The sequence below is a fragment of the Symsagittifera roscoffensis genome, chromosome 1, assembly GCF_963678635.1.
Source record: "Symsagittifera roscoffensis chromosome 1, txSymRosc1.1, whole genome shotgun sequence".
NCBI classification, from domain to species: Eukaryota; Metazoa; Xenacoelomorpha; order Acoela; family Convolutidae; genus Symsagittifera; species Symsagittifera roscoffensis.
The window spans coordinates 70,827,800-70,959,191 of record NC_087062.1 but is presented as its reverse complement, the minus strand read 5'-3'; the positions used below and the strand labels follow the sequence as shown (position 1 = coordinate 70,959,191).

The window sequence follows — 131,392 nt, the reverse complement described above, 5'->3', positions numbered from 1 at the left end:
GCTTGTCTTTTAGTGCAGGTTGATTATTTTGATTTTGAGCCATTAAGCTTTGCACTGATGAAGAAAACACTTTATTTTGTCTCGTTGAGATAATTTTTTGGTTTCACTATTTTAAGTTGGTATATAAAAAAATATTACGATGCAGCTCTTTTGTTGACATTTTTTATATGACCAAGCATAAACGAACAATCGGATTCTGGAAACTAATCGCTGGATATATGAAGAGGTTTTTGTGACTGAATTACAGATCCAAAGTCGCACTGACATTGAGGGTTCACCAGTAATGTAGTCTTCAACTACGATGTTGCTCTTAGTTACAAACTTGATATTTTTCAAACTGTTTCGAGTTGCATCTGAATTGCTCGACATTGAACAATTCCTTGAGTTTTTCCTTTGGCTTAAACAGATTGTTGCAAAATGTTTTCTTGACAAAAAATTTGCAAAAAATTTAACCATACTTCTATACTTTTCAGCAAAAATTCAATTCAGAAAAAAACTGATTTTGTTATAGTCAAGAGACAAAAAGGAGGCTTTTTTGTGTTCAACAGTGCTAATGATAAATTTTCGGGTTGACCAAAAAAACTAGCTATAGAATTTGCATACATTAAAACTTCTTGTCATGCAATTCCATAATATAGCATACGTACCAAAAAATAATTTTTATGATAATTGAATGAGCATTTTGCACTTTATATAAGAGTTTGAAAAATTTGAGTTTTGTTAAACGTATTTGTTTTTTTTGTCCGAAGTGATGATATCAAAATAACTAAGAATTTTGTCGAATACACCCACTGGGTGAAAAGCATCCAACTCAAATCTTATCACTTTGTCGCTTTTGTCAGTTTTCATTAAATTTTCTAATATCAGTGATTATCCTAAGAGCATTGATTTTTTCAAAATTTGTTGGTGATTTATTTAGATAAAATCAGTGTTTTTCCTAAAAACATTGATTTATTTATAATTATTGAAAAAATTGAAAAAAAGTAAAATTGAGCGAAAAGCACTTCAATTGAAAAAATATTAGTGCTTTGAAAAAGTTTTGATTAAGCAAATTTTGCAAAAATATAGCAAAATGGATTGGAAGGAAGACGAGGGAGAAACTGAAAGTTCGTTACTGTCATTCAGTGTTATTGGTGTCGATGTTTGTTAATTCAATGTTTTAAAAATCAAGTAATTAAAAATATTAGGCTTACTAAGCTTGACTTTTTTGCATTGCGGAATAAGTCACCCGGCTTCACTATCGGCTTTGAATAAAACGAGCAATTCAGGTTTCACTATCGGCTTTGAAATAAAAACGAGCAACTTAGGTAGTCTCGTTTTAAATTAACCAGACAGTCAGGCTACTATAGATGTGTGCGCGTCCGGCGGTGCCACGTAGGACCAGAAATTGAGCCCCGAGTAATCAAACCCTCAAAATGCTCTGAATCAAAAGCATATATCTTATTAGCTACCTTCAAATGTTTGAACCATAATGCTATGCTGTGATGTTTTTAAATGCTTTTCTCATGGTTGCCGAGACCATATTTTGCAGCATCACTGGCCCTTTCCATAGTATTTATTTACTCAATCCATGCAAATGAAACTAATTGGCAATTTGTCGACTTTTTTGAAATTATTGAATACATACATGAAAGACTTTTTAGGGGGTTGACTAGTGCGTCCAAAAAAATATCCTACAAAAGTTCCACTATTATAGAACTTCTTGCAAATTATGCTTAGAGTTTCCGTTGTTTAAAATTTTTTTTTAATCACAAACACATTAATTTATCTCAAAAAGGTTAAATTTGTTTCTATATTGCAGTTAACGAAAAAAAAACCTTGAAAAAATATAATTTCTCCAATATAAGCAAATAAAATTTTTCAGAACTTGTTCATATTATAGGCATTTAAAATTTTAGTAGGAACTATGCTGTGTTTCTTTCAAATAATACTTTCTGACAAAAACGGTTGAATTGGTGAAAAAATCAAAATTGATCAGAAAAAATCAAAATTGACTAATCATATCAAGTCAAATGGCAATATACTCAGAAAAAAAAACTGATTTACTTAAAATTTATTGGTGATTTATCTAGATAAAATCAGTAGTTTGCCTTTATAAAACTGTAAAAACATTGATGTACTATACTTTTCAGCAAAAGTTTAATTCAGAAAAAAAACTGATTTTGTTATAGTCAAGGGACGAAAAAGAGGTTTTTTTGTGTTCAACAGTGCTAATGATAAATTTTCGGGTTGACCAAAAAAACTAGCTATAGAATTTGCATTCATTAAAACTTCTTGTCATGCAATTCCATAATATAGCATGCGTACCAAAAAATAATTTTTATGATAATTGAATGGGCATTTTGCCCTTTATATAAGAGTTTGAAAAATTTGAGTTTTGTTAAACGTATTTGTTTTTTTTGTCCGAAGTGATGATATCAAAATAAGTAAGAATTTTGTCGAATACACCCACTGGGTGAAAAGCATCCATCTCACATCTTATCACTTTGTCGCTTTTGTCAGTTTTCATTAAATTTTCTAAAATCAGTGATTTGTCTAAGAACATTGATTTTTTTTAAATTTGTTGGTGATTTATTTAGATAAAATCAGTGTTTTTCCTAAGAACATTGATTTATTTATAATTATTGAAAAAATTGAATAAAAAGTAAAATTGAGCGAAAAGCACTTCAATTGAAAAAATATTAGTGCTTTGAAAAAGTTTTGATCAAACAAATTTTGCAAAAATATAGCAAAATGGATTAGAAAGAAGACGAGGGAGAAACTAAAAGTTCATTACTGTCATTCAGTGTTATTGGTGTCGATAACGGTTAATTCAATGTTTTAAAAATTAAGTAATTAAAAATATTAGGCTTACTAAGCTTGACTCAATTCAATCTAGAACTTTTTTTGCATTGCGGAATAAGTCACCAGGCTTCACTATCGGCTTTGAATAAAACGAGCAATTCGGGTTTCACAATCGGCTTTGAAATAAAAACGAGCAACTTAGGTAGTCTCGTTTTAAATTAATCAGACAGTCAGGCTACTATAGATGTGTGTGCGTCCGGCGGTGCCACGTAGGACCAGAAATTGAGCCCCGAGTAATCAAACCCTCAAAATGCTCTGAATCAAAAGCATATATCTTATTAGCTACCTTCAAATGTTTGAACCATAATGCTATGCTGTGATGTTTTTAAATGATTTTCTCATGGTTACCGAGACCATCTTTTGCAGCAACACTGGCCCTTTCCATAGTATTTATTTTCTCAATCCATGCAAATTAAACTAATTGGCAATTTGTCGACTTTATTGAAATTATTGAATACATACATGAAAGACTTTTTAGGGGGTTGACTAGTGCGTCCAAAAAAATATCCTACAAAAGTTCCACTATTATAGAACTTCTTGCAAATTATGCTTAGAGTTTCCGTTGCTTAAATTTTTTTTTTAAAATCACAAACACATTAATTTATCTCAAAAAGATTAAATTTGTTTTTATATTGCAGTTAACGAAAAAAAAACCTTGAAAAAATATAATTTCTCCAATCTAAGCAAATAAAATTTTTCAGAACTTGTTCATATTATAGGCATTTAAAATTTTAGTAGGAACTATGCTGTGTTTCTTTCAAATAATACTTTCTGACAAAAACGGTTGAATTGGTGAAAAAATCAAAATTGGTTAAAAAAATCAAAATTGACTAATCATATCAAGTCAAATGGCGATATACTTAGAAAAAACTGATTTACTTAAAATTTATTGGTGATTTACCTACATAAAATCAGTAGTTTGCCTTTATAAAACTATAAAAACATTGATGTACTTATAATTGAAGAAAAATTGAAAAGGTAAAATTGAGCGAAAAGCACTTCAATTGAAAATAGTTTAGTTCTAGCAAATGCATAGATCAAGCAAATTTTGCAACAATATAGCAAAATGAATTGGAAAAAAAGGAAATACTACTGACATTTTTTAAAGTCTGTTATATGTGGAAAAACACTCATTCATTTGTCATAGAAAAACCATAATTTTTTCAGTACCTAATTATTGATACGGAACTTTATTTCAACTTTTTTTATATTATTGAAATCCTATAACTATTATTGTTGGTCAACCAGGATATTCGTTCAGTTGCATTATGAACACAAAAAAATCCTCTTTTTTGTTTTTTGATTAAAACACAAACAATGTTTTCAAATTTAACAATGTGTATTGCGTGAATGTTTTGGGAAAACAGCTATCTTCTCATAATTTTTTTTGTCGAATAAAAGTTCAATAATTTAGTTATTAAAGCTAAAAAGTTTGGTTCAATCGAAAGGCAAATGAAAATCAAGCATTTCGAAAGCAACTCAAAACAGTTGTACAACTTTCGAAAGTTAACTAGGAGCAGCACCTGACTCGATGATTAGGTTACTGGTCAACCCTAAGTATCAGTTTGATTTTGATTCTGCAATATCAAAATATAAGACACTCCATAATCAGGTCATTGCTTTTCAGAATCCGATTGTTGTTTGTTTCTGTTTGTCTCGTGAATTTTTTTTCAAAGGAGCTGCATCCTTGTGTCTCACTTAAGAGTAGAATGAAGAGGATTGACATCACACTTGTATTTTAAAGAGGGTTCCACTTTTGCCTTTTAGTGCAGGTTGATTATTTTGATTTTGAGCCATTAAGCTTTGCACTGATGAAGAAAACACTTTATTTTGTCTCGTTGAGATAATTTTTTGGTTTCACTATTTTAAGTTGGTATATAAAAAAATATTACGATGCAGCTCTTTTGTTGACATTTTTTATATGACCAAGCATAAACGAACAATCGGATTCTGGAAACTAATGGCTGGATATATGAAGAGGTTTTTGTGACGGAATTACAGATCCAAAGTCACACTGACATTGAGGGTTCACCAGTAATGTAGTCTTCAACTACGATGTTGCTCTTAGTTACAAACTTGATATTTTTCAAACTGTTTCGAGTTGCATCTGAATTGCTCGACATTGAACAATTCCTTGAGTATTTCCTTTGGCTTAAACAGATTGTTGCAAAATGTTTTCTTGACAAAAAATTTGCAAAAAATTTAACCATACTTCTATACTTTTCAGCAAAAATTCAATTCAGAAAAAAACTGATTTTGTTATAGTCAAGAGACAAAAAGGAGGCTTTTTTGTGTTCAACAGTGCTAATGATAAATTTTCGGGTTGACCAAAAAAACTAGCTATAGAATTTGCATACATTAAAACTTCTTGTCATGCAATTCCATAATATAGCATACGTACCAAAAAATAATTTTTATGATAATTGAATGAGCATTTTGCACTTTATATAAGAGTTTGAAAAATTTGAGTTTTGTTAAACGTATTTGTTTTTTTTTTGTCCGAAGTGATGATATCAAAATAACTAAGAATTTTGTCGAATACACCCACTGGGTGAAAAGCATCCATCTCAAATCTTATCACTTTGTCGCTTTTGTCAGTTTTCATTAAATTTTCTAATATCAGTGATTATCCTAAGAGCATTGATTTTTTCAAAATTTGTTGGTGATTTATTTAGATAAAATCAGTGTTTTTCCTAAAAACATTGATTAATTTATAATTAATGAAATAAGTGAAAAAAAAGTAAAATTGAGCGAAAAGCACTACAATTGAAAAAAAATTAGAGCTTTGAAAAAGTATTGATCAAACAAATTTTGCAAAAATATAGCAAAATGGATTGGAAAGAAGACGAAGGAGAAACTAAAAGTTCGTTACTGTCATTCAGTGTTATTGGTGTCGATGTTTGTTATTTCAATGTTTTAAAAATTAAGTAATTAAAAATATTAGGCTTACTAAGCTTGACTTTTTTGCATTGCGGAATAAGTCACCAGGCTTCACTATCGGCTTTGAATAAAACGAGCAATTCGGGTTTCACTATCGGCTTTGAAATAAAAACGAGCAACTTAGGTAGTCTCGTTTTAAATTAATCAGACAGTCAGGCTACTATAGATGTGTGTGCGTCCGGCGGTGCCACGTAGGACCAGAAATTGAGCCCCGAGTAATCAAACCCTCAAAATGCTCTGAATCAAAAGCATATATCTTATTAGCTACCTTCAAATGTTTGAACCATAATGCTATGCTGTGATGTTTTTAAATGTTTTTCTCATGGTTGCCGAGACCATCTTTTGCAGCATCACTGGCCCTTTCCATAGTATTTATTTTCTCAATCCATGCAAATTAAACTAATTGGCAATTTGTCGACTTTTTTGAAATTGTTGAATACATACATGAAAGACTTTCTAGGGGGTTGACTAGTGCGTCCAAAAAAATATCCTACAAAAGTTCCACTATTATAGAACTTCTTGCAAATTATGCTTAGAGTTTCCGTTGCTTAAATTTTTTTTTTAAAATCACAAACACATTAATTTATCTCAAAAAGATTAAATTTGTTTTTATATTGCAGTTAACGAAAAAAAAACCTTGAAAAAATATAATTTCTCCAATCTAAGCAAATAAAATTTTTCAGAACTTGTTCATATTATAGGCATTTAAAATTTTAGTAGGAACTATGCTGTGTTTCTTTTAATTAATACTTTCTGACAAAAACGGTTGAATTGGTGAAAAAATCAAAATTGGTTAAAAAAATCAAAATTGACTAATCATATCAAGTCAAATGGCGATATACTTAGAAAAAACTGATTTACTTAAAATTTATTGAGGATTTACCTAGATAAAATCAGTAATTTGCCTTTTTAAAACTGTAAAAACATTGATGTACTTATAATAGAAGAAAAAATGAAAAAGTAAAATTGAGCGAAAAGCACTGCAATTGAAAACAGTTTAGTTCTAGCAAATGCATAGGTCAAGCAAATTTTGCAACAAAATAGCAAAATGGATTGGAAAAAAAGGAAATACTACTGACTTTTTGCTTTATTGGAGTTGATTTTTGTAAGTTCAAAATTCAATTTGTTATTAAGTTTTTAACATTCCAGATTTGAATTTACTCATGGGTTGGTATAAATTGTATTTTTTTAATGCATCAATGTTTTGCTTTTAACTTATTTACCGCACTCTGTCTTATTTAGTGTAGTTTTTTATCCGGTTCTCAACAAAATTGACACATTAAGAAGTGTTTGATCTCGGCTGGAAGAGGGGGCAGGGTTTTACAACTCACCACGAAACTCAACTTTACTTTTCGAATATTAATTTCTAACGAAAATTATTTTCCAAAAAATTAATTTCTATACTGCGTAAAAATAATGACGCTCAAACTCCATTTCCAAATTAAGTGGATACTTCACCAATAACCTTTTTTCGTATAAGGCTTTGAGTTTGAGACTACTTTGACGACTATAAAACAAACTGGGATGAAGAACGCGATTATTCTTTCTAGGACCTACATGGCAAATTGGATCAAGAAGTTATTAGAGGCAGAACATTTCAACTTGTAAAGTGAGGTATAAAAAATGAAAAAAAAACTAGATGTTTCAAAGTTTTCTCTTAATTGAACATTTAGAAAACTAATCAATCAAAGGGCTTTGACCGTTGTTAGAGGATAATTCTAACATATACGGCTTCGCCCTGATACGAGCAGTTTTGTTGAATAAAATGTTTTAACCGCTTTTCTCAAAATTAACTGTTTTCAAAAACGATGGTTGAGATCCTGTAGTTGTAAGTGAAAATCCATAGGTCGATTTAGTACGGTCGATATAGTACGTAACAGAATTGCTCGTATCAGCGCGAAACCCTAAATTTTCAGACTGCGTTTTAACTTATAAAGGAAATATTAACAAATTAGGAATTTTCGGCTGAAACGATCATTTTTTCAGCTATAAAAATTTTGTTTTTAAAAAATAAAAAGACCATTTAGCTTGCATCAACTCAATCTGGGCCAATTTTGCATTGCAGTGTAATTCACCACGCAAGTTTATTTTTTGTTTTACAATCAGATTCAAAACAACAACGAGAAATTTAGGTAGTCTCATTTCAATTTGAGTAGACAGTCAGGCTATTATAGAGGTGTGCGCGCCCTGCAGTGCCACGCAGGAGGAGGAATCGAGTCCCCAAATAATCAAATGTTCAAATTGATCTGAATGATAAAACCCTGAGCATATATCTTTTTAGCAATTTTGCTAGATGGAACCATAATGCTATGATGTGTTCTATCTAAATGCTTTTTAACAAATGATGTTTGAGCCAATGTTTAGTATTCTCATTGCTTCTTTTCATAGGATCCTTTACCCAATCCATACAAACTAATCTAATGGGAAATTTGACGATTTTCTTGATTTCTTGGCTTCTTATATAATAGTTTTCAGTGGTTAACCAGTGTGTCCGGAAAAATTATCTAATAAAACTCCTCTATTTTGGAACTTTTTACTGGACATCTAGAGAATTTCCGCTTTCTAACAATCCTTTCATAAACAAAGTTCGAAGTTATTAATTTTATCCAAAAAATTGTATGGGAACTCTTGAACTCTTGCGAACTCTTGAAGCTACAAAAAACTAACCCAAACATTTTAAATTGGTTTTTAATTCGGAATTACGGACAAAGAACAATTTTGGAAAAGCTTATTGTTTTTCCAATATAAGCAAATAAAATTTGTCAGATTGTGGTACAATATATGCATTTAGAAAAAAGACTCTGAAAACGACTTTTTGCATTTTTTTTTCAGTTTATCTCCTTTTATGCATATTCTTTTTTTCAACGAAACTTGTTTGATCAATTCGGACATACATGCTGTTTGTGGGGTTCTCATATAAAAATGAAAAATTTCTTGAATTCAAGACAAAACTAAAATAAAAAGCAAGATGTTTATTCAGTAACTTCATATGGTGAAAGGTTACTTTTGGTCTACGAAATTTCGTCTTTGAGCTCTGCGACAGCGGAGACTTTTTGAGCTGGTTTGAAGAATATTTTGAAAAAAACTAACGAAAAATATTGTTGGAAATTTTTTGTCCAAGGAAATATCACTGGGAAATATGCTTCATTTTCTCAGGACTTCTTTCCATAGATTTTGTGTAAGAGACCCAACTAATAATTCTTCATTTGCACTTTTTTTTGTTGTTAAGTTTCTGATGATTTGAGAAACGGATTTGAGAGAAAATGGTCGTTAAACAATTGCACACGTTATTTTTCCGACTTCCGAAGTAAGTGGTGGAACACTTGTGCTCGTGGTAGTTTTTTTCTCAAGGCCAATCTGGAAACAAAAGTTTACCAATTTTTTTATATCACTCGAAAGATATTGTTGTCTTGAGCCCAAATTCAAAAATAAGTATTTCACCCGTGATCATCCTTTTTTCTTAAGGTTATGGCGTTTCAAGATTGCCAAGTTGGCCAAGTTGGGACAGTTAACGCGCGATATCTTTCATGCTATTGGCGCGTCAGCGGAGACTTGTTCCGTCATAGAAATAGTTCCAATTTTGGTTGAAGCATGCTATTTGGTGTATTGAATGCTTTGCTATAATACTGTCATTTTGCATTTAATATAGATGGTGGAAGTTTGATTTTCAATCCGATTTTTTTTCTTACTTTTATCGACATTTATCCATTTTTCAAAGTTTGACACTACTCCAGTCTTCGTCAAAAAGCAGTCGGAACACTGAAGGGCTTCGCCCTGATACAAGCAGTCTTGTTGATTTTCCTTTTGCAGTTTGTCCCAATTTTGGGTATCAATAATTCAGTTTTTCTTGTTTAACGATGGCTATGCCAAAAATTGAAGATACTTCCCGTCAATCGATGTTTTATTCATTCATATAGATTTATTTTGTCTGTTCAATACTATTTGCCTTTAGTACAGGTATAATGAATTTTTCATGCTCCTTTTATTAATTCCAACTTCGGAGTTTTTTAATTGGACTTTTGCTGTGAGTTGAAGAAAAAGTTTTTTCATTTGAATTGTTATTTTACTTAAATTTTCAGCCGATCATGCTATTTCGTTTTTGATCCGACATTCAAAGAAAGTGATGGAAAATTTGTGGTCTCCTTTTATTTTATTTTCTGCAAACCAAATTTGGCTTATAATTAATTCAATTTTGACAAAGTTTTTACATCAGCCAAAAATATCGTTTTGAGCTTAATTTTAATAAGATTTTTATTTTCTGTGATTTTTTTTGCTAAGTTATTGAGGTTTAAGAATTGCCAAGTTGGCCATTTTGGGACAACTAAAACCTGATTAATTCAGCGTTATCGATGCGTAAGAGGAGATATAATCCGTCTTACACATCAATCCGATTTGAAATGATACAACACTATTGGTCTATTTAATGCCTAGATATATGCGAAATACATCACATTTGACTTAAAAGTTTCTGCGGGATAATTTGCGAAAAAAAATCTGAATTTTTTTTTCAGTTTAAAAAAAACTTAATCTGTTTTTTTTTCTGAAGTGAACTCTAAGAACAGCCAGAAAATTGGGCTCTTTGACTTGATACGAACAGTTTTTTTTTAAATATTCGCTGTGAATTGAAGAAATATTTTCTTGTGAATTGTCACAATAGCTACTTTTTTAGCAATCTTTTCATCTCGTTTTTGTTGCGACCTTCGAAAAAAGTGACTGAATGTTTGTGCTCAGTGTCGTGTTTTTTCTTTATACAAAGTTCAATTTTGTAATGTGGAATTTTTACGGAACGGGAATATTTCTTGTTATTACCTGTACGAGGAGAGATAAGCCGTTTGAGAAAGCATTTGAATTTTATTGAATTGTTTTACCTAGCGTATGTGGGGATGGCTTTCTAAAAATTTTGCTAAGCGAACAAAAATCCATTCGTTGCGCTTTAAAGGCAGTCGGAACGTCGGAACTCACAAGCAGTTTTGTTTTCAATTTCCCACTATACTCTTTAACTCTGCCACAGAAATGTTTCTCTCCATAGCTCGATAAACCTTAAACATATTGTTTGAATTTTTATCTGTCCTCTTCGCGGAAGAAAATCCTAGCGTATAAATGGTCACAAGCAAGCAGTTTTTGAATTTAGTTTGTCTGAGAAAGAAAAAACCATAAAAGTTCTCTCTTTACTGTTGCGGCTTAACCTTTGGGTGCATAATAAATAAAAATTAATCAGAACTGTGATTAAACCAGGAAAATGTCGTGTTTTTTGTTCCAACTAGAACCACCATTCAAAAAAAAAAAACGATTAAGTTTGTGCGCACATACTTGTGTTCCGTCACTTTCTTCGAAAATCGGAACAAAAAATTATCAAAATAAAATTAATTAACTCAATCAAGGGTAAACATTGAAGTTTCTTGAACATTTTTTGAGTTCGTTCAAAAATATTTGGAGATACAGATCAATTTTATGCAAAAGCATCAAAAATGGCAGCTTGAATGAAATAGTTTGCGATAAAAGTAGTTTTTTTTAGACAATGCAGAGACCGTTCTCGACAAAATTATGGTTTAATTCCAATATAGATTGTTTTGAGAAAATAATAACTTCTTTTTTATAAATTTTTTTGAAAGTTATCGGTATCTTTATATCACAAACGAGAACTGCTGTGGTCCAATTCTACTGGTACATTGATTCAATTCACAATGAACTAAGTATGTGATGCTTTCAATTATTCATTAATCATTAACATTTTGATTGACTTACCTTTTTTTTACAATTTATGACCGGACAGGTAAGATCATATATCAGTTCTAAATAGTGTTCAAAGAGTCATAATTGTATAAATTTTGGCGCAATATATAGAGCTAGTATGATATAATCCTTTCTGTATTTATATTGCAAAATGTCTTATTAATATTAAGCAAATGAGTTATAACCGATGGTCTTAACTCATAGAGTAATTTCGGATAGGGTACACCGTCTGCTCGTCACGCTATCTTATTTTCGGCCGGATAGATTCGTGCAACTTCTTAGTCTAATACCGATCCTAATCTTACTCTTATACTATTCTAGTCTCAGGTTGTTTAACTAGTCTCTGCTAGGCTCAATAGATCTAGGGTATACTGGTTTATTGCGGCTGCTGAAGTTCTCTTGGAGAGGCAACTAATTTCTAAGTTAAATTCAAATCTCTCTGGTGCTGAAATTACAAGTAATTTCAGCACTTACAAATAAGTGGGTTGTTAGTTAGATGGATCATGATTGGTTAATATTAAATACTTTACAGTGGTAAAATATCTAATTTATCCAATCATAAAATGTAGTTTAGATCAGTTTCCACCCATCCGGGTTTTACAGAGTTTTTTAGAATAGTTTTTCTGCAATTCAAAGGATGGATGATGGACGTTGATATTTGGCGAACATCATATTTCTTTTGGGTTCTTCTGTTAGAGAAGTTCCAGGATCAACCGTTGTGTCTTCTTATGACAACGACTGGGTTTTCTCAACAAACTCAAATCTGATTTCAGAATGGTTTGCTATGACAGGTTTTTCTGTTTCATGTAGAGAACTTCTTTTGTGTTCAACCTAGTCTGGGAATGGCGTGGAGATTGTGCGTGGAGGGGATGCCTGGTTACTCGGATCTGTACGTATACTTGAACATCGAGGTGGTCATTGGTCTAGTTCAATGAAGTCCTTTTCTGCGAAGTCAAGTCGTACTCTAAATCCTTTCAGTTGTGATTGTGGACGGCATATTGATTGTGGTTGGCCATTCTTTTTCGAGTGTAGTGGGGTCCTTTTGTCTTTGGATGTTCGTCTTTGGTGTTGTATGCTGATCTATATACTGCAAGGTGTAATTTACATTTTATAAAATTTCTATTAGTTCGGTGTTTTAATTACGATTTTGGTTAGTTGTTTTCACAAAAGCTTTTTATTTTAGTTCGGTTATTTTGAAGAGTTACTCACCCTTGAGTACCTCTTATTAAAAATAGGAGTGTGGTCACAAAGCGTGGATGTAGCGCGGTGGGTTAGGCCGGCTATAGAGCATGCTCAGGACGTCCTCTCTGGTGGGTTAGGCCAGGAGTGGGAGTATGATTTCGTGCGGCTTTTGTGAGAGGTCCTGTTATGTGATAACGTTTTATGTTGGGTTTATAGTGGTTTTTCTTATGTTTCGTTGGTTGTGTCCTTTTTTCAAAAATCAAATTGTTTTTGGTATGGGTTTGTCTTTCGACTTTTTTGTGTTTTATTATTTCTTTCTTAGACTTTATAATAGTCTTCAAAAGAATAAATTATCCAGTTTTAAACTGGGTTAATCCGGTTTGGGTACCGTTGGTTTCCTTTTCTTATTCATGCTGTTATTCTATGATTTGTGGTGTTTAGTAAGCTGCATTGGTTAGTTTTGTTTAGTATATAATTCCTTTCCAACCGGGTTAAAGGAAAGTTTGAAACTTGTTATCGTGTGTTAGAGTTGTGGAGTGTGAAAACTTAAAACTGAAATTCATTATTTAAACAATTCTTCGTGGGCGAGCTGTGCGAGTTTGGATAGAATTCTTGTGCGAGTGAATGAAAATATCAAAAGGTTAGTACTGCATTTTCGTTTTATCAATTTTCTACATAGAATTTCAATTTTACTGCTAGTTTTTTTTGGGAAAAATTAAGTTACAAATTTTCATCATTATTAGAATTACTGCTTTTAGGGAAATAATTTATAAATTAATTTACTACATTGGTATGATTTTTATTGAATTCATCTAGTGCAAAATATTAATAGAGTTTTGAATGAAGAAGTTTTCTTTTTTTTATTTTTCTTTTGTGTAATTTGTAGGTGATCGTGGGATGAAGACTAAAAATCTAAATAAGACATGGATAAGAATGGTTAGTATTTATTTCAAATTTATTAGTGGAGAATATGATAAATTTTACTTACCTGTTAGTCGTCGGGGAAAAAACCGTGGGGGAAGACGTCGTGTATTATGTCGGAATTTGTTAGTAATTTTGCTAGTATGCGAATGATGTTTTTAGTTTGAAGCAGTGGTCAAAGCAATTGAAGTGCTTTAATAGTTTTTAGTTCTTCAGTGCCAACTGCAAACTCATAAGGTGTGTTTTGGATGAGATTATATAATTTGTGATTGTATTTAGTGTTGTGAATGAATTCTAATATCGGGATTTTTATAGGTTGGACAAATTCATGTGGGATAAGGAAGGGTCTGGATTCTTCTGCGTTGAAGGTCTTCGTGATGGGACACAAAATATACATTTGGGTTATGGGATCATAATTGCGAAGAATACCGTGAAGGTTAGTATCTTTGATGCAATATGTGAAGTTAAGAAAAAATGGTGATGTGTATTTATTGTTAATAAATTGAAAACGGTGGTGTGGTTGTCTTGATGGAGTGTGTAGATCAAAATGATTTTGTATGAATCGATAATATGTATATGTGTGGGTTTGTTTAGTGCGTAACATAATGTCGTGTGAGCAGTGCAAATCGCGTTCATGTGGTGCAAGGAAATTAAAGGTTAGTGAAAATAATTGAAATCTTTCTTTAAAACTTTCGTAAGCTTGTATGTCGGTTAGTGCTTCAGAAATGACGTGGTCGAATTTGCGATCAAATATATTGAGTGTAAATACATATGGTATTTTGATGAAGAATTTTTCTGTGATTTGTGGGCTAGCGAAACGATCATCATCTAAAAATTGGTCTTGGTTAGCTCGGATGATGTTGTGATCGTAATATTCTAGCGTATATTCGTTTGCTCGGGGTGCAGTGTATGTTTTTAGTGACTTTTTGTATCCTATATAAGTAAATTGTCTATGTGTTAGTGGTGTGGTGAGTCGATATAGCATATCTTTATTTCTTTCTATATCGATGTGAGTATTAGATAAAGGTAGGCAAAGGGGGTTAGTAAAATGATAATATGATGTCCAATGAAGTGTAGGCATTAAAACTTGTTCATCTACAAAACTACGTGTGTCGTTAGTGTTGTTAGGAGTGTTCAAAGTATATTGTGGAACTGAAGGTAGGGTGATTGCTAAAAAATCTTTCGTGTTAGTATGATTTGGATGATTAATATATTCACGGGCTGTTCCTGGTTTTGTTGGAAATGGATGGTTTGGGAATTTTCTTTTGAAAGTGCGATAAGCTCTATTAGTACTATTTGATGATTCGGTGGATGTGGATGATGGTGCTAATGATGCGGTATAAGCTGAAGAGGGTGTAGGGGTAGGTGGGTTTGATGATTCTATTGTGGATGAAATCTGATTTATAGTGGGGTTTTCAAGGTGGAAGGGTTGTTGTTGTAGGGTGATAAAATTATCTAGTTCCTGGGAGATTTGGGGAGTATCTGGAGAATTGGATGATCGGTCTGAATGAAATGAAGAGTAGGTTGGGGTGACTTGTGAAGCATAAGAGGGTGTAGAAATGGATGGGAGTGGGTTATTTGGTGGGATTGGTTGAAAAGGGGGTTTTGAAAAAACTGAGGAGTTGGTTTGAAAATTATTGGATGGAGATGGTTCAAAATCTGCAAATTCATCAGGGGTTTCAATATTTGGGTTATTGAGTTGTGAAATGGAGTATAAAACTGAGATATGTGAGTTAGTGTCTGAATTCATGCCTGATGTTACATTATTGGTTGGGAAATCGGGTGGCGGGAAAGCAAAAATGGAATTATTGTAATTGGAGTGTTGAGGTTGGTTGGGTGGGAACTTGAGCGATGTAGGGATCCAAGTTGTCGGCTCATCGTGGGCTAAGAAAATTATTATTTTGAGACTGAAAAGCGGTGGTATGGGGTTGTTCTATAATTTGTTCATATGTATTTTCATCTAGTGAATGATGTGTCATTATATGTTGAATGGGACTTTGTGATATGGTTGGTCTAAAGTTTGGATTATGTGTTAATGCTAGATTTCGAAAATTTCGTGGGGCTAGGGATAATGGATGGTTATGTGGTAGGGGTGGTAATTGTGGTGCTGTGGGCGTTATTTCTACATTGTTATGTTCTTCGTCATATGTGTTTTGTCTTGTTGCTATTTTTGTGTTGTATTATTTTATTTGTGCGTCTAAAAGAATTTTGTTTATTGATGATGAAAAAATTCCAAAAAATCCTGCAAATAGTATGCGTGCTACACTTGCTTGTCTATTTACTTGTGTGTGTATAGCGCATGTATTATAGATTCCTTTTAAAAGTGAAAAAAGAAATCCTATAAAGTTAAACATTGCGTATAAAATAATTAATTTTTCTAAGATGTAATAGGGCCATCCTAGAAAATCAAGAATTTCATTTTTGAGTGTAACAAAGCTAAAAATATTTATAGGTGAGATATCTTGTGGTCGGTATTTTTCACCGTTTAGATATATATATTCTTTAATGTCTTTAAAATATCCGCTATAGTCTTGTGTATAAATATCTGCAAATCCTGCGGTTTCGGCAAGTTTGCGTAAGTTTTGGTCAATTGATTGTCTTTGTATAGTGTCCATTTGTGTTAATAATTCTAGGAATTGTTGTGTTCTAATGTGATGTTGTTTATCGGATTTTGAGTATATTCCAATTGACTGTAGGTCAATATTTGGGTTTCGAGCAATAGCTCTAATGCTTTCAGGTGAAATTTTTTTGAGTGATTGCATTAATGTGGGATATGGGGTAAGAAGGAAATATTTATCTTCATCAGGGTTCAGTTGTACTACATTGTGGCTATTTTCTGATCCACATGGGACTGCGGTTTCCCAGAAATAGGTTCTTCTTGAAAGTGTGTCAACGAAATGTACTTTATTCTTATAAAAGATAGGGATTCTTTTATAGCATCGTTTATCTTCAAAAACATATAGTGGTGATACTTTCTTGGTACAGGTATAGAAACATAAAATGTTTCCTTCATAGTCTAAAAAATTTGATCTATTTCCTGATAGTAAATATCCTGCGTAGGGTATTTTTAATACTGCTAGTGCAAGTGATTGTAGGATTTGTGTCCTTTCTAATTCGCATAGTTGGTGAAGTGTCTCTAATTCAGAGAGTGACATTTCTTGAAAAATTCGGCTAATTGTGTAGTCTAATTTCATATCTAAGTGAATCTCATAGTGGATATTACCGAAATATGTACTATTCATTAGTGATAGTTCTTGTAAACGTGTGCTTCTAGTGTCATGGGGCTTTAGATGTCCACCAGGTTGACCTTTACTTTTTTGAAAATCAACTGGTATATATGATGTTCCTTCGTTTATAGGGTGACTTGTGGCGTATGGGTCGATTTTTACTTTTCCAGTGGTCATGTCGAATCCTTTTTCGTATTCAACTAATATCTCGGAGTATTGTGTTTTGTGAAGTGGATTTCTGTATTTACATGCAAGTTCTGTTTCTTGATATATTTGAAAACGTGTCAATTTATTTTCTATATTGTGTATGTTTCTAAAATTAGAACTTTGTTTTCGTAATGGATTTACTTGTTCATATGGGATTGATTGTATAAAATATTTTTCGTGAAGTTTTATCACACGAGCGTGTATTTTTGCTACTTGAAATGTTGTACATGTATCTTCGGGGAACCAAACAATTGTTGCTTGTGTTCGTGTTGTAGGGTCACAATAGCCTTGATCGTTTTTACAGGGTAATCTAATTCCTTGATAGATCATTGTGTTGTCAGATAAATTGCGTGTGAGTTGTATTTTTTCGAGTTGTATTTTCCAATCAAAAAACATGATTTCTTGATATCCTTTATTTTTTGTGTCTGCTTTGCAGTTTGATGGGTCATTTATACCAATGTGTGGTATCCAGTGTTTATCGTGTATGTCATAAGTTAATCTTCCGTGTGCGCCGTTGTATGGGTATTTTTCATCTAGTTTTATATGTCCTTGATATCTTTCAAGTTCTTCTTGATGTACAGAATCTGCAAAAACTTGGAAATATACTAATTTTCTATCTGTGTTTTTATTTCTTGTGATATTTAGTCTGAGTAACTCGTTTTTACAATCTTCGGGATTGAGATGTAAAAGTCGTTCGATATTACTCTGGTAGAATGATTCGTGGTCAAGTCGGTTTTTATTTCCATTTGAGACTTGTGAACAATGTAGTTTCTTTTCAGAAAATGTTGCTGTGAATTTATAACCTGTGACTGTTGTTGCTCGGGTTTTTGAATAAAGTGTCGCTATTACATTTGTAGTTTCTATAGCTTGTGGTTCTGTTTCGCATTGTGATACTTGATTTATTGCATACTTGTGTAGTGTTTTTTGTTCATTTTCTTCACAATCGTAATGTGTTACTAATAAATCTTGGGGTCCTGTGCGGGGGGAAGGGTTTATATTCTGATTGGAGATTACTAGAAAAAAGAGTTGGAGAAAAATTAATATTTTTAGAATATACATGTGTATGATAATCCTGAGTATGGGTTATAAAATGTGATGTAACCAATTGTCTTTTTGGTATATCTGTCGTATTTGTATATTACTTCAGTTGTTATAAATGGTGGTGGTAGTGATTGAGCTGTTATATTTGGTGGGTTTAATGGGTAGGGATGTTGAGTAATGTTGTTTAGTTTAACCGTGATTTCAAATTTTAATTGTAGACTATTTTGTTGGAGTATTTGGATGTTATGATCACGAATGTCTTCGTGGATGTCTTGTCGATACTGTAGTCTATTAAGTGCCCAGTTGTGGAGTCGGTTACTTTCTGGGCGTTGTCCAAATAATGGTGGAGGTGCTGTGAATGTATTCCAGTCTAGTCTTAAAGGAATATTTGTTGATGATTGTTCTCGATATCTAGCGTCGAGATTATTTGGAAAATTTAAGTTAAAAGGCGGTGGTGAAATCTGGCTTATTGATGGTGTTGATGGTAGTGATAATGTTTCTGGTAGTGATGAGGATGTTTTTGTATCCGTAGAGTTATCTATTGGATCATTGATTAAATTTGGTTCACCTTGTGTGAATGAATGTGTTGTCCAATATGGTAGTCGTGATGTTTGGTTTGTGGGGTTAAAGGGATTTTCACGAATTTGTTCAGATGTTGGTGTTGAACCTAAGTAATCTGAGGGTAGGCTTGAGGTGCTACGTTGTGAAAGAAGCGTAGGGGTTTCTGGTAATATACCAATGGGGTTTTCTGGAGTACTTTGTGATGGGGATTGAGGTATATCAAAATGAACTCGGGGAGTTTGAAAATTTCTGTTTCGTCGAGGATGTATAATTTGTCTATTTATTTCGACTGTATTTTGGTTTTGACTAGGATTTCGTATTCTACTTAATTCTTGTGGTAGTGTTGGGTATAAGTTATATGTTGGTTCGCTTAGAGGTGCTTGTCGTTGAACTGGTTCTAGTGGTTCAGATAAGCGAGCGTGTCGTTCTTCAAAGGTATATGGGTTATCTTGAAAGGAAATTCGTGTGGATGTTTGGGGGTTTTGGGTAGTTGAAGGTGGTGTTGGGTTATCTTGGGATGATGTCGGTGAAGACTGACTGAGTGATTGTTGGTTAGCAGTTTTTGATGGTTTTTTATTTATTCTTTTAGTGGAAAAATTTATGTTTATTATAGTATTCTTCTAGAAAAATAATTAGGAGGATTGTTGCTAGGACGAATGTGATGATTGCTTTCTTTATACATTTGCATATTGTCAAGATGAGGGATGATAGAAATGTTATAAAAATTACAAATAGTAAAAAAATATCTGTTCTACTAAAAATGGTTCGTATCATTTAGATAAGTTTTGTGAATAGTACCTGTGGATATATTCAATAGCTTTCGAAAGTTGGAGGTATAGTTCAAATATGGAATAGAAAATTAAAAAAATATTGCAAAAAATGATTCAGATTATTACAAAAGATTCAAAGGTATCAAAAAGAAATATGATTAAAAGTTTAAATATCGTTAAAAAGTTTATGAGAATGTTAAGAATTATGTTGACTGGTCGAGAGAAGAGCATTTAAGAAATGGCTTCTCGATCGAATATTTTTTGGTGTTTGGGGCAATTTTCAAGTGTGGTCGGATTATTTATTGGTTTTTTGACAAGTGGGTTGAGTTTTGTGAAAAATTGTTGGGGGCAAATTTTATGGTGATCGGGAGGTCTTCTTTTTCTTTATTTTTATTTGTCAAATTATCTGGGGTATTTTTGAGATTTTTATACTTTAGGCTAATTAAAATGGTCGTTCTTTTACTTTAGGCTAATTTAACATATTTGTTTGGGGGTATTTGAGGTCTGAGTTGGGGAAATATTGTTGATCTTTGGTTTATTAGATAAGGGAGGGTTATGATATTATGGTGATATTTATTTTAGTTGTCAAGTTGGAATGGTTTGCTTATTCTTGACCTGGAGGTCGCAAAGTTTTAGTTATAGATATGCCTGGAGTTTTAATATCATTCGTCTAGTTGATTTGTGCTATAGTTAGAGAAGGTGACGGATTGGATGAATCCTATTGGCTAATTATGAACTAGAGTTGTGTGTATTTGTCAGCATGTTATTTTGAAAAATGAAAATTCAAAATATTTCAGAGGTGCAAAGATTATGAAATATAAAATTAAAGGTGTTTTTGAAATTCGACTTTCTTTAATATTTTAGATTGTGGAATGAATGTTTTATAGTTTTTACGTGGTTGATTTCTAAGTCGTGATGACTCTCTATGTTCTGATTTGTCGATTTGTTCTTGGGGTATTATTTTTTCTGTCAATTTTCTATTTTTTCTTTCTTTTTGAGGTATATTTTGATCTAGCTTTTTTGTATTGTTTTTTGTTGTGGTTGATTTTTTATTTTGATTTTCGAGATGAATGTCATGTTGTTCCTTTGTTTTATTCTCCGTATGTGGGTTATTTTGAATAACTTTTAAACCTGTGAAACAATATAACTGAGTTAGTTCGCGTAGTGCGTATTCTTTTGGGTAATAAGGTAATAGATTGTTTCGATGTTGAACAAATTCTTTTTTGTCTGAGTCGGTGATTTTATATGTGACATCAGTGGGTTTGGCAATTATTTGGTATGGTCTTTTACGAAGGGGTTGTAATTTTTTTGAAATTCCTTTGTGAGTGTTAAAATTGGGTATTAAAACAAATGTTCCAATTTTTAAATCAGAGGCTGGTGTAAAGCGTGAATTTATTTGTTCATTAATGTTTTGCCTTTGTAACAAATTATTTGGTACTTTTTGGTAAATTTCATTGTGTTTTTTATCTCTGTTTAAAATCCATTCGGTGTGTGTACCGGAGGCTAATTTAAGAATTTGTGGGTGATGAAAATGATCTTCATCGTGTGTGTGTAAAGGTAGGTTATAACAAATTGAGTCTTTATTCGGTTGGCAATGACTTTGTGCATTTTTATGAGAGTTTGCTGTAAACATAATTGGTTTGCGTGGCTTTTGATAAAAAACCATTTCATATGGTGACATTCCTAGAGTTGTCGTGATTTGTGAATTATATGCTAAGGGAAATAGTTTTACATCTGCTGACCATTCGGTGTATTTTGTATCATTTCCATTGATGATACATATAAGATATTCTTGTAGTGAACGGTTCATACCTTCGACTAAGCCGTTTGTCCAAGGTGCGTGAGATGTACGTGGTTTGTGTTTGATGTTATATAAATGACATAGTGTGATGATTTCATTATTTATGAATTCCGTACCGTTGTCTGTAACTAAAATTTCTGGTAGTCCGAATTTGGCTATCCAGTGTTCATAAAGTGTTGTGTAAGCGTAATAAGCGTTACAATGTGGTACTGGGTTAAGTGCTACATAATGTGTAAATGCGTCAACAATTACCATAATGTAGGAGTTTCCTTCGGATGATGGTGAAATTGGTCCTTTTGTATCAAATGAAATACGGTGGTTAAAGTACAAACTTTGTCCTTTAAAGTCTTGTTTTTGTGCTATTTGTTTTTGATTTGGATAAGGTTTATTTAGCTGACATACTATACAATCATTGCATAGTACTTTTATCCAAATTGGTGCATTTGGAAAACAAAAGTTTTGTATGAAATTTGAATATGTTTTCTCTGATCCAGAGTGTCCTTTAATGTTTTGTGTATGTGAGATATTAAAAGCTATGAAAATCATACTTAAAGGGAGACAGGGAACTGTAGATTCATTTAATTGGTATTCTAGAAGGTCTGTTTTTTCATTAATTGTTGTATTATTAAATTTTCGAAAATATCGGAGGAGTGTTTTATTTCCTAATTTTGTTGTATCTGCCTTTACTGGTTTAGTTTTATATTTGTGCCATGATTTTAGTTGTCTAATTATTGGGTCAAGATTTTGATATTGTTTCAAAGTATTAATTGTAATTTTATCTGTTGGGGGAGAAAAATGTTTTCTATTTCTAATTTAGATAAAGGAATTGTATCAAGTGGTCATGGAGGTCAAAAACTTGATTTATTGTGTATTTTGAATCGTTTGTTTGCGGTCCTGATAAATTTATTTTATCAGTTAGATTTTCTTTTTCAATTAACGGAAAAAGGTCTTTTTTATGCGGGTGTTGTTTTACTCTTTTTTGTTGAGTGTTATTTTTTATCCATTGTGAATATGGAATTGGTTTAAAAGTTGATGTTCCAAGTAGATCAACTTCGTAGTGGTTATTTTGGCAATCTAAATAAAGTGGGAAGTGTTGTAGATTATTTATTTGTGATTGTTCAACGTCAGTTTTTACTGCATATTTGCATTCTAGTCGGGGTGATGTTTCGTTTTCTGCAAGGTAAAATTTTATATTTTTGGGTATTTCAACTGTAGTTTTACGTGTAAGTAATTCAGGTGGTGTATTTCGACTTAAAGTGTCTGGTAATGCAAGATTCTTTCCTGCTGTCCAAACTATATGTAAGTTTGGGAATTTCGTTAGAATTAATTGAAATCTATAAACTCGGTGATTTGGATTAGATTTTTGTGTAAAGAGAAAAATGATTGGTTTGTGATCTGTGAATAGAACTGTTGGACGTTTTGATCCAAGTATCAGAAATTCATACTCTGTTAGTGTATATATTATGGCTGTACATTCTCTCATTAGAGTTGAGAGTCGTAGCTCTGCTTGAGTGAATAATCGAGAATTTGCTGATATAAGATTCATTTTGTTTGTGCCATTGTGTGATTGTAATAATGCTGCGCCGATGCCAAAATTCGAAGCATCGCACATTGCATAGAATGGTTGATTTGGATCTGGAATTGTATTCGAAATTTGTTCAGTTAAGAGTTTTTTAATTTCTTCAAATCGTGCTTGATGTTCTGTGTTCCATTCAAAATTATTTTGTTGTCTAAGTATATTATAGAATGGTCTTAGGTATAATTGCATTTTATAGACATATTTGCTTAAAAAATTTAACTTTCCAAGGAATTCTTGGATTTTCTTTTTGTTTGTTGGTGGTTGGAGCTTCTGAATAGCATCAATGCGTGATTTTATTGGAGTGATTGTTTTTCTTTCTATATTGTGTCCTAAGAATTTAACTCGTGTTAAAAAGAAGTGTGACTTGTCGGGAGCGGCCTTCAGATTTTCGTTCTGAAGTATTTTGTGATAGTGTTCTAAAACATTAAACATTTCTTCTTTTGTCTGTGATTGCATAAAAACATCGTCCAAATAGGTGATTGCGTTTTTCTTGAGTATTAGTGGTCTAACAATTTTACTCATAAAAGCTGAAAATGCTGCTGGTCCTATGGATATTCCATAGAATAGGCGGTTGAATTCATATTGCTGATTTCCGATAACAAATTGTGTTAAGCGTCGCGATTATTCATCTAGTGGCATTTGGTTATATGCACTATTCATATCTGCGGTTGTAAAGTATTTTCCGTTTATTTTTGTTAAAATAACTTGTATTGGTTCAATAGGCCAATTGCATTTTGATTCGTCTATTAGTGAATTAAGATATCTAGCGTCTAGAACTATTTTTAATGATTCTCCTTTTGCTAGGATGATAACAGGGTTGTTAAATGTGTTACCTTTTGGTTGTTCTTCTTTGTTTACCGGTGATATAATTTTGTATTGTTCTAAAATATCGAGTAATCTGTTCACTTTATCGTGTAAATGAATTGGTACTTTACTTGCTCTTTGTTTTTTGAAAACTGCGTCAGGTTTTAATGGGAGATGTAGTGATGAACTGATTTTGCCAACATCAAATTTGGATGTTGCATAGACTGATGAATATTTTATTAGCTGTTTGGCTAACTTATCAAATTCGTCTTGTGTTATTTGTGAATGTTGGAAGTTAAACATTGTTAAAAATTTCTGTTGATTCTCTGTATAGTTGTTTATGTTGAATGTAGGTTTGAAATATGGGGTTTTTGTGAAATAATCTGTATTTCTTTTTTCATTACTTATTATATTATTTATGGATAATTCTTAATTCTTCATTAAGAATTGTGGATTGACAAATATCTAATAACTGAAGTATATTATTTACGCGGTATGCTTTTTCGTGTACTGGTGATATCGTAGCGTTGGTTTCGCAATATCCCAAAAGTCCTAAAGGTAATGTTACTTGATAGGGTGTATTATTGTATACATGTAACGAAATAAAATCTGAATTCGAGTTTTTCAAATATTTTATGGATGAAATTGTGATTTTGAAAAATTTATGAATAGGTCTGAAATCAAAGTCTGACATATAGAGTTGTTGTTTATTTTGTTTTTTATCATATTGGTGAACTTGTTTTATTGAAAAATTATATATGTTTCCTGATAGTGGTTTCAGGTGTTTTCTTTGTTGGTTATATATTGGATAAAATTTTGAAAAGAATGGTGGTTGTTTATTTAATCTTTGAAAAAATGTTAGGGATGTGTCTTTTGTTTTTGTATATTTATCTTTGATTAATATTTTACTATTCAAAATGTTTATTGTTGGTATATATTTAGAGATAAATGGTATTCCAATGATATTGTGTTTAATATCAGTGATATGAAATATTTGTTTAAATGGTTTATTTAAAATTTTATTTTGCTCTATTGTTCTTGTGGGGAGAAGAAATAATTGGATTTTTCCATAGTTTACCAATGTTGATCCTTGTGCTGTTGCTAGTTTACTGGAGGTTTCAAGAGGTGTTAGTTTTGGGTGTAATGTTTTTATTTCATTCCATGTGGGAATGTTTATTATGTTTGATTCTGCTCCTGAATCAATTAAAAAATCAATTTCAAGATCTGGTGGTTGAAATTCTTTGTTTCTTGGACTTTCTAAAAGAAATGGTATTGTCCAAATTTTTTCTTTGGGTTGTTCTTTTTGTATTTTTTGATAGATGTGATTTGTATTCAAGCATTTTGTTTTCTGATTTTCATTGGATTGATTTGTAGTGTTGATTTCGTTAGTTTCTTGTGCCGTTTGTGTAGAATGGATGGGTTCAATATAATAATTGTGAAGGAGTTCTAATTGATTTTCATATATATGTGATGAAAAAGGTTGTTCATATATAATAGGTTCGTAGTCATTTTCGACTGCTATCATATTTATGGAGATAGTGTTTTCTGTATCACTTTCTGAATCTGATGATTCACAGTTTATTTGATTTAGTTGTAGTTCGTTATTTCCTGTGTCATCAATACCTGGGGGGTCTGATGTTGTTTCTGGATTTGATTGTACTTGATTAATATGTCTTTGATGTTTAGGTGTACTACTTCTGTGGCGATTGTTAGAATTATTATAATGGTTATTATTCCTGTGTGGTGATTGGGAATAATTTCTATAACGATTATTATAACTTGAATGTCGATTTTGTGAATTATTTCGTGATCTGTTTTGATAATTATTGTTTGGTCTGTTATAATTTGATCTGTTATATGAGTTATTCCTTGATCGATTGTTCGGGTAGTTCTGGTTTCGGTTGTTTGAATAACTTCTATTTAGATTATTGGAGTAGTTTCTATTTCTATTGTATGATGAGTTTCGTGATTGATTGTTTGGATAGTAATTATTCCTTGATTGGGAATTAGATCTAGAAACAAATTGTGTTGTATTCGAATTTGATCTGGAGTAGTTATTTCGACTATTTGGTCTATTGTAATGATTTTGTGACGAATTTTGTGTATTTCTTCGTTCTGGTGATCTTCCTCTATAACTTGAGTTAGATGGTGACTGGGTTCTCGTGTAATTGGTATTGTTCGGAAGTGGTTTTCCTGAACTGTTGTTGCTGTATACATTTTTGTTTGGTAGATTTTGATCTTTCTTCATGTATTGATAGAATGATTTATTTGGTTCTTTATATTTTTGAGGTTTGTTTTGATTGTCCTGTTGTTTTTGTCTACATTCAGAAATACTATGTCCGTATCGTCGGCAATAATTACACCATTTTTTGAAAGATAATTTGCCTTTAAAGTTTGGGTGTTTTTCATAAATATTGAGTATTTCAGTGATTTTTTCAACGAGGTCTGTATCTGATTCTTGTATATTGTTGATATTTGTGGTATTTGTTTCAATTCGGTTAATATATTGTAATTTCATATTTTCTGTTTCTTCAAGTTTCATTGTGATTTCCGCTTGCTCTAGTTTGTCTACTAGTTTTCTAAAATCTAAATCGGGCACTCGAATTGAGGAGGGATGGGATGCTCTCTTTTTTATTGCTATTTTCCTTAATTGAGGTGTTAAGGTCATCATTAAGGTTTCTGTCATTTTTGTGTTTTTATAGTCGTGTGTATTTAATGAATATGCTTTTCGAACTAGTGTTTCGATACGTACTGCTAATTGTTTGATGGTTTCATTTGGTAATCTGCGAATTTCATTACATAAAACTCTTTGTTGTTGTTTGTTTCTTTCGAAGTCAAACATTTTTGAAAATTCTTGTGTAAATCTTTTCCAATTTGATTTTATTTCTATAGGCAATACTGAAAACCATTTTTGGGCTGCGCCGTCTAAGGTTGTCTGTATCAACGCTGTGCGTCGATGTATCCAATTTTGATGTAGTGGCGTATTAATTGGTTCAGGTCCTATATTTAAAATTAAATTTGCTGTTACTGCATTTAAATCATCTTCTACAGAATATTCAGGGTCTGTTCCTGTGAATACCATTAATGGTTTGTTTGATGTTATTGATGATCCACCCATAAGGTATGGATTCATTGTCATTTGTAATGATTCTGCGGCATTTGGCATTTGTGAAAAATTTGAAAGTTGATTTTTTGTTATTTCGTGTTGTTGAAGGTAATATGGAAGTGGTATTTCATTTTGCATTTGTGTTGGTTGATACGAGTGTGTAATCATTGGGTTTTGTGGCTGAATTGGTTGAAAAGATTGTGTATTAATTGGGTTTTGCATTTGTATTGGTTGTTGATTTTGTGTATCTGTTGGGTGTGGAGAAAAAATTCTACGATATGTATACGGTTTCTGCACTCCTTGTCCACGATATTCTTGAGTGTATGGTGCAAATATATCTGGTTGTAAATAATCATCATCAGAGGATAAATAATCCGTTTGATGAGATGCTTGCTTTTTATTTTTATTCTGTTGAAAGAATGGGTAATTTTCACTACGATCCTGTGGAGGATGTGAATTAGTTTGAAAATTTACTGAGTTGGTTGTTGCCATTGGGTTATCCCAATATCGAGATCTGATCTGATTATTATTATTTTTTCGTGGGGGATAGTTTGTTTTTGATGAATGTGCGTAATTATAATTGTGTTCCGCAAAAGTGTTTCTTGTGAACGTTCTGCGTGTTTTTGACGGTATTGTCATGGGTCTATATGTTTGATAATCCATTTGTGAATATTTTGGAGCAACCGAAGGTTCAACGGTTGACTGTAAGGTTACTTGTGCTAGTGAAGTATTTGTATTTCTTGGTGTTGTTAAATTTGGACGTATTGGTGAAATACTTTGTTGTGTAGTTGTTGTTTGGACAATTTCTTCATTTATGAAGTGTGATGGTGTTTGAATATCTTGTTGAGTGAGGTTCCTAGTTCCATTAAGGTTTTCATTGTGTATGACGGTCGAATTTAAACTGTTATTTCGCGTATCGGGTAAAAATGTATTGTAGTTTAATGGTGTTGCATCAATGGATAATGGTATTACCCTTACATAATCTCTTACATAAGATATTGTACTTATTGCCTGACTTGAGATTGATTGTGGGATATTTATGAATGCATAATGACACCATTCGGGGTCCCAAACGTAGTCCGATTGTTCTGTGATGGCGGTATCATCGTTTGAATTTTGGGGTCTAAAATTTTTTCTTGCTTGTGAAATTAAATCTATATTATGTGTGAAATAATCTATTATAAATCATGCCAAAATTTTTTGTAAGTCATGTTTTGTATGTTGTGAAACATCATCTTTAGTGAATTTTTCTTTAATTATATGTAGAAAAGTTGAAAATAGTGTGATTTCATGTCGTACCTTTATATGTTTGGATGTCTCATTCGGTGAGATATGCGGGATTGGGTTTTCGTTTTCTAATATTGAAATATAACTATATATTATTGCAAAAACTTCATTAGTAAATATGGAGTTTGCTCTTTGTGAGTTATGATATTGTATACTTTTTATATATTCTGAGAATACTTTTGAAAATTCTAAATCAAGATCGTCTGTTTGAATTACATATTTGCGGTGATTCGGGTTTGGTGAGCTGAATTCTATGGTGTAGATTCCGTATTGTTGTGTTAAGTTACATATATCTTTCAGATAAGGATCAATAATCTGTCTTTTTATTTTTACATCTGGGAACTCTGTTTTACATGGGCTAATTCCGGGTTCAAACAAATTTAGGAGAAAGTTCTTACAAAGATCATGCTGTCCTCTATTATCGGGTGCATCTACTAAGAAGGGGTAGATATCGTCATCGTCTGGACTATCTTCACTTGGAGTGTGTGTTTGGCTCATTTTTTTGTTTAATGACTGTTAATAAGTAATTATCGATGTGTCTAATTGGTTGATTCCAATTATACAAGTGTACTGGTTTGTGTTTATATTGCTTTTTTATTCTTCTTTTTCCTCTTTTTGATGAATTTGAAGTTGTTTCTGAGTCGGAAAAATATAATTGATCGTGAATAGGGCAATTTTTATCAATGGATTCTTTTAATTTATAAAGTTCGTCTAAATTGCTGACTTCTGATTCTGAGAATGCGTTTCTATTTTTGGAAAATCTTTTTCGTGTTATTTGTCTTTGTTTAGTTATTATTTTCCTTTTTAGTGTTTGTCGTTTTGTTCTAATATATCCAACTGTTTGTGTGTGAGGTGTGATTACAAGGTCGTATTTTTTGTTATCTATTTCACAGTTGTGCAAAACGATTGTTTGTTTGTTTCCTAGATTTTTAAATGACATAAGGTTTAGGATGACGGATGCAAGAAGTTGTTAGATGAATTCTATTTTCTTAAATTGTTAGTCCTTACGATTTTTTGGTTAGCTTAACCTGGGTCAATTTGTTCAGGGTTGGAGAGAAAAGTATATCGATTCCGAAGAATGATTTTTTACTTTCTCGTGGCTAGTATAAGCTAAGGTGTTAACTTACTTAATCTTACTTAGGGGTAGTGATTGTGTTCAAGGGTTGGAGAATAGTAAATCGATCCACAAGGTTCAGGTATAATTAGAACGCGAGTAGTTCGTTAGATACTATTTTAAACTTACTAAGTCTACGATTTATCCTGGGTCTGGTAAGAGGAGGGTTCAAGTGAAGGATGAATAACCGAAGTTCTTCACTGTTTATCCTAATTTGAATGATTAGTTTTGTTCAAAAATTTCTATTAGTCTTGGGTTTTTTGAAAGGGTTGGATAGTGAATCGACGTTTGAGGTCGTTAGACACTAGCTAAGTGGGTGGGGGAGAACAAAATTGTTCTTTTTGATCCAAGGATAGGCCTTGATGATCAAGTTTTGTAAATTTAATTAAATAGAAAATTAATTAAGATCCAAGGATAAGCCTTGATGATCTGATTTTAAGATTAAGTGAATTTAAGTTTAAAATGGTTTAAATTTATTTAAGAAAAGATTTAGTGTTTTAATGATATTAGTGAGCTTATGATTGCTGTTATGTTTTAGGTGATGAAGCTGGGACAACTGATGATTTTATGATTACTAACAGTTTATTGTCATGCTACTAATTTTTATTTTGATTTTCAATAAATATTTTCCAAACATGTTTTATATAATACTGCAGAATTTTAGGAAAACGATCTGAGATCTTTTTATCAATCGTTATTGTATATTAATATTTTGTTTAGCGCCTGAAATGATCATGAAGATTGACTTCAAGATTTAAGTTTGCAAATGAAAATCTAAATTCATTGCTAATCAGATTCTAAATATAAAAGTTTGTGTTGGCTTTTGCCGTACTATCATATAACTATTTGGTAAGTTTCTACTTTGTCGTATGTCTTCTCTGGTTCGAGGTCTTCTTCCATTTCCGGGTAGTTCTCTTATCGTTCGGAATATTGGCTTTGATCTATTGAGTCGTAGAGACATTTCGATTAAATTATCGTCGTGTAACATTTTAAAAATGTTTTGTCTAAATTCTAATCTATTTTTGGTTAATTCTAAGCTATTAAGGTCTTGTTCGAGACTTATGGTCGCACCAGATGAGTTATAACCGATGGTCCTAACTCATAGAGTAATTTCGGATAGGGTACACCGTCTGCTCGTCACGCTATCTTATTTTCGGCCGGATAGATTCGTGCAACTTCTTAGTCTAATACCGATCCTAATCTTACTCTTATACTATTCTAGTCTCAGGTTGTTTAACTAGTCTCTGCTAGGCTCAATAGATCTAGGGTATACTGGTTTATTGCGGCTGCTGAAGTTCTCTTGGAGAGGCAACTAATTTCTAAGTTAAATTCAAATCTCTCTGGTGCTGAAATTACAAGTAATTTCAGCACTTACAAATAAGTGGGTTGTTAGTTAGATGGATCATGATTGGTTAATATTAAATACTTTACAGTGGTAAAATATCTAATTTATCCAATCATAAAATGTAGTTTAGATCAGGTTCCACAAATCTTATTGTTTATGAGGAAAACTCAAGAAGAGACAAGTGACAAAAAATAAACATCAGATCTTTCTAGGCTGAGAATTCGAAAGACAAGAAAAAGCAAATGGCTGTAAAATTCCTGATGTGAAAACTTACATGTCATATTTTTCTTAAGCAGTAGACAGTTTCTTGAACTTTTTTGTTTTTTAAACTTTCTGCCGCCAAAAATGCAATGCATGTTTTTGGCTCAGTGTTTGACTCAACTATTTAGACTTCCAGCAAAGTAAAACCTTGTTATCCGAAAAAACTAGTTTATCATCATAACAAATAGATAACTTCTTAGAATTTTTGGCATCATGTTTCAGAATTGGTAACACTCCCGTAGATTTACTTTGAGAAAAAACCGTTATATCATTGTTGACACTACGTCAATTTATTGTTCTGACTTTCGAATAAAATGAGACGCTAAACTCACTCTTTTTATTTTACACATCGTTTGAGGGATAAATTGAAGAAAAAATGAAAAAAAAAACTTTTTCTCTTTGTTTTCTCAATTATTTTGTCAATTATTCAACCCCCAAAATTTTTTTTTAAATTGGCCTTAAGTGCAATCGGAACATTTCCGGCTCCGTCCTGATATACGACCAGTCTTGTTTTCTTCGAAAAAAGTGGGAACACTACTTTAACAAATCAGAACAAATCCGAATTGCAATAAGTTATTGCTTTAAACCAAGTATTGCTGTTTGGTGCAAAAGTTGACTTTTTAATTGAAGCAAGGTATGCTGTGTAAAGTAAGGACGAAACGGGTCAAATTCCCAACGCACCGTATTGAGAAGACAACAATAATAGCAGCTATTTTTGATCAGTCACATAGTGAGCAAAACTTGTTTTAAAAGTTTTCCGTATCAACAAATCTATGATTACGTGTTTGCTCGTTTTCGGAATTTTTTTGCAAGTTTCAAGGCACAACCTAACAAATCATTTCGTGCTTTGACTAGTTCAGTTGTTGTGGGGGATCAAATTACACTACTTGGTTCGAAGTGTTCCACAACAAAACAGTTCCAGTTTCTTGTTGTGTCGCTCCATCTTCAGAATGCGCAAGCAACCCACCAAGTGGAATTTATTCACAGGTAAAATCAAAACTCATCCGTCTTCTTTGCTTAATAAAATATGAAAAAAGAAATATTACATTGATATAATCTGCCTTTCTGACCTCGAGGTCTGTCTCGAGGTTTAATTCGAGGTTGCAGCTCTGGCTGACTATTTCACCTCTAGCATACCAGGGTAGAGGTGCGCGGCTTAATTTGAAGTCTGAACGCTAGCCCCGAAACTAGCACAAAATCTGGCCAGTCGCATAAAAAACTCACTGTATATCCCGCACTGGAGTTTCATGGATAATAATCGATTATATTGTCATTTTATAGTCAGTCTCCATAAAATTGCAAAAGTAATCGATTAGAATCCATTACAAATCCATTTTCATGATTGGATGGATGGGTCATGAAAATCGATTATATGGGTTAAGTTTTTTGGCAAGATAATCCATTATAATCGATGATTTCCCATGAAATTCCAGTGCGGGATGGGCGATCTATAGCATTATGCGCAAATTTTATTGAACTGAATGTTCTTTTTGATAAGTAATCATAAAGGGAAAGGTATATTCTTAGAGAGATCAAATTATAGATTTGCCACTCTGCGATTACCATATAAAAAATCTTGATGCTTTATTAAGTCTATGGTTCAAATCTTGTTTCCAAACTTCATCTGTATATTTGAAAAAATCCACGCCCCATTAACCACGGATTTTATGAACGTTTTAAAATAGTTATCGGAACTTCAGTCTCAATTAAAATCTGTTATAATAGTATAACCTTCACTGCCACAGCGTCTGTATTCAAGCAATTATTTATTGATGTTTTTTAAATCTAGAACTGCAGTGAAGCATTGTGGGAGTTTGTGAACGATAGAGTTCTGGTTGTCACTCTGGTCGGCCTTGTGGTCGCACTCACAGAGGTATGCTTGAATCATCGTTAGACCAAATGGATCTCGAGTTTAGGTCCGGGGTGGCCTTCTCATAGAGTAATTTCGGATAAGGTACACCGTCTGTTCGTCACGCTATCTTTTACTATCCCATCTCCACCTCTTGCAAAAGGGGGGAAATCGTTACTTCCCAATTCGCATATGGTTAATCTTTGAAATATTTCATTAAAGCGGTGGCAATTCGTTACTAGGTACCAAAGGGGGGATAGTTAGAGAGATCCGACAAAATATTATATATTTCATAAAATACTATGAATGAAACCGAGTCTATGTTCTCGATTTCAGTTACCGAATTTAAAAGCCTCGTCACACAATTCTGGCATCGCTTTGGCTAATGATTGGTACTGACAATTTTTTTTTCTAGTTTTTGGAAGTAGGATTCAACTCAATTTCTCGTATCAACGGAGAGCATTCATTGAATTTTCCGACTATTCTGTAAATATTTGGAAAAAAATTTTGTTTGGACTTTTAAAAAGTGTTTACTAGATTATTTATCCACAAGGGAAAGGACCAACATACGAGCTGTTCAGCTCTTCACAGAGAACTGTTGCCGTGCCTCTGGTTAAAAATTATATGCAATATTTTTGGGCAATTTTTCTGGATGGGTAATCAAGAAATAAGTATTAATGATTCCCGGAGAAGCTCGAATTGATTCAGTTTGAATCTAAAAAGAATAAGTGTGACAAGTTGTTAGCTTCCCACATCGAAGAAAAGTGAAAAAAAAAAGATTAAAATAGATTTTTGTGGTCTGAAAGGTTGTTAATATAATCGATTTAAATTTTAGGCTCAGACAACAAAATTGGACAAAAAAATGAATCTATCCCTTTCTTCTTGCAAAAACATAATGCATTACAATTCAATTGAAGTCCATTTTAAGGGATTATAAAATAAATACAAAATCTTATTAAAATGGATTTTTTTCCACTTTATTTTTGTTTCGCGTCTTGCCAAATTATCAAATGAGTAATGCGAAATCTTTGCAAAGTTAGTGTGCGGCCTACTCCCTTTCTAAACCTAGTCTCAAATTGCAAAAAGGTTTCGTTTGGCCCTTTGCTCCCTTACAACCCCCATCCCAACGTTTGCCCCTTTGCCGCTTTACCCCCTCCACGCCTGAACCATCCCCCCACCTGGCCTTCTGGGACAACCCCACACCTGAACCACTCCCCTCCACCTGAACCAACAACCCTCTCATCCACTTGAATCCCCCTCTCTGATCCGGTTCAGGTAGGGTGGGTGTGTGTGGGGGGTTGGTTCAGTTGGGATTCATTTGGCGGAAGGGGTTAGTTCAGGTGGGGGCAGGGTTGAGATTGGTTTAGGTGGGGGATGGCGGGTGCAATGGTGCAAAGGAGGCAAAGGTGCAAATATTGGTGGGATGTAAGCGTGCAATTGTTGAAAAGAACAAAGTTCAGTGATTGATTAACATAAAAAAGTAACAAAAATATCAAAGTTTTAAAATAAGCAAAAATAAACAAATTTAAGCTTAAAACGTAGAAAAGAAATTATGTCCATTGGAATTCGCATCTCAATAAAGTAGAAAAAAATTGATTATATTTAAGTTTTATTGTTCTTGTCCACAAAAGTAAAAAAAAATCGATTATAATGGAGTAAAAATGGATGTTGTTGCATCGAAAAATAGTAATATTATAATCCATTTTAATTGATTATAATCGTTTTTTTTTTCACTTTTTTGGACACTGACAGTGAAACTCAATTATTACCATATTTTTATATGGAACTCCAATACGGGTTGCCCTCATCCCAATTTGGCCACACTGGAAGCTAAATTCTTCTAATTTTCTCCCTATAGTTCATTGGGCAGTTCTTGTAGCAAAAAGATTGAACTAAATTTCAAAAAACCTAGAAAGTTTCTTAAACACAGTCGTATGTGTCATGTCTAGAACGCAATAGCGTGAACAAATATCTTGAAAAACTAGTCGCCTCCCACTCAGTCACTTTTGATTGTATTTCATGTTTGTCAGCGAGAAATTTTCTAAGTCTTCAAAGTATGTCATGGATCCTGCTGTAATACCAAAATGCATTTTAAACAGTTTGAAAATAATTGATGCCCGATACTTATTGTAGAAAGATGAAGCGCTTACGTTTGATTTTTAGAGGAAAAAGCTGTGTAAATTTTCATTCCGATAAAAGGTTTTAAGAAGTTTAAAGATTTACATTACGAGGCCAAACTGTGCATTTTGTGAATTGTAAGCAGATTCCGCAACAGGCAAAAATCATTTTTTGTCTCGGATTCCACCAAAATGCTATTTTTTTTAAATTTTCACTGCAGTTTTGGATTCCATAAAGAAATAGCTAAAACATTGTATTGCTCAAAATTGCTCCAAAAACAGACATTTTTGCGGAATCCCCAACAAAATGGGTGGAATACGAAACAAGTTTATGGAATCCATGAACAAATAATAATATATGTGTTTAGTAAAATTAAGCCGCCGCGGAATCCGCAACTATAAGTGGAATCTGCAAATTGAAAGCGGAATCCGCATAAACTTGCAGAATTCACTTACATTTGCGGAATCCGCTTACATTTGCGGAATCTGGAACAACTACCTATATTTGCTCGTTGCGGAATCCTCAACAAAATAAATATGCCGACAAAATTAACGTTACTGGTTTCTGTACGCAGAATCCACTGTAATTTTGTAAGTGGAATCCACTTACATTTCGGAACACGTTAAAAGACTTGTTTCTAGAATCCAGGAACATACAGACACAAAATTGTGCGCCTATCCAATGCACAGTTTGGCTTCGTAATGTAATTTGTCGTGCTGTTAATAGACGCAAATGTGATATAAATTGGCATTTAAAGTAAAAAGTTTAGACACTATCAATTGGGAAAAGTGAAAGACAAAGTTTCCAGTTTTTGTTCCGATTTTCGAAGAATGTGAGGAATATATTTGCGGCGGTTTTTTATTCAGACCAAGTTTACAAAAGTTGACAGCTTATGGTTATCGATCCGGAAATCTGTGGCGTATCAATTGAGTAAGCTTGTATTAAGCTAAAATGCGGTTGGCATCGCTGCTCGAATAATACTTTGATTGTTTGTTCTCAAATTTATGCGGGTTTAAGGATCGCCAATTTTGTCAATTTGTGACACTTAACCGCGATACAATTCGTGCTATTAAGGCGTAAGCTAAAAAATTTCAAATTAATTCAATGGAGGCATCCTATTTTGTCTAATTACTGATTTCCTATATGCGAAATAAAACACTTTGTACTTAAAATAGCGTGTGGGTGAATCGTTTTTAAAAAAAAAACTCAAATAAAATTCAAAATTTTCACTTTTTCCTAGCGAGAACACTATTCTATCAAGCTTAAGAGGCAGTCGGAATACTCAGGGCGTCAACTTGATACGAGCAGTTTTGTTTAATCATACAAAAATTAATCAGAGCAGTTTTGTTTAATGTTTCTATGTTCTTCAAACTTCTTTTAATGATTGTTCCGAATTTCAAAGAAAGTGTAGAATATTTATGTTTGGTGTGGTTTTTCTACTCAGTCAAATACCGAATGGTTAACAAGGCGCTTTTGGCGGATTTTTTGTATGCCATTTGACAAGTATTGTTGTCCTGAGCTCAGCGCTCTAGTATAAAAATATCTTTTTTTTCTGTGATCTTTTCTCGAAAAACTACGGGGATTTAAAAATTGCTAATTTGGGAAAATTAACATGCGATATATTGCGTTCTTATAACACGCGTGAGGGCAATTTAATGAGTTCCAAATTAAATTGAGGTCAGCAATTTAATCCTATTAAAACAGTACGAGACGCTAAACACACCTTTGTATTTTACATGGCGTCTGGGGGAATATAATTTTTCTTTTTTCTCAATTATTTTTTTATTATTCCAAAAAAAAACTGTTTTACTTGGCCTTAAAATGCAGTCGAAACATTCAAGGCTTCGCCCTGATAAATGAACAGTTTTGTTAATTAGAATTGTTTTTTACTTTGACATCTTTGTTTGAACATTTTTGCATCGTGGAGACCAATTAAATTTCAATGCCAGAAATAAAATAAACAAAACCAAAAAAAATGCCCTAATTTGACTTTCTGAAAAAAAATATTCTTTTCAAACTTAAGTAGAGTGAAAAATTAACTATTGATTACTTAGTTCTAGCAAAAAATATTTAAAATCATTTAAGTCAGCTTGCGCCACCAATCGAATTTAAAAAAAATCACTTTGGTAGAGATTTTGTAGTGCAAATATTTTCCTTAAAAATCAATATCTTAGAAATTTGTTTATCTTTTTTGTTGAACTTGTTGTCCTTTTTCACGAAGGCTCAGCAGTAGTTTTAAATGTGTATTTTTATCCCTAAGACAAATTTCCATTCTTAAAAAAAGTCGTTTTGACAAAAATTATTTAAAAAATCATGTGATGAAAACAGCGATGCTATGAGCTTCAATGGATAACCTTAAACGGAAAAACCCAGCTCAAAACTTTTTGCTTGTTGTATTCAGGCAAATTATTGGGCCAAGTTTTAAGATTGATAGACGCAAATCACTCTGGAATCTACCTATTGGAACCCAGTTCTGTAACCCAGTGACGTTTATCGAAATTTAGTTCAATTGGCCAGAAACTTTGATCAGTGGAACACAAATCAAGCATATGGCTAAGCGTTTGTCTCTAAAAGTTCTATGTTGTTTCATCATTTGACCATTCGTGGAATCTAATGCAACTTTGATGGAATGCAGTAGTTTGGACTCCACGAGCATTTTGTTGATTAACATTTTAACACAATATCAACATCATCCGGCTAAGGGTGTTCAGTTGATGTAACTTTAAAGTAAATAATTGCTCTTTTTTGTTTCAGTGGCTGTGCATTGTGACTTCTTGCTGTATTGGAAATGCCATCTATGATCGAAATCCTATACGCTATAGACGTCTGGGAGTCGAATAGACTGCGGCAGACTACTAGTTTTATAGGGCAGTGAAAGGGAGATTAAGAGCTCTCTGTTTTGCATTTCAATCGTCTCATTGCATCAAACGGCCCTTTTGCCATTCACCACCGCAAAATTTAACACCTTTTTTTGATATTATAACCAACAGTATTACAAGGCTGTACATGAGATCAATTTTATGTAGGATATCGATACAACTATAATTACAATTTGACGACGTGATCGAAAATTTTTTATATTAAAAGATGAAGGTGCCAGAACGGAGAGAACGGTAGAAGAGCTCACGACAACCACATTTTAACAGCAGGATTTTATCATAACAATTGCAAATAAAAGTTTCAAAGCCGCTTTTTGAGCCGTTCTAGTAATACTTCTGGGCTTTTGGTGCGTGTCCCGGACTAATTATCCAAAGCCAACATGAGTTAAAATAGACAAGAGTACTAAAAGGGGGACAAGAAGAGACTGTGGGAGGATAGTAAACCGTACAAAACCCTAAGTATCTCAAAGGAGAGGAGAGAGAGAGAGAGATTGAGAGCTTTTATCGTTTTTTAGAGACCTGATTTTCATTACCATGCCCCAAATAAGGGTAGTAATTAAATTCTAAAGTCCATAAAACATAGGTGGCTACTCAGTTGAATGACTGGATCCGGTTGCTAAGCTAAACGAAACCAGTTTTTAAAATGATTTAAATGAAACTTGTTGGTAATTCATTTTTGTTAAGTTTTCAATGCTGTCTTCAATGTTTTGAATGTTTTTGACACGTACGTCAAACTCGCGGGAACATAGCCGGGGCCCGTTTGCAGGTTGCAAAAAAAGTCGATTGAGTAGAATGATTGTCGGGTGTCGTCAGTAGTAGTCGTCGTAGTCGAAAAGTTTTCCGTAATCAATTTTAAAACTCATAGATCTGGTGGTGAGTTGACTGAGTTTCTGCTGCTTCTTGTCCTGTTATCAGTATTGAAATTGCTGTTGATGGGAACTAGCAGCTATAAAACTAACGAGAATTTATAGAGAGTCTAGTGAGGCGTCCATGGTTGTTTTGTACTTCAGACGATTTTACTATTCCATGAGAACAAGGAAACGCACCGAGAACCCAACCCAGGGGCCAAATTGCGAAGCGTGAGGTCTTCGAGAATCCAGACTAGGTCTCATGGTTGTAAATTCTTGTCCGTTTTCATCGTTGACAGAGTGTCGACAAATATTCTCGTTAATTGCTTTTTTGAAAACCCTTGGGGAGAGCTTGTATCTCATTCCGATTTCGTTAGATGTCCCGGCTGAAATAAACACAGATCGCCATCCATACAGGAAATCATTGGGCGTCAGAAGTTTCGAATCTGTTCGGTCAGATGAAACGTTTGTCAGGGGGCAAGAGTTCCTGACTGGTTCTACATCCCAGACAAAGGTAGAAAATGTGTCGTCATTGAGGGTGCGTGATCCAATAACTCTTGAAAAAATCCTCGAGTCACCAATCTTTCTCAAAAGTTTCCAATGTGTGGGTTAAATTTTAAATTCAATACAAGAAGTTCGCTCTGATCTTCGTACTGTTGCTATTCATGAAGTTGCAGTAGCAGTTGCTCGAGTTCGCTTCTGGCTCCAGCGAAACTTTTTCCGTTGTTTAATTGAGTGCCGTCGCCGTTGTTGAAGTTGCAGGATTTCAATGCGAGCTCCAGTAACCACCGAGGTGAAGAGCAAAATATACCTTAAGGAAAAATTTCCGTTGTTATTCGTTGCGAAGGGTCCAATGAAGTCAGCAGCTGCTGCGAGCAAGAGGTAATTGTTGTCCATTATTGGCACTCTAACAAGAAGCATGTCAGCCATTAGAGGCGTATTTGGTTATTGATCTAGTCGGCGGCATAGTGGTCCCTGCCGGATAATTATTTTCAGAAATTTGATTAAGTGAAGAATCCAGAAATCCTGTTTTAGGATGCTGCGGCTCTCTCACAACCCACAATGTCCGTTGCTGTCGTGAATATGCCGAGAAATAGTGTCGCTTTGCCGATTCGTCCTTTGGTTCCAACAAATGGTGTCTTTTGAAGAAGGCTGTACGTTTTTTTGGGGAAACTGTTGAGTTGACATCTTTCACAAAAGATGCGAACGCATTGACTAGACCCTGAAAGGTCAGCTGGTTCGTCTTCTTGCTTTTATGCTCGCTAGAGCAAGCTGACTTTTTCCGTCACCATTAGAGCTCTTGTCTACATGCTGAATCGGCTAAAGTTAATTACTGCTGAGATGTGCTGTCTACTGTGTCTAGCTATCAGCTTAGACTGACTTTCTGTAGTTACAGCATCGGTCGAAGGCTGTAAGTTTAATTGAGCGTGTCAATCTGATGAAGCTTGTCCAATAAAGGCCGGTACTTTGAATCATCGAGAGTCTGTTGTCATTTCGCATGTCTTGTATAAGCATGTTCCATCGTCGGTAGGGTTGTATTTGCTGGGAACATATCTCCAATCTTCTAGCGATGCCGAGTCCAATTGAAATTGAGGCGGTTGGCAATGAAATTCCCGTGGCGCTGATTTCAAAACTGATCCATTGTAGAATGGTCGTACTGTCTGTTCAGAGTATTGTGTTGTGTATTTCAATGTAATGCTGTCCTTTGATAAATCGTGCAAAACTGGCTCCATTTGTCTTGGCTTGTAGTTCCAAGATCAGTTTTTGTCATCATTTTCATAGTTGTTATTCAAGCTTTTGCAATGATGAACTTTATTTCCGCTGTGTTGAACCTGAAATGGTTGCGCTCGTCAAACCATTCGTTGAAATCCGTCAGAGATTCTAGGTTGAGGGGTTTGTCCCATTGAGGAAGAATGATCCAGGCAAATTGAACTGATTTGCGAAGTGGTAATGTCAACGGCATGATTATCGTAAAGGGATCGAAGATTGAAGAAACAAACTTCACTAGATTGAGCTGTGTGGGGTTCTTTTTTGTTGGTCGTCTCATAATTTTTGCCCTCCACATGAAAAATTCATGTGTCGGACTTCCACCTGACTGTTAGTACTGTTTCGAGAAGTGTCCTGTCAGACCTGAGGTTTTTACTGTTTCCTATGTGGTTCTCGTTGACGGTCATCAGAAACTCTTCGGAGTTGAATGTCCTTTTTGTCAATCGAAACATTCAAGTCTGAACCTTGTTTGAAGGAGTCTCATCAATCTAGTGGCTTCGGCAGGCTTTGACACGGCTTTAATCAGGTCGTCCATTTAGATATTTTTTGCTGTGATTTGCGCCAAATTGGGAGACTCGTGGGCATTGTCTTTGGAATGTTCTCGGGTAGCGTAGCAGACAACGCCAAGTAAATCCGTTACACAGATGTGTCTAGTAAACTGACAAGTGATAGGCTTGTTGTGGTCTTCTCACCATAGTTTTCGTAGTTATGGCTGATCTTGAAGCTTAGCGAAGAAGCATACTATGCAACTTGTATGAACATAACGCCTCGGTGTCTACTGACATGGAAAACTGTTTTGGTCATCGTGATCTCAATTACAGTTTCGATGATGTTAGTTAAAATTGTGCTTTGAGGCAATTACTAGCTTCCTGTCGCGTTTCTATCTGAAAATCTGTGTCGATGGTTTCCTGGTACTCAGCTTCCGTGGTTGGGATTCTTCTTAATCGCTAGAGAATTTTTCCGTGTTGCTTGACATTTGGTTATTAGACAAAAATCGTCCGCGTTTCTAAAGCATTACAGCTTAGTTTTGTCCATTGAGTAGACAGTGGGTCGATGACTTTGTCGAGAGCTTCCTTAGTCGTCTGCTAAGAGGCTTTGTTGGTATTTTGAGATTCACTCGGTGCTCATTTTCTTTCATTCGGCTACATGTAAAAGAGCGAATCCTCCATTGTGAAGTGAAAGATACGGGCGTCGATTAGTTAAGCTACATTGTTTTTTCGGCAAAGGGAGCATCCTAAATTCGTTTTCCATCCAACCAGTATTTTATGTCTTATTGAGATTGCATCCTTTAACGAGTCAATTTTCTTCAAGACAGTGTTGCGTTGTGAATATGCTAAAACTGTTGATTCCTTTGGCGGATGATTTTGGCATGCTGTGGATCAAAATCTGAGAGATTCCAAGCCATAATTATGTCATTTTTGTTCAGTTGAAAAAGCTGCCGCAGATATTTGAAGTTCAATTGAGTTCAATAGTAATACTGGCAGAGGTTGTTTCGTTTTAAGTCACAGTTTGAATAAATCCTCGTTTAACTTGAAATTCAGTTTTAGTGGAAAGGCGCTTGAAAACTTTAGCAATGTGGGATTGCTAGCGCAATCAAGCATGGCATGGGCTTTTAGTTCATGATTGCCATAAGAGATCGTTATTGGAAATGTCGGAATGTGTAGAGTTGGTTTCCATGTCTTTGAGCTGAAGAAATAGTTCGTTGCACAATCGTATCAGTTGGCGTTCCTTATTGTAGTACCCTGGTGTCCTGTCGAGATGCACGCAATGTACTTATTTTTCAGACTGCGTATGCTGTCCACTCGTCAAACAAAGGATGTCATTATCATCGTCGGGTTGCCAAAATTGTTTTCCAGGCGTTGGAGTGCTGAGTTGTACATTGGTGAGTTGCCTCCACATCTGCGGTTGAGAGATTTTGCATCTCCGGAGACGAGTCGCCGTAAATGAATGAAATTTTCTCTATGTGACTTCGCCCTGTTGTCAATTGTCGCGTTGAAATGTCCGATATAATCTAACCATTGAGCCGGATTTCCGTCGAATACAAATGGCTCGACAATTGGAACTGATTTTCCGAAAGACTGAAATCTACTGCTGGATGTTCAAATCGGGTTGTACGGCTCCCTGAATGACTATTAATTGTTGAGGCAGAAGGAAACCTGGTATACTCTGACATGCCGTCTAATGATATGCACGCTGAGGTGAGGGTTGTTTTTTGAATATCGATGGGGTCGATGATGAGGCTCGAACTGATTGCTGCTGATCATACCATTTATGGAGGGTGTTTGGGCTGGCTGCATTGTTTCTAAGGCAACTTTAGGGCTGGCTGTCTGGTTTTTAAGGCGTATCCTGAAGTGCTCACGCTTACTTCTTGATGTGGTCAAATGAGACATTGGTTTTTTCCCAAATATTGGATTGGCTGGCTTCCAATCCCAGTTTTTCCTTGTTCCATAAGCTCTGCTCTCAAGGTTTCGCTGTAGGGCTGACTGGGTTGCTGACTGGAATTTCGATCCAATGACGAGGTAGGAAATTGACGGCCTATGCCCGTTGGAAATGGTTGGGGCTTGCTCTGAGGGCATTCTGTGTTGTAAAAGATGGGTATGAAGAACTGAACTGGCTGTGATTTATTAGCTGCCGACTTGAGACATGAAAATCTTCTTGAAGGGAGCTGTATGTATGGAGGTGAGTTCTACGAAGACGATTAAATGTACTGGCATGAAGGTTGACCGAATTCATAGAGCTCATACCTATGTGCTGAATCGGCTGTAGTCAATCACTGTTGAGATTGGCTGTCTACTGTGGTTGGCTGTTGTTTGAGGCTGATTTTCTGTTGTTAGAGCATCAGTCGAAGGCTGTGAGTTTAAATGAGCGGGATAATCTGATGAAAGTTTTCCAGTGAAGGCCGGTACTTTGAACCATCAAGTGTCTGTTGTCATGTCGCATGCTTTGTATACCCATGTTCCATCGTCGGCAGGGTTGTCTTTGCTGGGCACGTCAAGTATTCACGTCTTTTCTTGAGTGGCGCGACTTAAGAAGGTACTGACGGCACGACTTAAGCAAACTGATGGAACGACTTTAAAAAAATTTAGCGGCGCGACTTAAGAAGGTACTGACGGCACGACTTAAGAAAACTGATGGAGCGACTTAAAAAAAATTTACCGGCGCGACTTAAAAAGGTACCGACGGCGCGACTATAGATAACTGATTAAAACGACTTAAGAAAGAACTGGTAGAGTAACCTCAAAAGGCTGACAACTTAACTTAAGAAAAAAAATGGCGTTGCGACTGAAAAAAGACTGATGGCGCGACTTAGGAAAAAACTGAATGTGCGAACTGAGAAAAGATCGAGGACGCCTAAAGAAAAAGGCTGAACTGTGTTAAAAATTACCATCCAAATTATAACAGCTTGATGACAACTTCAATTCGTACTTGAAGAAACTACTCCAACCACATTTTTTGACTGCTATGTGGCGCGAATTCAGCTGCGCGACTTACAAAGGTGCTGACGGGCGCAACTTATAAAGAAACTGACGGAACGATTTAAAAAAGAACTGGTGGTGCGACCTAAGAGAGCCTGGCGATATAACTTAAGAACAAACTTTGGCGATGCATCTTAAAAAAAGACTGACGGGGCGCGACTTAAGAAAAGCGACTTGAAAAATTATTGGTGGTTCTTCAAGAAAAAAGATGAGCCGCCCTCCGTCGTTTTTTTTTCAAGTCGCGCTTCATAAAAGTTAGAATAACAAAAACATAAAGAAAAAACTTATTTATCAACCACTTAGATGTTTATAAACAAGAACTTTGCGTTCACTGCTCAAATTAAAGGACCATTTAGATGAACCAGATGTCCAGAAAACATTACTATTCTACCAGTAAATTACCTGCACAAGATTTTTGTGAAAAGATAAAACTTCTAACTTCGTTCCAAATCATCTTTTCTACTTCCAAACTATCTCACTAAATGTTATTGTGAAAACATTAAATTTCTAACTTTCTATTTTTTGAAATTTACAAACCTTGAACTAAATAAGATTGATTAAAAGATTTTGTCTAGAGAAGCAGCGTGTACTATTTTTAGTTCTTCGCCAAATTTTTGGGTTTTTTGATGAGTCACATAAAAAAGAGTTTTTAACTTCGGCTTCGACACTTTTTCATTTCCTTTTTGTGTTGCGCTGTCTTTTCACATGAGCTCTGCAATTTTTTGGTTTCTGATGAGGGTTTCTGTGAGAAACAGTTTTCTTGGGCCCTTTTGTTTCTGTGTTATCAGATGTGTCCGTGCCAGTCGTATTTCTGTGATGGTTCTTTTGAATAATATCGACAATCCAATCGCATTCTTTCTTGTGCATCATAGTACTGTTCTCGAAGCAATGACTGGAGCAAAATACCCCTGTTTCACATCGCGGACATAAAATATACTGTTTGCTATTATCAATTTGAAAGCAGGAAGAACAAGAAAGAGGGTACGGTTGATCCGTCCCAAGTACATCGTCTGCATCTGAACGCTTTTTTAGCAGTTGTTCTCGAACTTTCTTCTGTTTATCCAACATCAAAGCCGCGTGTAATGATTCAACATGCGGCCGATATTTATCCTCAAACGTTTGCGTGGAGATATGTTTCGCTTTCGAATTAGAATCAAGATTGATAGGCTCTATAGAATCCAATAACCTGTGAAAATGTGTTTGGCAGCGAATGATTTTGTTCCATCCATAGTGCAATGGGCTGTCTGGTCCAATTGCGATCCCCATTTTACAGTGCTGTATGTGGCAATTCGTCACAGTGCACTTGCACCAACTGTGATGCCGGCTCGTTTACAGTTGGTGATTGAAACACTGTCTATTATGCTTTCTCCGAACTGAGTCAGGATTCCGTGTCCTTGCTGGTTTTTTATAACTGTTTTGATAATTTTGCTGTTGCAGTATGCTAAACAGATGGACCCTAGCTCCGTTCCCCCACTGAGTGCGTTTGACTCCAAGTGGCAGTCACTGATGCTAATTTGCCCGTGAAGGCAGCTAATAGCAGACCCAGAACAGTTTTTGATCACGCAGTTCGCAATTGAACCTGAGACATTTGCACGAGATTCGATTCCTGCCCCATTAGAGTTTTCAATTAGGCTATCGGATATGGACATCGTGCTTGCTCTTATTTTAATATATTCCGACTTTTGCTTTTTTTCGTCAGATGTGATTAGTACTGCTCCGGAGGTATCAACGAGTCGACATTTTTTCACAACCAGTTTTGAGTTGTCGTGAAGAGAAATAGCTGAACCACATTTGGACTTGAGTGTACATTGATATGCATGCATGAATGACTGATCATTGCCAAAAATGGCGGACATTCGTATCGTTTGCGAATTTATCACGCATACCCTTGTGAGACTCAAGCGTCCCATGTACAAATCGAATGTTGAGCGGCTATAAATGGAGTGGCTGTCCGCTAAGTTTTGTATGACAATGGGCGAGTCAGTCGTTATGCAATTTGTTGAAGAATCGTCTCCATCGCTAGGAACCCAGTTTCCGACAATATCTACCTCGCATGGAATACACCTGGGATGGAGTAGACCCAATGTCACTGACCGAGGTTCTTCGTAAACTCCTGGATTCATCAACAACGAAACTTTTTCTATGCCAGATGAATGTGCAGCCAGTATAGCACCATAAACAGAGTGATGACAATAATCTTCAGTTCCATCTAATAGATAACAAGCCGTCTTAAACTTAATCATGTCATAACAAGGACTTCTCTTTATTTTATCTTGGATCACTTCCTCCGCTATTTTTCTTTCAGACATCTCAAGACCTAAAATCTGTTTTGCTTCATCAGCTTGCTTTTTATTTTGCACCATTTTGTGTTCATTTGACTGGAGTTTGAAACATTTCTCCAAACAAGCATAAGGTTCAATCAAATATGGATTAAACTCAAGTGATTTCTCGCAGAATTCTTCTGTGCGCTGAAGATGTTCTTCTGTCGGTTCGTTTGGATCAAGGGCTATTTTATAGGCAACATGTCCAATTTCAGATGATAACTGAGCCAAACTTTTGCGGGCTTCGATCAATTTTGCTATACTCATTTGAGATAGCTCAGTGTGGTATTGTTTGGATAGTGAATCAAACTCTCTTTTGAGTTCCGTTATCAGTTTATGTGGTGAAATTTTCCCGAAATCTTCGTCAAGTTTGTTCGTCAGCTCGTGTGCTTTGCCCTGTTTCTGTAGGACGCTGTCCTGATTTTTTGATTTTTGATTTTTCGTGACGGAAGTTGTATTTTTCTCCATTAAAACATGAGAAGTCTGGTCGTTTTGTTTTGTAAAATTGCAAGATTCTTGACTATATTTGGCCAAGAAATCACAAATCGCAAAAACACCAGTGTCTGAATGTCTAATATCGAAAGTTGTCAATAAAAAAATTGGAGAGTTTTCCAGCTGTTTTTCATGCATAATGTACAATAAAAAGTGTCTGTTGCTTTGCAAGATTCTGAAGTATTCAGCTTCTGATTGAGCGACCAATATAAGAGCCGAAAACTCTTGAAAGTGTAAAATGTCCTCTAAACATAAGTAATGTTCGCTTTTCGGGAGAGCCAATATGCTCTCATTTGGTAACCGAAACCATTTTAATTTCCTAGCATTTGCAGTTGACCAGAGATCTAATTGAGGTGGTGGGTCTATCTCAAACCAGTCGTTGCCGATCAAGTTAAGGCCTGACAAAATAACAGGTAGTTTTGAACAGGGTAAACTTTCCAGAATCATATCAATCCTTTGTTGCAAGTTAGAATCTGCAGTTTGAATCAAGGAGTAGGCGGGATGCAATGCCATTTTCGAACTAGCTTCGAACCAAACTTTAGGATCATTCTGAGCTTCAATTTTTTTGGGGCCTATGTTGCCAATTAGGGGAGCATCAATTGCATTGTTCACAATAATAACCAATTTTGTGGTGGCTCTTGTGAAAGCGGTGAAGAGACTGTCAAACAAGAAAGTATGCCAAAAATGGGGCAAAGATCTTTCCACCAGCACAACCACGGACCCGTACTCCGCTCCATCTACGTGGTTGCCGGTCACAAATGTCACTGTAGGATACGGGGTAGGAATCATAAGATCGTCATCCTGTTCGCTCGTACCATCAAAAACGCTTCGAGATTTGCTCAGAACATCAAATGGGTTTCTATAGTCGTATTCAATGTTACTGTCGACCAATTTTGTTATGACTCGACTTAGAGTAACTGGATGGACAAAAGGAGCCACGAGAACACTCTTCAAACCGCGGGATTCCCGCAGAGCTTTCACAATGAAGTCTATTGCTTTTTCTGTATATAAATCATTTTGCGGGTCATTTTTGGAATTCGAATTCACCACTATCACTGTAGGATCTTGACCTCGATAATTGTGTCCTACTTTGAGAGATATGTGTGGATTTGTGGTATTTGTATCTAATTTGCGAAACTCTTCAGAAAACCGTGTCAGTTCCATGGATGCACGCAATGAACACGACAGTTGTAATTTTTCAAATTCCGACGGTGCTGAGTGGCTTCTATCTGAGGAGAACATGATACAATGCTGTATTTTGGCTATTTTACAAATCTGCTGGTGGCCGAGGTTGTGAACGTATTCGTCTACAAGAACAAGGTCATATTTTCTGTGCATTGCATCAGAACCGAAAGTGCCAGTCAACACACTAATTTCCCGGCTATCAAATTCTCCTTTTAGCTTCTCAAACAGGATCAGCGATGAGCCAAAGCGTCCGTCACATACTAAAATTGTGGGTTGTTTGTTTTTGTTTCCTCTCCCAGTTGATAGAACCAGTTTTGCCAACTCCGCCACATAGCAAAGAAGCATAGTTTTACCTGACCCTTTGGGTCCCGTTACTAGAATACGGCAACCTTTTTTAGCGGACTCAGGACGTTTCAAATGAGAATGGATACGACATATTACATTCAACTGCTCTTTGGTCCACAAAACCATCGACTTTTTGTTGCTATGTTTGGCGATTGGAGCATCATCACCTGGGTCTAATTTCATCATGCTCGCTGCTATCTCCTCATAGTTTGCTGCAGCACTGTCATCTGATCGTGATAACGTATCGGTTAGAACTTCCGATGCTTCATTTTCTTTCAGCTTTATCTCCTGAATTGAATTAGACTCAAACTTTTCATGCAAGTGAGCGAGAGTTCCATCCATGCAATTCAACACCACTAGTCGACACGCCAACTTCAACAGCTGCCCTGATTCGTTTTGCTGAATATCTGGAATACTTTCCAGCATTTCCTGCCATGCAAGTCCGAAATCTCCAACTTGGTTTGGTTGGAAAACGAATCGTTTTTCATTGCGTTCCGCTGTTTTCCAGTATCCACTTTGCTCTAATTTTTGGGTTTCAACAAAATTTTTCGAAGAGCAAATTATTCCATGAACTGGAACTGATACCGCTTGATCATTGCAGTTGAAATCCCGAATCAAACGGATAAATGTTGTATGTTTTTCCATATCTTTGACAAGATTAGCCTCTTTGACCCGTGCTATGTTTTTGACGTTTAGGACAAACACTCCTTTACATGAATCGATTACGACAACATCAATTTCAACTTTGGCTTCTTTAGAGCTGAAATGGGTGCCATCAACATTGGGGAAAATGAGAGTTCCGCTTGGCAGTGATAAACTATTGAGACCCGTCAGTTTTTTGTAGATTGCAATCTCGCCAGCCTCCCCTCTCTGTATTGTCCTGTAGCGGTTAACCATGTTCTTTGTCATTTCTGAGTCACGGAGAAATACCCGGGGAACCCTCGCAACAGGAATTGCAGTTACGCAGCCGCGAGTGTTCCAGTTTGGACTTTGATCAGCAAGATATCTCGCCAAAGCGTCGTCTTCTGTCATAGATATCTCGGCGCTTCCTGGTAGATGAAACTTTAAAGCGTTCAATTCTTCGTTGAATGTCATTTTGATTGGAAATAATGATTTCTTGTAACAGCTGTGAGTTGCTACAAGTACAAAACAATCGGCTCATTCAGACTGCAAGATATTGATTTGACTGTATTTTTCAAAGAAACGAACAAATTACTTGCGCCGTTTTTAATGTACAATGAAATGAACAACATGCATATGGTGCATGACTGTTGGTAACGTGCCGTCTGTTAAATGCATGTTTAAAACTCAAATAGTATTCATTTCATAGTCTTAATTGTGTGTTGGTTACTCAAGTAGTCAGATTAGTTACTGAACAACGCGAGTATAAAATTTTATTTAATCAATCAGTTTGGGCGTTTTGAACAAAATCTTGTGAAGATAATATTTTAATAGAAAAAACTTAAATAGTTGCGCCGGGCAAGACGCTAGCTAGGACTAAAGAGTCCATTTGGTACTACTATGATAGAGTGGTCCCTTGAAAATAACCAGGTCCCTTGAGAGTAAGACACCTAGAGCTCTCAAATCGTTTAATAATTATGATTACGCCTTTCAGAAAGATGTCGCAGTATATTTTCAAACAAATTTCATGTTTCGTTACCTCTTAAAACCTCCCCCTCCCCATTTTAAGGTTGAAACTTAAAAAAACCGCAAATTGTGGGTTTTGATGACAAATAGGTCGACCCAATTATATGGTTGTTAAACCGTAAAATAAAGTAAAGCGAGCAAATTTCAATATGTAAACATTAGTGATTACAATTTTCAATCTGAAAAGTTTCTGGCTGAACATACTTTGCAAGATTTTTGAAATGAATAATTTAAAAAATAAAATAGATGATTTACTGATGCAGGTTGCCTTTTTGGACTCGCGGTTGGTGACAAAATGAGAGATTTTATTTAAAAACCCATTTTAAAATGTCCATTTTGTACTTTCAGATTGTACAAACCTAATCGCTGCGCTGAAATACAAAAGAATAAAAAATTCAAAAGAAGGAAAAATTTTGAAAGAATCAAAATTTCAGAGAAACTGACGTGAATTCTAAAGACTTTTTTTAACCATTTTTGTGGGCACCGTTTGGAGACTTGACTTTACAATTAAAAGTAGATAACACGCGAGCCAATTTTACCAAAAATCTAAGCTTACCGAAAACTTGACCACCTGGGCAATCTGGCAGAAAAGGCCATCAAATGAAAGATTTACAGTTTTTGAAACAAATGTCGTCTAGTTTTATGCATGCAGAAGTGAAAAACAGTATTAACAAAATTCAGCATAAACACTTTTCAAGGTGGATTTAGCTAAACCATCATAGTTGCTGAACAAATAAAGGATCGCCACGAGAAGTAAACGTCAACTTTAAGCGCCTGTTCTGGGGCATGTGTTTGAATTTTGTTGAAAAAAAATTGTTTTAAGATCCAAAAAATCACTTGCTAAAATCGACAAAATGTTTTAAAAAGTAGCATTTCCACCTAGAGGTAAATAACAACGCTTGAACCTTTTTTTGAACATTCACAATCACTATTCATTTTTTTTATTACACCAAGCAAACGAACAAGTCGTTTTCTCAGCAGCTATTTAAAATTTGGGATTGAAATTTTGACGAATGGTAGATAAAACTCTTTGAAATGACAAAATCAGGCGAATTTGGTTTCGAAGGCGTAAAAAAGAGGTTTATTAGAACTTTTTTTAAGCGTTTTTGCTGTGAAGATGAAGTGAGCTAAATTGGGAAGCTGATGAGCGAGACTTACTCTTATACCCCTGAAAAAGGACAAACAACAGCGCTGAGAGAGCTACTTGGTACGGAGTCAAAAAACGATAATTTTTGTTTGACCACACAGTCATTAAAAGTTCTTGGGCGCCTAAGCCAGAAAGTTGGACAAAAGTTACAGACAAAATAACTTGTAATGAGATTCCTGCGCAAAGATCGGAGTGGTAAAACTAACCAAATTATTTGCTGGAACAAATTTTTTGGCTTATTTAGATAATCATTTTTGCGCCGATGAGCAAAATACGCCAACTAAACAGGTGGTCAGCAAATAATTTTGAGCTGTTCATAACATTCAGTCGTTTTTCGACTTCTATCCAAGTAACTCTTTCATTTTTGGTCTGTAGTTTTTCGGCGGTATCAAGACTCAATCAAGCTCATCAGCTTCCCAAAGAAACTTCATATTTTGTTTGCCAGGATGTTTCCACAACAAGAAGACCAGCAGAACTATTTGATTTGATTGATTTATATTTGGAGGCAACGCTTTATTTTTGATTTTTTAAGTTTTTTCATTCTTTGACCAACAAACAGGGGAAGAGTCGAATCAAGATCTTTTTTCTGGACATTTCAATTGAAATTGATTTTTTTGATTATTTGATTTATGGTCACTAACGAAGGTTACATCTAGTTGGACAGAAAACCAATTAAGTGAACACATAATATTTGTAAAATGAATAAATTTCTCAAAAAAGACGGTTATTTTCACGATCCATCCGATTAGTCGAAGTTTCAGCCTGGTTTCTAACTGATACAAGCATTGCTTTTGATAATTAAATCACTATGAAACACACGTCTTAGCTCAATTTGAATCAATTCTTGTCGAATGTCGGATGTTTTGACAAAAAAAAAGAAAAAATTTAGATCTTTATGCAAAAAATTGGTTGGATTGTTTTAACATGATACCATTAATAAACAGTTTGGTTGTTATTTTACCTCTACACATATTATAAGAAAGATTTCTTACAAAAAACAGAAGCCGCGTTAAAAAATCAGCCAAAATGAAAACTTATTCAAAACTTGATTTCTGCAATTTCTCCAAAAACTTTTCACGACAAAAAAGAACTTAAACTTACCGTCTGAAATTTACCATCCGAAGCTTTGAAATTCATCCTGAGATAATGGGATTTTTTTCCTATCTTATAGCATGAAGTCTTTGGTGTATAGGATCTTAAGCATTGCTGGATCGGCGAAATTGGGCGCCAAAATACCCACCATCTGAAACTTACCATCGGAATCTTGCCATCTGAAACCTATAACCTCTCTTAAAAGAGAGAAACCTGTCACCTCATCTTAAACATATCTTAAAACATGGGAAATCTATTCACTGTCTTAATAAATAGGGTGAAAACCGGATACTCTATAGCGTATCTAAATACATGGGGTATTCATCCCCCGGGCTTGAGGTGCTCCAACATATACTACTATCCCGAAAGTCTGTATTCTAATTTGGTAATGCTTTTTTTTGATAACGCCCAATTCCATTTTGACAACAAGTTATAGTTAGTGACTGTTGTTACTGCATGCGTTGCAACAGTCAAAAAATGAACAGAACAATTAAATGGCAAGCATCTAACACTTACATTGAAAATCTCTTACACTAAAATGATCTCTTTCTAAAGGCTTTTGATATCATCTGCATGAATTGACCGCTTCAGAGAGATACCTATGTTATCCGGCCAAATTTATCAATGAATAACAATCGTGTAATAGCCTTCGTTTTAGATTAGCTAAGATTTGAATTCAATCCAAAATTAGGAGGTCTTCAGTTACAAAAGGCATCTCCTTTTTTTCGTCGAATGAAAGTTCGACAAAAAGAAATTAAAGTGTTTCAACGTACCGACGGACAAAGACAGCAACATCAACAATTTTGACCATTCAAAGCCAACATTCAAGCTAATGATGAGATCAATCTTCACAGGATTTTTGCCGTGTTGTTTTTCTTAGAGGTATGAGCCGAACTAATAATGATTTAAAAAACGCATTTCAAGTTACTGGTTGACTCAAGAGAATGGTTTCAGGCCGCTGATTGACTCAAATTTCTCGTAAGAATTTGAATTCCACTAAAACCCGGGAAAAATTTTCAAAAAACTGTCGTGGAAACATTTTACGTCAAAAAATTATCATTTCTAAGATTTCAAGAATCCTATGACCTGTTGGTTGGGTATTATGAGAACTTACTGATGATTGTGACTTTTCGGCGAGCGCTGATTTTGAAAAGACATAGGAATCGTTGGATATAGTACAATTTCATCTGGTTATATTAAATTAAAAACTAAATACATCTAATTGATTCAAGAAACTAGCACTAAGGAACCATTCCCAATTTAGACCTCAACTTTTGTTTTCGGATCATTAAGACTTTCGTCGTAAGCTTTAGATCCAAACTTTTATTTAAGCTTTAAGAAACAGCCTGTACCCAATAAACAAATTTTGTCGTAAAAAGTAAATGATCTCCCCTTCTGAATGATCTGTCCCCAGAAATAAAAGATCTCACCCGCATCCCCCCACACTCACTACCAGAATATAAGAAATCAACACGGAAAAAAAACTGAGCATTTTATGTCGAGATTGTTCAAATGGTCTCACCGAGGTCAATAATGGGGAAATATTCCAAAGACAAAATAACTCAAATAAATCAGAATTTTGAATTTATTTCATCTAGAGCCAATTGTTTTAGAGAGTCGATGCACGTTTTCGCGTGATCATTTTGGCCTGTGAAGTAGCTTTTCCAAATCCCAACTTCATGAGGAACATGTAGGATAAAAGACCTGAAATAAAAGTTATTATACTTAGCAGAAGTTACAGATAGCTTGGAGGTAGAAAAAAACTAATACTCTACTTTTGCAGAGATAGCTAGAGCTCTTTGCCAGTAATTTGTAACGATTTTCGATATTATTGCAAAAATGTTTTTATTAAAAACTTCATTACATTGGCGAAGCAGAGTTTCGCATCACCTGCGAAGCGGAAACTTCAAAATATAAAGAACTTTGATACATTCAGACAGGCGCCGACCAAAAATTTTCGTAAGGGGCGGATTTTTTTAAATAAGTCCAAAAAATTTGTCCACTTTTTTTGAGGTTGACCAGATTGCCTTTTCGAGCTTTTTCAAAACTATATGAGAATTTAAAACTTTATTAACTTGCAGTCAAAGTTTTGGAAAAACAGGCCCAAAAACAACGTTTTCGGGTATTTTTTGAACGGCTGTAACCAAAAATTGCGTTTTTTGGCGCGCGCTCCACTTAAAATTAGTATATATTCAGGGGCGGGTTTAGGGGGGGGGGGAGGGCGGAGGCTTCCCTTCCCTCAGGGATTCGAACCCCTGCCGACCCAAGGGGTCCCCTTTATACTATTTTGGGCTGACGGACCCAAAAGTTTTTCTAAAGGCGCCTTTGGCGCCAATATATACTGATTTAAGGGGGGAGAGCGCTAAAAAATTGCGATTTTTTGTAAAAACTTTCCAAAAAGTAAAAGTGCCTTAAAACGCTATTTTTGGCATATTTTTTCAAAATTTTGCCTGTGGCGCAGAAGTTTCGACCAAAACAGGTTTTCCTCGGTGATTATACGGTTTGTTTTAACATAAGATCGAAAAATGTTTTTTAACGAAATCTATTTTTGGCGGACCGACTTCCAATATATAATATATTGGAAGTCGGTCCGCCAAAAATTTATTTCGTAAGATAACATCAAACAAGGGAATTAAATGCCAACTTTTTTTCTCTAAAGATTTCACTTGAAACAAAAATTCTCTTTGATAAAAACGTATATATATATATCTAAAGCGTCATTTTACCTTAAAGTAGAATTGGAAAGCCGCAAAAAAGCCGACACACACTTGAACACTTGAAAAAATATGAGCTGAGATTGAAATAGAAAAAAAATTTTGAGGTCTTTAAAATACGTGTTAACACCGAAACTTTAGTTTCTAACTTTTGAAACTTTAGTTTGAACAAAATAATCATTTTCCGAGCTCTACCAGATCACTATAAAGATTATTTTGACCAAATTTTCTGCTTCGCAAGCAAATTTTTGTAAAATGAAGACATTTTTACGCACTTTTTTGGAAGGTCTCCCCCCTCCTTAAGCGTCTCTTCTCAAAACTAATGTTTTTTGGCGTCCCTCATAAATCCGCTACTGCCAATAGTAAAAATTTGGTAACTATTCCCAACTCTGAGCACTTGACAAAACAAAAAATACATATAAAGAGCACCTGAGGTGTCGATTCCATCATCTAGGAGACGATATATTTTTAATGGTTTTAGAAACTCCTACAAAAAAAACCCAAACGGACCAGACTGACTCAATTGTTCCGACTATTTTTGAAGAAAGTGACGAATTATTTGGACTTGGGGTGGTTTTTTCTCCAGACAAACTTAGGCTTTTCAACTAGCAGTTTTTGATATAATATTTTGTGTCATTTGAAAAGGTACTGTTGTTTTGAGCTTGAGTTTAAAGTGAATATTTTACCGGTGATAAAATTTTTGAAGGTTATGGGTGTTTAAACATTGCCAACTTGGCAAATGCGGGACAACTAAAGTCTTAGAAATTGTTCTAACTTGAGTTGAGGCATAACATATAGTCCATTTAACATTTATGCATTCGAGAAAATATCATCTCGTACTTCACATAGCGTGTGCTGCGTGATTTTTGCGACAAATCTTGAAAAAAAGTCCATTTTTTGTAAATTTCAATTTTGTTAAAGCGAAAACTACTATATCGACCTTAAAAGGCAGTCGGATTATTCACCGCTTCGTCCTGATACGAGTAGTCTTGTTCTTCTGCTCAAGAGAATCAAAGGCCTTGGGATTGTTCTATTGACGTTTATGAATCAAGAATTTGGCAAAAAAACTTATCTGATGAAGTGACGATTTCACTAATTGAAAACAACCGAAACCACGCCTGCAGAAGAAAAAAGACAACTAAAAACAGACCGGCTTAGGTTTTTTAGCTAGTCTTTTTCGATGGAACTTTTTTACATCATCTGAAAAGAACTGGTGTCTTGAGTTCACATTTAAAATGATTTTTTAACCATAATAAAATTTTGTAAGAAGTTACGAGGGTTTAAAAATTGCCAATTTGGGATACAAAGCGCGCAACTTTTTTGGCAGTATTAAAGCGGCTAATTCGTTCCAGAACAAACTGAAGCAGGCAGTTTGATTTTTTATTGCGTTATCAGGCCCAGCATATGTCATTTTGTCCTTTGAATAGGGTAAGTGAAATAAAATGGAAAAAAAGCATCAAAAAATTAGGATTTTTTTCCGATCAGGCAACCAATTTTCGACAAAAAGATTCTTTGGCTTTACGCGGCCTTAGAAACATTCAGGGCTACGCTCTGATACAATCAGACTTGTTTCTAGTTGAAATTGTCTGTTTCAATTCATACGACGAAAAAACTGTTAGTTATACCATTTCACGCTTTTTCATTGGGAAACAATTTTTGTATTTATTGAACAAAATACATTTTTTCTATCAAACTTTACAGCACGCACTTTTTCTACACTCTCGAAAAAAATAAAAAGTTTTCTTCTTTACTTTTTGTCAAAAAAAATTGTATGGAAACAGTATAAGCAATTTTTTATATCAGGAAATTGTAAAAATGCATCTTTTATACTATGAAATTATAAATTTAGATTGTTTTCATAAAAGGATATTATTGTTTTGTGTTTTATCTGGAGTCGCAGTGAATTCCGTTTTGAACTTTTGTGACTTGCCTTGAGTTCCGTTTTGAAGTTTTTTTTTATCCGTAAACAAAAACACCAAGTATTTCATAATGAGAAAACACAGAGCTTATGTGGCAATTACCACACGCATAAACTGAAGCTCTTGATTTGACAAACACACTTATGTTGTCACTTAAGCACAAAATCAGGCACAGAATCAGGCACAAAAAAATTGTCTTTGAAAACTTCAGTGGTTCAGAAAAGTGGCCTTTTTTACAGTTTAGCTTACAAAAAACACCATTCTGCTTATACGAAAAATTTTGTTTGTAGTTTTTAGATTTCTTATGGCGAGGTTAATTCTGTCATAGACCCAAAAAACAGCTGAGGGTTTATTGAAGCGCAGAAACGAGTTTGCAATAAAAAATGAGATAATATTGTTTTGTTCAATTTAGTATTTTTTCTGTTTAAAAAGGCATATCAAAACCAAAAATTTTATGACAACCGTTTTTTGCTCTAACAAAAAAATGTGATGCCAAAAATGCTCTTATGTACCAAAATCTAACAGAAGCTTCAATTGTTTGTGTTTTAAACCAATTTTGGATAACTTTTGATTAAAAAAATGCTTGTCATACTATACTTTTTTCTATGGTTATCGTAAAGACTCCAAAAATGTTTTATTTAATGCATTTTTTAACCCAGTTTGCCGTCGTTTTAGATATCTAATATTTTCATTTTGTTCTTTGACGTTATATCCGCCCGCACCGAAGTTTCTTCGATTATTATCTATTATCTGGCGATTTTATGGTCGAACAAAAAATTATTCTCTTAATAATCAATTATCTGGTGATTTTACACGACTTGGTGGTTTATCAGATAAAGTTACTTTTACCAAATAGATTTACCAGATAGAGTAACTTTATCTGGTGATTATCTGGTGAATTTTGAATTCGATTGAAAACAAAAAAATGGGCAACTTCAACTTTTTTAGATTCTTAGTTGCCTGAGCATGAAAATGAAAGATTATTAACAAAAGAAACCTTTTAATTAATTTTGAACAGAGTTTCAAATTTTGTCATGTGTCTTTTTACGTGCTTAATTACAGACCGCACTCTCTGTAGACCGCAACCTCTATCCCGGCGGAACTCAAAATAATCAATTTGATTTGAATGGGCGGGATGAGCGGCAGGTATGAAAAATGTTTTAACCCAACAAAAAGGACCTCATAAATTTGTTTGATTTGCATTGTACTGTAGTATTGCGAAATACTACACACACACAAAAGACCATTGTCTTAATTGTTTATTTAACGACCCAATTCTAAATTGGAGCGTGCCATTTAAATTAAAGCCTCTTTTCACTAAATCAGATATTGACTGATTTACTCTTATTAGGACTATAAAATCTTGTTTTGAAAATCCACTCCTTTTTAAATACTTGTCCAATTTTTCTCATTTTTTCATGCTCAATATTTTAAAAGGGCGGCGATTATTAATACGTCCCTTTTAACTTAACTTGAAACAAACTGGATAAATATTTAGCAGTCTTGCCGGCTGCACTGAAATTCTCCTTGCTTTGATTAAGCAGAGGTGCACCTGCAATATGATGCATCAGAGAGAGTAATATGAATTTTTAATAAGACAAACTGAAGGCTGCGGTTTTTATCAAAGGGGACTAATAAGTTGAAGATATTTGATTTGAAAAAATTAAATAAAAACTAGTTGAAAATTCCCTTATTAAAAAGGGAGAACAAAGGAGCAGGTGAAACCTGAATAATTAAAGATTGAATCAGCCGCCGGTTTATGCTTATGAGCAAAAGGACTGGCCTGAAATCTTCAGTGTTTCGTTTTGCTCAGTCAGCAGCAAGTTAGATATCTTCAGTTAGACCTTTTCAAAAAATAAATAATTTTCCTTTTCTGTATTTACAGTAAAATTAAACTAGTCTTTTTTCACAAATAAAACAGAGAATAAATTCTCATTTCAAGTTCGATAAAATTATAAAACGAGATACTCGAGATAACCCTATCTGAGGAAGTCTGGACTACAAGTACCCAAAGGACTACGGCAAGACGATTCAGACGACCCAACCAGAAGGGCTGACTTGGACAAAATCAAGGGCAACCATACATACAAATCAGCCACCGACCTTAGTAAGAAGATAAAATATTGATGAACAAAATAAGATTAGCTCAACCTCCCCTCATAGGTATATTTCTTTATGCTGTTCGGTTCATTTATATAATCTAATAACCCAGTGCTTTGTATCTAACCAACTAATTAATTCAGACCTTTTCTAACTATTGTTTCTACTCTACTTTTTGTCAAGACAATTTGACGATTTAAGGTGAGACTTATAACTTAGGATAAAATTACTAAGCATTCAACCAGCAATGAGCGCTTAGTAAAGTACTGCAATGGGTAAGTTGAATAGTGTATCTTAGAATAAGTTTTAAAAGCATTTTTTGTTGATGAAAGTCATCTCTTATGCCAGCTGCTAATCCGACCCATTATTTGATTTGGTGGAAACCAAATCAAAGAGCTGGGTCCAGTGAATTATTTTTGCTCTCAAACTAATTGGGAACCAAAAGTTTCAGATTTTACCAAAAGTTTTTGCCCAATATCTGATTTACATTGATAGTTTCTTAATATTTTTATAGCATGTTTTTGTGCGCAAAGTTTTGTTTATATTGATGATTTTCATAATTTGTGTCGTTTGGTTTGAATGGAGATAAAAATCAATTTTTTAGACATTATCATCCATTTTCTTGACAACATAATCGATTTTTTGTGTCCTAGAATTTTTTGCATTTTTATGGCAATAGCAAAAGTTTTGTTGCAATTTTATAGCAGTTTTATGGCAAAAACAAGCGATTTCGTGACAATTTCAGGGCGAAAAAATAGATTTAGTTAAGATTATGTGGAGATAAGAATAGATTTTAGTGGAATTATAGTGCAATATAATCTTCATAAAAATAATCTATTTTCTTTCTATTATAATAGAAAATGTTGCCTAAATTGGTTACACATAATCGCTTATAATGGCAACATTTTCGGCAACATTTTCTCAATATAATCTATTTTTATCCGAGAAACTTCGGTGCGGGCGGCACTTTGTATAAAATGATCCCAGTGTTTATAACTAGCTTAAATTTTTAAGATTGTTTTGCTTATGTTATTTGTGACAGTAGAATCAAACGATGAGATACAACATGAGCCAAAAAACTTAAAATTTGCACAATATTTAGATACAGCAAATTGTAACCAAAAGAGAAGACATTTGAATTGATGAGAACGGCGTTATTCTACACGACTAAAAAAACATTTAATTGAACTTTTAAACTTCGAGTTTGAGAACCCAATTAGGACCAAAAAATCCCTCTATCTTTCACAACAACTTTAAAAGTCAAATCCAACAAGCACATAGAAAAAAAGAGAGGTTAAGCTTTTTTATAAGACGTTTGACATATACAGCGTGGTGAGCTTCTATTTCAACACAAATCTCTCAAAAAGTTTTCACTAGTTGTTTTAGAATGAACCTAATCTATGAAAACAAAAAACCACAAACCGTCTGAAACAATTACCTTTTTCCCCAGATAACCTAAATTATAGTAAAAATTATTATTCTTTTATGTAGATTATTATAATGATTTTGATTTTTATGACGAGTACAAGTGTTCATTGCAAATTTCGTTATCATTAATTGTTTGTTACAAAAGTTATTTATATCATATTAATATTACAAAACAAGACTTTTGGATGGCAATCAGCCTTAAAAAATCCAACCTGTCAAATCTTGCTTTTAAAGGGGCGTAAAATCTAGACTGGCGTTATGCGAACTGATCTATAAATTAGATTATACTAACTGAGGTAGCACCATGAATTGAAGAGAGACTTGTCTCCACAGACGGAATAGCCACATGCTGCGATTCCAGCCATAGCCACTAAAACGCTCGTCAAATGCCACCAGGTGAGATTTGCGGGCAACTAAAACAATAGGTGATTAGGAACATAATTGCCAAATAACCAATAAAAATTTCATTGCATTCATAAAATATCCCGTTGCGACGCGGATAGCTGCTAGGTTGAGTTTTCGGAAAATCTGACAGCCAAAAAGATTTAAGCTTTATCACTCATTTTGGGCATTTTGTCTACGTCTGAAGATCACACTATTGTGAAAAGCAAACCAGACCGTTTTTTTCTCAACACCGAGTTATTTTCAAATGGAATTTCTATAATTTTTATGGCAGCTAATTTAAAAAGAAGTGTTAAGAATGACACCTAAAAAGAAGTGTTAAGAAGTGATCACCTAAAAAGAAGGGTTAAGAAAAGAAATTTTAATTGTAATGGATCTTGTTAACTATTTCCCTTCCCCCTATGGTACCTTGTAACGAATAATTAACGAATAATAGTTAACAAGATCCAGAAAAACACCCAAACAAATTTAATTAAAAACACTAAAAACAAGACTGCTCGTATATCAGGGCAAAGCTCTTAATTCATATCGAATAGTATTTGGAAAAAGAAAATATTGAAAATCTATACATTCTGGTCTTTTTTCGGATGCAATACTATCAGGTCTTTTCGGGTCTCTTATACCTTCTAAATGAACAAATTTGGTAGTTCAAATTTCGAGTAGAAACTGAAAGCGCGAAAGCGAGTTAAAGTAAATACCACTCGCGTGCAATAAGCAGCAGCTCGATTAGGAAACCTAGTGATAAGTTTGACATGAACTTCTGTTTCCTAATCAAGCAGCTGCTAATTGCACGCAAGTGGTGCTTAATTGTTTGTTTCACTCGCTTTCGCGCTTTTTATTTCAACTCGAAACTTGAATTGCCAAATTTTTTGTTCCGTTTTTCGAAAAGAAAGTGACGAATATTTGTGCTCGGGGTGGGTTTTTTTCTTTAGACAAATTTCGACTTTTTAACTAGCCGTTTTTGACGGAATTTTTTATCATCCAAAAGCTATTGCTGTCCTGAGCTTAAATTTGAGAAGATATTTCACCTGTGATCATTTTTTGTAAAGTTATGGGGGTTTAAAGATTACCATTTTGGCCAATTTGGGATAATTAACACGGGATATATTTCGCGCTATTAACGCGTAAGCGAGAATTAATCCGTCTTAGAAATCGTTCCAAATTGGTTCAACGAAGCTTATATGTCATAATTGATTTGTTAATAGGAGCAAAATCCATCACTTTGTACTTAATATGACGTGTGGGTGGATGTTCTCACAAAAAATCTCAAATTTTTTTAAAAGTTTTATTTTAAATTTATTTTATTAAGTTTAAATTTTTTAAATGTTATTACTGCTCCATAGACCTTAAAAAGCAGTGGGAACATTCAGGGTTTCGCCCTGATACGAGCAGTCTTGTTCATTTAGAGGGTCATAACCGAAAAAACCCCATTTTGGACGATATTAAAGTGTAAAAATTTGAGTCGTAAGAAATTATTACGACCAATTATAATTAGTAGCAAAAAAACTTGGACAGACAGAATTAAGTAAAATGAGCAATCAGGGCTTTTCGACGCTTTTTTGCAGGCAAAATCTGAAGCCGCACAATCTTGAACTTTTTGTCAGACCAAGCTCGAAATGCAAAATTGTCGATTATCCGATGATTATGGTGGCCTAACTTTTAAATACTGCGTTGAACATCCAGATTACTATAAATAAGTTAGCAAATTTAGTTAAAAAGTTTGAGTTATTTTCTACAAAAAAAACAGAACAGACCCCCCCCCCCAAAAAAAAACGTAAACAAGAAGATTATCAAATCATTCAAAATTTGGAAACTAATCGCAGAGAAACATTAGCCACCCTGAGCAATAATTTTCCTGTGTCAAGGTTTACTATTCGCCGCTTCGGATGCAATTTCCCGCCGTGTTAATCAAATTTGAGCGATACTCTGCTTTATGAACTTTCGACGTTATGTTTATTTCAGTTTTAATTTCCGTTGATGTCTAGACAGTTGCTCTTTTTAATTAATTCTGGCTGTCCGACTTTTTTGCAACTCTTTATAGCTAGCCTCAATTCTTTTTGGAAGATTTTTTTTTGTGCGGGATAATTTGCCACGCATAAATAATTGGCGTTACGCTCTCAGCATTATGAATAAGCTCTTCAAAGCGCACGTAATTTAGTCCAGAAAATGGCAAATTTTAAAACCCCAGAACTTTACAAAAAAATATCGGAGGTAAAATATCTTTTTACATTTGAAATTAGGAAGTCTATATCTTCAATGGGGTATAAAAAATTTTTTGTTGAAAACTATTATTTTGATCGGTGAAAATTGGCTGAATAAAAAAACCACACCGAGCGTAAATTCCTTTTTTTTTCAAAAGTCGTAACAATAAATTAAATAACTTCTACGCCATACTTACTTATGTAGGGTTCATAGTTCATCTGATATTGCACTTCATAAACCTTTTTTGAATCCACCCATTGGATATAGTCCGTGTTCTTCTGGCCTTCCCTCCATTTCGTCCTCAAAAAAGGCTCCACAAACCCATTGGCCCAATCAGACAACAATTCAGATTTGTTCCTCGGAATGGAATAGTTCTCATATCTGGCTGCAATGATTCCAAACGCAGGAACCACATAAGCCTGTTTAACTAGATTCGGTCCACTATCCGAAATCTCCAGCAGCTGAAGATGCGGCTGAATGGTGTCGTAAAGTAGTGGGGAAAAAATGAAGTCAACGTCAACAATGAAAACATAAGGAGAGCTTTCCGGAGAGTTGTTCAGAGCGACGTTGCGTAAAAAGTTTACAGGATATGGTCTTCCGGGGATTTCGTACACTGAAACATTAGATTTGTGGGAACTTTTTTTCATAGTTCCGGACAGTAGTGGATTTGAGAGGGGCTTTTTTAAAAGAAGACTTGGCGCTAAAGTTTTTAGAAGAGGACCTAAAAAATAGTCATCAAAATTGTTTTAAAGATTTAACCCTCCCCCCTCGCCCCACCCCCCCCCCCCCCTTCTTTCGAGAAAATCCCCTGACTGTACCTATGGCTCCAAAACACTGAATCATTTCACATTTCACACGATCTACGCTGTAAAAACAATGGACGCTTTCGACATGCTTTTTCAAGACTGAGCGCTGGCTTAAGGTTTTCTCGATCAATGTAAAGGCCGAAAGCTCGAGGTCGCTAAAATCCGTGCTCGTTACTTCAGTAGAAAAAAGCATTAGATTTTAGCCTAGAAATTAAACCAAAGCCAAAAGTTCCGAATAAGGGGCTCAACCTGGCTTCTCAATATAAATATTCGCAGCTGGTTTTTTGTACTTGCCTTTGTGAAGCTGATGGTCGTAGTAACCAAAGGATGTCCCCACCTCCCCATTTTTGTTATGATTTGTTGCAGCTTATCATGGCAACTGTTTTAATGGGCCAGTACAAAATTTGTTTGTTATGCTTCGGACCTTTTTTCCTTGTCTGGTCAAAATTAAAAAAAAAACTTTGATGTCAGTATTCCGCTGGATGCATTCCTCCATTTTCTTGAAATTTAGAAAAAAAAATTATGCTAATTGGGATCTTTTATGTGGCGAATGGGTCGAAATCTTACGAGATTTGGCTCTAAATGTTAAGATTCAGAGTTAGAGCAAGTAGGACTAGGGGATAGAGGTTTGAGAGTTATCTGAGATTTCAACTGAGGAGAGAGAAGAGATACTGATTGTTGAAGAATGAATTGAGATTGTGTTTATAAAATGACACGACAAACTGAGCATCAAATAGTACCAGTTAATTAATTACCAGTTAATTAATTAGTTTATCAAATACCAGCAGACCAGTTGACCTTGTCTGAGTGCATTGAGTTTTATACCAGTTGACCTTTAATTAGGTTTCTATTGCTCAAGTCTGACCTTGAGTTTGGTCTGGTATTTCACTAGTCTGGCATTGAGCTCGTCTGTCCTCAACACCCCCACTCAGGCTGAATTGGCTTTGTCCAATGTCAGGCTGCAACCCATCAGCGTTCGACGATGTTGATCCACCTTTGCCTTGCTCAGGGATTTCGTCAACAAGTCAGCCTCCATGTTTTCGGTTGGACAGTACTCGAGCGCAAATGTTCCATCCTCGACCCGCTCTCGGACAAAGTGATACTTGACATCAATGTGCTTTGTACGCTTCTGCATTACGGGATTTTTGCACATCTTGATGCAGCTCTGGTTGTCCTCGTTGATCACAGTTGGACCATCACACGTCATATCCATCTCATTGAGTAGGGATCGTAAGTAGAGGCCTTCCTGAACAGCCGCTGCCATTGCTTGATACTCAGCTTCGCTGGTAGATATTGCTGCAGTAGGTTGCTTCTTGGTACTCCAGCTGATTGCTGCTCCTGACCGCTGCACATGAAAACTGTAGCCTGTTGTTGACCTTCTGTCATCAACGTCACCAGCCCAGTCAGCATCTGCTGAACCATAAAGGTTGAACCCATCAGGATCTTTGATGTAGCACAGCTCCAGATCTTTGGTTCCTTTCAGGTATCGCAGTACTCTCTTAGCAGCCACCCAGTGTGTTCTCCCAGGATTCTCCAGAAACCGTGAAAGTTGAGTCACAGTAGCTAGGATGTCTGGCCTCGTTTGCTTGGCTATGTACAATAACGAGCCCACTATGCCTCTGTAGTCCTCACGCTGCATTGCCACTGCTTCTTCTGAGCCCGCTCCAGGGCAGTCCTTCTTCGTCAACTGAGTGCTGATATCAGCTGGTGTCCCTACTGGTTTGCAGTCAGCCAACCCAAAGCGCTCCAAGCAGTCTTCAATGTAGCGAGACTGATTCACAGTGACAGAACCAGGTGCCCGTTTGACCTGCATTTTCAAAAACCAGGCTAATGGACCGCGATCATCCATCTTGAATCGGTCAGTGAATCGGTCCCTCACCCTGTCAACTTCTGCTTGCAGTTTGCAGCCAATGATGATATCATCCACCCATACTAGAACATAGATCATAGCATCATCCATTCCCCTCATCGTGAACAAACAGAAGTCATTGGTGCTTCGAGTGAAACCAGTCTCCAGAAGAAACGTGCTCAGCGTCTGGTACCAGTCCCTTCCTGCCTGCTTCAGCCTATAGATACTGCGTTGTAGCAAACACACTTGGTTGTCCCCGCTGCTGAACCCCTCGGGCTGTTCCATATACACAGTTTCTGTTAACGGCGAGTTGAGGAAGGCTGACTTCACGTCCATCTGATGAAGTACAAGATCATCTTGCGCTCCCAAAGCCAGTAGTATTCTCTTTGTTTCTGGTTTACAGGTTGGCGCAAAGGTCTCATTGAAGTCCAGTCCTTCCACTTGCATAAAACCCTTCACCACGTATCTGGCTTTAAACCGCTCCACTTGTCCCATTGCACCTCTCTTCACAGCAAGCACCCAGCGTCCAGGAATGACCTTGCGAGAATTTGGTCTATCAACAAGTGTCCAGGTGCCCATTGCCTTCAGTGACTGCACCTCCAAAGCCATAGCTGCTAGCCACTGCTCCCTTTCTGGTCCAGATACTGCCTCCAAGTAGCTTCTTGGCTCTTGTGCTATCACTGAAGCATGAGTGTAAGCCAGTCCGTATCGGATGGGAGGGTTCCGCGTTCTAGTTGACCGCTGCTCTGGAATCTCTGTTGGCCTCTGCTCTGGAGGCTCTGTGGAAGGTGGTTCCAATTCTTCAGTCTCGACTGGGTCATCTTCCGTAACCCCCACTGAAGCTGCTGCTCCACTATCATTCGCTTTATTGGTAGACTCAGTGATGGTCTTCGTGCTAGTTTCCTCTACATCAATGCATCCCTCGATTGATAGACCCAGTGTTTGTGACTGCTCACTGTCTACCAGAAAGTCGTCTGGAATGATGTCTTCATTGAACGTCACGCTTCTTGCTCGTACCACTCGCTTTGTCTCCAGGTCCATCAGCAAGTAGGCTTTGCTCTCCTCGTCATAACCAATGAACTTGCTCTTCTTGCCTTTCGGATCCAGTTTCCGCCGGTTTCCTCTGTCCAGGTAGTACGCCAGGCATCCAAACACTCGCAGGTAGTTGACTTTCGATGGCTTCCCATAATGCATCTCCATTGATGAAATGCGATGCTCATTGCTGGATGTAGGACACAAGTTGCGAACCCTGACTGCCGTTGACATTGCTCGTACCCAGAACATCTTTGAGAGCTTTGCATCGGCCAGTAGACATCGAGTCATCTCAGTTATCACCCTGTTGTACCTCTCTGCCACGCCATTCTGTTGCGGAGTATTAGGTACTGTAAACTCCTGTTTCACCTGCATTTCTCTACAGAACATCCGAAAAGCATTCGACGAATACTCACCTCCGTTGTCAGTTCTCAAGCACTTCGGTGTTCCGTGCTCAGCTACAAAGTCTTTGAACTTCGAAAGAGTATCGCTCTTCTTAACCAGGTACTTGACCACTGCCAGACGGCTGAAGTCATCAATGAAGCTCACGGCATAGCGCGCTCCATGCATGCTCGCAACTTCAAATGGTCCCTGGATGTCGCTGAAGACCCGCTGCCCCACTGCAGTTGCCCTGTTCTCTGTCTTCTTTGGCATTGCTACTTCGTGCATCTTCGAAGCTGTGCACACTTCGCAGAACCCTAGCTCGCCGACATCAACAACTGATATTAGATCATGCTTGTTGAGATGCCCCAGCCTTCGGTGCCACAGCATTGCACTACTTGTCTCCATCTTCGCTTTCGTAGCTAGAGTCATCGCGTTCCTCTTGAACTTGCACTCCAGGAAGAAAAGCTTGCCGCGCTGCTTCACTGGTAGCCGTCGACCATCCGGTGCCACAAGATGAGAAGAGTCTGATGTAAAGCTGAAACTAGACCCTCTAGCTATTGCTGAGCTCACACTCATCAGATTCACGTTGTAGCTCGGCACAAACAGCACATTGTGGAAAGTGTAGCTCCTCGTCACATCTTGACAGTCTCGTATGTCCACTTCCACCGAGCCTATGCCCTCAATCTTTGATATTGTACCGTTCGGATTCTCAACTGTTGTCCCCTCATCCCATTTCTCAAAGCTTGAGAAGACAGCCTTGTCGCGCACTACATGATCGGTGCATCCCGTATCCACAATGAGATCATCTCCCTTCATTGAGGTTGTTGCACAACAACTGAAGAACCCTGTCTTTGCCTGCTTGCAGTCCCTTGCAAAGTGTCCTTGTTGTCCACACTTGAAGCACCCTTGCTTCCTTGAAGTTGGACCACTTGCTTCATTCGAGCCACTGCCTCGAGCACCAGATTGACCACTGTCACTTCTGGATCTGCAATCTCTTGCCAAATGACCCTTCTGACCGCACACAAAACAGCCACCACCCGACGCTCCTTTCTTCTTCCTCACAGCTTGCATAGCTATGTGTCCATTCCCAGTCTTCTCTCCACATCGAGCTCGTCTCGAGTCATCATAGTTCCTCAACCTCGTTCTCAGCTCTGTAAAAGTCTTGGCCGGCTGGAAGCTCTCCTGCACCACGAAATGCTCAAAGCTGTCAGGCAGTCCGTTGATCACGAGCGCATTGAAGAGTGTGTCCGTAATTGCTTCCCCAGCTTCACTCAGCCGCGTCATCAGCTCTTGACTTCGAACGAAGTAGTCATCGAGATCCTCCTCTGATCCTAGGCGCAGCTTCGCAAGCTGGCCTACTAGACTGACCCTTGTAGGCCTCTCCACACTGCAAAACTTCTCTTGCAGCAGTCTCCAGGCCTTCGTCCCATCGCCATAGCCATCCGCAGCCACGCAGTCGTTCTTGATGTACATCAGTGTGGTGTTGTTCAGGACCAGAGCTAGATGTGACCACACTGTGTTTCGGTTGTCTTTCCTCTGCTGGATCAGCACAGCTCGCTCCTGCATCTTGGTGTTGTACGCCGTCATCTGGTCAGCATTCGGATTCTCAGGTAGCGTAGGTTCAGCTTCTGGTAGATCGTCATTGCCCATCACAGTCCTGAACAGGCCTTTGGTATGCATCAGTGCCACAAACTTCGTCGACCAAGCTGGAAAATCTTCAGACTTTCCACTGAATCCAGCCAGTTTCAAGTCCATCTCTGCTTTGCTAAAGGCTAGATAAAAGCTAAAAAAAACTCTGACAGAAATCAAATAATTATTAAATCAAAAAGTTTAGAAATCTGGGCCCATAACCTGTTAAGATTCAGAGTTAGAGCAAGTAGGACTAGGGGATAGAGGTTTGAGAGTTATCTGAGATTTCAACTGAGGAGAGAGAAGAGATACTGATTGTTGAAGAATGAATTGAGATTGTGTTTATAAAATGACACGACAAACTGAGCATCAAATAGTACCAGTTAATTAATTACCAGTTAATTAATTAGTTTATCAAATACCAGCAGACCAGTTGACCTTGTCTGAGTGCATTGAGTTTTATACCAGTTGACCTTTAATTAGGTTTCTATTGCTCAAGTCTGACCTTGAGTTTGGTCTGGTATTTCACTAGTCTGGCATTGAGCTCGTCTGTCCTCAACACTAAAATCCAATCCAACCCGACCGCTCATTTCACTCTGTACTTACGTACCGACATGTAGAGCAATGTTGTTTCTCTGGCTCAAAGCTGTCGACTTTTCCCAGTTTCTAAAAAAGTTGATGACTTGTGATTCTGATATGTACAATGCTGCACTGATGCTTCTGTTCCACGACTTCGCAACCCGTTCAAATGCCTCAATTCTATCGAAGCTCAAATGTGTGAGAAGCGCAATCTGATTTGCTGAGTTATGATTTATCGGTGATTCTGAACTTGTGATTGGCTGTGATTTTGAAGAATCGGAATACGGCATGAAAAACGGATGTATTCTGAAATCTGTGTTTCGAGTGAAAATTGAGCAACTAGGGGAAATGCTACCAGTCAAATTCGGCTCTTTTGTTTTATCGGTCACTTGACCGCTGTCATTCAACTTTAACCAGCTGAAAGTTTTACTTCGGAACTGATACCCGTCGACTGTAGCATAAAATAGACAACGTTCCCACGAGCTTCTGAAGTGGTTTATGTTTTGCTCGTTAAAGGCAGCAAAGTTTTTGAACGGAGAATTGAAATGAAGAACTTCGGGGCTCTGCTGACACTTTGGGCAAAATTGAAAATTGTGGACGTGCACAGGCGTTTGGCAGTTAAACTCGCATGGCAAAATATAAAGCATCTCGGGATATGAAGCGAACACTAAAACAAGATTAAGGATAATTCAATTCAAATAAGAAAAAATGGTTACAAAAGGAGTTTTTAATCATTTAATTTTGTATCACTTTAATTAAAATTCACTTAAGATTCATTTAAGTTTTCAATGTCAGTTTTTCATATAAAAAAATTAGAATGGAGTTGAATATGTCCCAAAGGACAAATGTTTTCATGATGACATTTAACGTTTTCATGAACTTTTTCGTTACCCGTTAGCAATGATAGCGAAATTAAGCTGGCGGCTTTCAATGGAAAGTCTGAAAGTTTTTTTAGCTTGGTTGACCAGATTCATTACCAAGGCACCGTATAAGCATAATCAGAGGGGTTCAGCAGTGGTGCTAACCGTTAAAGCTTGATTCAATGAAATATCCATAGACCTCGTCAGGTAGAAAGAGACTAGTTATGCCCGACTATGAGTCCTTTCATTTACGAGGAAACTTCTGCTTAACCACAATGAGAGATACAGATGGTGCAATAGTTTATTGGCTCGTTTATCTAAATAAAATCATCATTTGATGCAACGAATTTGACTTAATGAGGGTCCATTTCTTCGCCCGATCCAAAACTGATGACACAGATTCGTTTTCCTGTTTCAAGCAGTGAACTGGTTCAATAAATGTCAACCAATCACACAACATTGAAAAAGTTGTAGAGCTTTAGTTAAGCTGACTTCAAACTCGTGAGGATACCAGTGGGCATCAGAACACAAAACAACTATCGAAGAGGAACTGTCCTGAAGCTGAGTGAGCGGAGGTAGTTTCAGGGAAAATTAAACACTACACGGGTCTTGTGGGTTTTTATTGCACCTTGTCGGGCAAACAAAGCAGTCAAATTACCTAATGAGAATTGGCTTGAAAATCAAACATACGAAAATTCTTCGAACTCGTACAGGATCAACTGGTGATAATGAGTTTTGATCAATGAGCAGTAGTGCGCAGTGTTCATGTAGCAGATAACCGACAACCGAAACACCTCACCTGTAAATTAGTTAGACTAATGAAAAAACTTTTTTTGTTTTGAAATTCAGAGAATGTAAGGATTATTTATATTTGACATCATTTTGTTCAGGGTCGTTTCTGAAAGAAAGATACAGAGTGGGCTATAAAATGTTTAATAAAAAGCTATGGATGAAGCTGGACTCTACGTATTCACAAACGGGTGGATTAGTTCCAATCATTATTGCGCTCTGATCCTAAGTACACTACTCGTTTCAAAAATTGACAATGTTTTTGAAAAGTGTGAAAAGTTTTTCTCTTGCTCTCATAAATGCTTCAAACCTCAAAAAAATTAATTGAATCTAATATTGCCCTAATCAACTGGGCTCAAAATTGAAATTTTTTCTGATGTTATTGGTTTTACTAAACCGTTTTATTATACAACTTCCTTGTATAAAAAATTTCTAGTAATACAATTCTAAAAAACAGAAATCTGTATGAAAACTCTATGATAAGCATTTTTCAAAGCGTAAAAACTGTACAATAGGATTTTTCTAACAAATCAAGTGATTCAAGTAGTTTTTGGATAACAAAACTCACAGGTCTAAAGTTCATTAGTAAAAAACTTTAATTATGCCTTCGAAACTCTCATAACAAAATGTTTATATCAGGTTAAACAACTCCGGGAAAAAAATTGTTATTAAGAAGAAGCTAAACCTTTTTATATCCGAAGAGAAGTTTTACTTCAAAAAAATCTGTAATGGAAATTCAAGGCTTGTTTTATTGAGTTTTTAAGTTTATCATACCATGCGAAAACGTGAACTAATATTATTGGTTTAACACAAAAGTTCTTTTAATTTTTTTCTTCATTTTTGAAAAACTTTTTCATCGGAAAAACGTTGGACACTTTTTTTCAATTTTTTCCAAAATGCTTTAATTGAGCGTAAGATAAATTTTCCGACTAAACAACATATAAATAAGGCAGATATAGAAATTGAAAAATTGGCATTTTTGACGATATATCAAAATTTTCTCAACTAATAAATTCTAGGTTAAAATAGTTTGAAATTGAAAAAAAAACGTCAACATTTTGATGTGATTTGTAAACTAATTGCGTATGGATGCTAGAAGCTTGAGTTTCTCTCTACTTTCAAAAACAGATATTGCACCTTGATGCCAAAATTTTTCAACATTGTTTTTCCAAGTAGTAAAACCCACAGGCTGATATTCAATGGTAAAATTTTGTGTTACACCTTCGAAGCCTTCACAGCTATTATAATAAAATCGTTTATACCAGACAAAAATACTTTTATAAAAAATTTATTTTTTTCAAAAATAATTCAGTTTTTTTTTCTAAGGCAAGATAACTGAAGTTTCTTCTTCTATATTCAGACAAAAACTATTATATTGAGTTGAAACAAAAAAATAATATTTTTTTTTCATTTTTGACAAGTTTTATCTGCACTTCGTTATAAACAAAATTTTTAATTTTTAATTGCAATTTTTTTCCAAACATAATTGTTCACGCAATAAAACTGGTTAACAAGTAAAGAGAAAAAATGCTTATCATACAACTCAACAAAAAAAACAGCTGAAATTTTTTGCAACAAATAAAACTTTTTAACGTTTTTGAGTGACATCTGAAAATGTTTGCCTTTGGAAACATGCTTATCCCACTACTTTCAAAAAGGAAAATATTATTATGCTATCTATTTTATATTATGCAATTTTTGGCCAAACGAAAACACGAAAAAAAAATTAAAAAAGCGTTGGAAAAAATTACGAAAGGTTTTTAAATTTTATGACGATTTTTCATAAACAAAGCTATGGCAATATGTGATCAGCGCTTTTTTTGTAAGGAGATCAACGCGGATAGACAGTCTAAAATTTAGAGCTTATGAAATATTTCTTGATAAACGAGCTGTACTTTTTGATTGAAAAATTGAGGAGTGCAAGTTTGATTCAAGGAGCGTCGGTATGATATCACTCGATCCGCATCAACATTTCTTTGAGGTACTGAAAAAGTAACAAAAAAATATATCATTGGCTGCAATTTTTGGTCTGTGCAGTAATTGGAACAAAAGCAGTCACTCGGCAGGCACCTGAAAGGTCTCATTGCGAGGCCAAACTGTGCATTCTCTGCATTGTAAGCGGAATCTGCAACAGGCCACAATCAGATTTGTCGCGGAATCCGCAACATTGCTTCTTTCTTTGATCTTCTGTGCTGTTTTGGAATCCACTAACAAATTCCTAAATCATTGTACCGCTCAACATTGCTCCAAAAATTGGCGAATTTGCGGAATCCGCAACTGTATTTGCTGAATCCAGAACAGTTTGTGGAATCAACAAACAAATGATAAGACATTTGTATCGTTAAACTGAGCTGTTGCGGAATCCGCAACTGTAAGTGGAATCCGCAAATTGTAAGTGGAATCCGCAAATTGTAAGTGGAATCCGCAAATTGTAAGTGGAATCCGCAAATTGTAAGTGGAATCCGCAAAGTGTAAGTGGAATCCGCAAAGTGTAAGGGGAATCCACTTACAATTGCGGATTCCACTTACATTTTGCGAATTCAACTTACATTTTGCGGAATCTACTTACAGTTGCGGAATCCAGAACAACTAGCTATATTTGCTTGTTGCGGAATCCGCAACAAAACAAATGTGCCGACAAAATTTACGTTACAGATATATGTATGCGGAATCCACTGAAATTTTGTTTGTGGAATTCACTTACATTTTGGAACATATTTTAAGACTTGCCTCTGGAATCCAAGAACATACAGACACAAAATTGTGCTCCTATCCAGTGCACAGTTTGGCCTCGTAATGCTTGATTTAAAAGGTGTGAATGGAGAGGAGACTGTTAAATTTTTAGAGAGTTGCTATTTAGCAGCCAAAAAGAGACATTTCTAACAGAGAGGTTGAAAGCGTAAGATAAAAGATAATAAAACACTTTTTTGGTAGTGATCAACTATCGAATCTCCGCAAATTCAATTACAAATTGATTGAAACTGCCGTAGAAAAGAGATCAAATGGTAGAAGAGGAAGAGTTGAAAAAAACTTCATCCGATCACTTTGATTTATTTTTCAAATTTCTTCCAACGTTGTAAATCTAGATTAACAATTTTAATAATCAAAACAGGAGAAGACGGTTAAAATAATTGAAAAACCAGTCCTATTTGTCCTGCCCGTTTGTACTCACAGCAAGTCTCAGCGCTGAGTCAGAGTAATCGCATAGCTTAACATCGCTGATCAGGCTCTCTTCGGTGCCATTCTAATTCAGATCAGTACTCATAGCATACGATTACCATTCAAATCAGGTATGATTTAGCGATGAAACAAAACTAAAAAAAAATGGCTGATCCAGCAATGATTCGGCACTGATATGCTCAATAAATTGGCGATGAATCAGACACTTTTTAGCAAAAAAAATTCTGCTATGTCTTTTAAGAATATTGTATTTTAAGAGCTCTTTTGGTAAGAAGAAGTAAAATTTAAGAGTAATCTCAAAAATTCAATATTTTTGATTTTTTTCCAAATCCACGAAATAATTCAAAGCTACTTAAGAAATTTCGTTACAATGTTCTCCTATAGCAACTATTCTTATTCATTAGTTCCTGTCAACTATCATCACGTTAAAAGCAAAAACGTTACAGGCGCATGAGTACGAACAAAATTTGCACGTTCCGGCGCTAATTCATTGATGAATTTTCTCTGAAACCTCTAAGTGGTTCATGTTTCACTGTTTCAATGCTTGAGGCTGAAATTTTCTCTGAAATTGTTAGCTTATGGTTGATTGAAAATGTCGTAGAAAAAATAATATGAATGGCGAATGAAACTCCTTAAAAAAGTAATTGCAAATTTGAGTAATCGCAAATTTGATATGAGATGACTCAAAGCTTTTCTGAATCACAGCAAACTCACAGCAAACTCACAGCAAACCTCCGCGATGTATCTATGTATTAGCATAGATTAGCATTGCTCTCATCGGTGCTTTCATCCGTACCATCATAACGCAGATCATCAGTGATCCAGAGCTGCAAGGACCATTGAACTCAGCGATGAATCATCAAAAAGCTTATGGTTGAACTTTTTGACTTTTTCACATTTAAAGAAGACACCAGCGCAAGGAAAGTGTTGGTCGTACAAATACTCTCATGATTTTATAATGCCAGTTCAATCTTTCTAAAGTTTTCTTTGAAAGTTCGTTAAAATCTATTTGAGAAAAGCATATTGTAGTTTCCCCAATTTAGTGATTTTATAATAATTTCCTTTTGGTTAAGCATCATCACATTAAAAACAATTATTTAAAAAATAGTGGTATATTTTTAACTCATCGCTGACATAACTTTAGTTTTCAACGCTGATTACTTGATGAAACGATGCTAATTGATGGCTCAAAAATGCGTCGAGGAAACAACACTTACTCGCAGCTGAAACATTTATAAAATGAAAAATAGTACAACTTAGCGGCGATAATCTGGTCAGCAAAATTTTGCATTAAAATCACTGAAAATATACATCGGCAAGCCTTCTAAAAAATCTACTGCTGGAGCTGTAAACTAGTCTGCACAGCAAAAATGCCGAGAATTAATGTGAAAGATTATTTTAAAAATTGAGTTAGACATCAATTCAAAGAATCTTACTGAAGACCTTAATTTTTTCCTCTCGTGAAGTGATCAGAACTATAAAAAACCAGCGAGCTGTAAAAAGATTCAATGGGACGGCTGCGCCTTAAAATTTGAAGCAAGCCTAGGGCACAGTAGCTTACAGATAAAGGAATGCGAAAAGGTAGCTGCTTGAACACTTTTATTGGCTTACATGAAATGAACCCATGTTTATTTACAGCTATTTTCAATTGAGGAATCCTCAGTAGTTGACAGTTATGACAGACAGATTTTTAATAAGTTTAATTCAAAAACGATGCCTCTTTTTTCATTTGATTGGGCAGATAATTCATGCCACTTTCTTTTGAAAGCAATCACTCAAGCTGCCCTTTTATTGATTGCAGAAATTTAATAATCTCAACATTTCATCAATACAAGTTTTGGGTATTTTTGAGACGTTTTAACTAGGAATCACATGTTTGAGCGTGTACTTATTGTATTCTAAGGTTTGATCCGCACTCAAATTGTTCACATTTTTTGGTTGGTAAAAAAGGATATAATAAATAAATAGTTCCTTTGGGACGTGAAAGAGTCAAAAATATAAGGTGAACTGATTTCTTCAGCATTAAATCTGCTACTGGTTAATTTTTCCAACTATAATAGAGGTGGGGTGTGTTTAGAGGGATGTGTTAGGGGTGGTCTCGAAAAAATAAGCTGGCGATTGTGAACCTGCATTGAATATATCTTGGTCTGCTGTTTTCACAGATGACCTTTCACTCAGCTCCGATGCCACAACTGAAGTCCACCTTGACCTCCAAAGTGAACTGTTTAGTCTGTCCAGAAGTACCAAAATGACACCTGAGTTTACTCCCCTCCCTCTCGCAGTCCAATTATTGTCACCTTTGATATAGTAGTTGCTCTGATTTTCCGTCATCCCTAAAAATCCAGACAGTTTTTTAAATTAGTTTTTCTAACAGTGATGGAAAAATTACTCTATACCAAAGTAGCTCTATACCAATTACTCTATACTCTCAAACTTATTTCGAAAAAGTTGAAATCTACTTCAAGCAAATAACTTTGGGTTTTGAAGTCTATAAAATCTATAAAAATGAAAAAAAAATTATGAAAATTTGAAATTTCTTTGGAAAGTTATCAAAAAACAGGGTGTATAAATAAGCAGTAGCTGTATAAATTTTTAGTAGGAAAAAGAAAATTTTTGTGAAAAAAACTAATTGAAAAAACCATTCAATTTTGATTTTGATAGCAATCTCAAAAATTGAAATACTTGTCTCCGACAAGAGTAGCTGGTTGCTATGAGTTATGAGAAAATTCCGACCACAATCACTAGAAAAAAAATCTTATCTTTTTTTTAAGTGTCGTTGTAGATCGTGATGCGATGAAAGGACCTAAACTGAACCCTTGAACTTGGGTATACTCAAAAGTAATATGGCGTATTGGAAAACAGTTATCTTGAAATGAATAGAAAAACGAAAAAAAAATTCAAAAAATTGCAGGAAAATTTTCTACTCTTTTAATTGATATATCATTCGGCCAATCGATTTTTATTTATGCTGCATGATTTTGCGCAAAAAAATTACGAAGAAAAAACATAAAAACATCACTACTAAAACACATCCGAAAACAATATTCCTCCCGCGTTCATTGGTGGGAATAACAAAAAATATCTTTGCAAAATTGAGCCAAACAATTTAACTACGAAAACTACAAAAAATCACAAAAACCTTGCTCATGACATAATAAAATACATTTTTGGGGAAAACTTTACCGACATACAGCTTACTGCTCGTTATACAAAACAATTAGTTAGCAAAACAATTTGTTAAGAATTTTAGTTGTTACAGCTTATTCGCAGGCTATTGAACCTATTTGCAGGTAAATACAAAAAGTACCCGTACCCAGGGAAAGCTGTTTTTCTAGATATAAACGTTAAATAAATTACCTGGCCAATTTTTTTGTATTTTCTGTACAGAAAAGATCTGGTTCTTTCTGAGTTTAGAAATAACCATTTTCTGGAAAGAAATAACCACATTCAGTTAGCTCCTCAACCGCAACTCCAAGATAAACATACTTGGATGATAAACCAAAGTCGTAGCAATACAATGCCAAAAAAAACACTGGTTATAATAAGTGTTGCTTTGCATTAGATTGCTAAAACTATTCAATAGCATGTAGGTCTAGTGGACTAGCGGTTAGCACAGCGGGCTATGAATGCGGAGGTCGGGAGTATGAGCCCAAGTCGTAGATTTTTTCTAGCTAGAAGTAGCCTAGATTTAGCTAACTTCTGATCAAAAATAAGACAAGAAATAAAGAATTTTAAGAAATTCCCTGCTGTATTTAAACATTTCACGAAGAATTTCGGACCAGAAAATCAGTTTAGATATAAAGTATTCCAGGTCAGAATTTTTTTTTCGGTATGGGTATTCAGCAATGACTCAATGCTGGAATATTTATCGTAGCACTCATATTTCAACCGATTATGATTAACATTACGCTGATCATACTTTCAATCAAGTGTGGCAAATTCTCATTTTGTAAACAGTGATGAATGCTAGTGAGAGTTTAGCCTCAATGATAATTGAATATTTTTCGTTAATCGGAAGTAAAAGGAGCTACAATTCAATGTATAGTTCAATTGAATGCAAACAATCCATTGACTTAATTATCCGAACTATTTTCAAGATCAATTTTAAAGTTATTCTGCTATCATATATTAGCTGACCTTTATATTTTTCTTCCGAACTTATCCCTGCTCTAGTTTTTTTTTTTCAGATAAATTGTTTTGTAAACGATATCTAATTACTTTTCATAGAAATTTGTTAAGAAAATAAGAGTTATTCATTAAAATGTACTGATACAAATCGGAATCGTATGGGGGAACAGCATTAATACAGCACGGCCCGTTTTCAGGTGTCTCAATACGTGGAGAACAAAAAAAAGAACTAACTTCATAGATCTAATGGATCGTTGTACTCGTAAACATTTTTTACACGTAAACCTCTTTATACTCTCTTTTCACTTTTCTAAATATAAAATATTTTTTTTGTTTGCTCGGGTAGCCTTATCTATCCAGTAGCTAGAATGCTACAAAAACAACTTATCAGAAAACAACTCATGTAAGACAACAATTTGAAACATTATCAAGAATTTTTTGAAATTTAGGTGTGATTGACACTCTGTTGAGTTTATTCATATTTATAGCTAGAAATTGATTTTACTTTTTCTTTGTATGTTTTGCGTTCAACTCTTGTTCAGTTATGACATATCTCACTGTATCAGCTTTTCATTCTTGTCGCATAATTTTCCTGGTCAACTTCAAAACTTTGAACGCAAAATTTTTCTTACGATATATATTAAATTTTCATGCATTAATTTAGTAATTGGATCCATCCTACGCTTATAAAAATTCTTATGTTTAGATTTCCTTTTTTTTTTCCAGTACTAACAATTAGGTTTTGGTTGGTGCTTGCATAAACTAAAACTCCATATTGGATGATTGGTGCTCTCTTATCCTAAACCGTGAATGTTTTGAGCTCAAAAATAGGATTAAACGACACCTTATAGTTGACTCGGGAACATTTTCTCATTCTGGTAAGCATTCTGCGTTAGGTAAATTAATCTTCGTAAATAATCGAAGCATTTTGAACATGTATTCATTTTTTTCTGAAAACATCTAGGCATTTTCATCACTGCTAGTTGAAATAGTTTGAACGGCTGTTGGATCAGTCAGGATTTGCATCAACTCAATAATGAAAAAAATATATTGAGAAGTATTTTTCAGATTTGCATCAAACTAGTTCTCACAAATCAAATTTTCTGGAAAAGTGAGGATGCGTAACGAAAAAAGTATGAGATATAAAAAAAGGTTAATTTCATTGACTCGAGAAAAAACATTGAGCGATATCATAGAAATATTAAACAGCAAGTTTGATATCTAAAACATAATAAAACATGAGGAAAGATTTAACAAAAAAGTGGTGCTTTAATCTATGCTTACTGAACTTTCTTTGTTGAGATCACCGAATCAGATACTTTTATCTAATTGAAGTTTAACCTAATAAATAAGAAAGTTTACATGGCATTTGAACAGCTACATTTTATTCAATTTGAAGTGCAGACTTTTTTCCGGAAAAACAAACAGATTGACTGGAGACATATCAGCCAATAACCATAGTCACAATAATTTTTATTCAAAATATCGAGTACAAACGGCATTGGCAGGTAGCGAACGCTTGCTACGCTGCGCTTACTTTCGATAGTAGAGATATAGTGCGCAAGAATCAGCTTTTGTTTTACTAGTATAGGTTGTTTCGAATGTCTAGAACTGAAATTGGCTGTAATTTCCTTAATTAAAATTGACTGAAACATCTGGTGTATTCTTACTGAAGGGCCTCAATATAAAAATGTCCGAAATGTCTGCGTCTATTAAAGATGTTTAACGGCATGTCAAAAACGAAGAAGTACGTCTGGTTATTGACTTGAAACTTCAACAAAAATGCTCGCTCGTGTCAAGACAAAGTCTAAATGTTTCGTTGCCTTTTTTTACTATATTTATAAAGTAGTGTTCGCTTTCCTAAAATTGCAAAGTATCTGTTTATAAATGATTGTAACGAAATAACAAGGACAACAAGCATACGTCAATTCAACTTGGATTGATTTTTAAGCCAAATTAAATCGCCACTTGCACGGTAATAATGCAAGTATATCACTGGTTATTTATCCCAATTTGACCAAACTGGCTATTTTAAAACTCTTTTAGTTTTGTGCAAAATGATCACCGGTGAAACATAGTTTTAGTTTTGAGCTCAAGAAATCAAAGAAATTAAGTATCCCGTCAAAAATGGCTATTTAAAAGGTCGAAAGTTGTCTGGAAAAACCACCCCGAGCACGAATATTCCGCTATTTCATACGGAAATCGGAACAACCATAAATCATTACCAACTCAAAAATATCAGCACTCAATCAAAACTCAGTTCAAATCTGGCGAACCTAAGTTAGTTAAAGTACTTTGGGTGCATGTTAATAAAATCCTTGCTGGATCATTGTAACTTTTGTAGGCTTAGGATAAAAAGAAAATACATGAACCATGAAATTATTTCATTACTTGCCAATTATAAAGATCTAACCGCACGTCAGAATGAAAATAGCCGTGGTCAGTAACGTCAATAGTTTTTATCCTTTTGTAAGACAAAAATAAATAAAACTGGAGTTAAGCGGGAAAATTTATATTTTAATCACAAATAAATCCAATGTAAATAGCCCCAAGAGACCAGCGAATTTCGATCGACAAGATAAGCTATAAAGAAAGGGAGCAAACTCAGATTTTATAGCAATGCAACTCCCAACCGATAATGGGTTGTTTGTCTGATGAAATAAACTCAACGATTTAAGTCCCTCTAAACTTGATTCTGATCCCTATCGATTGAATTTTCATTGCTATTTTTTGCTTTGAGTCAAAGAGTAAGTTTTTAAAAATCACCGATCGTTACAGGGGCGGATCTAGGATTTTATCGGGGGGATGTTCGAAAAATTGTCTACCTTTCTTTAGGTCGAGCAAATCATCTTTCCGAACACTCTCAGAACGCTATAAAGTACCTATATGCCTATTTTGCGCCGTAGGCAATTTTTTTTACATTTCTACAAAAAACACGACAAAAATGTTTTTTTTTGGAGCACGCTTGCCTTCAAAAATTGTATACTTTGGCGCCAAAGGCGCCTTTAGAAAAATTTTAGGGTCAGTTGGCCTAAAATGGATGTCATGAAATAATAACAATCGGGACCAATTGTTTTTGCAAATGTTCAGTGTTTACTATCGGCAAAACTAGAACCCGAACTAACAAAAAGGTATGTTGCGACCATTGCGACTCAAAATATGCATGCTGCAACTTTGTGCAACCGAAGTAGTTTGCACGACTTTGCGCGACCCAAAACAGATATGATGCGATTTTGCGCGACCCCAAAAAGGTATGTTGCGACCATTGCGACTCAAAATGGGCATGCTGCAACTTTGTGCAACCGAAGTAGTTGGCACGACTTTGCGCGACCCAAAACAGATATGATGCGACTTTGCGCGACCCCAAAAAGGTATGTTGCGACCATTGCGACTCAAAATGTGCATGCTGCAACTTTGTGCAACCGAAGTAGTTTGCACGACTTTGCGCGACCCAAAACAGATATGATGCGACTTTGCGCGACCCCAAAAAAGTATGTTGCGACCATTGCGACTCAAAATGGGCATGCTGCAACTTTGTGCAACCGAAGTAGTTTGCACGACTTTGCGCGACCCAAAACAGATATGATGCGACTTTGCGCGACCCCAAAAAGTTATGTTGCGACCATTGCGACTCAAAATGGGCATGCTGCAACTTTGTGCAACCGAAGTAGTTTGCACGACTTTGCGCGACCCAAAACAGATATGATGCGACTTTGCGCGACCTGAAAAAGGTATGTTGCGACCATTGTGACTCAAAATGTGCATGCTGCAACTTTGTGCAACCGAAGTAGTTTGCACGACTTTGCGCGACCCAAAACAGATATGATGCGACTTTGCGCGACCCCAAAAAGGTATGTTGCGACCATTGCGACTCAAAATATGCATGCTGCGCTTTGTGCAACCGAAGTAGTTTGCACGACTTTGCGCGACCCAAAACAGATATGATGCGATTTTGCGCGACCCCAAAAAGGTATGTTGCGACCATTGCGACTCAAAATGGGCATGCTGCAACTTTGTGCAACCGAAGTAGTTTGCACGACTTTGCGCGACCCAAAACGGATATGATGCGACTTTGCGCGACCCCAAAAAGGTATGTTGCGACCATTGCGACTCAAAATGGGCATGCTGCAACTTTGTGCAACCGAAGTAGTTTGCACGACTTTGCGCGACCCAAAACAGATATGATGCGACTTTGCGCGACCCCAAAAAGGTATGTTGCGACCATTGCGACTCAAAATGGGCATGCTGCAACTTTGTGCAATTGAAGTAGTTTGCACGACTTTGCGCGACCCAAAACAGATATGATGCGACTTTGCGCGACCTCAAAAAGGTATGTTGCGACCATTGCGACTCAAAATGTGCATGCTGCAACTTTGTGCAACCGAAGTAGTTTGCACGACTTTGCGCGACCCAAAACAGATATGATGCGACTTTGCGCGACCCCAAAAAGGTATGTTGCGACCATTGCGACTCAAAATATGCATGCTGCGCTTTGTGCAACCGAAGCAGTTTGCACGACTTTGCGCGACCCAAAACGGATATGATGCGACTTTGCGCGACCCCAAAAAGGTATGTTGCGACCATTGCGACTCAAAATGGGCATGCTGCAACTTTGTGCAACCGAAGTAGTTTGCACGACTTTGCGCGACCCAAAACAGATATGATGCGACTTTGCGCGACCCCAAAAAGCTATGTTGCGACCATTGCGACTCAAAATGGGCATGCTGCAACTTTGTGCAATTGAAGTAGTTTGCACGACTTTGCGCGACCCAAAACAGATATGATGCGATTTTGCGCGACCCCAAAAATGTATGTTGCGACCATTGCGACTCAAAATGGGCATGCTGCAACTTTGTGCAACCGAAGTAGTTTGCACGACTTTGCGGGGCCCTAAATCGGATATGATGCGACTTTGCGCGACCCCAAAAAGGTATGTTGCGACCATTGCGACTCAAAATTGGCATGCTGCAACTTTGTGCAACCGAAGTAGTTTGCATGACTTTGCGCGACCCAAAACAGATATGATGCGACTTTGCGCGACCCCAAAAAGGTATGTTGCGACCATTGCGACTCAAAATGGGCATGCTGCAACTTTGTGCAATTGAAGTAGTTTGCACGACTTTGCGCGACCCAAAACAGATATGATGCGACTTTGCGCGACCTCAAAAAGGTATGTTGCGACCATTGCGACTCAAAATGTGCGTGCTGCAACTTTGTGCAACCGAAGTAGTTTGCACGACTTTGCGCGACCCAAAACAGATATGATGCGACTTTGCGCGACCCCAAAAAGGTATGTTGCGACCATTGCGACTCAAAATATGCATGCTGCGCTTTGTGCAACCGAAGCAGTTTGCACGACTTTGCGCGACCTAAAACAGATATGATGCGATTTTGCGCGACCCCAAAAAGGTATGTTGCGACCATTGCGACTCAAAATGGGCATGCTGCAACTTTGTGCAACCGAAGTAGTTTGCACGACTTTGCGCGACCCAAAACAGATATGATGCGACTTTGCGCGACCCCAAAAAGGTATGTTGCGACCATTGCGACTCAAAATTGGCATGCTGCAACTTTGTGCAACCGAAGTAGTTTGCATGACTTTGCGCGACCCAAAACAGATATGATGCGACTTTGCGCGACCCCAAAAAGGTATGTTGCGACCATTGCGACTCAAAATGGGCATGCTGCAACTTTGTGCAATTGAAGTAGTTTGCACGACTTTGCGCGACCCAAAACAGATATGATGCGACTTTGCGCGACCTCAAAAAGGTATGTTGCGACCATTGCGACTCAAAATGTGCGTGCTGCAACTTTGTGCAACCGAAGTAGTTTGCACGACTTTGCGCGACCCAAAACAGATATGATGCGACTTTGCGCGACCCCAAAAAGGTATGTTGCGACCATTGCGACTCAAAATATGCATGCTGCGCTTTGTGCAACCGAAGCAGTTTGCACGACTTTGCGCGACCCAAAACAGATATGATGCGATTTTGCGCGACCCCAAAAAGGTATGTTGCGACCATTGCGACTCAAAATGGGCATGCTGCAACTTTGTGCAACCGAAGTAGTTTGCACGACTTTGCGCGACCCAAAACAGATATGATGCGACTTTGCGCGACCCCAAAAAGGTATGTTGCGACCATTGCGACTCAAAATGTGCATGCTGCAACTTTGTGCGACCGAAGTAGTTTGCACGACTTTGCGCGACCCAAAACAGATATGATGCGACTTTGCGCGACCTCAAAAAGGTATGTTGCGACCATTGCGACTCAAAATGTGCATGCTGCAACTTTGTGCAACCGAAGTAGTTTGCACGACTTTGCGCGACCCAAAACAGATATGATGCGACTTTGCGCGACCCCAAAAAGGTATGTTGCGACCATTGCGACTCAAAATGGGCATGCTGCAACTTTGTGCAATTGAAGTAGTTTGCACGACTTTGCGCGACCCAAAACGGATATGATGCGACTTTGCGCGACCCCAAAAAGTTATGTTGCGACCATTGCGACTCAAAATGGGCATGCTGCAACTTTGTGCAACCGAAGTAGTTTGCACGACTTTGCGCGACCCAAAACAGATATGATGCGACTTTGCGCGACCCCAAAAAGGTATGTTGCGACCATTGCGACTCAAAATGGGCATGCTGCAACTTTGTGCAATTGAAGTAGTTTGCACGACTTTGCGCGACCCAAAACAGATATGATGCGACTTTGCGCGACCTCAAAAAGGTATGTTGCGACCATTGCGACTCAAAATGTGCATGCTGCAACTTTGTGCAACCGAAGTAGTTTGCACGACTTTGCGCGACCCAAAACAGATATGATGCGACTTTGCGCGACCCCAAAAAGGTATGTTGCGACCATTGCGACTCAAAATATGCATGCTGCGCTTTGTGCAACCGAAGTAGGTTGCACGACTTTGCGCGACCCAAAACAGATATGATGCAATTTTGCGCGACCCCAAAAAGGTATGTTGCGACCATTGCGACTCAAAATGGGCATGCTGCAACTTTGTGCAACCGAAGTAGTTTGCACGACTTTGCGCGACCCAAAACAGATATGATGTGACTTTGCGCGACCCCAAAAAGGTATGTTGCGACCATTGCGACTCAAAATGTGCATGCTGCAACTTTGTGCGACCGAAGTAATTTGCACGACTTTGCGCGACCCAAAACAGATATGATGCGACTTTGCGCGACCTCAAAAAGGTATGTTGCGACCATTGCGACTCAAAATGGGCATGCTGCAACTTTGTGCAACCGAAGTAGTTTGCACGACTTTGCGCGACCCAAAACAGATATGATGCGACTTTGCGCGACCCCAAAAAGGTATGTTGCGACCATTGCGACTCAAAATGGGCATGCTACAACTTTGTGCAACCGAAGTAGTTTGCACGACTTTGCGCGACCCAAAACAGATATGATGCGACTTTGCGCGACCCCAAAAAGGTATGTTGCGACCATTGCGACTCAAAATGGGCATGCTGCAACTTTGTGCAACCGAAGTAGTTTGCACGACTTTGCGCGACCCAAAACAGATATGATGCGACTTTGCGCGACCCCAAAATAGTATGTTGCGACCATTGCGACTCAAAATGGGCATGCTGCAACTTTGTGCAACCGAAGTAGTTTGCACGACTTTGCGCGACCCAAAACAGATATGATGCGACTTTGCGCGACCCCAAAAAGGTATGTTGCGACCATTGCGACTCAAAATGTGCATGCTGCAACTTTGTGCAACCGAAGTAGTTTGCACGACTTTGCGCGACCCAAAACAGATATGATGCGACTTTGTTCGACCCCAAAAAGGTATGTTGCGACCATTGCCACTCAAAATGGGCATGCTGCAACTTTGTGCAACCGAAGTAGTTTGCACGACTTTGCGCGACCCAAAACAGATATGATGCGACTTTGCGCGACCTCAAAAAGGTATGTTGCGACCATTGCGACTCAAAATGGGCATGCTGCAACTTTGTGCAACCGAAGTAGTTTGCACGACTTTGCGCGACCCAAAACAGATATGATGCGACTTTGCGCGACCTCAAAAAGGTATGTTGCGACCATTGCGACTCAAAATGGGCATGCTGCAACTTTGTGCAACCGAAGTAGTTTAGACGACTTTGCGCGACCCAAAACAGATATGATGCGACTTTGCGCGACCCCAAAAAGGTATGTTGCGACCATTGCGACTCAAAATGGGCATGCTGCAACTTTGTGCAACCGAAGTAGTTTGCACGACTTTGCGCGACCCAAAACAGATATGATGCGACTTTGCGCGACCCCAAAAAGGTATGTTGCGACCATTGCGACTCAAAATGGGCATGCTGCAATTTTGTGCAACCGAAGTAGTTTGCACGACTTTGCGCGACCCAAAACAGATATGATGCGACTTTGCGCGACCCCAAAATAGTATGTTGCGACCATTGCGACTCAAAATGGGCATGCTGCAACTTTGTGCAACCGAAGTAGTTTGCACGACTTTGCGCGACCCAAAACAGATATGATGCGACTTTGCGCGACCCAAAAAAGGTATGTTGCGACCATTGCGACTCAAAATGTGCATGCTGCAACTTTGTGCAACCGAAGTAGTTTGCACGACTTTGCGCGACCCAAAACAGATATGATGCGACTTTGTTCGACCCCAAAAAGGTATGTTGCGACCATTGCCACTCAAAATGGGCATGCTGCAACTTTGTGCAACCGAAGTAGTTTGCACGACTTTGCGCGACCCAAAACAGATATGATGCGACTTTGCGCGACCCCAAAAAGGTATGTTGCGACCATTGCGACTCAAAATGGGCATGCTGCAACTTTGTGCAACCGAAGTAGTTTGCACGACTTTGCGCGACCCAAAACAGATATGATGCGACTTTGCGCGACCCCAAAAAGGTATGTTGCGACCATTGCGACTCAAAATGGGCATGCTGCAACTTTGTGCAACCGAAGTAGTTTGCACGACTTTGCGCGACCCAAAACAGATATGATGCGACTTTGCGCGACCCCAAAAAGGTATGTTGCGACCATTGCGACTCAAAATGGGCAACCGAAGTAGTTTGCACGACTTTGCGCGACCCAAAACAGATATGATGCGACTTTGCGCGACCCCAAAAAGGTATGTTGCGACCATTGCGACTCAAAATGGGCATGCTGCAATTTTGTGCAACCGAAGTAGTTTGCACGACTTTGCGCGACCCAAAACAGATATGATGCGACTTTGCGCGACCCCAAAATAGTATGTTGCGACCATTGCGACTCAAAATGGGCATGCTGCAACTTTGTGCAACCGAAGTAGTTTGCACGACTTTGCGCGACCCAAAACAGATATGATGCGACTTTGCGCGACCCCAAAAAGGTATGTTGCGACCATTGCGACTCAAAATGGGCATGCTGCAACTTTGTGCAACCGAAGTAGTTTGCACGACTTTGCGCGACCCAAAACAGATATGATGCGACTTTGCGCGACCCCAAAAAGGTATGTTGCGATCATTGCGACTCAAAATGGGCATGCTGCAACTTTGTGCAACCGAAGTAGTTTGCACGACTTTGCGCGACCCAAAACAGATATGATGCGACTTTGCGCGACCTCAAAAAGGTATGTTGCGACCATTGCGACTCAAAATGGGCATGCTGCAACTTTGCGCAACCGAAGTAGTTTGCACGACTTTGCGCGACCCAAAACAGATATGATGCGACTTTGCGCGACCCCAAAAAGGTATGTTGCGACCATTGCGACTCAAAATGGGTATGTTGCATCTTTGCGGGACCAAAATGTTTGCGCGTTTTTCCCGGCGCACAAAATTCAATTTGCGACTTTGCGCTACTTTATATATAAAAAGAGCCTGAAATGATTTTTTCAAAATTTAGCCCGCGGCACTGAAAGTGCGGCCAGAAGCTTTAATGCTCTATGAGAGTTCGACTTAAAAAACAGTTGTCGGAAGCTCAGCGCTCAACTGTGCCTCAAGTTTTTGTTCTGTGCACGTGACAGAATAATTTGAAAGAACTAATATGGCAAAACTAAAAGCACTGCAACCAGCAATTTGCCAGATGTTTGCTTAAGGCAGTTAACTTGCTGATACCATAATTTGTAAATTTGGTTTGATCAGAACTATTAAGTAAAAAAGCTTGACATATGCTTCCAATGAATGCAAATTGTACAAGAAGTCCAAAAAATTTCCTCATCAGATAACTTTATTGGGGTCAAATGGAGGCCGAAAATAAAATAAGAACCCTAGAACAATTAAAGAAATGAAAACAGTTTGAAAAACTTGGTAGTTCACAGACTTGTTCCATGAAGGACAACCGTTAGAGTTTTTCAAGCATGTGAGAATAAAAATCGCTTTAGAAATTGTGATTTGAACAATTACCGAATACAATTTCCGTAGAGTTTCTTCGCATCTGTTGGAGAAGTGACCATGCTCTTGTGACGTCAGTCTCGAACACCATGTCTGTGTCCACAATCAACACGTGACTCGTTTTGATTCGCTCACCAGCAGCCAAAATTGAAGGGATGAGAAGTTTACTGAAAAGGGAGAGGCTTACGTTCAGAAATGGTTTACAGAAAAGGCTAACGCTCGGTGGGAAAAGTCCTAAAGTCTGTATTTCGAACCCCTTTTTTGACATATGCATGTTGCTTAAGAGCGAAGCTAATTTTTTCATTCGCCCACAAAAATCATCTAAAATTTCAGGCGGAATCAATCGAAGACGCCAATTTCTGTAAATAGTTGAACAGTGGTATCTTGATCATTCAGCAGGTACGTAGGTTTTATTAATATTCTATCAATAGTAAATTTTATCTATATGTTTTTAAAAAGAAGCGTATCGTAATGTTTGAGTTGAAAAATCTCAAACTGGACCATCAGTACTACAGCCGTGTTCTCTCAAGTTGTTACACTTTGTTTTTGTTCAGATTTTCAACCAAGTTTAATGCATTAAATGGGCTATATCTTTTGATTAAATTAACTCAACGTCGTGATTCTTGGCAAGTAGATTACACTTGCATTTTCACACGATAGTATGACCGGCGTGAACGTTTGTTCACAATGAGGCGAACATTTATTGCATTTATTTCTGATGGCACCGGAAACCCCAATTCTGTTAAGAAATTGAATTATACAGCTGAAGGAAAAGGGCCAGAAGCAAAGCCACATTGCCAATTCCTTAAGGATTTCTCGTATGACTGTGCACAGAATCCTCAAATTACAGTAATGATTTGAGGTTGCGTGACCTATCACGGATTTCGCAAATTAGAGAAGAATAATGGAATTCTCAACAGCGAAAAATACAAGGAAATACTAAAGCGAAATCTGCCGGATGTTATCAACAGCGTTCACGGAGACGAGTATGTATACCAACAGGACAACGCCCCCTGCCATGTTTCTAATTTAATGAATACGTTTTTCACAGAAAAAAGCATCCTAACGACTACATGGCCCCCTCAATCACCCGACATTAATATCATCGAAAACCTGTGGAAGATGCTGAAGAAATCCTTAATAGATAGCAATATCGAATTTCGATCTAGAGACCAGTTGTATGAAGAAGTAGAAAAACACTGAAATCTGATTACTCAAGATGCCATTAACAAACTGTATGATTCCTTGCCTCGGCGCATGGCTAAAGTATTGAAGATGAGGGGTGAAATAACCAAGTATTAGACCTTTTCGTTGTTTTTTTTTTTTCGTTCAAAAAACGAAATCTGTAACACAAGACGAGCAATTTAAGTATTTGCTTATGTACATTGTGTTTTTTTTGTCGCAAAAGTGCAACAACTTGAGAGAACACGACTGTATTTGTGTTTTCTTCTCATCAACAAATTTATATGAACGTATTTTACGCTACTGTTCAATTCACAATTACAGTTACAGCTTGTCGAGGTTCAAAAAAGCAGGAATATAAATTTTTCGTTTGATTTAATTGGTCAATTATTCCATATTTAGTTATTATTGGATAACGCGAACAAAATTTGGCTTATTTTACCACCACCCCTAACTTTTACAAGTGTTCTATTTATTCACTTTGCAGTATTGCGTATATTACACTAATTTCAAGCTTAACCTAGTTTTTTAACGCTTTAAATACCAGCCCGATTAAAATAACTTTTTCACTATTGGACTCATTTTTTCGTCTGGTTTGTCTGAATATTATAAATAAGTATGACGCCAATTTATACGGACTGGTTTTTTTCTACTGCCCTAAATGGCAACAAAAAAGGCCAAGCACCTCGTCGTTTTAAAGTTCATTGAAAAATTGATAAAAAAATACCTGTAAACCAGAGACTTGAAGAAAATGTTAAGTTTTTCTAACAAAATTAGCACAATTCTGCTATATAATTTCAAATGCGTGGGAAGTAGAAAGTGTTATCGGATGACACGAAAATCTTTGACAATTATAGTAGGAAAAGACTACTTAATTTTTCCTCCAGAAAAGACCGGTTTAATTTTTCCTTATATCATCCCTGCTCGCTTAAGTCGAGCCCAAAAATTTTCCGTTTTTAGTGAAAAACAATTTTCAACAACCTCCTGTTCTTACTTTAACGCTTCCAAATGTAATAGAAGTAACAATTCATGTACATTTTAAAATTAGCGGAATTTGAGATTAGTGGAATAAAAGAAACAAACTTTTAAATGTTTATGCTCTTATCTTTATATGTGTATCCGTCCAATTTTTATATACTATTTATTTTAAAACTAAGACATCAAAAAGATCGATGAAATAAGGTGACGCTTATAGCGCTTAATTATTAAGTAACTAAGAAAACAAGTCACGCTAGATGACCGAGCCCTTGTTACTTTCCTAAAGTACAAATGCAGACCACAGCAGAGAACAACCCCGTAAGACACTACTTTTCAAGAACATCTAAAAGCAAGTTTTTCTACATAAAATTTTAGAAAGCTAAGAGATTTTCTCTACTAGGTTCCCCTATTTGAACCTCAAAGACCTAGCAGTTTCTATGTGTTTTTTTAAAAGAAAAGATGGCGCTTTTCATAAAATATTTTCCCAAAGTTTATAGAAAACATCAAAACTATAGAAAACGTCAGTCCACGCTAAATTTGAATTCCATCATTAATATAAGGAAAACCCAATATGATTTTATATTGCCACGTTTAATTTCTACGAATTTTATCCCTTAAACGCTGCATTAATTACATGAGCTAAAATTAAGATTCATTTTCCAGAAACGAACATTTTGAAAACACAAAACGCAAAAATTGTAACTCGAATCAAATTTTTCAGTACCGGACACCACAAATCAGTTATCTAGACAAGCTCAGATTTCATTTCTACAAATACAGTTTCAGAGCAAGTTTTTGCTCAAAACAATCCACATTTTAAGGTTTAAACTAGGAATAACAATTTAGGAATCACAAACTAGTTCAAGTAAAAAAATTCTATTCTTAAAATTCGAATTGTTAGGTTTGGTGCTAGTTTTGAGCTGCAGGGTCAAACATTTCACTAAAAGGTCTGTTTTTTTAATGAGGTTGAAGATCTGTTTGCGATTTTGGTTAAAACACCCAAATTTTGACTAATTGAAAAAAACACAAGTCCAAAAAATGCAAGTCCAAAACACAAGTCCGAAAACACAAGTCCAAGTTTTAAGTTGATGAGTAACAAATTTAGCTTTTCAATTCCGGTCTTTGCTTTTTACGGAGAACTAATGCTGCAAACAAACTCTAACCTACCAATTTTGAGTCTTGGTTCTATAGCCTGAAAACTATGTTTAATCTGTTGAATTTCCACGTTTTCGATATCAATTTTTATGTTTTTGAGTCTGAAACTCGAGGAAAAACAAATTCAGCTAAAAACAATAATCCCGAGAGCACATTCAAAAACTGAACCCATGGTTTTGGTACATAATTGAAACGTTTCAGCTTCCAGTCTCTGTTCAAAATCTTGAGGATTCCAAGAATTTATGAATTTTCTGAGACACTCATTTTAGACACGGGTCAGCACAAAAAAATTACTCGTATAAGGTAATTTGAAGTCCCTAAAGCCAAGTTTTCATACCATTGACTGCGTAAATAACTGTTAGTTTAAGCCCAAAACTTAGGCCTCTGGCTTTAAAATCGCGGTCTTTTAAAATGAAGATAGTCCCAAAAATAAAACCATAAATAAACAATCCCAGTAATCAAAAATTGACTTTCCAAGATAAGATTTTGAATTTAAGAGAGTTTTGATTGAAAAATTGAAGAAGCTAGGAACTAATTTGCATTTTTTTTTTCAGTTCTTTCAGTTAATTTGTATAACCGTTAGGCTAATTAAGCTTTTTTGAAAAAAAAAAATATAAAAACTTTATGACTCAACTTCGCACTAGGCTAAAATAAATTTTGGCTATCTTTTGTACTGGTAAATAACTGGTTAAAATAGCTCGAAATTAAAAAAAAATTACGTATTGAACAACAATCTCTAAAACATCTATAAAATCCAGTCACTCAAACTTTCAAAATCTGCAACACAAAGAAAATGATTAGAATTAGAATAATGACTACTGCATTAGCATATCCCGTTCTAAATTTAATAACAAAGCGGGTTAATTTCAAAAAAGAGCCAGAGATTTTCTTAGCATTGTGGATGGATAAGACGATGGTTAAGACGCATGTGATGAAATGCTGAAAACGTTATGTTGTTCTATTTTGAGAGGTGCAACTGCTCATTGGTATCAGGGAACAGCATCACTTTTATATTAAAACAATACAAAAGTTCATAAAAAGTTCACTGATGATAGGGATAACTTTTGAAACAAAAAACGCAGAGAAAAAAAAACAGTTTTCTAATCATACCAAATCAAAAGACCTTATAATACTAGCTCTGGAATCAGAAATGTTCCCAGAAAAAGCAGCAACTTTTTATGTAACGTTTGAAATGAAAGTAATACCTACCTAAGTTTTCAACAAAAAAATTAAGTCAAACTTTTTATTATATCGCCAGAGTCAACAAGAGATATTTGAAATCATGGAGCTATTTTGATTAATTTTTCAAATACAACAAAAAAACTCTTGTTTTAACATAAAATTGCAATAACTTAAGAGAAAAGCTTCGATTCAAACCAGCGTAGTTTTATGCCAAGTTTTTGGTGCTGACTGTACCTTTCTCAATTCATTGTACCATGTACTCTCTGCCAACAGTAAACTAATTTTGTGACTACATCAAGCCCTCAAGACTCTAATGATACTTGATCCTGAACAATATGGACATTTTCCTTTCTTCCGTCATCAACAAAACTGTGCGTTCTCAAAATTGAGAATTTAAAAATCAATTCAATAGGGATGGTTTCTTATAAATTGCAAGCTTTGAAGTTTGACTTTATGAGTTAGGACCGAGTTGGTTAACTCATAGAGTAATTTCGGATAGGGTACACCGTCTGCTCGTCACGCTATCTTATTTTCGGCCGGATAGATTCGTGCAACTTCTTAGTCTAATACCGATCCTAATCTTACTCTTATACTATCTAGTCTCAGGTTGTTTAACTAGTCTCTGCTAGGCTCAATAGATCTAGGGTATACTGGTTTATTGCGGCTGCTGAAGTGCTCGGGAGAGTCCAACTAATTTCTAAGTTAAATTCAAATCTCTCTGGTGCTGAAATTACAAGTAACTTCAGCACTTACAAATAAGTGGGTTGTTAGTTAGATGGATCATGATTGGTTAATATTAAATACTTTACATTGGTAAAATATCTAATTTATCCAATCATAAAATGTAGTTTAGATCAGGTTCCACCCATCCGGGTTTTACAGAGTTTTTTAGAATAGTTCTTCTGCAATTCGAAGGATGGATGATGGAAGTTGGTGTTTGGCGAACATCTTATTTCTTCTGTTTCCTTTTTATTAAAGAAGTTCCAGGAAGCTGGAGTTAGAGACATAAGACGTTGTGTCTTCTAGTGACAACGACTAAGTCTTCGCAACAAACTCAAATCTGATTTCAGAATGGTTGGCTATGTCAGGTTTTTCTGTTCTGCGTGGAGATTGTGCGTGGAGGGGATGCCTGGTTACTCGGATCTGTACGTATACTTGAACATCGAGGTGGTCATTGGTCTAGTTCAATGAAGTCCTTTTCTGCGAAGTCAAGTCGTACTCTAAATCCTTTGAGTTGTGATTGTGAGTGGCATATCGATTGTGGTTGGTCATTCTCTCTCGAGTGTAGTGGGGTCGTTTTGTCTTTAGATGTTCGTCCTTGGTGTTGTATTCTGATCTATGTATTGCATAATGTAATTTACATTTTATAAAACATTTATTAGTTTAATATTTTTTAATTATGATTTTAGTTAGTTGTTTTCACAAAAGCTTTTTGTTTTAGTTCGGTTATTTTGAAGAGTTACTCACACTTGAGTAGCTCTTATTAAAAATAGAGGTGTGGTCACAAAGCGTGGATGTAGCACGGTGGGTTAGGCCGGCTATAGAGCATGCTCAGGACGTCCTTCCTGGTGGGTTAGGCCAGGAGTGGGAGTATGATTTCATGCGGTTTTTGTGAGGGGTCCTGTTATGTGACAACGTTTTATGTTGGGTTTGTTGTGGTTTTTCTTATGTCTTGTTGGTTATGTCCTTTTTCCAAAAAGTAAATTGTTCGTGGTATGGGTTTGTCTTTCGACTTTTTTGTGTTTTATTATTTCTTTCTTAGACTTTATAATAGTCTTCAAAAGAATAAATTATCCAGTTTTAAACTGGGTTAATCCGGTTTGGGTACCGTTGGTTTCCTTTTCTTAGTCATGCTGTTATTTTATGATTTGTGGTATTTAGTAAGCTGCGTTGGTTAGTTTTGTTTAGTATATGATTCCTTTCCAACCGGGTTAAAGGAAAGTTTGAAACATGTTATTATATGTTAGAGTTGTTGAGTGTGAAAACTTGAAATTGAAATTCATTATTTTAAACAATTCTTCGTGGGCGAGCTGTGCGAGTGTGGATAGAATTTCTGTGCGAATGAATGAAAATATCAAAAGGTTAGTACTGCATTTGCATTTTATTAATTTACTGCATAGAATTTGGAAATTTACTGCTAGTTATGGGGGAATTTTAAGTTACAAATTTTCATCATAATTAGATTTACTGCTTGTGGGGAAAATTTTAGAAATGAATTTACTGCATTGGTATTAAATTTATAAATTTATAAGTGTAAGAGATTAATAGAATTGTTGAAGTCTGTTTGATGAAATTTGCGATCTTTATTTGTTTTTTGTGGTTTTTGTAGGTGATCGTCGGATGAAGGCTAAAAATCTAAGAAAAACATGGATAAAGTATGGTGAGTTTTTTAATATTTCAATTAGTTAGTTATATTCATTTAATTCATACTTACCTGTTAGTCGTCGGGGAAAAAACCGTGGGGGAAGATGTCGTGAATTAGTTCTGAAGTTGTTAGTAGTTTAGCTAAGATGCGGATGATATTTTTAGTCTGAAGCAGTGGCCAAAGCAATTGAAGTGCCTTAATAGTGGTTAGTTCTTCAGTGCCAACTGCAAACTCATAAGGTGTGTTTTGGATTAGATTATATAATTTGTGATTGAATTTAGTGTTGTGGATGAATTCTAAAATTGGGATTTCTATAGGTTGTACAAACTCGTGCGGGATAAGGAAGGGTCGGGATTCTTCGGCGTTGAAGGTCTTGGTGATGGGACAGAAGATGTACATTTGGGTTATGGGGTCATAATTACGAAGAATACCATGGAGGTTAGTGTCTTTAATACAATATGTGAAATTTAGGGAAAATGGTGAAGTGTATTTGGAATTAATGAATTGAAAACGATGGTGTGGTTGTCTAGAGGGTGTGTGTAGGTCAAAGTGATTTTGGATGAAGCGATAATAACTATATGTGTGGGTTTGTTTAGTGCGCAACATAATATCGTGTGAGCAGTGTAAATCTCTTTCGTGTGGTGCAAGGAAATGAAAGGTTAGTGAAAATATTTGGAAGCGTTCTTTGAAACTTTCGTATGCTTGTGTGTCTGTTAGTGCTTCTGAAATAATGTGATCAAACTTTCGGTCGAAGATGTTTAGTGTGAATATATATGGTGTCTTGATGAAAAATTTCTCGGTAATTTGTGGATTAGCGAAGCGATCGTCGTCTAAGAATTGATCTTGGTTAGCTCTGATGATGTTGTGATCATAGTATTCGAGTGTATATTCGTTAGCTCTAGGTGCAGTGTGTGTTTTTAGTGATTTTTTATATCCAACGTAAGTAAATTGTCTAGCGGTTAGTGGTGTAGTGAGTCGATATAGCATGTCCGTATTTCGCTCTATATCGATGTGAGTGTTAGATAATGGTAAGCAAAGAGGGTTAGTAAAATGATAATATGAGGTCCAAGAGAGAGTGGGCATTAAAACGTATTCATCTACAAAGTTGCGTGTTTAGTTAGTGTCGTGGGGGGTGTTTAAGGTGTATTGTGGGAATGAGGGTAAGGTGATGGCTAAAAATTCTTTTGTGTTAGTATGCTTGGGGTGGTTGATGTATTCACGGGCTGTTCCTGGTTTTGCTGGGAAAGGATGGTTGGGGAACTTTCTTTTAAAAGTGCGGTAAGCTCTATTAGTGTTGAGTGAAGATTCAGTTGATGTGGATGATGGTGCTAATGATTCAGTATAATTTGAAGAGGGTGTAGGGGTAGGGGGGTTGGATGAATTTATTGTGGAGGAGATTTGGTTTATGGTTGGGGTATTAAGGTGGTAGGGTTGTTGTTGAAGGGTAATAAAATTATCTAGCTGTGGGGAGATTCGGGGGGTGTCTGGAGAATGAGATGATTGGTCAGAATGGTATGAGGAGTAGGTTGGGGTAACTTGGGAAGCATAAGAGGGTGTGGGGGTGATTGGGTCAGGGTTATTGGATAATATGGGTTGAAAAGGGGGTTGAGAAAAATTAGAAGAGTTATGAAAATTATTGGATGGGGATGGTTCTGAGTCGGCAAATTCATCGGGGGTTTCAATATTCGGGTTATTGAGTTGTGAGATGGAATATAAAACTGAGATGTGTGAATTAGTATCGGAATTCATGCCTGATGTTACATTACTAGATGGAAAATCGGGTGGCGGAAAAGCAAAAAGTGGTATTATTGGGATTGGGGAGGTAAGATTGGTTGGGTGGGAATTTGATCGGTGTAGTGATCCAAGTTGGCGGCTCATCGTGGGCTAAAAAAATGATTATTTTGAGACTGAAAAGCGGTGGTATGGGGTTGTTCAATAATTTGTTCATAAGTATTATCATCTTGTGACTGGTGTGTCATTATATGTTGAATGGGACTTTGTGATGTGGTGAGTCGAAAATTTGGATTATGTGTGATGGCTAAGTTTCGAAAATTTCGTGGGACTAGGGATAGTGGATGGTTATTTGGTAGGGGTGGTAATTGTGGTGCCGTTGGCGTTATGTCTACATTGTTATGTTCTTCGTCGTATGTATTTTGTCGTGTTGCTATTTTTGTGTTATATTCCTTTATTTGTGCGTCTAAAAGAATTTTGTTTATAGATGTAGAAAAGATTCCAAAAAATCCTGCAAAGAGTATGCGTGCTACACTTGCTTGTCGATTGACCTGTGTGTGTATAGCACATGTGTTGTAGATTCCTTTTAAAAGTGAGAAAAGAAATCCAATAAAGTTAAACATTGCGTATAAAATAGTCAATTTTTCTAAGATGTAGTAGGGCCATCCTAGAAAATCGAGGATCTCATTTTTGAGTGTAACAAAGCTAAAAATGTTAATTGGTGATATATCTTGGGGACGGTATTTTTCACCGTTTAGATATATATAATCTTTAATGTCTTTAAAATATCCGCTATAGTCTTGCGTGTAGATATCGGCAAATCCTGCGGTTTCTGCAAGTTTGCGTAAATTTTGGTCTATTGATTGTCTTTGTATAGTGTCCATTTGTGTTAATAATTCTTGGAATTGTTGTGTTTTAATGTGATGTTGAATATCTGATTTTGAATAGATTCCTATTGATTGTAAGTCTATATTTGGGTTTCGAGCAATAGCGCGAATGCTTTCTGGTGAAAATTTTTTGAGTGATTGCATTAATGTGGGATATGGAGTGAGAAGATAATATTTATTTTCATCAGGGTTTAGTTGTACTACATTGTGGCTGTTTTCTGATCCACATGGGACTGCGGTATCCCAGAAATAGGTTCTTCGTGAAAGTGTATCCACGAAATGTACTTTATTCTTATAAAAGATAGGGATTCTTTTATAACATCGTTTATCTTCAAAAACGTATAGTGGTGATACTTTTTTAGTACAAGTATAAAACCATAAGATGTTTCCTTCATAGTCTAAAAAATTTGATCTATTTCCAGATAATAAGTATCCTGCATAGGGTATTTTTAATACTGCTAGTGCAAGTGATTGTAATATTTGTGTTCGTTCTAATTCGCATAGTTGGTGTAGTGTTTCTAATTCGGAGAGTGACATTTCTTGAAAAATTCGGCTAATTGTATAATCTAGTTTCATATCTAAATGAATATCATAGTGGATATTACCGAAATATGTAGTATTCATTAGTGATAATTCTTGTAAGCGTGTGCTTCTGGTGTCATGGGGTTTTAGATGTCCACCAGGTTGTCCGTTGCTTTTTTCAAAATTAACTGGTATATAGGATGTTCCTTCGTTTAGAGGATGACCTGTGGCATATGGGTCGATTTTTACTTTTCCAGTGGTCATGTCGAATCCGTTTTCGTATTCAACTAATATTTCAGAATATTGTGTTCTGTGAAGTGGATTCCTGTATTTACATGCAAGTTCTGTTTCTTGATATATTTGGAAACGTGTCAATTTGTTTTCTATATTGTCTATGTTTCTAAAATTAGAACTTAGTTTTCGTGATGGATGGACTTGTTCATATGGAATTGATTGTATAAAATATTTTTCGTGAAATTTTATCATACGAGCGTGTATTTTTGCTACTTGAAATGTTGTACATGTATCTTCGGGGAACCAAACAATTGTTGCTTGTGTTCTCGTTGTAGGGTCGCAATAACCTTGATCATTTTTACAAGGTAATCGGATTCCTTGATAGATCATTGTATTATCTGATAAATCTCGTGTTAGTTGTATTTTTTCGAGTTGTATTTTCCAATCAAAAAACATTATTTCTTGGTATCCTTTATTTTTTGTGTCTGCTTTGCAGTTTGATGGGTCATTTATACCAATGTGTGGTATCCAATGTTTATCGTGTAGGTCATAGGTTAATCGTCCGTGTGCGCCGTTATACGGGTATTTTTCGTCTAGTTTTATATGTCCTTGGTGTCTTTCAAGTTGTGATTGATGTACAGAGTCTGGAAAAACTTGAAAATTAACTAACTTTCTTTGGGAGTTTTTATTTTGTGTGATGTTTAGTCTAAGTAATTCATTTTTACAATCGTCGGGATTGAGATGTAAAAGACGTTCTATATTACTTTGATAGAATGATTCATGGTCAAGTCGGTTTTTGTTTCCGTTCGAGACTTGTGAACAATGTACTTTCTTTTCGGAAAATGTTGCTGTGAATTTATAACCTGTAACTGTTGTTGCTCGGGCTTTTGAATAGAGTGTTGCTATTACATCTGTGGTTTCTATAGCTTGTGGTTCTGTTTCACATTGTGATACTTGATTTATTGCATATTTATGTAGTGTTTTTTGTTCATTTTCTTCACAATCGTAATGTGTTACTAATAAATCTTGTGGTCCTGTACGAGGAGAAGGGTTTATGTTTTGATTTGAGATTACTAGAAAAAGGAGTTGGAGAAAAATTAATAATTTTAGAATATACATGTGTATGATAATCCTGAGTATCGATTATAAAATGTAATGTAGCCAATTGTGTTTTTGGTATATCTGTCGTATTTGTATATTACTTCAGTAGTTATAAACGGTGGTGGTAGTGATTGAGCTGTTATGTTAGGTGGATTTAATGGGTAGGGATGTTGGGTAATATTATTTAACTTAACTGTGATTTCAAACTTTAATTGTAAACTGTTTTGTTGGAGTATTTGAATATTGTGATCACGGATATCGTTGTGAATATCTTGGCGATATTGTAATCTATTAAGTGCCCAGTTATGAAGGCGGTTACTTTCTTGATGTTGTCCAAATAGTGGTGGAGGTGCTGTAAATGTATTCCAATCTAGTCTTAAAGGAATATTTATTGATGATTGTTCTCGATATCTGGCGTCGAGATTATTTGGAAAATTTAAGTTAAAAGGTGGTGTTGAAATCTTGCTTATTGATGGTGTTGATGGTAGTGATAATGTTTCTGGTAGTGATGAGGATGTTGTTGTATCCGTAGAAATATCTATGGGGTCATTGACTAAATTTGGTTCACCTTGTGTAAATGAATGTGTAGTCCAATATGGAAATCGTGATGTTTGGTTTGTAGGGTTGAAAGGATTTTCACGTATTTGCTCAGATGTTGGTGTTGAACCTAAGTAATTTGATGGTAGGCTTGAGGTGCTACGTTGTGAAAGAAGCGTAGGGGTTTCTGGTAATATACCAATGGGGTTTTCTGGAGTGTTTTGTGATGGGGATTGAGGTATATCAAAATGAACTCGGGGAGTTTGAAGATTTCTGTTTCGTCGAGGATGTATAATTTGTCTATTTATTTCGACTGTATTTTGGTTTTGACTAGAATTTCTTATTCTACTTAGTTCTTGTGGTAGTGTTGGGTATAGGTTATATGTTGGTTCGCTTAAAGGTGCTTGTCGTTGAACTGGTTCTAGTGGTTCTGATAAACGAGCGTGTCGTTCTTCAAAAGTGTATGGATTGTCTTGAAAAGAAATTCGTGTAGATGTTTGAGGATTTTGAGTAGTTGAAGGTGGTGTTTGGTTATCTTGGGATGATGTCGGTGAAGACTGATTCTGTGACTGTTGGGTAGCAGTTTTTGATGGATTTTTGAATTGTTACTTTAGTGGGAAGGTTTATGTTTATTATAGTATTCTTCCAAAAAAAGAATTAGAAGGATTGTTGCTAGGGCAAATGTGAAGATTGCTTTCTTTATACATTTACATATTGTCAAAATGAGGGATGATAAAAATGTTATGAAAATTACAAACAATAAAAAAATATCAGTTCTACTGAAAATTGTTCGTATCATTTAGACAAGTTATATGAATCGTACCTGTGGATATAATCAAGGGTTTTGGAAAGTTGGAGGAATAGTTCGAGTAGAGTGTAGAAAATTAAAAAAATGTTACAAAAAATGATTAGGATTATTAGAAAAGATTCAAGTATATCAAAAAGAAATATTATAAAGGTTTCAAGTATTGTAAAAAAATGTTTAAGATTTATGAGTATTTGAGTAACTGATTGAGAGAAGAGCATTTAAGAAATGATCTCTTGGTCGAATATTTTTTGCTGTTTGAGGCGATTTTCTAGTGTGGTCGGATTATTTATTAGTTTTTTGACAAGTGGGTTGAGTTTTGTAAAAAATTGTTGGGGGCAATTTTCATGGTGACTGGGAGGTCGTCTTTTTCTTTATTTTTGTTTGTCAAATGATCCGGGGTATGGTGAGATTTTTATACTTTAGGCTAATTAAAATGTTCATTTTGTTACTTTAGGCTAAGTTAACAAATTTGCTTTGGGGGTATTCGTGGTCTGAGTTGGGGAAATATTGTTGATCTTTGGGTTATTAGATAAGGGAGGGGTACGGTATTATGGTGATATTTATTTTAGTTGTCAAGTTGGAGTGGTTTGCTTATTTTTGACCTGGAGGTCGTAAAGTTATAGTTATAGATGTGCCTGGAGTTCTATATGATTCGTCTAATTGGTCTTAGTTTAAGTTAGAGAAAGTGACGGATTGGATGAATCCTATTGGTCTATTTTGAACTAGAATTATTACGTACTTGTCAGCATGTTATTTTGAAAATTGTAAATGAAAAATGTTTCGGAGGTTTCAAGATTGTGAAGTATAATGTTAAAATTACTTTTGAAATTCCACTTTCTTTAAAATTTTAGATTGGGGGATGAATATTTTATAGTTTTTACGTGGTTGATTTCGGAGTCTTGTTGTTTTTCTATTTTCTGATTTGTCGATTTGTTCTTGCGGTATTATTTGTTCGGTCATTTTTCTATTTTTTCTTTGTTTTGGGGATTCTTTATGGTTTTGTGTATTGTTTTTGGTGGTGGTTGGTTTTGTGTTTTGATTTTCGGTGGGGTTATCATTTTGTTCTGTGTTTTTCAGATGTGGTTCATTTTGAATGATTTTTAATCCTGTGAAAGAATATAATTGAGTTAATTCGCGGAGTGCGTATTCTTTTGGGTAATAAGGTAATAGGTTGTTTCGATGTTGAACGATTTCTTTTTTGTTTGAGTCGGTAATTTTATATGTGACATCAGTGGGTTTTGCAATTATTTGGTATGGTCCTTTTCGAAGGGGTTGTAATTTTTTAGAAATTCCTTTTTGAGTATTAAAATTAGGTATTAAAACAAATGTTCCAATTTTTAATTCGGAGGCTGGTGTAAAACGTGAATTGATTTGTTCATTAATGTTTTGTCTTTGTAATAACTTTTTTGTTATTTTTTGATAAATTTCATTGTGTTTTTTATCTCTATTTAGAATCCATTCGGTGTGTGTACCGGAGGCTAGTTTAAGAATTTGTGGGTGATGAAAATGATCTTTATCGTGTGTATGTAAAGGTAGGTTATAACAAATTGAGTCTTTATTTGGTTGACAATAACCTTGTGCGTTTTTATGAGAATTTGCTGTAAACATTATTGGTTTGCGTGGCTTTTGGTTAAAAACCATTTCGTATGGTGACATTCCTAAAGTTGTCGTAATTTGTGAATTATATGCTAAGGGAAATAATTTTACATCTGTTGACCATTCGGTATATTTTGTATCATTTCCGTTGATGATACATCTAAGATATTCTTGTAATGAACGGTTCATACCTTCGACTAAGCCGTTTGTCCAAGGTGCATGAGATGTACGTGGTTTGTGTTTAATGTTATATAAATGACATAGTGTGATAATTTCATTATTTATGAATTCTGTACCGTTGTCTGTAACTAAAATTTCTGGTAGTCCGAATTTTGCTATCCAGTGTTCATAGAGTGTTGTGTAAGCGTAATAAGCGTTACAATGTGGTACTGGGTTAAGTGCTACATAATGTGTAAATGCGTCAACAATTACCATAATGTAGGAGTTTCCTTCTGATGAGGGTGAAATTGGTCCTTTAGTATCAAATGAGATACGATGATTAAAGTACAAACTTTGTCCTTTAAAATCTTGTTTTTGTGCTATTTGTTTTTGATTTGGGTAAGGTTTATTTAGTTGACATACTATACAGTCATTGCATAGTACTTTTATCCAAATTGGTGCATTTGGAAAGTAAAAATTTTGTATAAAATTTGAATATGTTTTTTCTGATCCAGAGTGTCCTTTAATATTTTGTGTATGTGAAATATTAAAAGCTATAAGAATCATACTTAAAGGGAGACATGGAACTGTAGATTCATTCAGGTTATACTCTAAAAGGTCTGTATTTTCGTTAATGGTTGTGTTGTTAAATTTGCGAAAGTATCGGAGGAGTGTTTTGTTTCCTAGAATGGTTGAATCTGCTTTGATAGGTTTAGTTTTATATTTGTGCCATGATTTCAGTTGTCGAATTACTGGGTCAAGGTTTTGATATTGTTTCAGTGTTGAAATTGTAATTGTTTCTGTTGGAGGGAGAAAAATGTTTTCAATTTCGAATTTAGATAAGGGTATTGTATCAAGTGGGTCGTGAAGGTCAAAAACTTGATTTATTGTGTATTTTGAATCATTTGTTTGTGGTCCTGATAAATTTATTTTATCAGTTAAATCTTCTTTTTCAATTAGTGGAAAATGGTCTTTTTTAGGCGGGTGTTGTTTTGTTCGTTTTTGTTGGGTGTTATTTTTTATCCATTGAGAATATGGGATTGGTTTGAAAGTTGATGTTCCAAGTAAATCAACTTCATAATGATTATTTTGACAATCTAAATAAAGTGGGAAATGTTGTAAACTATTTATTTGTGATTGTTCAATATCAGTTTTTACTGCATATTTGCATTCCAATCGGGGTGATGTTTCGTTTTCTGCAAGGTAGAATTTTATGTTTTTGGGTATTTCAACTGTTGTTTTTCGTGTAAGTAATTCAGGTGGTGTATTTCGACTTAAGGTGTCTGGTAATGCAAGATTTTTTCCTGCAGTCCAAACTATATGTAAGTTTGGAAATTTCATTAGAATTAGTTGAAATCTGTAAACTCGGTGGTTTGGGTTAGATTTTTGTGTAAAGAGAAAGATGATTGGTTTATGGTCTGTGAATAGAACTGTTGGATGTTTTGATCCAAGTATCAGAAATTCATATTCTGTCAGTGTATATATTATGGCTGTACATTCTCTCATTAGAGTTGAGAGTCGTAGCTCTGCTTGAGTGAATAATCGAGAATTTGCTGATATGAGGTTCATTTTATTTGTACCATTATGTGATTGTAATAGTGCTGCACCGATGCCAAAGTTCGAAGCATCGCACATTGCATAAAATGGTTGATTTGAATCTGGAATTGTGTTTGAAATTTGTTCAGTTAAAAGTTTCTTTATTTCTTCAAATCGTGTTTGATGTTCTGTGTTCCATTCAAAATTATTTTGTTGTCTAAGGATGTTATAAAATGGTCGTAGATATAATTGCATTTTATAAACATATTTACTTAAAAAGTTTAACATTCCAAGAAATTCTTGGATTTTCTTTTTATTTGTTGGTGGTTGAAGTTTTTGAATAGCGTCAATGCGTGATTTCAATGGAGTGATTGTTTTTCTTTCTATATTATGTCCTAAGAATTTAACTCTTGTCAAAAAGAAGTGTGATTTATCGGGGGCGGCCTTCAGATTTTCGTTCTGAAGTATTTGGTGATATTTTTCTAAAACATTGAACATCTCGTCTTTTGTTTGTGATTGCATAAAAACATCGTTTAAATAGGTGATTGCGTTTTTCTTGAGTATTAGTGGTCTAAAAATTTTGCTCATAAAAGCTGAAAATGCTGCTGGTCCTATGGATATTCCATAGAATAAGCGGTTGAATTCATATTGTTGGTTTCCGATAACAAATTGTGTTAAACGTCGTGATTGTTCATCTAGTGGCATTTGATTGTATGCACTATTCATATCGGCGGTTGTAAAGTATTTGCCGTTTATTTTTGTTAAAATAACTTGTATTGGTTCAATGGGCCAATTACATTTTGATTCATCTATGAGTGAATTGAGGTATCTAGCGTCGAGAACGATTTTTAATGATTCTCCTTTAGCTAGAATGATAACGGGGTTGATAAATGTGTTGCCTTTTGGTTGTTCTTCTTTATTAACTGGTGATATAATGTTGTATTGTTCTAAAATATCAAGTAATCTGTTCACTTTATCATGTAAGTGAATTGGTACTTTACTTGCTCTCTGTTTTTTGAAAACTGCGTCTGGTTTTAACGGGAGATGTAGTGATGAACTGATTTTTCCAACATCGAATTTTGATGTTGCATAGACTGATGAATATTTAATTAGCTGTTTGGCTAACTTTTCGAATTCGTCTTGTGTTATTTGTGAATGTTGGAAATTAAACATTGTTAAAAATTTCTGTTGATCCTCTGTGTAGTTACTTATGTTGAATGTAGGTTGAAATATGGAGTTTTTGTGAAATAATCCGTATTTCTGTTTTCGTTACTTATTATATTATTTATAGATAATTCTTCATTAAGAATTGTAGATTGGCAAATATCTAGTAATTGGAGTATATTATTTACGCGATAGGCTTTTTCGTGTATTGGTGATATTGTAGCGTTGGTTTCACAATATCCTAAAAGTCCTAAAGGTAATGTTACTTGGTAAGGTGTGTTGTTATAGACATGTAAGGAAATGATATCGGAATTCGAATTTTTCAAATATTTTATGGATGAGATTGTGATTTTGAAAAATTTGTGAATAGGTTTGAATTCAAATTCTGACATATAAAATTTTTGTTTGTTTTGTTCTTTATCATATTGGTGAACTTGTTTGATTGAAAAATTATAGATATTTCCTGATAGTGGTTTTAGGTGTTTTCTTTGTTGGTTAAATATCGGGTAGAATTTTGAAAAGAATGGTGGTTGTTTATTTAATCTTTGAAAAAATGTTAAGGATGATTCTTTTGTTTTTGTATATTTATCTTTGATTAATATTTTACTATTTAGTATGTTAATTGTTGGTATATACTTCGAAATAAATGGTATTCCAATGATATTATATTTAATGTCAGTGATATGGAATATTTGTTTAAATGGCTTATTTAAAATTTTGCTTTGTTCCATTGTTCTGGTGGGGAGGAGAAATAATTGGATTTTTCCGTAGTTTATCAATGTTGATCCTTGTGCTGTTGCTAACTTACTGGAGGTTTCAAGAGGTGTTAGCTTTGGGTGTAAAGTTTTTATTTCATTCCATGTGGGGATGTTTATTATGTTTGATTCTGCTCCTGAATCAATTAAAAAATCTATTTCAAGGTCTGGTGGTTGAAATTCTTTGTTTCTTGGGCTTTCTAAGAGAAATGGTATTGTCCAAATTTTTTCTTTGGGTTGTTCTTTTTGTATATTTTGATAAATGTGGTTTGTATTCAAGCATTTTGTTTTGGTATTTTTATTGGTTTGATCTGTAGTGTTAATCTCGTTTGTTTCTTGCGTCGTTGGTGTGGAATTTATGGGTGTAGTGTAATAATTTTGAAGAAATTCTGATTGATTTTCATATATGTGTGATGGAAAGGGTTGTTCATATATGACAGATTCATAGTCATTTTCGACTTTTATCATATTGATAGAAAGAGTGTTTTCAGTATCACTTTCTGAATCTGATGATGTACAGTTTATTTGATTGAGTTGTAACGTATCAGTTACTGTGTCATCAATACCTGGAGGGTCTGATGTTGTTTCTGGGTTAGATTGTACTTGATTGATTTGTCTTTGATGTTTAGGTGTACTACTTCTGTGGTGATTATTAGAATTATTATAGTTATTATTATTCCGGTGTGGTGATTGGGAATAATTTCTATAACGATTATTATAACTTGAGTGTCGATTTTGTGAATTATTTCGCGATCTGTATTGGTAATTATTGTTTGGTCTGTTATAGTTCGATCTATTATATGAGTTATTCCTTGATTGATTGTTCGGGTAATTCTGGTTTCTGTTGTTTGAATAACTTCTATTTCGATTATAGGAGTAGTTTCTATTCCTATTGTATGATGAATTTCGTGATTGGTTGTTTGGATAGTAGTTATTTCTTGATTGAGAATTAGATCTAGAAACAAATCGTTGTGTATTTGAATTTGATCTTGAGTAGTTATTTCGACTATTTGGTCTATTGTAGTGATTTTGTGATGAATTATACGTGTTTCTTCGTTCTGGTGATCTTCCTCTATAACTTGAGTTATATGGTGATTGATTTCGTGTATAGTTTGTATTGTTCGGGAGTGGTTTTCCTGAACTGTTGTTGCTGTGGACTGTTTTGTTCGGTAGATTTTGATCTTTTTTCATGTATTGATAGAATGATTTATTTGGTTCTTTATATTTTTGAGGTTTATTTTGATTGTCTTGCTGTTTTTGTCTACATTCGGAAATACTATGTCCGTATCGTCGGCAATAATTACACCATTTTTTGAAAGATGGTTTGCCTTTGAAGTTTGGGTTCTTTTCATAAATATTGAGTATTTCAGTGATTTTTTCAACGAGGTCTGTCTCTGATTCCTGTATATTATTAATATTAGTGGGAGTCGTTTCAATTCTGTTAACGTATTGTAATTTCAGATTTTCCGTTTCTTATAGTTTCATCGTGATTTCTGCTTGTTCTAATTTGTCTACTAGTTTTCGAAAATCTAAATCGGGTTCTCGAATTGAAGAAGGATGGGATGCTCTTTTTTTTATTGCTATTTTCCTTAATTGTGGTGTTAAGGTCATCATTAAGATTTCTGTCATCTTTGTGTTTTTATAGTCGTGTGTATTTAGTGAATATGCTTTTCGAACTAGTGTTTCGATTCGTACTGCTATTTGCTTGATGGTTTCGTTTGGTAATCTGCGAATTTCATTACATAAAACTCTTTGTTGTTGTTTGTTTCTTTCGGAGTCAAACATTTTTGAAAATTCTTGTGTAAATCTTTTCCAATTTGATTTTATTTCTAGAGGTAGTACTGAAAACCATTTTTGGGCTGCGCCATCTAAGGTTGTTTGTATTAACGCTGTGCGTCGATGTATCCAATTTTGATGTAGTGGCGTATTTATTGGTTCAGGTCCAATATTTAAAATCAGGTTTGCTGTTACTGCATTTAAATAATCTTCTACAGAGTATTCAGGGTCTGTTCCTGTGAAAACCATTAAAGGTTTGTTTGATGTTATTGATGATCCACCCATAAGGTATGGATTCATTGTCATTTGTAATGATTCTGCTGCATTTGGCATTTGAGAAAAATTTGAAAGTTGGTTTCTTGTTATTTCATGTTGTTGGAGATAATATGGGAGTGGTATTTCATTTTGCATTTGTGATGGTTGATACGAGTGTGCAGTCATTGGATTTTGTTGTTGAATTGGTTGAAAAGATTGTGTATTAATTAGATTTTGTTGTTGAATTGGTTGTTGATGTTGTGCATCTATTGGTTGTGGAGAAAAATTTCTATGATTTGTACGTGTTCTCTGTATTCCTTGTCTACGATATTCTTGAGTATTTGGTGCAAATATATCTGGTTGTAAGAAATCATCATCTGAGGATAAATAATCCATTTGATAAGATGTCTGTTTTTTATTTTTATTTTGTTGAAAAAATGGGTAATTTTCACTGTGATCCTGTGGAGGATTTGTTTGGAAATTTATTGAATTAGGTTGGGTCATTGGGTTATCCCAATTTCGAGATCTTGTATATTGGTTAAAATTTCTTTGTGGTTGGTTATATGTTTTTGATGGATGTGTATAATTATAATTATGGTCTGTAAAGTTGTTTCTAGTGAATGTTTTGCGTGTTTTTGATGGTATTGTCATGGGTCTGTATGTTTGGTAATCCATATGTGAATATTTAGGGGCAACCGAAGGTTTAACGGTTGATTGTAAGGTTACCTGTGTTTGTGAAGGATTTGTATTTCTTGGTGTTGTTAAATTTGGGCGTATTGGTGAAATACTTTGTTGTGTAGTTGTTGTGTGTACAATTTCTTCATTTATGAAGTGTGATGGTGTCTGGATATCTTGTTGAGTAAGATTCCTAGTTCCATTGAGGTTTTCATTGTGTATAACTGTAGAGTTTAAACTATTATTTTGTGTATCGGGTAAAAATGTATTATAGTTTAATGGTGTTGCATCAATGGTTAATGGTATTACTTTTACATAATCTCTTATGTAAGATATCGTACTTATTGCTTGACTTGAGATTGATTGTGGGAAGCTTATAAATGCGGGATGAGACCATTCGGGGTCCCAAACATAATCTGATTGTTCTGTGATAGCGGTATCATCGTTCGAGTTTTGGGGTCTAAAATTTTTTCTTGCTTGTGCAATTAAATCAATATTGTGTGTGAAATAATCTATTATGAACCATGCCAAAATTTTTTGTAGATCGTGTTTTGTATGTTGTGAAACGTCGTCTTTCGTGAAATTTTCTTTAATGATGTTTAAATAACTAGAGAGTAGTGTGATTTCATGTCGTACTCTTAAATGTTTAGATGTTTCTGTCGGTGAGACATTTGTTATTGGGATTTCGTTTTCTAATATCGAAATATAACTATATATTATTGCGAAAACTTCATTGGTGAATATGGAGTTTGCTCTTTGTGAGTTATGATATTGGATGCTTTTTATATATTCTGAAAAAACTTTTGAAAATTCTAAATCAAGATCGTCTGTTTGAATTGTATATTTTCTATTATTATGGTTTGGTGAGGTGAATTCTATGGAGTAGATTCCATACTGTTGTGTTATGTTGCATATATCTTTTAAGTAGTGGTCTATGATTTGTCTTTTGATTTTTACATCGGGGAACTCTGTTTTACATGGACTGATTCCGGGTTCAAATAAATTTAATAGTAAATTTTTGCAAAATATATGCTGTCCTCTATCAGTGGTTGCATCTACTATAAAAGGAAAGATTTCATCATCATCTGGACTTTCTTCACCTGGGGTGTGCGTTGAGCTCATTTTTTCGTTCGATGACTGTTAATATGTAATTATCAATGTGTCTAATTGGTTGATTCCAATTGTATAAATGTACTGGTTTGTGTTTATACTGCTTTTTTATTCTTCTTTTTCCTCTTTTTGATGAATTTGAAGTTGTTTCTGAGTCAGAAAAATATAATTGATCGTGAAGTGGGCAATTTTTATCTATTGATTCTTTTAGTTTGTAAAGTTCGTCTAAACTGTTGGTTTCTGATTCTGAAAATGCGTTTCGATTTTTTGAAAATCTTTTTCGTGTTATTTGTCTTTGTTTCGTTATTATTTTTCTTTTTAGTGTTTGTCGTTTTGTTCGAATGTATCCAACTGTTTGTGTATGAGGTGTGATTACAAGGTCGTATTTTTTGTTATCTATTTCACAATTGTGTAAAACGATTGTTTGTTTATTTCCTAGGTTTTTAAATGACATAAGGTTTAGGATGACGGATGCAAAAGGTTGTTAAATGATTTCTATTTTCCTAAACTGTTAGTTCTTACGATTTTTTGGTTAGCTTAACCTGGGTCTATTTGTTCAGGGTTGGAGAGAAAAGTATATCGATTCCGAAGAATGATTTTTTACTTTCTCGTGGCTAGTATAAGTTAAGGTGTTAACTTACTTAATCTTACTTAGGGGTAGTGATTGTGTTCAAGGGTTGGAGAATAGTAAATCGATCCACAAGGTTCAGGTATAATTAGAACGCGAGTAGTTCGTTAGATACTATTTTAAACTTACTAAGTCTAAGATTTATCCTGGGTCTGGTAAGAGGGGGGGTCAAGTGAAGGATGAATAACCGAAGTTCTTCACTGTTTATCCTAATTTGAATGATTAGTTTTGTTTAAAAATTTCTATTAGTCTTGGGTCTTTAGAAAGGGTTGGGTAGTGAATCAAACTTTGAGGTCGTTAGACACTAATTAAGTGGGTGGGGGAGAACAAAGTTGTTCTGTTTGATCCAAGGATAAGCCTTGATGATCAAATTTGAAATTTAATTAAGTAGAAAATGATTTAAGATCCAAGGATAAGCCTTGATGATCTGGTTTTAAAATTAAGTGAATTTAAGTTTTAATAAATTTTTAAATGTGTGTAAAGGAAAGATTTAGTGTTTTGATGATATTAGTGGGTTTATGATTGCTGTTATGTTTTAGGTGATGGAGCTGGAACAACAGGATGATTTATGATTATTAACCATTTATTGTCATGCTACTAATTTTTATTTTTTATTTTTCAATAAATATTTTTCAAACATGTTTTGTATATTACTGCAGAGTTTTAGGAAAACGATCTTAGATCTTTTTATCAATCGTTATTGTATATTAATAATTTTGTTTAGCGCCTGAAATGATTTTGAAGATTAACTTCAAGGTTTTATGTTTGTAAATGAAAATCTAAATTCATTGCCAGTAGTATTCTAAATATAAAAGTTTGTTCTGGTTTTTGCCTAACTATCATATAGCTATATGGCAAGTTTCTACTTTGTCGTATGTCGTCTCTGGTTCGAGGTTTTCTTCCAATTCCGGGTAGTTCTGTTATGGTTCGGAATATTGGCTCTGATCTATTGAGTCGTAGAGACATTTCGATTAAATTATTGTCGTATAACATTTTGTAAATGTTTTTGTCTAATTTCTAATCTATTTTGGTTAATTCTAAGCTATTAAGGTCTTGTTCGAGACTTATGGTCGCACCAGATGAGTTAGGACCGAGTTGGTTAACTCATAGAGTAATTTCGGATAGGGTACACCGTCTGCTCGTCACGCTATCTTATTTTCGGCCGGATAGATTCGTGCAACTTCTTAGTCTAATACCGATCCTAATCTTACTCTTATACTATCTAGTCTCAGGTTGTTTAACTAGTCTCTGCTAGGCTCAATAGATCTAGGGTATACTGGTTTATTGCGGCTGCTGAAGTGCTCGGGAGAGTCCAACTAATTTCTAAGTTAAATTCAAATCTCTCTGGTGCTGAAATTACAAGTAACTTCAGCACTTACAAATAAGTGGGTTGTTAGTTAGATGGATCATGATTGGTTAATATTAAATACTTTACATTGGTAAAATATCTAATTTATCCAATCTTAAAATGTAGTTTAGATCAGGTTCCATTTATCTCTGAATAAGCACAACAGGAAACTTTGGACTCATAAGAACTTTCAGTTCAGCGCATTTAATAAAAAAAGTTGTGTTGAGTGTTTACATCATCTTTTTGAATTGATTTAAGTATATCTAAGTTGTGCCCGTTACCGTGGTTTTCTTTATACCTTTTTTATTTTTACATTAAAATCTTGTTTTTGTATTTCTTTTTTTATAGTTATTAGGAAAACTTACTCTCTTCTTTCCGCTTTTAGACAATAAATCTTTCTTTCTAACAAACCCTTTACTTACTTTAAAGTTTCCAGATTTGAGATAGTTGACAATTCGCATTCTTGTTAAGTGTTAAGTTGAATTATTATTTGAGGCGAAAGAAATCCACTAGTTAGTGGTATTTAGTAAGTAGTTTTTCAACTTTTTACACTCATTCATGTCTAGATATCCGTTCATCTTAATTTAAATGTTTCAATAACTTATTCGTTTAACTCTAAGGCAGATTGAAAGGAACTATGATATAAGGTGATACTTATGCCCCTAAGTTAAAGGTACTAAGAAAAGTGGGACACGCTGTTTGACGAAACCCTTGTTTCTGTTACTAAAACATTGTCCAATTGAACTAGTAAAATTTCTCGTTACACCGTAAAATTGATGCTTTTGGGAAGTGGGGAAGGATAAACAGCCTAGTTTTTTGCGTATCAAAATGGTCTTTATTTGAAAACGGACAAAAAATGGCTAAAAAATAAACCTAAGTCCAAGAACGCCAGAGTGATGTTTGTTCGGAATCCAATCCACTTCGTCCACGTGTTCCCTCAGATTGTATATATCCCATGCAACTCCAGGCAAATTCCAACTTAGCAGAATTTTCTCAAGAGTATCCTCACTCCACAGTGTGAACACATGCAGATGTAATTGGAAGTCTTTCGGCTCTGTGAGTCTGTTCTGCTGGTTGAACAAAATTGACTTGAGAAGAGTAACAAAGTGCTGATTTGATCTGAAGCCGTCCGAGATAACTGCCAAGTGCACAGTCTCGTCTGATTCGGCTAGTTGCACATCTAGCATCGAAAATCTTTGGTCCTTTTCGTTGAACTAAAAAAAATACTATGATATACACGATTTTTAAACGACGAAACGAAAAACTAGAGAATTGAAAAAAAAGGGATTTGAAAAATTTCGTCTTCATCAGAGATTTCATGAAATTAACATGACATCAAACTTTTGCTCAAACTTTTTGTTTCTTTTTATGAATACTATCATATCGATAAGTTTTCCGACCACTTCACGAGTGAGAAGGAACAATGACGTAGAATAAGTTTTTTTCATGCCCTTGTTTTCCTCAAAGAAAACTCCTAGGAGTCCAATTGTGGCATCATATTCGAATTTTTTCAGCCGCAATTCGAATTTGCAAAAAAAATTTAAGAAATTATATGTGTGACGAGATAAAATGGTTTGAGAGTTTTGGTTTTCAGTCTAAATCACACGAAAATTGATGATGACACTGAATCCCAACTGATGATACCCAAATCAAATCTGCTACAATTCTTACGTTATTTGGCAATACTTCTCATTATTTTAATTTTTTAGCCTAATTAATTACCTCCTTATAAAACATTTTTAAAAAAACGAAAAACTTAATTTCATTGTAATTTGACAAAAAATAAATTGCGAAAAGTTTTCAAAATAAGTAAAATCCAAAATCCAACTCAAAAAATATATTTTTTTTACAGATTCAGTTATGTAGACAAAAAATTGGGAAGTTAATTCATTTTGCTTGATAAGCAAGTAGTAAGGACTACTTAAAGCTAACAAGACAACTCGCACACATGCTGTCCTATTAAGTCTAAGTAGTCCTTTTTGTTTTCATTTAAATTTGGTTAACTTCCTAATTTTTTATTTTCAAAAATCGTTCTGCAAAACAGAAAAAAAATTGAGATGGGTTTTGGACTTAAGTTTTTTTGCAATTTTTCCACAAATCTTTTTCACTTTTTAAAAAGTTACAAAAAAACATAATTGCCAGTTACTGTGCAAATAGCGCAGCATGTTTAGATCAGACTTAAAAAACTCTAAAATTCTCAAAAAAACTGACGTCACTCCATCAAAACTAAATTCTTACATTTTAAATTAAGCTGTTGTAAGCTTTTGAGCCATTAAAATAAGCTAAGGTATGCCTGGTCTATCGCTTGATTCGCTCAAATTAAGACGAAAAACCACAAGTTTTTAACCGGTTTTTCTCGACACTGTTAAATCTTTCAAAGTGGTTCGCTCACGACTGTAAGGGCCTGAATTTTACATAGTATTCGTTTCTACTTGCGCACCAAAGACAACTTGCAACAATGAACAACTGGCATTAAAATGCAACTCGCAGTAGTGTCACCGTCGCAGGCGCGCCAATTTATTGTGAGCTTGCCAATAGAATGTAAAATCTAAAACAAAACTTAGAACTGGGGAATTGCAACCAAAATTTTGAAGTTTCAAATTGTTTTTCAAAACTTGCAAATTGGTGCTATCCTTCAATAATGCCGAGTTGTCTTTTGTTTCGAAATGCCTTTTTAAGGCAAGTTATCGGTGAACCGTACAAAACCCTGAAAAAGTAAGAACCATTCCCTATAAATTCGCTACTGTTACGGATCTGTACGGAGCTCACATTTTCAATGAATTTGTTTTCTGAGTTCTAGAATATATATTCTTCTAAATAGATTTATAGTCGATATACAGATTGTATATTTTAGTTGATGAAATGGTCGATTCCCTGAGGAATGAAGGGGTGCATCCATCTCCCCCTCAATCAACCCCTGTCTACCGATCTATAAATCTATTTTTCTATGTATATATGTACATAAATAATCGCGGATCCCTACATAGAAAACGGCTCAATTTAAAGTCAAATAATAAAGTCTAAGCTATTGGTTTTACCAAAAAATCAATTATCGTACTAACAATAATTTTTACCCAAAACGATAGTCATACACTTTGAAAAAACTGGTACATTGGGTTTTGATCGTTCCAAAGAGTCAATCTGAGCAATCAAAGTAAACCATCAATTTTATTCAAATTATATTTTGATCAATTTTATTGTTCCGACTTTCGATACGAAAGTAACGGAATATTTGTGCTCGGGGTGGGTTTTTTTTTTCTTCAGACAAATTTCGACTTTTTAACTAGCCATTTTTGACGGAATTTTTTTCTATCATTCGAAAGGTATTGTTGTCTTGAGCTTAAATTTGAAAAGATATTTTACCTGTGATCATTTTTGGTAAAGTTATGGGGGTTTAAAGATAGCCATTTTGGCCAGTTTGGGACAATTAACGCGCGATAATTTCGCGCTTTTAACGCGTAAGCGGAGAGTTAATCCGTCTTAAAATCGTTCCAAATTGGTTGAAAGAAGCTTATTTGCCATAATTGATTTGTTACAAGGAGCTAAATCTATCTTTTTGCACTTTAAATGGCGTGTGGGGGGATGATTTCAAAAAAAATTTCAAATTTTAGAAAAAAAATTTCATATCATTTAATTACATTTAATTCTTTAATGTTATTACTGCTCCATAAAACCTTAAAAGGCGGTCGGAACATTCAGGGCTTCGCCCTGATACGAGCAGTCTTGTTTGTTTTGGATAGGCTGTAATTGAAGTTTTTATATATTATTGAAAAATCGAAGAGAAACTGAACACTTTTTAGTCTGAAGTAAAGCGGATGACAATTCAGCAGCGCGTCATCAGGGTTATCCTTCAACCTAGCACAATGTTGTAGTTTTTCTGTCGCCGGGAAAAATCTAGTTTAATCAATTTTCAAAGCGCCTTACAATCCGGCCATATTTCACTTTGTTTGTCAGGAGGGATAGTATGTACGGACCAAGTTAACACTCCCCATTTCCCATTACAACATAATTAAAATCTTCCACTCTGCTTTTTAATTTGGACTGAAACTGATCTAAAACAGAAGAAGTCAACTCCCCACCCCTCTTCTTCTCTCCTTAAACGGTTTCTTAAAAGGAGAAGAATGCTGATTTGGTTCTAAACAAGGCTTACTTTCCAAAGTCTAATTCTTTTCCTTACTTTTAATACATTTGGTACGAGGTTCTTGGTCTCCAAAAATGACATTTGACATTTTCAACTTAGTTGTTTTGATTTGTGGCAAACGCGAGCCAGGTTTGTGTTCTGAAACATTAATCAAATGCAACACTAGCCGTTTGAATCATTAGCAGTTGTAATCATGTTTTTCTGCCAGTAATTTTCTGTCGAAACTAACAACAAATCAGAGTAAACACGAATGTTTGTTTCGAGGCACAACCTGAATTTCATTCAAGTCACTTTGATGAAATTTCAGAATAAAGATAAGAAAATGTGCCTAACAGTAAAATATCTTTTTTGTTCTTAAGTTTTCATTTCAGAGCACTCAAAAAACCTCAAAAAAACTATTCCCGAATATGAAATTTTTCATCCATTATTTTGGTCAATTTTGTGATTAAATACTAGTTTTTTATTACTAGTTATTTTCATTTTTTCAAAGAAAGTTTGCAAACGTTTATAAACTTCAGACACTTTAAAAAGCAGATGATGCGGTCATCAGTTTGTCTAGAAGCACTCCGACGTGTTTTCTTTCAAATTGTCATGATTTTGTCAAAAACTTTCGTCATGAATTTGCAATCGATTTTTCTTTGCGAGTGAACTTTCTACGATGTGAATGGCGTTTCGCTGATCTAAAACTTTTCACGGAAAATTTTAAAATTAAATTGAAGTTAAAAAAACTGAGGATGAAGTTCTTAACACAGTTCTTAACATTTTGTTCAGTTCTTTTGTTTCTTTGATGTGAAAAATTCGAATTTTTTGAAAAAATCTCAAATTCGCCCCAATTTGGTTCCCCAAGAAGGGATTTGCTAAAAATGAGTCACCAATCTTTTAATCAGAGAAAAAGTCAAAAAAATTAATAACGGTTTTTTTAGTTTCAGATTTGGCTTTCACCAAGAAATTGTGCGCAATGTAAATTTCATCACTCAATAATTTCGACAGTGACAATTTTTAACATTTTTAAATAGCAGTTTTGACTGCACTTTTAAAAAAATTTTCCCAAAATTTGAAAATAAAAATTACATAAACAAAGTTTTTATACGATAATTCTCCCGCCGCCGTTTTTTTATGAAAACAATTCTGAAGCCGCCAACTACTCCAAGCATTGCTTGATTATCATTACTGTGCACTGGATAGGTGCACCAATTTGTGTCTGTGCGCCAAACTGTGCACTGGATAGGCGCACAAAAGCCAAACTGTGCACTAGATAGGCGCACAATTTTGTGTCTGTACGTTTTTGAATTAGAGAGAAAAATCTTTAAACATGTTCCAAAATGTAAGTAGATTGCACTCACAAAACTTCCGCTGGTTCCGCGTACAAAAAACTGTAAGGTAAGTTTTGTCGGCACAATAGTTTTTTTGCGGGTTCGGAAACGAGCGAATATAGGTAGTTGTTCTGGATTCCGCAGATGTAAGTAGATTCCGCAAATTTATGCGGAATTCGCTCAAAATTTGCTGATTGCATTTACAGTTGCGGATTCCACGACAGTTTAGGTTTACTAAACACATATATTTTTATTTAGTATGGATTCCACGAACTTTTTGGGCAATATTTGATGCAGATTCCACATTTTTTGTTGCGGATTCCGTAAAAATGCCTGTTTTTGGAGCGATTTTGAGCAATACAGTGTTCTAGCTAATTTTCCGTGGAATCCAAAACAGCAAAGAAGATCAAGGAAAAATAGCAAACTTCAGGATTCCCTGACAAACCTAAATTTGGCCTGTTTCGGAAACCGTTTACAATTGACGAAGTGCTCAGTTTGGCCTCATAATGACAAACAATTTTCACGGTGAGTGATATTTTTTAAACCAAAACTTTCAAAAGTTTCAAAAATTGAAAAAAGAACTTTTAAAAATCTTTTTTCACTCACAATGTTAAGTATAGAACGACAATTCTGCATTTGAGCCAACTAGCCTGCCTCAGACTAAATACTGGATATTAAAAGAAAAAAAAGCAAACAAAACAGGCGCTTATTATCCCAACTAGCACTAACTTTCCAAATAAACAAAAATTTGAAACCAAATATAAAAAGCTTTTGGTTTTTATGAAATTTTTGCTATTTTCAAAAATAGGTGCAGGGTTTGACTTTTTAGATGATTCTATGATTCTCAAGAATCAGTTGTAGTGAATTCGAAAATAAAACTTAAAAAAAAGCAGAACACATTTCTCGACACGTAGACATGATTTAGAATTTGTTTTTAGAATGGGAATAACGATTTATAAGAAAATAAAATCATTTCTTGACTCCCTGTCAGCTTGTTTTTGAAATAATTATTATGTTGGACTTTCACTAAAAATTTGTGCTCAATTTCAATTTCAACATTAAGTAATTTCCAGAATTTTCAACACTCTGACAAATGTTAACACTCTAAATAACAGTTTTTGACTGTAATTTAAAAAAATTCAAAATTTGGAAACTAACTCTGATATAGCCGATAATTTGATGAGATATTTCTCCCGCAATCATTTGTTTGTGATAACAATTCTGAAGCCGCCAACTACTCCAAACACTGCTTGATTGTAAACAATTTTCAAGGTAAAGTGAGTTTTACAAACAAAACTGAAAGTTTTGACCTTTATTTTTTTTTTCAAAAAAGTTTTCCAAACGTTTATAAACGTCAGACACTTTAAAATGCAGATGATGCAGCCATCAGTTTATCTCGAAGCAATCCGGAATGTATTCTTTCATATTGTCATGATTTTATCAAAAACTTTCGTCATGAATTTGCAATCGATTTTTCTTTGCGAGTGAACTTTCTACGATGTGAATGGCGTCTTACTGATCAAAATTTTTCACTGAATATTTTAAATTAAAAGGATTTTAAAAAATGAGGATAAAAGTTTTTTACAGACGGATCTATTTTTACCCTTTCAATATAGTTTTTAGGCAGCTTTATTTTTGAGAAGTTTTGTTTCTGTGAACTAGCTTTGAATCCCCTTTGTGAAACTGCGATAAAAGCGGTAATTACATGCGCACAGACAATTCGGCCAAAGACAATTCAGCCAACTTGAAATTCAGACAATTCAGCCAAAAGTATACAGACAATTCAGCCAGTTTTACAAAACGCGAGATTCGAAAGAAAAAAATTGGAATTGGAGATATTTCTCGGTTTGAGGCCGCCAGTGGGCGCTCTACGCGCGCGTCGCCGCTTGGCGGCGGTAACCGGCTCTAAATTTCGTATAGAGCCCTACCCTCTGTTGGCAAGCTCGCAACACGTTGGCGCGACTGCTGCGGTCACTATTATTGCTTGAATTGCCTCTGGCTGAATTGTCTGCATACTTTTGGCTGAATTGTCTGAATTTCAAATCGGCTGAATTGTCTTTGGCCCATTTGTCTCGACGCAGTAATTACCATCGCGAAATGAGCTCGAAAAGTTTGTGCTTATAACAAAATTCAGTGCTGAATTAGCACTGATTTAAAGCTGAAAAATCCAAGATTTTCAGAGCTGGAGATTTCAGAGCACTGATTCACAGCTGGAAATTTTACCGATGAATTATCTATGAATAAAGGGTGATTTAGCATTGATTCTCAGCCTTGATTTAGCGATGAGTAAGCAATGGTTTAGCGACGAGTAAGCAATGGTTTAGCGATGAGCCGGCAATGGATTAGCGAGTTAGAGTACTGAAATGATTTCCCCCTCCGCTTACCTCCGCCTCATTTCTAGCCGTCCTTCAAAACCCTCATCCATTTACAACCCCCCCAACCCCCCGTGCTTATTGGTGGTTGATAACGAAACTTGAGGTGGTAAATAGAATGCCCCCGTTATGTGGAGAGTGAAATGTGAACGGGTGGAAAAGTTATCCCTCCTCGTTTATTCCCTGCACCAGCTCCAATTTAAATTCAAAAATCCAAAATCGCTCCGAAAAAATGAAAAACAAAATTTAATCATAACAAGACTGCTCGTATTAGTACTGCTCCATAAACCGACTGCCTTTTAAGGTTTATGGAGCAGTAATAACATAAATTAATTAAATATAATAAAATAAAATGAATTTTTTTTTTAATTTGAATTTTTTTGTGAAAATCATCTCCCCACCCGCCATATAAAGTACAAAAGGCTAGATTTCGCTCTTTTTAACAAACCAATTATGGCAAATCACTATATCTCGCGCGTTAATTTTCCCAAAATGACCAAAACGGTAACCTTTAAACCCCCATAATTTTACGAAAAAAGATCACAGATAAAATATTTTTTCAAATTTAAGCTCAGAGCAACAATACTTTTCAAAAATTTTTTTTAAAAATTCCGTCAAAATAGCAGTTAAAAAGTCGAAATTTGTCTGAAAAAACCCACCCCGAGCCCAAATACTCCGTTACTTTTGTATCGAAAGTCGGAAAAACAAGACTGCTCGTATCAGAGCGAAGCCCCGAATGTTGGGACTGCCATTTAAGGTCTATGGAGCAGTAATAACCTTACAAAAATTAAATGTAATAGAAAAAAAATGAAAAGAAAAAATTTTTAAAAGTAATATTTTTTTTTGTAGAAATCATCCCCCCACACGTCATATAAAGTACAAAAGGATAGATTTCGCTCTTTTTAACAAATCAATTATGGCAAATCAGCTTCCTTTAAAAAATTTGAAACGATTTCTGAGACGGATTAAATCTCCGCTTACGCTTTAATAGCGCGAAGTATATCGCGCGTTAATTGTCTCAAATTGGCCAAAATGGTGATCTTTAAACCCTCATAACTTTGCGAAAAATGATAACAGGTGAAACATCTTTTCAAATTTAAGCTCAGGAAAACAATACCTTTCCAATGATACGAAGAAAAAATCCGTCAAAAATGGTAGTTAAAAAGTCGAAATTTGTCTGAAGAAAAAAAACCCATCCCGAGCACAAATATTGCGTTACTTTCGTTACACAAAAAAAAAAAAGACATTTTATTACGTTCTATAAATTATTCAATTAACACTGATTTCGATCGAATTATAACGGCAAAATAATGGTGAAAAAGCAATGAATTTCGTCGATGAATTAACTACTTTCCTTTTTTAGCTTAGCACTAAGTTATATTGTTCCGACTTTGTGCTCGGGGTGGGTTTTTATTTCTTAAGACAAATTTCGACTTTTTAACTAGCCAGTTTCGACGGAATTTTTTATATCATCCAAAAAGTATTGCTGTTTTGAGCTTCAATTTGATAAAATATTTCACCTCTGATCATTTTTTTGGTAAAATTATGGGGGTTGAAAGATTGCCATTTTGAACAGTATCGGACAATTAACGCGCGATATATTTCGAGCTGTTAACGCGTGTCAAAAAGTCGAAATTTGTCTGAAAAAACCCACCCCGAGCCCAAATATTCCGTTACTTTCGTATCGAAAGTCGGAAAAACAAGACTGTTCGTATCAGAGCGAAGCCCCGAATGTTGGGACTGCCATTTAAGATCTATGGAGCAGTAATAACATTACAAAAATTAAATGTAATAGAAAAAAAAGAAACGAAAAAATTTTTAAGATTGAGATTTGTTTTGTAGATATCATCACCCCACACGTCATATAAAGTACAAAAGGATAGATTTCGCTCTTTTTAACAAATCAATTATGGCAAATCAGCTTCCTTTAAAAAATTTGAAACGATTTCTGAGACGGATTAAATCTCCGCTTACCCTTTAATAGCGCGAAGTATATCGCGCGTTAATTGTCTCAAATTGGCCAAAATGGTGATCTGTAAACACCCATAACTTTGCGAAAAATGATAACAGGTGAAACATCTTTTCAAATTTAAGCTCAGGAAAACAATACCTTTCCAATGATACGAAGAAAATCCGTCAAAAATGGTAGTTAAAAAGTCGAAATTTGTCTGAAGAAGAAAAACCCAACCCGAGCACAAATATTCCGTTACTTTCGTTACACAAAAAAAAAACGAAAAAGAAATGACATTTTATTATGTTCTATAAATTATTCAATTAGCACTGATTTTGATCGAATTAGTAACGGCAAATTAATGGTGAAAAAGTGATGAATTTCATCGATGAATTAACTACTTTTCTTTTCTAGCTTAGCGCTAAGTTATATTGTTCCGACTTTGCGCTCGGGTGGGTTTTTTTTTCTTCAGACAATTTTCGACTTTTTAGCAAGCCAGTTTCGACGGAATTTCGTATATCATTCAAAAAGTATTACTGTTTTGAGCTTCAATTTGATAAAATATTTCACCTGTGATCGTTTTTTTTTTTGGGAAAGTTATGGGGGTTGAAAGATTGCCATTTTGAACAGTATCGGACAATTAACGCGCGATATATTTCGAGCTATTAACGCGTAAGCGGAGATTTAATCCGTCTTAGAAATCGTTCCAAATTGTTTGAAGGAAGCTGATTTGCCATAATTGATTTGTTAAAAAGAGCGAAATCTATCCTTTTGTACTTTATATGGCGTGTGGGCAGATGATTTGAACAAAAAATTTCAAGTTTTAGAAATGTTTTTTTTTTCATTTTATTTTATTACATTTAATTTTTTTGTTATTACTGTTCCATAAACTTTAAAAGGCAGTCGGAACTTTCAAAACATGACCCTGATACAAGCAATCTTGTTCATTTTTCGGCACTAAATCATCCAAAAGTTATTGCTGTTATTAAATCATGTTCAATGATAGATATATAATCGCTAATTCATTGATCTATGAAATAACACGGAATCATCCATGGAAATGTTATTCAAACTACGGTAGATTTGCAATTTTTCATCACTGATTTTTATTGAGAACTCAACGCGAGAACGTATTCTGCAGAATTATACTTTTGCATATTTCAAAGCAAAATGTTTTTTTTTTAGGCTTGGTGAGTGCTTGCCTTAAATTTGCATTGCTAATTTTCTTAAATACCTTTTCGGATTCGCCGTAAACTTCCATTATAAAGGAATCAGCATCTTCTCACTAAATCTGTTTAAAAGTTTGGCTTATGCCAGGGGTAGTGAAAAAATAATCTCCTACAATCAATTTGTTTGAGATACAATAAATAACAAAAACAATCATAGAAGTTTGCAATGAATTATTGCAGTTTCGAAGTCCTAAATACCATCATTTTAACTGCAATAAATTGGTAATGGGTTACCAAATCTGAACTAAACCTTTTCAGTCGCAACACCCGACTCAAAATGAATAGGTTGCAACCGTCGCAACTCAAAATGGGAAAGTCGCAACCTTGACGAGCCAAAATAGATAAGTCGCAACATTGCGCGTCCGATAAAACTCAAACTGACTTTGTGCGGTATAAAACAAATAAGTCGCTACTAAATTATAATAAAAATGTAATAATAAATTATATTAAAAATACAATAAAATGCTGCTTATTATAATAAAAATATAAAATTTGTGTTTTTCGTTGAGTTCGTGGTAAAATTTGACCAGATTAAACGAACACGCATTGCACAAATCCAAGTGCTTTGCACCGAACCATACTTTACAATTCTGAAAAATTCAGATCCAAGGTTGTGTTGATTCTCTTGTTAAACTTGCAATAAAAACATTGAACTTACACATCATATTTGCAGAAACATTGCAAAATTATATTTTCTTACCGCAAGAACTTTTGCACCAAATTTTTTTTTTTCAAAAATCAGTTCATTGTTAACTATTTGATAGTAAAAACAACGTAAGTCATTACAGGATCAGACGCAGCTAAATCGGGCTGCTTTATTCCACGGCGATTGAGATTTCATTTGGTTGTAAATGTACTGAGTATTACACTGAACAGAATCTATGTAGCAAACATTTTATTATGATTTTTTTATAATGTTGATTATGATTATCATTATAATAATTATGGCTATTATGATTATGGTAATTATGATCGTTTGATTTTTTTTTTATTGTTTTCATGATTATTATAATCATTGTTATGATTGTTTTTCATTTTTTATTTTTACATGATTATTTTCATGATTAAAATGATTTTTATGTTTATCATTAATATGATTATTTATTTTATTCCGGCCATTGAAAACGGAGAGGAAATTTATATCTGGGTGGGTTTTTTTAACCACAAATCAGGTTTCACAAATAATCATTGGGATGAGTGATGTATCATAAATAAATTCTTTCAGTCGTGATTCGAATTTTAAAAAGTTTTCATGTGTTGAGAAAAACCGGTATGAATTTTTTCTAATTTGCAGCGAGTATAGCGAGCAAGCATATAAGCAGGCTTGTTCATACTTAATTTAAGCCGTTAACTTCGGCTTAGTTATTTATGCTTATTTATAGTTTTACTGGAGTAAAATTAGTTGCTGGAGTTCTTTGGAATCAAAATTTCCAAAATTAAAAAAATCTGTAAAAAAAAACCGTAAAAAATTTTTTTGAACTTCACGACACTGTTGTTTTTTTTTGTTCTTGTCATTTTTTGTCAGAAAATTGTTTTCCGATTTGCCTTTTATACTGTGCCTTTCGAACGTGCCTAATTTTTTGTTCAGATCTTTTTATCACACCACCCAGAAATAACGACATTAATTTGAAAAAAAAAATTGTTTTTTTTTGCGCTTGTTTTTTAGAGACTATGGTCGGAACATTCTGGGCTTTTTGCACAGTAACCGGCTATTCTTGTTTTCATTTGTAACTACATTTAAGTTGCGGCGCGGCCGTAGCGGTTCAGTGTGTGACTTTGCGCGACTGAAAAAACCTCGGCCGGACTGCGAAATCTATCTGGCGCAGCCGTACTGCGCGCAACCGGGTATTGTTGTAGCTATTAATTTTTGATAAGCCAGTTGATAAACTCCGATATGTTTAATCAGAAAGAAAAAATACCTGCCGTTTGATGATCTGGTTGTTGTCGCTTTGTTCCAAAGTAAAAGTTTGGTAAAATAAAATCGCAAAATTGAGCGAGGTCGAGATAAATATAGCAATGAGAAGAAAAGTAACAACGCGGCCACTTTTAGAATCCATCCTGAATAGAACCAATATCAAAACTGAAAACTATATAACACTTTTTTATCAACAAATGTTTAATAGCTTAAAGTGAGTCCAGTTTTCAAAAGCGAAGGTGAAATCCAGTTTAAATTTTAACAGATATGTAACAAAATTGATCTTGCGTTTCTTGGTGCAATTTTTGATTAAATTTTCTTTAAATTACCCAATCAAAAGTTTTAATAAATAGGGGGTTTGGAAGATAAAATGTGATGCAGTCAGATTTTGTGAACATGGTATATATAATTGGGATTTTCAATTTCCTGCGTTGCGGCAAAGTCATCAACAATAACAAGTGAGTTGTTTACGATACAGACTGTTAATTTCCGGGTGGTTGAGTGCAAACGTCGACAAGAGAAATTTATGAATTTATTGGGGACATATTGGATTGCTTTATGATGTAGGATACGCAATATTGGCCTCCCTGATGACAAAGAACTAGTCTGAAGGAAACTCGCAGAAGTCCATATAATTAATTGCAGACCCGTCTTGAGTTGTTTGTTAAAATTAACTATAATCAGGTGTTTTAATTCATTTCAATCTTGAAACAGATTTTTTTAAAGAAAAAAGTTGTCGGCCAGGTAAATTGGATTGTTTCTTATCGGGATATAAGTAAGCAACCTATCTGCTAAGTTTACAGGTAACTCACACTGTTTAACTTTTCAAACTGTTAGAGCTCTAAGAGTTGGTACAAGCGAAGCCCAATCGCTGTATATAGTGCCAAACAAGTTTATTGCGGGTAAATGCACGAAAACAACCAAAGCAAGAATAATATGAGTAAAACAATATCGGAGTGTTAAGTCCGATCTCTTTAGAATATAGTTGGTAAAACTATAAAATAGTGAATAGGATTATTTGAAAACGAAGGAAGGCTTTCTCAAAATATCAAGATACAGAAACCAATAAAAAGTTCACCCCATAAATCTCAAGTGGTTCTCAAAATACCTGGTGGCTGCCGTCTGGGTCAGCCAGTAAAGTCTCGCCCTAAAGGAAACACATAAATCGAACAGGAAAAGTTCATTCTTAATTTGCCCGAGAAGAAATCACCTATCTGATCGAACTTCGTGCTTCATATGTCTTGACTGGTTGTAGAGAATTGTTGATTAACAGAGAATTTTCTGTTTATAACCAAAAGCAGCCCGAAAGTTCTTTATTGTAAACCTTTCTGAGTTATTTATTTACTTTGCTTAAGTGACTTGCCTTTATTATCAACAGCAAAATCTACAGTGCAATTTTTTGAGATTAAAAAGGAATTCTTATTGGTCGATGTGCTTTTTTATTTTCCCCGGAAACGTGTTAGGCTTTATTTTTATATTCCGTGAAGTAATTTTCAAAATTCGCAAGTTTCCAAAAATAAAAAATATAGAGAATTAAAATGAGAAGTTTTAGAGGACGCAATCGCATGTTTCAACTTTTAACAACCAAAAACAAGCGGCCTAGATTGTTCGTGGCGATTTTTATCTCTGTATTTTTTGTTCTTTATCTTAGAAAAAAAATTATATTCATAGAAAACTTTAGGATGAAATAAAATTCGCTTTGAAGACTGCTGTTTCCGTATATATGCAATAAAAAAATTCTTCATTGAGGTAGGGTAACTTTTTAAACTAAACGGGGGAATACAAATAAAAAGAGTTCTTGGGTGTAGGTTTGTAAGCAGGGTGCTCAACTCACAGAATAGTTTCTGTTCACGTTACTTGTTTTTGGCCGGATAGGTTTGTAGTAATCCTTTGTTGACTATTAACACCTAGCCCTACTCCTAATGTCCTTTGCCTCTAGAGATCTGTAGAAACACTGTTTTGCGAGATTATTTTGAGATCAACTTTATTCCAGTCAGTCGGGAAGTGGTCAGGCTAGAAGTTTACATATGGAAGAAGGGCTTTAGTTGAAAGATCATGATTGGTAACTTTAAATATTTTGTAAAGGAACTCGTTATATTTCTTTTTTATAAGCTAGAAGCTGAAGAACAGAAACGAGGTTCCAAACAGTTTGCAAGTAGGTATATAGAAATTAGGTCGTTTTCAAAAAATGTTTCAAAAATATCATGCAGTTTTTCTTGAGTAGATGGACTATCTTCGTGAAAGAATTGCCAAATATTTTTGAAGGGAAGCTCGCCATTTGTGATTGTTCGTACCAATAAGCTCGCAAAAACCCTAAATTTAAAAAAAAAAATGAACAATTTTTGCTACAAAACTAACAATCGGAAGAGTTTTCAGTTTTCAAGACAAAGGAAATTTTTCAAGTCATGTCACAGAGAAAACACTTTTAATTTTTTTTGCCTCACTTTACCTGAGCAATTTATTGTTTCTGAGTGACAAAATATTAATTTTTAAGCAGCTAGAATATATAGTTTGATTGCAAGTTTTGATTGGTCAAAAATCGGAAAGGTTTTTGAGCGTAATTTCAAATATATTTTTTCATTTGCGAATAAATTGATTGAGCAGTTCTCGTCCACAGTTCTACAGAACAGTTAATGTTAACCTAAAAAGACCGCTCGTACCTCGGCAAAACCCTAAATAATTCAAGTAACTTTTGGCCAATATGACCAAGATTTTATTAGCTGAGAAAATGAAGTTATAAGTTTCTTGAAAAATTCCCCAACGTTTGCATTATTCAAATAAGAACTTATCGTCAAATAACAAAAATTTTGGAGCAATTATTGTCTCAATTCAAATAAAAGAAGTGTTCTTTGCTCGAGAACAACCTATTTTCGAAAAGACCGCACTTTAATTGGTTCAGGGGTGTGAAGTATCGTATCGACGATAGATATTTTGGTTCCGATAGATTATCGCGATACATTGAGCCCTCCCGATAGATTATCCGATAACCGCGATTATTAGTACCCTAAATTTTAAATGAGTGACAGAAAAATTAATGCCATGTTTGAACTGACACAAGGCGCAATGGTTGAGGGGCTATCGAGCGAAGAAAATAAAGACAAGAAACGTATCTTTTTTGTCTTTCGCTTCATGAATAAAGTTAGCATAGTGGTCCATTTTTACTCAAGGGAAAAAAGTTGTTTCCAAATGCTAAATAGATTATCGCGATACTTAAAAGCTTGTCGACAGATATTTCGATATATCGGATATGCGATTATCCATTTCTCACCCCTGAACGTTTCAAAAGTTAGTTCTACTTGTGAAATGAAAAAATTTGCGTTCTGCTCAAGCTGATTAACTGTTTTGGACATGATTCAAAAAGCATAGCCATTTTTTGACCTCATCAAATGGAGTTAGAAGCGGATTTTAATTTTGATATTTTCCATGAGTAAGATTGAAAAATTTGTTTTCATTGATTCTAAAAACAGAAACAATTGTTATACTTCCATTTTCGTATATTTAGAATGATTAACTGAAGATCACAAGAGAAAGAATAAAAACTATTATGAAGATTGTTTTTGATCAAGAAGAAACAGATAACAACATCTTTCCAAAAAAAAAGTTTTCAGTGCGCAACTTTTTTTTTATCAAAGCATAGCAAATCAGTTGTGTACCAGAACAAAAACATTTTATTTGAAGAAACAATCATCAAATATCTGAAAATAGTCAATATATTTTTACTCTGGATTAAAAATCATAGTGTTCTCACCAGCGGATTTAAGGGGGGGACACGCCGCCCTCTCAGGGACTTGACCACCTGCCAAACCAAAGTATCCCCATTTTGTACTAATTTCAGATATTCAGTTGGGGCTGAAGGGCCCTAAAATTTGAACACTCTGCCATTATTTACTAGTCTTACGGGGAACCGCGCGCAAAAAAAAAACGGAATTTTTCAGCAAAAATTTTCCAAATGCCTTGTTTGGTCTGTTTAATCAAAGTTTTGACTGCGGCGCATTAAATTTGGCCAGAACAGGGTTTTTTAGTCCTTTGGGAAAACTCAGAAAGCTTCAAAAAATTTCAAAATTTCGCATCTCCCTTGTGTAACCCTAGATCCGCCCCTAAGTGTACTAAAAAATTGTTCTGTAAAAAACAAAGAGGGACACCGATGAATATTAGGCTAGAGTTCGGGAGACATTTTTAGGTAAGTTGTTCGAAATTTTCTTGTTTCAACAGTTATTTTTTAAACTACGCTCTGAAATTTGGCAAATGGTAAAGAAAAACTTGGTGTGTTTTAGAGATGCACGTAAAAAAGTGTTGTCAATTTTTGAAGCACATTTTTCTGAGAGAGAGCTAAAAAATATTTAGGCCAATTTAAGTTTATGTGCTTCAAAGGTATATATTTTTGCTTTAGCGTAGTGACGGTTGCTAAGAGCTTAGCCGAGCAACTGGAAATATTTCTGAAAAAAAATAAGCATCCAAATTAAACTTGGTAAAAATTAGTTGAAAAAACTTTTTAGTAAGCTACCGAGTCTGTGATGAGTGATTTTGATATTTTAAATTGATTGACACATATTCCACGCTGAAATTTTAATATATGGAAAGCAGCAATTTTCATGCGTCTCCATTAAAAAAAATTGCATGAAAGATCTATGATTCTTCTACAGAAACTTTGTTTTTCTTTCCAAAAGTGTTTCTTTTTTGTTTCCTTATCAAAATTTCTGAGCTGTTTTTGTAACCGACATTACGGACGGCAAACTGTGTATTTTGGGAAGAGCGGTTTCCACAACAGGCCGAAAACAGATTTGTTGCAGAATCCGGATCATTGTTAGTTTTATTTGATTGTTTGACTGTTTTGGGTTCGACAAATAAAAATATGAAATGTTGTTTTGCTCAAATCGCGCCAAAAACAGTCAAAAATGCGGAATTCTCAACAAAATTTACAGAATCCGAAACAGTACAAAAATTATTCATCGTATTTTTGTTATAGTTTGGCCGAATCTGCTGAAAATTGCGGACTCCGCTCACAATTTGCGGAATCCTCTTTCGTTAGGAGAATCTGGAATATCTAGATAAGTTTGGTCATTGCGGAATCTGTGACAAAACTAATGTGCTGATAAAACTAACGATAAGGGTATGTGTGCGCGGAATAGATAGAAGTTGTGTAAGTCAAATCCACTTACATGTTAAAACAAATTAGAAGATTTTTCTCTGGATAACATTTACCTATAAACACCAAGTTGTGCTTTTATTCAGTGCACAGTCTGGTCGCGTAATAAAAAAGATCCTGGCTTCTCAAAGCTTGACTAACTAAAAGATTGAGGGCCTTGCATGCACAATGCTTCGTAATTGATTTAATTTTCTCTAGTATTTGACTTCAAAGTTGTGAACGCATAATTCATTCCCCGGGACACACAAAAACATGCCAAACATTATGAACAATTTTTTAAGCAATACCGAAACAAAAAAGGCAACTTTTTTTACCTACGACTATGTTATGCACACAAAATGTCCATCAAAAATATGTTATGCACACAAAATGTCCATCAAAAGTATGCTAGTCTTACGGTTTTAATTATTTAAAAGTAATTGTATGATTAGCTCTTTTTCGCAAAAAAATTAATTATAATGACACACCAATTTTTATGCCAAAGAAAACAAAAAATTTTTCAAAATTGGATTACCATAAACACTGTATGACAAGTTTTTTTCTTAAGCTTTGTATTTGGAAATGCATAACTAATATTTTCGGTCTGTGAATCTCAACCCGGGTTGACTGCAGAAAAAAGAGTGTTAAAAAAATTCGAATAGTTACTTTACTTTCTTAGCCTTTTGGGCCTAGTTTTATTTATCTGGAAAGAAAACAGTTGCAAAAAGATTTATTTTTACAAGGAATTGATTGCACTTGCAAGCTAAAAATGTCTCGCCATGTCCCCCATTTTTGCAACGGATTTGTTTTCAACTCAAAACACCTAAAAATATTTTCTACTTAAACAGATCTCTCATCCATTGTTAGAAAAAAATCTTGTATATTTCAACTTTGACTTCGTAAATAAATCTTCATACAGAGTTAATTATTATTACATAAAGAGTGTGAGAAAATTTGCAATCGAACACTAAGAAATACATCACTAATTATGAGTAAAATTGGTTACATTTATTCTAAAATATAACTTTCTTAGCCTTTTGGGCCTAGTTTTATTTATCTGGAAAGAAAACAGTTGCAAAAAGATTTATTTTTACAAGGAATTGATTGCACTTGCAAGCTAAAAATGTCTCGCCATGTCCCCCATTTTTGCAACGGATTTGTTTTCAACTCAAAACACCTAAAAATATTTTCTACTTAAACAGATCTCTCATCCATTGTTAGAAAAAAATCTTGTATATTTCAACTTTGACTTCGTAAATAAATCTTCATACAGAGTTAATTATTATTACATAAAGAGTGTGAGAAAATTTGCAATCGAACACTAAGAAATACATCACTAATTATGAGTAAAATTGGTTACATTTATTCTAAAATATAACAAGTTTATATCAAAAGTTAGAAAAATTCAACAACTTGCAAAAC

At 35.2% G+C, this 131,392-nt stretch overlaps 2 protein-coding genes across 2 annotated transcripts in view; one reads left to right on the top strand and one right to left on the bottom strand.

The window, feature by feature from the left end:
• LOC134856971 (CD9 antigen-like) overlaps positions 1–37,853 on the top strand; it is a 64,207-nt gene extending 26,354 nt beyond the window's left edge. The window contains exons 5-7 of the mRNA XM_063873282.1: positions 31,579–31,710; positions 32,513–32,596; positions 37,445–37,853. Coding sequence (XP_063729352.1) covers positions 31,579–31,710; positions 32,513–32,523 — 143 coding nt within the window. The 3' untranslated portion in view covers positions 32,524–32,596; positions 37,445–37,853. The remainder of the gene's footprint in view (positions 1–31,578; positions 31,711–32,512; positions 32,597–37,444) is intronic.
• A 15,534-nt stretch (positions 37,854–53,387) lies between these two features.
• On the bottom strand, positions 53,388–126,204 carry LOC134848352 (xylosyl- and glucuronyltransferase LARGE2s-like). The gene is made up of 8 exons (XM_063865760.1): positions 124,850–126,204; positions 112,798–113,138; positions 88,253–88,407; positions 75,889–76,095; positions 68,965–69,600; positions 62,851–63,267; positions 60,343–60,463; positions 53,388–53,593 (listed from the first exon to the last, which is right to left on the bottom strand). The coding sequence occupies exons 1-8, from the start codon at positions 124,985–124,987 to the stop codon at positions 53,461–53,463; spliced, it is 2,148 nt and encodes a 715-aa protein (XP_063721830.1). The 5' UTR covers positions 124,988–126,204; the 3' UTR covers positions 53,388–53,460.
• Positions 126,205–131,392: the final 5,188 nt, after the last annotated feature.

Coding starts and splice junctions, on each gene's coding strand:
- LOC134848352 (XM_063865760.1), bottom strand. CDS start 124,987: ATGGATTCTAAAAGTGGCCGCGTTGTTACTTTTCTTCTCATTGCTATA. Junction 60,464..62,850: donor GAACTATGAACCCTACATAA/GTAAGTATGGCG, acceptor CTATTGTTTTAG/TTGCCCGCAAATCTCACCTG. Junction 53,594..60,342: donor CAATTCATGGTGCTACCTCA/GTTAGTATAATC, acceptor CTTTTATTTCAG/GTCTTTTATCCTACATGTTC.